This window comes from Athene noctua, chromosome 24 (assembly GCF_965140245.1).
Source record: "Athene noctua chromosome 24, bAthNoc1.hap1.1, whole genome shotgun sequence".
Classification (NCBI taxonomy): Eukaryota; Metazoa; Chordata; class Aves; order Strigiformes; family Strigidae; genus Athene; species Athene noctua.
In genome coordinates, this window is record NC_134060.1 from 3,476,676 (window position 1) to 3,587,714 (window position 111,039).

The window sequence follows — 111,039 nt, forward strand, 5'->3', positions numbered from 1 at the left end:
AGGAAAGAAAGGGTTAGCCTGTCAGTGCAGTTATCATTTAGGAATGAGAGGAAACTTAAACGGCTTTTCTTCTTCCCTAATGTGTTCCTATATGTATATATGTGTGTGTGTGTGTGTGTACGTATTTTTGTCTGTATATTTATATATAAAGAAACAGCAAAGGACAAATCAACCCCCAGATTAATAAAAATGACAGCTATTTGGCATCGCAAGATATGGAACACGTCCACCAAACTGAAACTAATTATCACGGAGATGAATAACTGATTCCCCTCCTTTATCCTATCTTTTTCCCCGCAGGGCTTTTCCCTCCTTCCCCACCCAGCTCCCTGCCCTCCATCCTCCCGGGGCCGGCAGGCAGAGGGTTACGGGCTGCACCTGTCTGGGTGTACCTGTCCCAGGGCACCTGTGCCGGCAGCCAATCCCCGGCAAGCGACCTGTCAGCAAAATACCTGGGCGCAAAACCTCAACATAAATCAAACACTTCACAGGCAATGTCTGTCTTTAGCAGGTACTAGGAGAGAGAAGGCATCAGAATTTACTGTCTGCGAAGATTTGGAAACGTGGGGAAATGTCTAATGAACTGGAGTAAGTAGAGTTGGGTTGGTTTTTTTGGTTTTTTTTTTTTTTTTTTTTAATTTTTTTTTTTTTTCTCTATTTCCCCACTCCTCTCTGTAAGGGCTGAGAGTTTCTTCCGAGGCTTGTTTAAGTGCTTTGGGTCTGGATGAATTAAGACTCCTCGGGTTAAGCTGCCTGCCCAGCTGTTTGCAAGTGGAAGTAAAAGAATGGGATGGGAGCGTTTTTCAGACTTTCTGTTCCTCACTAACCTGCTGCTGCTCTTAGGAGGAATCACTTCTTATTATTTAAGAGTTGTTTAAAATCAGGATTTTTTTTTTTTTTTCTTCTCCCGGACTAAAATTTGACACAGGGTTTCTGTCTAGATGTGAGTCTGTTCTGCCTCTATCCAACAAAATCTAACGTAGGCAAAAGTGGTGATTCTGTGGTTTAGTTTTTTCCTTAGAGAATACCTTCCAAAGTATTTACTAATTTTTGATGAGTTTCTACATTTTTGGGGGGCTGGGGTTGTTGTGTGATTTTTTTTTTTTTAATTTTTTTTTTTTTTTGGTTTTTAAGTAAATGGATTCACATTGTGATTCGATCAAGTGATTATTATGATTTATTGGTGTTTTGTTTTGGTGTTTTTTTTTTTTTAAAAAAAAACCCCAATAAAAAGCACTTAACATTTTGTTGATCCTGCATAACTCTTGCTTCTAATCTTGAGTTCTCCAAAATATTTTGGACTTTGGATACTGATGGTATGGATTTGCACAGCATACCGTGCCTTGCACCTCTGGAATGAAACAAATGTCATGCTGGTATGACACGGTGTAGTAAAGGCTGGAGGAATATTGAACAATGGTAGTGAATGCTGCTGTCAATCCAGTCTTTAAAAAGCTATCTAGGTGTATAGCCCTGTATGAAGTACTTGTGTGTAATAGAATTTACTAAGAAAAATATGTCCATACGTACGCATCTGTATAGATATGGTGCTTCGGAAGGTATTTTGAAAGAAAAACATGCCTCTATGTGTTTACACATACAGAGTCTGGCAGAGGTCTTGTGACAGCTAATCTCTTAATAATTGAGAACCCTGAAAAGGTGCAGCACTAATTATTATTTTACGTAAATACCGGGATCTGTATGTTTGGATCGATTAAGAATCAGTGACTTACATTTTTCCTTTCTGAACTTTATAGCTGGTGCTTGTCTGAGTTTATAGTCGATGCTTTTTAAACTTAAAGAGTCAGGCCACGCGGTTTACTCTCAAAACGCTGCGGAGTGTGTGTGTACACAGTGCATTGCAGAATTAGATTGATGTATTACTAATTATGGACTGGGGCATTATGTTACCTGATGAATTACATGGTTGCTTGACTCTTCTCTTACTAACGGGCTGTTAACCCCTGTGCCTTTCACATGAGAAAGGGGGAATTGATGGGAGCAGCATCCCCTTTGTGATTCAGATCTCGACTCCAAAGACCGATAAAAATGCAGAGGTTGCTGTCTGCTCTGTCTTCAGGACAGGTCACGGGATGGGGCTCTGGTTACCTCCGGAGGTAAAAGGCTCCGTGCAACGTTTTCTTACAGATTGAACCTGAGGACACGTTTGCGGATCTCTCCGAAAATGTCACTTTAGTCCATTAGCCCACAGCTGGGGGAAAAAATTTCTTTCGGGAGCGCAGACGGGGGGGGTGGAACAACTCCAGCCTGCTGGTGCCTTGTCGGAGGGGCTCGCCTGGAGAAGGCTTTTAGGAGCACAATGGACCTGGAGGATCTCACCCGAGAGCTCCCCGGGGCTGACGAGGAGCAGCGATAGGAGATAAGGGAGCTGGGAGCTCCGTGGTACCAAAGGCGTAGCTGAAACGTTCAGGCAGCTTTTGGGTTTACTATGAGGGGAGAAAAGGTGTCACCGGGGAGGAGGAACCTTGGGAAGAGCTGCTAAAGCCCAACATCTGAGCAATGGGGCTGTTGTAGTAGCTGTTAACCTCTGGTTAATCACCCAGGCCAAAGTCATACTGGGTGTAGCTTTGTAGACAACTGGGGGGAAGGAAAGGGCTCTCAGGAGGAGTGCTTAGAGGATCTGATAAGGGCAGCAGCGCCTGTCTGTGTGTCTGGCACAGCCCTTGTTCTTTATACACACCCCCCCCCACCAGCTGAGCACAGGGAGGGTTGATCTGAGCTGTGAACATGTGCCCAAATGCAGCTGATTTTTAAGGGAGCTGTGGTATCCCCATGGACTGATGCTGTCACCCCAAATGACAGGGAAAATAATCTCATGTCTCCATTTGCCCCTTTAATTTCACAGAAAGGACTGGGAAGAGACTAGCGTGGCATGAGAGAATGAGATGGTTTGCCTATTATAAAATATTCTAACTGATAATTTCCATAGTCTTCTAAATTGAACTTATGTCTAACTCTGCAATGCGTGGGCTTGAAAGAGTTAACCAGGAGTTACTCCCAGTTGTGGTTTTGTGGTCGAAACCATGATCGCCAGAAGCAAATTTTTGTCATGCATAAGGTGTGTTATTAAAACTTGAGTTATGCTCCTGGTGAATGAAAAGTTAAAGCCCTTTTATAAAGTTCTGGCAGTAAAGCATACAAGGGATAACCATGCTGAAGCGAGGTATGCTTTCAAGGGAGACGGGGGTTCTATTTTTTTTTTAAAGTTATGTAAAGAGAAAGAGAGATTTGTAAATTAAAGAAACAACAATCAAATAACTGCTATGCAATTCACAACAAAGGAGTAAAAGCCCTCTGAATAAACTCTAGACTCAAAGCAGAGATAAATCAACATTTACATAGTATCTCTGCTTTGATGCTTTGGGTCACATTTTCAACCGATTGGTACATCGGTGTAATTCCAGATAAATCTGTAGAATAAAGACAGTTACACTAATGAGGATTTACTCCTGCTTTGTTTCGTCTGAGGTTTAAATTGTTGATCATTGTAAAGTATTCATCGGAAAATGCACTTGCACTTACACTGCACCTGCAGGTGCTTCTGTTCAGCTCCTTGGCAGGGAGACTGCCCCGGCTGGTGCCTCGCATCCCGAAATAGCGTGTGCTCAGGGATGATAAAGGCAACAGCTGAAAAATACAGGAATCAGTGGAATTGATTATGTAGCATATGATTAAATTCTGGCTGGGACTCCATTGCTAATCCCCAAGTTTCAAAGGTTTGGAAGATAAGCAATTGCGGTGGCTTGGGTGGTGTTATTCCTCCAGGTGTTCTGGCTGGTAGCTGTGAGTATGGTACGGGTGAGGGTAGCTCAGATCCAGACCCAGTCCTTGTCCCCAGATGTTCGTACCACAAGTGCTCAGAGGAAAAGAGCACGTGTCATTTACCAAATGACTTGGTTCCCAGGTGCCAGCCGCCTGCTGTGTCAAGTTTTTGTTTCTTTCCATCCTTCTGTCTTTGCTGTCTGAGCTGTGATACTTGCTCTCCAGAAATGTGTTGTTTAATAGGGTCATACCTAGGACGGGATGAATGGTGTTTGTTTGGCAAAAACATTGTTTGAAACACATTATGCTATTTTTTTAAATTTTTTTTTTAATTAAACAGCAAAGCAAGAGGCTTCTCTGTCTTGGGGGACACGTGTTCACAGGATACTCTGAATCTGAATACGTTAGAGTGTGCATAGAGAGTACATCAGCCACCTGCATTGTAGGAGATCTGGGCAGCTGAGGTCTGGCCAGTCTGAAAGGTCCCTCCAGGATGGGAGAGGAACCCAAAGAGGAAACTAAAAGGGCAGAGCCAACCCTGGCTGCCTCTCACCGGGTCTGTTGATAGTCCCCAGCGCAGCTGAAGGAGGTCCAGGCAGTGCCAGCCGTGGAGCAAGGCCAGTGCTGGGGCAGGGAGCACGCTGCGTGGCGTGAGCCTTGTGTCAAGTGTCCTGCCCTGACACACGCTTCCTGTATCCTCTTGGGCAACGCGCTGAGGATTCACCTCGCCCACCTTCAGCTTAAACTCAGGTGCCAAGTTTGTTAGCTGACTGAATTTGCAGGCAGTAGGAAGAGATGAGAACATCCCAGCCTCAAATGGGAGGGCTGAACTGTCCTGTTGGCTCTCAGTGCTCGTAGGACACCGGGACTCAACGCGTAACCCTGAAATGGCAAACTTTCCATGAGGTTAATGTTAATCTCTGCTCTTACTGCTTCCTGAAATTGAGTGCTGAGGTTCACACAGAAATATGTAACATCATTTAGTGTGTTACTGCAGGATCCTGTGATAGGATGTGATGAGGGAAGTATAGAAACTTGAGTAAAAGTGGGCTCTATTCTCAGTCAGGGCCTCTGGGCCTTGTTACAGTACAAATAACCCATAATAATTGATTACTGGATTAAAACCAGATTATCTGAGCAGTGAAAAACAGACTTTGTCACAAAAGATTGCATATTCTTTTATTGCTACCACTGATTTTTTTAATCCAAGTCTTGTAAAACGGATTATTTTTTTTTATTTAAAAGCCACAGCTCTCGCAGTCAGCGAATATATGAGAATTAAAAAATAACAAGTAGCTAGGTTTTTGGATGTGGAAGCTGGGAGGAAAAAATCCATAGGCACTGAAAACAAAAAGGATAACTAAAAAAGCACCTAGACTCTTGGAGTTATGAAGCCCTTCTCCTCATGTGTAATCTTTCTCATGGTGTTTGAAGGACTGGGAGCTTCATTACAGCGTGTGTGTGTGTGTGTGTTATGTGTTGGTGGAGATGAAGGTTTGTGTTCATGAATACATGTCTACATAAGATGTCCTTATCTGTCTATAATGAAAATAAGAAAGTGAGTAGAAGTTTAGACCAAGATTTCAGAAGTGCCAGGTGATAGCAGATGCTCAGTCAGAGGCACTGTTGAGGCCCTGCTTTCTGTGAAACTTAGGACACCTCAAAACTGAAGCATCTGACATCACAAACTGCTTCTGGAAAAAATCAGCCATAATTCCTGAACTGCAAACTAATTCTGTGCTGTCATTTGTTATGTTAGGCAGGGAAGGCACTAAAGCAGGAATCATTTGTGAAATGTGATTGTGTGGGTGGATACCTCAAGGATGATGTTATCAGGTAAGACACAATACCAGCTGGTGTCCCCCAAACATCACTCAACACTGAATTGACTCACGGAGCCCTTCAGGCTAGAAAGGCAGGAACCAGTCCAATGCTGGCGAGGTTTATAGGAGAGGTTCAGGTCTGGTTCTGTTTTCCCATCCTCTCTGAGCAGCCTTGGATACGTAATTTTAATGTCAGTCTCTATGCCTCAGTTTCTTCTCCGGTGATAATAAACAGCTTCAAAAGCAGGGAATTGTGCTGGGGTAAAAATGGAAGAATAATTCCTGGGTTGGTAGGTTCTAAAGAGCCACGAGTAACCCAAGAGGGCCGAGAGACAGGCCAGTCCCCTGCATGTTAGGCAGGTAGTGCCTGTCCCTGGAAGGTTCATCTGGCTCCGTGGCGCTTTGGATTCAAACCGTTCCAACTGGTTTCAGCTCCACAGGAGAGCTGGGGTGGGGGATTCAGTCAAAGGGCTTGGCAGGGCTCTAGCTCCCCAGTGTCAGCACAATGCGCATGGCCCTGGTCCCCACCCTCCTCCATCCCACCTGCAGGGGCACACCACACCTTGCCCTGGCCGGAGCAGCTGCACGGCTAACTCCAGTCTTGTGGGTGGTGCTGAGCACCACCGGCCTGCATCCACGCTGAGGACTCTCAGCGCTCTTTTGGTAAACAGGAACCATTTCTCAAAGATGCTCCCGATACATCCCCTTTTCTTTCCATCCCAGGCACTGCCCGTCTCTGCCCAGCACTTATTAAACGCAGGTGGATGCTCTGTTGTGTGCGTCGGTGCAGGGTGTCTGGGTGAATGTGACTGGGGGGGCTGTCGCATGCATGTGCCACACAGGCCATGTGCTTCCAGGAAAAAGAGAGGCTTGTGCACTGTCTGTGTGAGTGAAAGAGCGCTGAGGGCTGGCTAGGAAACATGTAGCTGTTGTGCTGAGTGAACGTACTGCACTACCCTGAGGCTGCTCGAGCTGCTGAAATGCCCCAGTGACAAGAGTCCTCATTGTTACCCAGCTGCCAGAGAAAATATTTCAGTCTGTAGGCAGTACAGGCCAGGGTCCATGAGATTAGTGATCTCCTATGACATCTATGGATGGACACTGTATTGTACTTGGCATCCAGGCAACGTTTTTCATTGTTAGTCTGTTTGTTCTGTTTCTTTTTGTGGTTTTTCTTCCTGGTTTTCTCTCTGTCTGGATTTTTGCCTGGCTCTGTGAATAGGCCTGTGACAGTGTGCTTACTGATGGCTGTACGGGCGCATTGTCTTCAGGTGTGCTTATTTACTAAACCTGCAGATAGGGTAAAATCCGAATTTAGCTGAAAATTTTGGATTTAGTAACGAGGCCACTTTGTGGGATGCTGTTCTTCCTTGGCAAGGGGGCCTGGTTTACAAGCTAAAATCTACCTCAGAAAGTAGTAAATGTGCCATTTACTCGGTCATGGTAAATGCTGCTCTTCACTGGTCCCGCTTTCTTGCGTGTTGATCCTTCCCCGTATTACTGATAAGAGGCTCTTGGGGAGCATCAGGGTTATTCCAACAGGGAAGTGAGTGCAATGCAGGAAGCCAGAGCTAATGAAAGCCCCCACGTGAACTGCCTGGGGTATCTCTGAAGTCCTGCAGGCCCGGGTCTCTGTTTTGTGGCTTTGAATTCCTGCTGCTGGTTGCCATGGATTCTCCTCTCCTTTGTCAAAGTGATGTTTCTCTGTAGCCATCAGCATCTGGTGAGGCTAATATTTAGGTTGGAGGCTTAATCAGTTATTGAGGAGAGAACAAAGACAAGCAACACAAAGCTTAAAGGCCGGCAAAACCACCCACTGAAACCCAACAAAAGGCAAAAGGAATACAAACGTTTCTTTCCTGCTTGGCTGATCTCCCCACCTAGACCCTTTGGGCATATTCTCCTGTTTCAGCATAGCCCGGAGTGTTTATTCATCATCAGGAGGCCACTGTTATGGTAGACTTGGCAGATAAATAGGGGAAACAGAGATTGGGTGGGATGGAGAGGGGAAAGGGGGCTGGTATCACCTTGTGTCAAATTCTAAACTGTTTGGAAACAAATAGACTGCTCCCTTCCCCAAATCATGCACTGCTTTGCACATGACCCCGAGGCTCCAGCAGTGTGAGTCTGTGCACACAAGCAGGGAGGCCACTGGTCCCGCATGTTTGTGTTTCACTAGCCCACCCTCGCTTTGCCTGAGCCTCTGCACCAAGGTGCTGCGGGTAAAAGGAAAGTTTGTTTTGCCAGAGAGCACACAGTTTGCAGTGGACAAACATGACGTAGCCACATGGAAGGGGCATTGCAGGGAGTGATGAAAGTAAAGTTCATGTGTGTTTGAATCTGGATTTTGGATGTCTCTTTCCTGCATCTCTACTTCCCAGAGATTGCTAATGCTGAGTCGGAAGCAGGCTGTAGAAGCAAACTGACATGATGGTATCCTGTAGCTGCATGAACCAAAATGCATCTGGTGTCAAAACGGTGCCTAAATGTGTCGTCATATCTGCTTATCTCCTCGAATCACCCTCTTTCTTCAGATATTCGTTAGCCCTGTTGACCTTCTGGAATAGGGTCAGAGCAGAGCTGACCTCTCTGGAAGGGAGGTGGGACAGAGTCTGTAACATCTCATCTGCAGAGCTGTTCCAGCTGCAGGGTTTTATCTGAGGCAACTCACACGGCTCCACTCAAAGACACTTCAGTGACTACTAGGGATCACATGAACTCTGGAAAAGAAACAAGATGAAATAAATGTGCAATAAATGATGGGGACATCGTGTCACCTTTGTCCAAGTCTTCAGCTGGGTGAATTGGTGCAAGCTCACTGGGACCAGTGCAGTCCCACTGTATGGGAGGAGCTGCTGTGCTGTCGGCCCACTGACTTCCAAGGACTTTGCAGTTTCTAAGCACAACAGGATCCTGACAGAAGCCTCCAGTGAGTCCTGCTGCAGTAGCCTAAAATGCTGCAGCCCTAATCTGGTCCCTCCTTTCCGCTGGAGTTTGCTGCTTTGTAACAGGAGCACCACCGGGCCATGTGTGCCCACATTCTAGAGCTCTTGAATTCAGGGCACAGCGTACAGCTTTTGGAAAATGCCTTTGCTGTAGTATGCCAGGTGGAGGGTAGGGCAGGTTTTCCATTGTGCCATCGCTGCTGCAGGGACAGTTTCTCCTAGCAGAGGCGTGGGGCAGGCAGTGATGAGGGGGTGATGTCTGCAAGCAGCACAGCCAGAGCTATCCAACGAAGCTCGTGAAAATGAGATGCAGGCTCCTAGGGCACTTTTCAAACTTGTATTCTTCATAAACTGGACACAGCTACAAGCGGTTGAGATCTCAAGCTCCCCCTTCCAATTTCCCTCTGCCTCCAGAGTGCAGACCAGGTAATAAAATGCTAAACCATCAGCTGCTCATGCATACAGTGGTTGTGCCACTCCAAAGTGACAAGGCAGGGAGGCAGAACAGAGTCCCACAACAAGGAGTGCTTCAGCTAAGGGAGAATAAAGCTCCAAAGCATTTTTCCTTGTAGTATCTGTGCTTTAAGCTCCTGAATGCTTTGTTGCTACATCTTACCATGGTGTGTTTATCTATGTTGATTACAAGTGATAGGAGCTGAGTCTCACCCTGAGAGCAAGCTCTGTTGCTGCCTATTCTTCCTTGAGAAGATCGGATTGAGAACGGGTGAGGATTCCTGTCCAGACAGGACTGAACAGCCCATCGCCAAGTCGACAGCAGTGAAATCTGAGTCATGCCGATTGCTCGCCTTGGAGACAGCAGCGGCACTGAAGGGGAGGGAGGGCTGCGTGAGAAACGCTAAAGACAACGAAACTCACAAAACACCTGGTGAAGTTTCATGCACGGGGTGAAACTGGTGTTGGTCCATCATCCCGATGTGCGAGGGAGAAGAGGAGCAAACCCAGTTATACCTGGGTTTATCTCCGTTATAACCAGGTGTGATGGGAGCTTGCGGTGGCCAGAACCGTAAGGTGGAAGCAGCTGCTCTCTGTACCAACCTGAGCTCGGGCGCCTGCCACCACGTGAGCGCAGAAACCAGTGGGAATTGGGTGCCTCAGGCCACTAGCAGAGCCGTTACCAGCTTCTCTCCTGTGCGGCTCAGATGCAGAGGGACTCTGTGTGGAAGCAACATCCTCTGTAATAAAAAGGTGACAAGGACACCAGAGGAAGCCCTTGGTGGCCTCATCTGTGCTGCTCTGGGAAAGACTGCGTACAATTATGGGGCTGCCGCTCTGCTCAGCCAAGGAGAGCTCTTGGGGCTCGCCCAGGAGCCAAAACCATCCATGTGTGGTTCATACGTGTACTCCCTGCTGGAGACGTGGCAGTGTGAGAGATTGGTGCACAGGCAGGAGTGAAGCCATCTTAGCTGGGCTGCCGGGGAGGACGGACCAGCACCCTTCACCCCATCCAAGGTCCTCCTCCACGCCCTCCAGTTTCCAGCCCAGGAGCATCCGCTGAGCACCTGGCTTTTCACTGTCAGCGTGGGCAGCTCACACCAAATGGGCTGGCAGTATCTGTCGTGGTTAGCAATAATTGGGAGTTTCAGACATGCCAGATTCCTTTCAAGAGGAATTATTGTTCTCCGAATGATTCACTTAAAAGTCTAGCTTGGGACTTACTATAAACACATGGAGACTAGCTTAAGGGAAACAACATTTTCCTTATAAAAATGCCATTGAAATGTAGCATTCGTTACCTAAACTCTTGTAGATTTTCTTTGCCTTTCCATTAAAAAAAAAATCAGCAGTTGAAAAAGTTCTGCTCTTGGCAACTTTGGAGATTTAAATAAATAAATTTCTTAATTTTTTTTTTTAAACTTCTGCTAATAAAACCCCAGTCTACCTTTCCTGGACATTTCCATTTTGCTGAAAGAGTAATTTTTGTCCACAAACTTATTTTTTTATGATGAATAGTATGAGCTGTTGTGGTGACACCATAAACACGTGGCTGAAGGATGTGACAGGAGTACAGCGACTGATTCACCCTCTCCTCCGAGCAGGGTGAACCTGCAGCACAGAGCACCCAGGGAATGCGTGGAGGCAATTCTGTGCTGGCTGCTAGTAGGATTTGCTGGAGGAAAAGGAAAGATGACCAATGTTTGGGTAATTAAGTGTCTGACAGTTTATTAACATAAATTGGACAGACCTGGAGAAAGTGCCAGAAGAGAGGACAGGCAGGGCATTATTTTGGTATGTTGCTTCTCAGCTCACGTAGTCCCATGAGCCTCACCTTTGTCAGGAATTTTTTAGTGGAAGGGAGGGTGTTGTGATCTGCCTGTCTACTTCCATTTAAGTAAAATCATATACGAATTATTGGGGGGGAAAAAAAAAAAGTTAGGTTGGAACTAAATTTAAAAGCCATGAAGTACAGCGAAGAATAATGATGGGGTTTGGTTTCATCTGGTCAAGATCTCTGAACTCTGAGTGATATTTGTGGCCTTTAGCTCCAAATTCAAGGAAAAATTTTGGAGTTTCCTGATCACGTTGCATTCAGGTTACTGACCAACATCCCACCTTGGCGGTGCATGATCTGGCTGGCTGGCAGTGTGAGCTTGCTGAGGAAGGAGCAGTTGCAGATGATGTTGTGGTGTTTTGCATCCTGGGGCAGGAGGAGGGAAGCAGAGGTACATCTGCCTCTCTGCATGGCCCCGCCACAGAGACTCTGACCTAATTTTGTACATAGCTACAAGCAGAAGAACTGTTAATCCTGAAGACTCTGGGAGTTAAGGCCCGGGAAAGCATCCCTTCTCCATTCCAGCAGTGCCTTTGCGAAGCCCTTCGTGTTCAGCTTGGTGGAAATTGCTGTGGAAAATTAGTACCCTTCATTCCCTCTTTCCTCTGTCTGGCTCAGTTTTAGATCTGTGCGTCTGATGAAGAATGACACCATGAACTTCCAGAAATTCCCCTATACCAATGAAGATGAAGCCTGGAAAACCTACCTAGAGAACCCCTTGACCGCAGCCACCAAAGCTATGATGAGGGTGAATGGGGATGATGACAGCGTGGCTGCCCTCAGCCTCCTCTATGACTACTACATGGTACGTTCCCACTGGGGCTGGGTGTCTTGGGGGTGTCTGTGCCAGAGGAGAAGCGTGAAGGTAAAATGTGGGCCCAGGCAGTTTAGGAGGGTACCCAGGTACTGAGCTCTCCGTGTTGTTTATGCAGTGATCCTCATAACACCCCTGGGCGTAGAGTGCCACTGTTATCCCCAGTGCACAGATGGTAAACTGAGGCACAAAATGCCATTCTACTGGAGAGAGAACCCAGAACAGGGTGGAAAACTGAACCTGGGTGTCTTAAGTCTCAGGCTGGTGTTTTTTTACCTGGCAGTGTTCATACAAGAAACAGCAGTGCTCTGAGAGACACGGAGCTGGAGGAGCTGTGTGCCTTGCAAACCCTAGCATCTTTATTTTTCCAGTGCTGCTCTAGGATGGAGCTTCAAGAAATGTGGATGTGATTTAGCCCTTAATGAAACCAATAGGACTCACGTTCCCATTCGCTTGGGTGCTTTTGAAAGTCCTTCCCAGAACAAGATGTTGTGGCTTGCCTAAGGTCACCTTGGGAATCCGCAGCAGAAGCCCAGCAAGAGAGCCCAGGTCTCCCGTGTCCTCACAGTGTGTTTGTTATTCACCCAGTGTTTTATCTATGAGACTTCACTTGCTACACAGACAAGGCTCATTTTCCCTCTGCTTTCCATTAATAAAATCTAACAATAAACAAACTCTTTGTTCTGCCTTTTTCTAGGTCCCAAAGGAGAAGAGGATTCTTCCATCTGGTATGATGGGACGCAATGAACTAGGAAAGAGGTTAGCTTAATTTTTTGCTCTCTATAGCTGTCTAATTCTCCTGCAGCTGCTTGCATGCATGGTCTCTTAGCTTGCATAAAATAGACATCAAAGCACAGTGTTATTACCAACAACAGTGGAGGTTATTAACCCTGAGACATATATTAAAATTCTTTAGGCCAGATCCCAAGCAGGTATAAATTGAGCTACACCCATTTACACAACTGAGGATCTGTCTAGCTGTGTTCAGAGGAGTTACACTGATTTGTAGCAGCTGAAGAATTTGTCTGTATTTCCTACTTTGTGACAACTGGAATGGGGAAAGGGATTAAGCATTGGCAGCAAGAAGGGAATGACCAAGTCCTCTTCCATTGCCTAGGCTGATAAGGGTTTCTGTTCCACTTGCTTCCAGTCTCCCAGGATTCTCTTCCAGTGACTCCCATTTGTCTTTGAGGTTTTCAGATAATTAACTATTAAATTAATGGCTCGTTTGCCACTATGAGTTCAGTTCCCCTTCCTGGATGCTGTGTGCTTTGGCAACCTTTTCTGGTTGTCTGTTTCTAACTACTTGACAGAATAACCCTCTTGAACGATACTTGATTCCTTCTTCATAAGTAACCTGAGTTAAGCTGTTTTCTCCTCTCCGAAAGGCCACTGCATTCTGGACAGTGGTATGTTTTTTTATTAACTCTAGAAATTTCAGCATATATCTGAAGGTGAAGCTCTCGAAGCAGAGTGGGTGGGAGCTACCCGCTCAGCTTTACTTCCCTTAGGGGTAGCTCATGCTGCCAAGAGGTGTGCGGGTTGCTAACGTGGGGGCTGGTTTGTTTTCTGCGCATGGTAACACATTTTCCCAGCTCAGCTGGGGCTGCAGAGTCAGGAGGGTCACAGAGCCACTGCTGTGGAAGGGACCAGTTAGTTCTTGGGAAGCTGCACAAAGGGATAGTTTCCGTGTGCGAGGGGAGTGTGGTTTTGTACATGTCTTTATCACTTGATAGCTCCGATACTTAAGTATTTTCTGCTCTGCAGCCTGGGCCATACACCTCCCTTCCCACACTGCAGCCATGTCAGTTTTTCACTGATCTCGTGTTCTTTGGGAGTTTTGCTGCCTAAGCTCCTGGAATATGTGAATTTGTACAAGAATCAGCTTTCCTTTAAAAAAACAAAAAGGCAAAAAAAAGCCAGTTTTAAAAGATCAGCTTTCAGTGTCAATGAGTCCTAAAAAGACCAAGATTGAAAGACCACATAGCAGTTATCTTTCCTATTGTCCCTGCTGCTCGGAGTGTTTAATAGCCAAAATAAAGAAATAATGGATGTAGGCCCTGGATCTGCGGCCCCAAACCATGTCTAAACAATATTCTCTGGTTCTGTGTGGTCATCCCTTATCTGCTGAGCACCTCTGGCCCTTGCTGATTGCACTGTGAGGTGTGTACATGGGTGGAGATCACCTATGGGCCTGTCAGGTCTCCCGTATCAAGCAGGAGATGTACACAGCTGACTCAAGGTCACCTGGTAGCTAGACTCTGCAGTTTGCTTCCCAGTAGCACGTCAAGGCATTTGCTTCTTGCTGTGACAACTTGCTGGGGATGTCCACGCTCTGCCCTGGTTTGAGACTGGACCCTTTCTCCACCAGGCACTGCCACGGAATGGAGTACGACCCAGAGATTGCATCCTTTGATGGCTCAGCCCATCTCATGAAGCTCTTGTCTGAAAACGTTTCCATGACCCAAGAATATTGTGAGCCACAGAAGAAAAACGGCTTAAGTCTTGAAGGCGTCCCTACTCCTCACAAGCCAGCCATGCTTCCACCAGGCACTAGCAAGCTGGACGCCACCCCAGACAACTTCATGGTCCCTCCAGGGGATGTATACGACAACAGCTCATTGAACTCCCTCTTCGAGACCATCCCCGTAGCCCCACCACAGCAGAGGTGGCAGCCAGACAGCACTTTCAAAGAGGATCCCCAGGAGGTCAGAGCTGTTAGTGGGTTGCGTGCTGGCAGTGCAGCCAGGGGGGTACTGCCTGAGGCTGTCTCTGGTTTGGGGTTTGCTCGTGCTGGAGTCAGTGGGAGCTTTGCTTTTGCATTAGAAGCTTGATGCCATTCCCATTGAATTGTTGGGATTTTACATTGAGTTTGGAAGCAGGATAAAGCTTTGAAATGAGGGTCCATGTTTTATCTGTGACTTCTGTTATAATGTCTGGGATAAGGTGGATGGACAAAGCAATGAAAGATTCTACTTCTGACTGTTTTGTTTCCACTTGTCTACAGTCACTACTCTTCAGTGATATCCTCAAACCCCAGCCAGAGCCACCTTGCCCCGAGAGTTACGCTGCAGACGGTGTCAAGAGGTAACTCCCAATCCAGGGTCTCTGGGTTTCCAGTGCCCTTGGCTGTGTCCCTTTCCTGGAGAAAGTCTGCGTCCCTCTCCTCGCCCCAGCGCCGGTCTTGGCAATGACCATTGCAAACGTACAGATCTCATGTTTTTGCAGAGACAAGTTGTGTCTTAGGAGCAAGTTGCTGTTCCGTGAGTTTTTAGACACAAAGTGGTGATGAGTGTTAGTGTTCGTAGCATGAAGCAGGGATTAGGGTTTGAAATGTTTTACTGAGAAGGAGTCAAACCCAATCTTAAATTCAAGTTACTTGGTGCATTTGTGCCAGTTCATGTTTTTAGCTAGAGAGCCGTGTGGTACGGACAGTACTCTGTGGGCCAAAGTGGTGTCAGTCCAGTGCCAACTGCTTCCACTGCTGTGCACTTCCATACCTCATCAGCACCTTGACCTGCATGGGCAGAAATGTGGCCTTGAGGCCTTCCATGGGAGGGTTTGCTGTGCGCTACAGCCCCTTCCCAGGGAGCGCTGCTTGGTTCCATGATACGCATAGATCCAGGTGGCTGCACCATCTTTCTACAAGCTACTTGGAATGGCATAAATGACAGAGAAAATGAGGATGATGGTTGATGAGGGTGATAAGCACCCGCCTCCTCATCTAAGGTTTAGGTTCTCACTTTGGGTTTAACACTGTTAGTCAACCTTGATTTTTTTTTTGAAGGTGTCACTGCCTCTCATTCCTAAAACAGGAGAGAGGTTTCTTCCTCCTTTCCACTCATCTCCCAGGCAGAGCTTTCCTGCTCTAGATACCGCATCAAACCTCTGAGTAGGTAACATTATTCCACCTCCCACTTTTTATTTGCCTCCTGAGTCACCTGACTCCATGACTCAGCTGTCAGACGTGGGGATTTTCACACAGACAGCAGCTCATGTTCATGAGCGAGAGGCTTTCTGTTTGCTGTTTATTTGTGCACTGAAGTTCTCTGGCTCTAGATAAGAGGAGTTGCCAAGCCTATCTTCAGAGATGGCATCACAGGGGAGGTGGAGCAGGAAAAAGAGATGGGTTGGTGACTAAACAGGAGTACGATGATCTTCAACTCCAGGGCACTTGAAGGGTCTGTGTGAAGGCTTGTGTACAGGTGGTGGCTCGCACAGATTCCTCACAGAAGAAAACAGCTTGAGCTATGGCCTCATGGTTTGAATGCTCATAGGTGCTGGGGAATGCCCAAGAACAGGGCTTCTTGAAAATCAGGCTCTTCTTTTAAATTTATCAACAGTGACACCTTCCTCTGTGTAACGCTAGAAATCTTTTCTGTAAAGACTAAAGTTAGTGCCCAGCAGACTGAGAGTTCAACAAGCTGGGCTTCTAAGTCCATTTTTAAGCACCTGGAGGAACAAGCAGATGTCGGTGTCCTCCAGGTCCTCCTGTTTCTACAGGACCCATTAGGACACAGTCTTCCTGGGTCAGTCATTAATAGGTGTGAATTTGGAGACAGGAATCTGAGTTTAGGATGTTGTAAAAGTCTCATCACAGGTACCTATTTTTGTTTGGTTTGGTTTAGGCTTTTGATTGTGCAATGGTTCTGGTAGCCATCCACAGAAAAATACCAGTTACAGTAATGTACAGGGGGTTTTTTTAATCCAAAACCAGAGGGTGAAATGACGCTGTCGGAGAACTGCTGCTCCTCAGGGTGTTGGGGAGGATCAGTATGTGCTGTGCTGGGAGGTGCTCGATGGTGTAGGGGCGTGTGAGATGGGGAACAGGGCAGAGACTCCTGTGTGTACAGTGTCTGTAACCTGTAGAGGTAGGGACTTGTATGTCTCTTGTTTTGCTTTTGGAGTAAAATGGCAGCGTGTGCTTATTCATCATTCTCTCTTTGTTCCATACAAGTGACTTTGAATACACTCTGGGGTCACCCAAAGCCATTCACATCAAGTCTGGGGACTCTCCCATGGCCTACCTCAACAAAGGACAGTTCTACCCCATCACGCTGCGGACAGCTGGAGACAGCAAATGTTTACACTTGTCCTCAAATAAAGTGAAGGTAAGAGACAAGCTGACAATTTTGCTGACACACGCTGTAATCAGACATCCAGCAATTGTACTGGCCTGGGAACAGAGCTGAACATGAACGGTAATGGCTTTGTGGCTCATGTTGGCTTAAAGCAATGAATGGGATGGATTCACTCATAGCAAGCTAATCCTCTGATGCACAGCAGCAGCCTTCATGTTACCTGGCAGTTGAAACCTTTCACAGTAAGGTCGGGGATGCACAAAAGTCCTCCCTAGCCAGTGGCTGGCTGGATGCCCTGGTGGGAAGACTTCTGAGCTAGAGAGGGGTTCCCCATCTTGCTCCACCCCTGAGACTAAACTGAGCTTGAATTCCCAGCAAAGAAACCTGGTCCTCCAATCCTGGGCAGTATTTAAGGGCTAGTCTTTGGACATCTCAAGACTTACAGGATTCCTAAAACTAAGAACGTCTAGAACCATTTAGGCTCTCCCAGCCTGATACTTGCTGCAGCACTGTTAATGTCCCTCCAGTGCAGGATCCTTGTACGCCTTGGTGTCAATGGAAATGCATGGGCAGTGCAATTAGGGGGCATACAGGGCATCTCAGTTTTGCTTCTGGCTCTGCCACTGCCTCCTGCCTGCCCGTGTTCGAGTCCCTTCCCTCACCTGCCTCAGTTTCCCCAGCTATAAAACATTAACAGTGACACTAAGCTGCCTTTGGCCAGTGCCTGGATGCACTGGATGGAAAGGGCAGCAAGGGCACCAAGCCTTACCCTGCTGTGTGTTCTGATATGGGATATGGTCGCTGTGTTACAGAGTGTTGTGATGATTGTTTTTGACAATGAAAAGATCCCGACGGAGCAGCTCAAGTTCTGGAAGCACTGGCATTCCCGCCAGCCCACGGCCAAGCAGAGGGTCATTGATGTTGGTATGAGCGGGGCTGACTGATTGCAATGGCTGGGAGGGGTTGATAATTTCTAGCACCATTTTACTGCATTTCCAGTAGACAGTAACAGAAGTTGAAGCTCCAGAATCTGGCCTGGGGGAAAGCAGGGAGGAGCAGGCTGATCTGCTGACTTCAGATCCTTTCTGGCTGAGGAGCTCTTGCAGGTTTAAGATGGTGTTTCCCAAGTGTAGGGACCAAGATACATCAAAGAACCGCCTCAGACTGAGAGACAGAAACTGCTGAACAATTCTCTCTCTTACAGATGTGACCCATGGCCTCTTGGATTCTAGGAATCTGAGCTAGAAAAGGCTTTGCTACTGCTTGTCCTTCTCCACTGCCACCACACAGGCTTTACAGTGTGTTATGCTTGGCCGGAGGTTTTGTCTGTCTAGCTGAGCTCAGAGTGAGGCACACAGCTTGAATTTAGAAGCAATCTACCTTGACTTTGCATAACATCACTACTCAAATAGCAATCACCAGCCAATAGTTTTGAGTCATTTCTGGCCTATCCCTCACATACACACACGAAGGTTGATCCAGTGGTATCGAGGACGGCCTCTGTCATATTACAAGGCTTCTTTTAGCCTTGGAGTCAGAGCCAGCCTCTGGGGGAGTGGAGAGCCTAGGGAATGTAACCAGTTTTGCTTCTCCATTATAAACTGCTTCTCCAATTGCATTTCAGCTGACTGTAAAGAAAACTTCAACACAGTGCAGAACATCGAGGAGCTAGCCTACAACGCTCTGTCCTTCGTGTGGAACATCCACGAAGAAGCAAAGGTACAAACTGCTTGTGGAAGGGATACAGGAAGCCTTGGTCCACAGCAAAACTGTAGCCTCCTTTCTGACAGCCCAGGCATGCTCCCCCCACTTCTCAGCTGAAAGACAGAGTTTCAAATCCAAACAATGCCATTCCAGTGGCCCCACGTAGTGTTTGTCTGCCAGGACAGTGGGGAAGGACATCATGTTTCTCTGTGTGTTTAAGCATTGCCATTAGCTAATAGACACTCTGGGTACACCTGAGACTGGCTCAGAGATGTTTTTTTAGTGCTGATGGATAACTCTGAAGAAAGCCTTTTGCAGCAGGCAGCCTAGATCAGGGCTTTACTCACATGTAGGTGAAGCCTACTTAAATAAACCACAGCTTAGGGAACAAAGACGCTCCTTTCAAGGCAGCATTTTGATGCAGAAATGACTGACCACCCTTCTGTGGCTTGTGTGATGTGGAAGGGAGCCAGGCAGGTCACAAGATCCCTTTTGACCTTAAAAAATCCATAAAGCTTATATCAACATCTTTCCAGCTCTGATGTCTCTTCTGCATCTCTTCAGAGTCTCTCATTAACACTTTGTTTCTAGTGCGGATTGAAAGGAAGGTATAAAAAAAGATGAAGTAACTAAGAAAAAAAGAAAAGCATAAATACCCCATCTCTCTGAAGCTGGTAGCTTGGGAAAACTCTGGTTTGCTTTGGGATCTCAATAAGCCCTTCTTTTAGCCCAAAGGCGACCTTGGTCTTTTACAACCCAAGAGGTTAACAAATGTCTTCAAGGCAAAGTTGTCAGAAATGGAAATATGTCAGGTATGTGGCAAGCCCTTGGGGGAACCTCAGCAAAACTGGATTTAACTCTTAGCAGAAACTCTGTACATGCACTGGCCTGGGGCAGGTAAAGGTGAGACTTCAGAGAGCTGCTGAGGGCTGGGAGCCGAGACAGGAGGGGTCAGGTATTTGGGTTGTCTGTAGCACCTGTTACTTCTCTTCTTGCAATTAAACTTCACACCACAGTGAAGTGGTTTTCTTTTCTATATATAGGTACTGACTAGATCTGACATTAGGTTTCAGGGCTGAAATCTTCAGCCAAAGCCCTGCTGCGGGAGCTGTGGGAGCTTCTCCAGCTGTAATTCTGTCTCCAGACTCTAGGAAAAATTTTAAGATCACAAAAATGAGTTGGTAACTTGGAGAGACAATGTGGATTATGCCTGTGCTCAGCTTTTTTTTCAGAAGTTTCCACTGGAGTTAACTCCATCCTAGTGATAAAGGAGACCAGTGTGTGATGAATATTTATTTAACTGGCAGCAATGATTTGTAATTCCTGAAGCTGTAGTCTAGCCCTCCTCCCTCCCTCCAGGGCCCTGCTGTCTGAGGGTCCCTTGTTCAAATGGAAGATCAGAAATATCATCAAGAACAACCCCAGGCAGACTTTGCATCTGGTCTGAGACTTGCCTGAGCTGATGAGTGGATAGTCTGGGTGTTACTGAGGAGATGGAGAGCTGTAGTAGGTGTGGGGGAGACTGTGGCTCGGGAGGACAGTGGTTGTGCTCAGGTGGGAAACCAACAGCTCACATGCTTGGCTGACGCTGGAAGGGTTGGAAGGGTGTCTCAGTAGCTGCTTTTGATCCTACCCACTGCTCTCATTGCTGTTTTGAGAATAATGTTTTCAGCACCAACAAGCTGTATCAATCTCTGTTCCTATTTGCAGGTATTTATTGGAGTGAATTGCCTGAGCACTGACTTCTCCTCCCAGAAAGGAGTGAAGGGTGTCCCGCTCAACCTCCAGATAGACACTTACGACTACGGCAACGGAACCAGCCAGCTGGTGCACCGCGCCGTCTGCCAGATCAAGATATTTTGTGATAAGGTAGAACACTGCTTTTCCATCAGGTTGTCCAGGAGGAGTTTTAAGCTGGTGGCCAGTGACTCCACGAGAAAGATCAGAAAGGTTGTGAGAATCTAGAAGAGCCTGGAGGTCAGGGCTGAGGAATGGAGATGGTTAACCCCCTCAGCTGAGTGAGACAGAACAGCGGGGATGTGTCTGCACTGCTGAGGCCTTTGAGCAGAGTCGTTAGGAAGTTTTCCCCACATCAGACCTACATGGGACTGTGCCTCATAACAAACTCTATTTTTGACAAGTTTGTAAATAGCAGAAGAGATGAGAATCTCCTTAGAGGTTCTCACCCAGCCTCAGATATCTTCCCATGGAAAAATTTCTCGCAGCTATTTTTGTCAGCATTTTTTATTTTTAAAAGCAAATTTTGTTTTTATTTTAATTTATAAGTATCAGAAAGTTCTGGATGGCTTGTAGAAGGTCTGAGATGAGCATTTTTGAACAAAGGCTGCCTTTACCTTAATGTGCTTACCTCCCAGAGGTGGCCAGTGGACCCTCAGTGTTAGAACTGTCAAATGTCCTAATTTTTGCCTTCTCTTCCCCACAGGGAGCAGAGAGGAAAATGAGGGATGATGAAAGGAAACAGTTCAGGAGGAAAGGAAAATGCCTGGACTCCAATAACAATGGTGAGTGCTGGTGTTTGTTACCTGATCCGAAGCGTGTTGAAATCCATGTAGGCTTGTCCGTTAACTTCCACAAGATCTGGCGCTGGGTATTTCCAAGCCTGATGAGATCAGCACCATTCAGAAATACCTTGTCAGTCAGGTCCTTGGCTGGTCTCCTACCAAGACTCTCAAAGCCTTTTATTAATACTAACCAGTTTCTGAATTGTCCTGGGGTCTTGGCAGGGAGCCTTCCCCAAGGGAGGCAGCACTGGGCAAGCCCTGAAGACCTGGTTCTGCAGGGTCCCGTCTGATTTTTAATATTTCTGTTGGGAGACATTGGGCAGGTGCTTTCCCCTGTCTGCATGTTGTTGCCTCGTAAACTGCCGTCTGAGCTGAGATGAACTGGACTTTCCATCTGTAGGTCTGAAAGGCTGTTTGCTCTCTGGCTTCAGAGGGAATGAAATCACGTTCCTGAGGCCAGAGACTGACCTCGAAACCCAGCCAGTCCTGTTTATCCCCAACGTCCATTTTTCAAACCTGCAGAGGTGTGGCACGGTAAGTCCCTTCAAAAAACAACTAACCTGTTGCCCTCATCTGTCACCACCATCATTTTCAAACTGATCAGTCCCCCAGACATGACTTGTGTTATGTAAAAAACCAAAACCAAACCACAATTCTTCTGTGGAAATGTGGTGAACTAGAAGACGTAGCTGTCAGGAGTGGCCTAGATAGTCATGCAGCAGTGATGGGCAAGATAACCTCTCCAGGTTCCTTCCAGCCAGATGCTCCTGTGGTTTACAGGTATCATCTGCAGCTTCCACAGAGGACTGGAGTGGGAGGAAAAATATCAGCAGAAAGTAAACTATAGAAAAATGCAACCATATCAGTCCCTGCATGTGTGGGATATCTCTCACTTGTCCTCTGCCCTTCTCTGTCCCGTCGAGCCTGAGGAAACCTAGACCCAGCCTTCTTTAGAGCTCATCAGTGTTTCCTCAAGAAACAACTGTCTCAGTTTGTCAGAAGGGGGGGAAAAAGCCACCTGTGATGCTACTGTAACATCCTATTGCTGCTGCTGCTGCTGTACGGATACGTCAGCATCCGAAACAGGGTCTAGAAGAATCTGGTTTACAACCAAAGGACTCACCGAGAGAGATATGACCTGTGTTTCGGTCTAGCTAGATATGTGTTCAGGTCTCTTCTAGGCAGAGGAGGAGAATCTAGGTAAGTTCTTTATATCAGGTTTCATTTAGTCTAAGAAGCACATACAGATGATCGGGTTTGTGTAGGAGAAATGCAGCAGTGGGAGGAGGGAAACCGTGTTTAAAATGTGCCCATGTTGCCTTCCTCTCCCCAGCTTCATTGGCCCACAATGTTACTGTGCAAACTAACAAGTCAATGTTTCCTTTCCGTTTCAAGGTGCTCCCTCCTGCTGTTCCCAACTCTGCAAACAGGTGAGGATGCAGCAGTATCCAGCAGCTGCTCTGTTTCTTTGCGTACGTCACGGCCGTTTGATATCCATAGGCAGTGTACATCTACAGGTGCAAAATAACACAGCAGCGTCTCCTTGGTGCCCTTGAGTGTCAAAATATGTGTCACCCTTTGGCCTGGAAGGGACTCAAGGGGTGCAGAAACACAGAGAGGTTTCCTTCCCTGCCAGTGAGCCAAGAGTCTGCTCAGTGACTGTCCTTATTGCGATAGTGTTTGAAAGAGGGGAGGGAAAAAAACCTCACAGACCTATCACTGAAAGGTTCAAGTAGCCAGAGGCAGATATTGCTGTAAAATAAACCGGAATGAAGTAGAAATCACACTCGTAATGTGCAGAGTGAGGAGAACCAGTGTTTACCCTAGGCTTGATCCAGTGATATCAATAGTCTAGTGATATCCATAGAGAAACAATGGTGTGAAGGTGCAAAAGGCTTTTGTTTCTGGTGTGATACCAAAACCACTGCCCGCACTCCCTGAGCTCCCTGTACGCCTTAGGCAGGACCTTGCAGCTCTGGTGCCGTAATTACAGAACCAATAATTAATTGCTGGATGTTTGTTGGAGTAATCGTTCAATCAAAAGTTCAATGGCTGGAATTGTTTTGTTGGCTGCTACTCTTCTGTCCTCTTGAGAGTATTGTATTCCTTTTGCTTAGGCTGCCCTTAAAACGGAGCGGTGCTTCATTCACAGACGAGTTTGACCCGATACCTCCAAAGCAAACCAAGGAGGAAGATCCTCAGAGAGGTAACCCCTGGGATGGGAACTCTTCCTGAACGTAGTGTCTCGTTTGATTCAAGTAACCTTGGATCTTGAATCACGTGAGGCCGCATCCCTCTGAGAACGTGCTGTGGTGGAGAGCCCTGACGCAGTGCTCTGCTCTCTCTCTTCCAGTCCTGTTGTACGTGCGGAGGGAGTCAGAGGAAGTGTTTGACGCTCTCATGTTGAAGACACCAGATCTCCAGGGCCTCAGAACAGCTGTAAGTGTTGTCAAAAAACTGCAGCACGTGAACAAACTGCGGATAAAAGGGACAAGGGTACTTGGTATGTAGGAAGCTGGATAGGAGACTGTTCAAATCTCATGTCTGCTTTCTCTTGAGAATGGAAATGGAAATTGTGAGTAGCAGGTGAATTCTACCCACAGCTCCTGGCATGGGTTGTGTGTTTAGTGCTGCAGCAGGGAAGAACACACCTTATAGTGAGATGTTTTGTTCAGATCATAAGTCTTCTCTCGTGACAACACACTCATCTTTTCCATTGTAAAACTCCCTTTCCCGTCTCAAGGCTGCAGATGTGCACTCTGAAGCCAATTCTGGCCTCATGCTGGAATTCCCTAGGTTATGTTTGAGGAGCACACAGACATATTTCTGTGATGATTATCAGCAGCATCTCTGATAACCCCCCTCTCTTTGGAGATTGCTGGGAAGGAAACAAACAATAAACCTCCCAGATTTGGGGTTGCTTTATGGCTGCATTTTAAGCTCTGTTGGTTTTACAAACTTTTAAAAATAGAGAGTTTGAAAAATGTCAGCACAGAGGATTCTTTGCCATCTTCTCCCTTCCCCCATCCTTCACCACAAAGAGTCAAAAACCTATAAAGAAAATGCTTGTGAAAAAGCTACAAAACTCCCGTCATCCTCAGACTGTAACTGTGCTGCCTAGGAGAGGTTGGCAGGAAAGTTTTGCAGCTCAGGTAAAAACGAAGCAAAAGCTGCAGTTGGGTGCATCCACAGCAGATGCAGACCAACACTTTCTGTGGTTTCTCTCACCTTTGGATGCACCAGCAAAGGAAGAGCTCAGCGCTCTCTGTGCCCAGCAGGTTGATGCATCAAGGCCCAAACAGGCCAGGGAATGAGAGAAAAAAATGAAGATTGTTCCCCAAGGTTCCTGGCCTGGCAGTAGCCGCCAGAAAGAGAACCAAGGCCAAGCTGCAGCCTGTCCATCTGCCCACGGCAGGACACAGACATGTTCAAATCGTCCTGTTCAGATCATTGCTTCAACCCTTTTTTTCTCAAGTAAAAGGGAGGGGGGAATCCTTTGGGGCTGAATAGCCCTGGCTCAGTGTTATCTTTGATTTTTATCATAGGAATTTAATTTTACAAGTACAAAGAATTGCCATGTTTTCTCTCACAGATTTCAGAAAAATATGGGCTTCCTGAAGAAAGCATTTATAAAGTCTACAAAAAATGCAAAAGAGGGTAAGCTAATCTCTCATCTGCTTTCATGCAGTGCCTCTAAAACCCCATTCTCTTTGGTACCCTGCCATAGGCTGAAATAGCGTTTTAACAAGATAATAAAAAGTAAAGCCATGTGAGTCTGTGCTATTTGGAGCATATAAAAGTCGGATCTTTCTGGGCTTTAAAGATTTGGGATAATGCTTGTTTGTATTATATTTGTTTGGAGTGTAAAGTCTCCCAAGAAAAGGAAGTTGGATGAAGGAGGAATTGTTTGGGTACTTTTAATGGGTGATCCTTTGCGTCTCAGTCTGAAAGCCTGAGGTTATGGAGAACTTATCTTGCTGCCATCAGAGAGGTATAAATGTTTGCTTCTCCAAACCAAGTGCCTAAGTGTCCCTGGCCCAGAAGGAGACTGTACTGGCTACATAAGAGTGTGGGCACCCCCAGTGGAGAAGAGGGGAGATCTGAGGGGGGGTGGCTGGTCCCAGCTTTGCCATCCCATCCCCAGAGCAGGGAGGTCGGTAGGAAACTTCACACTCGTTTTGGGGGGTGATGGCTTGGACCCTTCTGGGCACTGGTGCCTCTTGTGCAGCCCCAGTACAGACATGCAGGTCCCAGTTGAGGTGCTTGTCAGGCTCTGCTGGGGTGAGGTTTGCAGTAAACGGGAAATGGTTTCTCAAGTGATTTCAACGTGGTGTTTATTAGTGACCAATCCACATTGATCTCCCCCGTGGCTGGGGGGGAACCCGCCGCTGAGTCTTCTGTTGGTGTGGAGCCTTGTGCTGCTTTCAGAAATGTTTTCCGGACTAAGAACTCCCTCTGGGTTGTCCCCATCTCTGGCAGTGAGTTCTCCCTTCAGCTGATGGAAAGGGAACAACTCATAAACTCCCAAGCTTATTTTCATAAAGCTATATCCAGAGCCCTTCTTGCAGAGCGAGCGAGATATAATCGGGCTTTGCAAGCAGCCAGTGACTGCCTGGGAGATGAACTCATTGTTGTTGCTGGCCCTGGTCCAGAGTTTGAGCATGGGGAGAGACAGGCAGAAAAGCCGGGCTGACGACAGGCCCCGCGTCGTGCAGCCCTGCTGTTCTCACCCGCACGGCCCCCCCAGGAGGCGGGGGAACAGAACAAGGAAAGGAGAGGCCTTGGGAGCTGAAGGTTAAGCCAAAGCTCTGCTTCTGCATTTGCTTTCTGGTGACAGGGAGATGAGAAAGTCCTAAAGCTCCTCGGATGGGATCTCCCAACTCGTGTAGCATCACCATAACCTGGTTGCCTTGGGCAGGGTTGGAGGAGCTTGGAGGGGGAGAGGTGGTGGTTTCTCCTCTGTGCTGTGAGGTGGTGTCACTGAACTGGGAAGCTGTTAGAACCCCCTCACCTCTAAATCCACAACCTTTCCCCATTTAGGAGGATTTTCAGATACGGTCCTAATTTTAAGATGAGGGGTGGGCCATAGTGAGGTATTTGAATTTCTCAGGAGGCTCTTCCACCTGTTCCTGAGCTCTGGGCCCTCAGTGCCGTCAGATGCTGCTCATCCACTAGCCCCAGAAATGGAAATTTTTTCCCCAAATAAAAAGAGCAACACTGACTGTATGGGACAACCCTCAAGAGACGGGTTGTCCCATACACCTTCAGTCAGAGAATGCCTCGAGCCTGGTCTTGAAGAACAAGTGTGAAGGACAGGGGTGCTCAGTTTATTATTACAGCTTCAGGACTGAGCCAAAACTCAGGTGTGTCAGCTGTGGTTCTGGCATGTGATGTGGCCATCCCAGGTCACCGGGCTGCCACCACACAGCGACTCCTCTCAGCTTGGGCTGGAGTTTTCTGAACCCGCTGACTGTGAGCATCTGTGTGGCAAGAGAGATCCGGGCACTAATGAGTTTGGAGGTGGACCAGGAAATGGCACTGCTGCAGGGGAGAGGCCACCTCTACTTTGTTTTGCTTTGGTTTTGTTTATTACTTGATCTGATAAGGAGCAAATGTTGTTTAATAATGATTGGGGGGAAAAACAGGCAGATGTCCTTTCCATCTCCTTCCCAAAATGGTGGAGCAAAGAGGTATCTAATGAAAAGGCAACACCTGGAAATGAGATTAAAAACTAAATAAATTTGACAGCTAGTTTAATGAAAGCTGGGCATGACTGATGCTGTAGGTTATTGCTGGAGAGTGGGGGACATACAAGACTTTCTTCAGCCTACGAGGTGGCAGGGTCAGACACTGTTTCCTGCTCCCCCAGATTTAATTTTCCTTTGAATAATTTTATCCTATTGCTCCACCCTAAACAATCCTCTCTTGGTAATTACAGCTTGAGGGTCAGATCTTCATCTGGTGCAAACCAGTGAAGCTCAGTGGTACTACCTGGGTTTAGAGCAGGTGAGGACCCACTGTCAGCCACGGGCCTCCTCAGTGTGATGAGCTCACTCGCGTGAACTTAGTCCCAGGGTGACTCAAGAACAATAATAAGTAATTTCGTATCTTGGTGAGGTTTGGTCTAGAAAAACAATACAGGGCTCAGATTCCTAATCAACACTCCCTTGAATCTTTTGTGGTTGAGAAATCAGATGGAAGCGCAGTAGCAAGAGGCCCAGGTGACTTCTCTGGCTCCCTGCACTAAGATAGCCAGAGATAACTGGGGCAGCTTTGTCACAAGGCTTTTTGTGACACCCCCCCCCTTGGGAATCCGCACCGGCTCCCTGGGGGCGCCCGGGCTTGGGGACCTGAGCCCCGTGTCCGCAGGCAGCCCCAGTGCTGCCCCTCGCCGGTGCCGGGAGGTGGGGTGGGTGGCCAGGAGGGTTACGATTCCCCAGGAAGCCCCTGGAACAGCGTCAGGCCCCGTGTCTGAGCTGGCTGCAGTGCCCCTCCCTGGCCGGGCCGTAGCCTGTTGGTGAAGAGGTTTATGTGCTGCTGAAAGGCTGCGCGGGGTCGAGCCCGGGGACAGAGCTGACACCAGCACAGACTGGACACGGGGACAGAGCTCCCACCTCCTCCTCTGCAGTTGAGGCACGCTGGGCCAGGGCTGTGGCCAGAGGCATCCCCCAGAGGGATCCAGGGCCTCGTGTTTGTGCTTGTTGCACAGTTGGATTTGTTCAATGCTCAGCCTTTTCTTTTTTTTGTTTTTAATCTTGGCTTGTGGAGTGTTGCACAATTAATGCTATTGCCCCATTAATGACCCCAGCAGGAACCTGGAGGGGATGTGCTTTCTGCAAGAGAAAGATAATTTGTTCTCTTTGTTTCCTCCAAACGGTTACAAATTTCACATCTGATTTATGGGAACGCAGTGGGGTGATGCAAAGCTGCCCCGTTACTTTCATCACAGTAACGCGGGGCTCTCGCCTGGCACAGAACTGCAGCCTCAGGTTTAAATCAGCTGTTGAAATGTTTCCTTCTCCCCGCGTCTCCACGTAATCCATTCCAGGTCAGCACAGCTGGGAGCTACAGCAGGGTTTTGGAGATGTGCCCTTGAGCGCTGGGAGGAATTTGCCACCGGCTGGCCCAGCTGGCTGCGTACCCTCAGCCCCCTCCCGGAAAGGGCTCCCGGGCAACGCTCAGGGCTCCTCTGCGTGGCAGGTTGGGCTGGATGAGGGAAAGGCTTCCATCTGCTCCCCAGGGAGTCTTAGCTTGTTCAGAATAACGCACCCCTAAAAGCACCTGGGCAAGAAGTGAGGAGTGAGCAGTTCTGCTCTAAATTCACACCCTGCTGTAATCCAGATTAATTTGCCTGTGTAGCAAACGCTGGGCCTAGGCATGTCAAGGGTAGCATTGCGAAAAGCTCTGCAGGTTGGGTTGGGTTTTTTTTTGTTGTTGTATCGTGGCTTTAATTTGAGGGGCTGAGCCCCTGAAGTTGGGTTATGGGGACGCTGCAGGTGCCTTCCTGTGCCGGCCCGGGGCTGGGATCCCAGAGCAGCCCAGCCTGGCTGGCAGCGAGGAGCGTGGCTGCGGTAACGCGACGCCGATCTAACACGGTGACTCTGAATGGGAATTTTGTGTGGAGACATTTCAGAGAGGGCCACGAGGCTTTGTCGGTGATGTTATTTCTAGTTCATGATGGGGGACCCTGAGCGTGCGGGAGTGTCCAGCCCTCCCCACTAAGCTGCTCCACAAACCTTTCTCTGTCTGCGTGTGACCCAGCCCTTCTCCCTCTCCTGTAGGATCCTGGTGAACATGGACAACAACATCATCCAGCACTACAGCAACCACATGGCCTTCCTCCTGGACATGGTGGAAGCCGAGGACAAGTTCCAGATCATCCTCAAGGAGCTATAAAGAGCCACAGGCAGCACTTACTGGGACTTCTCTCCAAGCCGGCAAGTTTGACCCAACAGAGCTCAGCCTAGTGCCTCAACTTGTTGCCTTTACTTGAATATTGCCTCTGGGGAGGACCTCGGCCTCGCGGGGCCGGGCCGGAGACTGCTTGGAAGATCTGTTATCGATGTGAACATGGAACTTCTCTCTGTTGAGTTTATTATTATTATTATTTTTTATTTTATTTTATTCCCTTCTGGCGATGGGCCTGACCTCCTGTTTCACAGCTGGGACGGTGCAGCTACCCCAACACGGCTGTCGGAGCTGGGGCAGGGCAGGGGACTGCCTCTGCTCTGTTTGCCTTGGCCCGTGACTGATCCAGCCCTCGGCTTTGGCTTTCTCCCAAACCACCGGTCATGCAGAACCTTCAAACCATTTCCAGCAGGGCTGAGCCCAGCTCTGAGCTTCTCTCTGGCCACAGAGACTTTCACAGATGCATTTAAAACTCACTGTCAAACGGACACTGCCTGCTCCCACCCCCCAACCCTGCCGTATCTCTGAGTGTAAATACCACGAAGGCCTCCATAGCCCTTGTTTATACATTTCTGATGTATTGTTCCTTTTATATTTTATATATGTATAAATATGCATTGTTTTATATTTGACTCAGTACGGTGACACAGAGCATTTCAAACACAGGCTGCTTCACATTTCTCCGTGAACTCCTTTTGTAACTGTGTTGTTGGTTTTGTTGTTTTGGATATTCCGTAGTAATAAAGGTTCAAAGATGGGAAATGAACTGTTTTCACCCAGCTCCGGAGGTTGGAGTTGGGAAGGGCCGGGCAGGCGCCAGGGCAGGGAGGTGACCGTGAGGCCCAGGGAGGGCTCCAGGCTGGGTTTGCACCACAGGCCCTTCCGCAGCACGAGGCCTTTGTGGGTCCGAGCTGGCTCTTGGTGAAGGGGTGTGAGCTCCTGCCTGCAGCTCCTGCCTGCAGCTCCTGCCTCCCCCATGCAGGCAGCATACGCCTGGGTTCCTCCTCTGCCTCCCCCCCACGGTGGGTGGGGGTTACTGAGCATCCAGGTGCATCCCTTCGACGGAGGGATGACGTTACACAGATCTGGAGAAATTTTAAGCAAGTCAAAAAGAAATGCTCTGGTTTACTTCTTCTCCCAGGAGGAGCCGCTCAGCCTCCATCTTTTGGGGAGGTGCATACCTGCTTCCAGGTGCTGCGCTGGCTGTTTGAACCCCTCACACCTGCTCTCTCTGGGACACTAGTCCTTCACCCCTGGGCTAAAATTGCCTGCAGCTGCTTCCCATTTAGGTCAAAAAAATACCAAGGGGAGTCCTGTATTTTCTAATTAATCCTCTGACCAGTGAAAACCAGGCATTTTCCTCTTTCCTCATCATCATCCTCTGCTGTTCTTGTCTGTATCGGCGAGATACACCTGGGCCCCGTGACAGGGGAAGAGAGAGCAGCTCTACCCCCCCTGGGAAGGGGGTTTTGAAATGTGGAAACGCATTAGGCAAGTGAATTTTGGATTACTTAAGTGTTGTTATCACCATGAGGAGGGCCTCTAAGATGAGGCTCAGATAAGTTTGAAGGCTTATCAACCTTTGAAGATCTCTCCCAGCACTCTGCACTCCTTCATCTGCACATCATAAACTCCTTCTTCAGCCGGATGTCTCTGATTCAGTCTTGGATCTGTGAGGCCGTGCCCACGGCCTTGCTATCACAGAATTTCAGCTCCAGTTAAAAATGGGCACAACCAGGACTCCCCCAGCATGTAGCATCGATGGGTGTAAAACCTACAGGTCCCCTGGTTGCCCTGAGGTGTCAGGTGGGGGCTCTGCTCATCTTGGGGAGCGCAGGGCTCCCCGCCAGCGCTGCCTCCGCCCGGGGAGGGTGAACCCCGATGTCATGCGCAGGTGCTTGCTGCTCGTGTAAGAGCAGAGGATGTGGGAGAGGGAGCACCCAGGACCCTGAGAGACAAGGGGGGGAGGTGGTTCGGGGACACCCTGTGTCCTCTGCACTGTCAGAGGGGCCCGAACACGAGGAATCGGTGCTGGGAGCTGGTGGAGGGAGCTGGGAGCAGCCCGAGCACTCACTCCAGGTTTTTGCACTGTGACGAGGCTCTGCCCGGGGAGCTGCTGGGGAGGGGCCCTGGGGAACCCCTGGTAGCCAGGCAGGACAGCTCGGGGGGCTGCAGGCAACTGCAGGGGGTCTGTGCATGCAACATCATGGGCTCTTGGTGACCTCTCATCCCTCAGTTAGTTGCTCTCAGATTTTGGGGCTAACTTCCTACCAGTGTAAACACGGTGCTGATTCTCGGTCACACGAGTAGAGCTACTCCTGATTTACAACAGCAAAAATCATCTCGTAACTTTGGGTTCCCAGCAGAACAATGACAGATTTTTCTGGATTTGACAGCAGCTACCAACCCGTCCAAAGTTTCACCAGGTGAGAACTGCCCTGGCTGGAGTGTCAGCACGGTGCGAATGGCTTCCCTAACCCAGACCCTTTCTGTTCACGGGCTGCAGGCAGAGAACCAGCTGCTCCTTCTGCGCAGGTTCTGGGTAATCTTGACTTTGTCAGGTTTTAAATCACGGTAACTCCGCTGCATGCGGGGAAACGCTGGTTGATTCACGCCAGCGTAAGAGCAGACAGTCACCACCCCCTGTCACCTTGCCGAGGGTGGGTGTTTTGCTGACTGGCTCAGTATCGTTCATCCCTTCCAGCAAAGGCGAGTTGCTGTAGAGGTTGCGTAAAGCGGAGCTCCCAAATATGTGAAAGCATTCTTGACTCTTTGCCCAGAGCCCACCAGTTCCTTTTGAAGATTAAGATACGAGCGATGAAGGCGATTCACCTCTGAGCGAACAAAGGTCGTGTGAAAGTATGAACCCGCTTGTGTTTTGCAAAGGGCTCGAGCTGACAGACAGCAGCTTCCTCGGGAGCGGCGGCCACTCTGGACAGTCGGTGGCTGGTTTGTGCTGACTCGAGCCAGAAACGTTCGAGTCCGTCGGCGTGTGAGGTGTGAGCGGGCGGGCGGAGGGTGGCCGGGCACACGCTCGTGCCTCGGGGGGCGGTCCCGTGGCCTGCGAACGCCAGCGCCCGCCCTCGGAGCGGCAGAGCTGCGGGGTTTGCCCACGCTGCCCTTCTCCGGCATTTCTACCCAGGCCAGGAAGGGTTCCCTGCTAGTGTCACCTCTCCTTTGGGTCAGGCTCCAGCACGTTTGCTCTTTAGTTTATCAGATGAAAGCACCAAGAGGAGGTTGGGGTTTTTTTGCAATACTCATTAATTGTAGTAATTATTCAACATCTACCAAACCGGAAGCTTTCAAATCAGCTTTAGCTAAGGATCTCCTCCCGAATCAGAGTACCAAGGACTACTAATGAGTATCATTATCAGGCGGCCAGTGGAGGACAGGAGCGTTTACTGAGCTTCACAGAGCTCCGGGGAGGTCCTGTCTGAGGATCCCTGCTCCAGTGCCCCGGTGCTGCTGCTCCCAGCACCAGGAGCCCCTTCCTGCTGCAGATGAAGGGACATTTCCCGAGTGCTTGAGGTGAATAAGCGCCCACAATGACAGAGATGCACCAGAAAGAGAAACCTAACAGCATGTGAGCTGAGTTGTGCAAGAGAGCACTGGTATCCCTGGCGCTGGGTGGAGGGCTCTGCTCTTCACTTCTACAAATAACACCCAGTTTCTGTGTCTTTGTTCATGCTTATTCATTCCTTGCATCATCAACCAAGGAGCCGAGGCTCTCGCTGTGTGGTGTGGTTCTCCATCGCTATAAAGGGCAAAACAGCATCCTGTGTTTTGTTAGGACACCCACACGTTGTGTTTGCAGATGCCCTGGCGCCGTGTTGGGTATCAGAGAGGATCAAAGACAGAGGAAAATGAAATTCTGTCTGCGTCCGTTTCACAGTGTGGAAAGCTGTAATGAAGCCAGTTTGGGTCCCCTCTGCTCCCTCTCACCCCTCTCCTCGGGTAGGTCCTTGGGTTTGTGTCACTAAATCTTGGACTGGTGTGATGGGTATTAAAACCTCAGCCTGTGTGAATGTCCTGGTACCTTCAGCTGGGAAGTGTCCTTGGGCGTAGAATTATAGTTTACTGCTAATGTTTGGCATGTGCAGACCTCGGTTTAGCTTCAGCATGTCAAGAGTTGTCTTGATCGTACGTTCCTGTGAGTCCTGTGCAAGGGACCACCCCAAGCTCCTGGGGACACCGAGACCCCGGCTCCAAACAGCCCAGGCATCCACTCCTGAATAACCAGCCTTTAATAAAGCTGCTGCTTTGTGTCACCCACTGCCTGGTTTAACTGTGAGGTATTTTGCCGCCCTCTAGTTCTGCTCGTTGTGGTATAACACAGAATAGTTCTGCACATATTGAGTGTTTCTGGGGAGAAGGGCTGGAGTCACCTCCAGTCCCAGGACTGGCAGTTTTCATCTGATGGGATTTCCTTCCCCTCTTTTCAGGCTGGAGTGGAAAGGTGATGTGGGGGGTTTTCTAGCAACGGGGCAAAAACTCAATGGATGTGCGGTGATGGTGCCCCCTTGTCCTTTTTGTGCACTGTATTGCACAGGTTTCTAATCAAACTGGCATAAATGATTGATGAAAATGAAAGAGGGCATTTCTCCACCATCTGCAGAAGATATTTTTAGCCCATCTTCTTTAATTCATTTGGGTAACCAACCTTAATAACTGTGGGCCAGATCTCCAGCATGAACAAACTGGCCTAGCCCTGTTCCTTTAACTGGAACGGACCGATTTACGCTGCTGGGGGATCCCGTTCCAGCTGAGTCAGCACAGCAGCTCCCGGGAGCTGGCATGTCGACACCGTACGTGGCAAGTCTGGGACATGATCTGGACAGGGCTCCAGAAAAGCCCATCTCCCCCTGTGCTGCTGCAAGGGCTCCGGAGAGACTCATGGCACCAGCACCTTCTCTCGCCGTCGGTGGCTGGTACGAAATCTGCCGCTGGGTGAGTTCAAACTGCTAGAAATAATAGCAGTATTGCTATTGTCTGCTTTTGCAGCCCTTCAGTAACCTCCCAGAAGGACTTAATCTTAGAAGAAATAAAGAGGGTGAGAAATATGACTCTGACTAACTGAAAAAAAATAATGTTACTTGCGCCTGGCAACAATTAGCCAACGGGCACTGAGGACACGATCCGCCCAGGCGGAGCTGAGCTCTGCCTCCACCCCAGGACGAGCTCTGGGAAGAGCTGCTGGACACAAGGAGCCCGCAGCAGGGTTTGTCCCTGTGTCTGCCCCTCTCTTATCAGCGCTAAGGCCAGGGTCAAAATTCGGCCCCGTTCCCTGCGGGGGTTGGCCCTTTGCCCCCGAGGAACAGCTCCAGCTGTGGCCAGGACTCAGGCAGCTGCCCCGGGGCCCACCTGCAGGGACCGGTGGCATGTCACCCCAGGCCAGCGTGGAGTATTGAACCCTCACTGAGGGCAGGTCCCTCCTCCTGTTTCCCCCGGGCGTTTCCCAATTACAAGCTGCAGGAGCTGTTTCTTTTCGAGTTTTACTCAGCTTTAGGTCAGGAAAGCTCTGGTGAAGCCCAGGGAGGGCAGGAGAGCCAGAGGGGTGTAAAACCAAAGAGTGTGCTGAGGTGCTCTGTGATGCCACTCCCCAGCCAGGGCACAGAGGCTTTTCCTACCATAAGGTGTGATTCCCCCCACCCCCTCTCCCTGCAAGTGCTCCTCTCTTCCAAGCAAATAGAAAAATATCACAGGTGAAACGTCTGTTGTACCAACAGCCAGAATGATGTGATAGTTTTACACACGCACCAGAACTCACAGAACCTGTTTGTCAAATGCACTGACAGTCCATGATGCTTTAATGGCCTTTACATTGCAAACATGTTTTTTTTTTTTTCAATCTTGCTGTCAAAAATAATATTGTAAAATACAGACCAGCAAGTTAGACAAAGAGCTGGTGGCCCAGATTTTAGTGCTGCTGCCGCCATGTTGCTTCTGTGGAGCCCTTTGGATGACATCAGACCATCTAGAGGTGTCAAGGGAACGCTGTGCTCCGATCTTACAGGGATTTAGACACCTACTGTCCCCTGTTCACAAAAGGAACTACACGCCCTGTGCTGCCAAGTTCGGTGCCTTTCAGAAATGGTGTGTGTTTTCAGGTGTCCCTGTGCCTTTGCGGGTGAGCTCTGCTAATTTCTGTGCTTCATTTTTTTACCCTGTTGTGCAGGCAATAGCGCTGTTTAGTCACACTTGTGTTTTGCTGTGAGAATTACTTCAGAACAATTCTTATTTTTATCTGGCCCAGGGAACCCTTCCTGTGATCCACGCTCTGTCCATCGTCCTGTGTTTGAGACAAACGCAGCACAGGAGCAGCTCTGCTCTGGAGACACTTTGTCATCCACAAGGTCTCACTGCCCAGGCCCAGGCGAAGGAGGATCTTTACAAACAGGTGGGATGGCTGGAGCAGAGGGAGTCAAGCAGAATTTCTACCTATCAGGAGAAAAAGAAATTTGAGGAACTTGTCCCACCCTAATGGGGTTTTATGTCTGGGAAAAAAAAGCTGTAGTTTCTGTTAAATGCCTTGAGGAGGTGGATGCTTTTAGGCCAAAATTTTTGGGAAATGATCTGGGGAAAAAAGGGCCCAATTGCAATGCCATAGACAGCCTGCTTTGATTACTGTAAAATAGAAAGACTTGCCAGTGGTCCAGCCTCTGCAGAGACCTGGCTGCTCAGCTGCTCCAGAGCAAGATAGTGCTGAGACCAAGACAGTGATGCCAAATGACTCCAGCTGGGAGTTCCTCCCATCCTCTCCCACTGACTGAAACAGGAGAGGGAGCAGGCTCTAACCCCAGCAGTTGGGCGTGGAGTGTTTTTGTGTTTTGTGATAACACAGACTGGCGACCTTCTCTCCTCCTATTTAATTCGCCCTTTCCTCTAGCCCTCTGTCCTTATCAAATGCCACTTGGCATTGCTTCCCTCCCTGCCTACAGCTTCCCACTCTTTTTTACAAAACCCCTGTTACAAGATACAACTGCTGAGAGATGTAGTAAAGATACATCTGTTGAGTAAGGAGAGCCGTGGGCTTTCTCATGTTCTCATTCTTTTCCATGGTCAGGAATTTATTGTTGATCTTAATCTTAGGCCAGGCAATGTCACTGCATGGTGACAATAAATTTACTTGAACAATTTACTGATAGACAGATTTATTTGTCTTATAAGGATACCAAGGGGGAGGAGGGCTTGGGAGAAGGGAGTTTCCTTTCATGCCTTTTAATCTCTTTGAACAAAGTGGTAGGATGGGAATACAAGGGAATGGTGGCTCTGGCTTGAAGGAATTACTTGAGACTTTTACAGGCCTCTCTCCAGCTCTAATTCCCAGCTTTAGCAGGGGCTGAGGAAATGCCCATGTTTTACCCATCAGGCTCCTTGAGATGATGTACAGCCACAAGCAGGGCCAGAGGAGGCCATGAGGATGGTTGGGGGGTTAGAGCACCCCCCTGAGAGGACAGGCTGAGAGAGTTGGGGGGTTCAGCTGGAGAAGAGAAGCTCCGGGGAGACCTTGGAGACCTCCCAGGGCTGAAAGGGGCTGCAGGAAAGGGGGAGGGACTCTGGATCAGAGGGAGTTGGGATAGGACTAGGGGTGATGATTTTAACCTGACAGAGGTCAGATTTAGATTAGATCTAGGGAAGAAATTCTTCCCTGTGAGGGGGGTGAGGCCCTGGCACAGGCTGCCCAGAGAAGCTGTGGCTGCCCCCTCCCTGGAAGGGTTCAAGGCCAGGTTGGACGGGGCTTTGGGCAACCTGGGCTAGTGGGAGGTGTCCCTGCCCGGGGCAGGGGGAGTTGGACTAGGCCATCTTTAAGGTTCCTTCCAACTAAACCACCCTGTGATTCTATGATCCCTCCCCATTCCTGCCCTGTGGTTCCCAGATTTGACTCTTTATGCCCAGTGTGTTCCTCTGGGGGTGAGTTTAGGCACTGGCAACACAAAAGGAACACAGCCTAATGCTTAAAACCTCTGCCTGGGATTTGAAGGATCTATTTTCCAGGTCATGTGTGCTCTGGCTTCTTGCTCTGTACAATGGGGACAAGAAATTACCCCTACATCATAAGGGTGGTGCAGTATTTAATTACTGTTTGTAAATGTCTGAGAGATCATCTGATAAAGGTACCTCTGATACACTGCTGCAGGGTGTTATCAACCCACACTCCCCTTCAAGGCAGCACACTGTAACACTTCCACCTCTGGGCCAGTTCCTCTAAACCTGTGGCAATAACTGGCCCCATTGGACCAGGTGGTAGATCACTGTCTGACATATTGTCATTTGTCCCATCAAAGTGTCATGTTTTCCGGGCTGGACTTACCTGAAAGGAGTTTTCTTTGCTTCCTTGGTAGGTTTATGTGGCTGGTAGGTTGCAGGCTCTGGAATAAATCTGTACATCCTTGTTAGTCAGGAGGTCTTTGACTCGAAGGAAGATGTTATACCCTTGGGAGACACCTTGAGGAGGGAATCGTTGATGTTGTAGTGACCTACAAGACAAACAGGAAAGGGATGTAAATACCAAACAAGGCTGCAACAGTGACTCTGAGGAAGGAGAGTGCATCAGTCAGTGAATGTAATACAAGGAAAAAGAACCGGTATGACAGGACTGTGTGGGGAAATCACTTCTGGATTTAAAAAGTGCTGTCCTGGGCAGAGCTTATTTCGAGGGACACTGATAAGGCAATACTAACCTTCATCCTGAGCACAGGAACGGAGATGTTAGCCATCTTAAAGAACCAACCAAACAGGAGGAGAACTCACACGTGGTATAACTTGTAAAATAAGGTATAAAGCTATGTGCCCTCGCACTCCAGGTCTCGAAGCTCACCAGGCAATGGGCCAGGAGTAGACTTCTTTTGCAGCTGGAGTACTGTGGAGCTTGGTACATTATGCACTAATGTGGCTTCTCCTGAAGCCTCTGGCATCTCCACCGAGTTGTGGGGTGTTCTAGTGATTCCTTACGGCTACTCAAAACTGTTGGGATTGTTTCTGGGTGGTTGTCTCAGCAGAGGTTCAAAGGGACTTACCCAGAGCTCTTGGAAGGGAGGCTCACTGGTGTCCTGCCTTAAGAAGCTCTGAGTGACCTGAATTTGTGTGTGACGGTGCTCTGCACCCTGGAGGATCAGAATCAAAATCACCAGCAACATCTTTCCTTCCAGCTCAAGGCTCACGTACATGGAGAAGGCCATTTTCCAAATTTTTCCAAATTTAATCCTTTCGTGGTTTTGGACATAAACACTGTCTGGCCAGAAATGTTGTTGCTTTGCTTGCAGAAATCCATTAGAGGTCTGTTTCAGAAAAGGAAAAAGGGCTTGTGGATGCCTTTGAATTGACTTTACCTGTGGGTAATTACCAACAAAGGAAAGCCCACATTTAAAATCCGGTTGTCTCCAGTGTGAGTGATTCTAATGATACAGCTGTAGGCAGTATTAGGCCCAAAATCCGTGAGTGCTTACCAATTGTAGGTAGGTCTCTTTGTGACTGCCCAGCATGTAGAGGTTGCATTTACACAGACGCTGAGGACCTGAAACTCTTGCAGAAAATGTGGGTTTGTGTGTTTAACTGCCGTCTCCAGACTCCTCTGATGTCAGCTCTTAAGTGTCTGGTTTTGTTTAAGTCACCAACTGAGCACAGAATTTGAGGTGGTGCTGCCAAGACACCAAAGGGGCATCTGGAAGGACTACGGAGAAAAGATGTCCCGGTGGCTGTCGCTGCTGGGACTGCGGGGTGGGCTGATGTCTTTGAGCTAAGGATGACTTGAAGAATCTGTATTTCAGTTCGTTCAAGCCTGCAGGTTAAGTGCTGGAGTGTTTGTGCCCTCCTGCAGCTTGCACCAAAGCTCAGTGCAGCACTGTTGTTACGCTGCCAGCGGTCCCGAGCTAATTAACTTGGACAGAGGTGCCAAAAGTCCCTGGGGGAGAAGGTCACACTGCTCTTCTGGAGCACTCAGCTACCTGCTGCAGTCACTGCCCTGAAAGCGTACATAGAAACACAGTTCATCCACAGCTCCTAAGCTTCACACTCAGAGTGAGAATTGCTCTCCTTACAGTCAAAAAAACGATGGGGTCAAAGGTTGTACGAGGTACCCAGAATCACAGAATAGATCACTGGTGAAGTGGGATAAAGGAAAGATTCTTCAGATTCCCAGCATGAAGCCTTAACTCCTTGAACATGCTCTGAGATTTTAAGCCTTTTACTGTTGGCTGATGAATTAACTTTTTCTAACTGAGCTATAGAGAAAACATCTAATGGTCAAGGCTAATTCAATGATCTAAGTGGAACAGTCCAGTTCAAGCACAAGAATGGGGAGGTAGCAAGAAGACACCTGCATTAAAAATTCAAACACAAAAAGACTGATGCTTTTTCCCTGTTTTTTTTCTTTTTTTTTTTTTCCTTGTGTTTCCTATAGTAAGCTGGTGAAATGCCTACAACAGTCATGATGTTTAACTGGCTTTATATTAATACAGGGTTTGATCCTAGAGCTGAAGATGGCTTTGAGGACAGCTCGGGACACTGATTTCTTGTTTCTCACTCATTTTTTTTTCTCCAATATTTATCAACTTTCCGCTGTCACAGCCTCAAAAGCAGATCCTTCAGTTAGTAGACAAAAGTTCCTTTTTGCCAGAGAGCAGTGACCATGTAAAGACTGCAGGATCTGTCTGCCTTTTTCTTCTAGATGTCTCTTTGTCTATAGTCATAAATTATCAAACACTGCCATCTTTTAAATAGATAGTTTCCTGTTCTGCTTCTTGTAGGTTAGATATTATCTCCTAGAGTAAATCATGAGTCAGTGATTAATTCAAGAAGGCCGTTCCCAGAAGCGAATTCTTACAATGTTAAAAATAATATGATGCGAATCCATTATAGTATGATATAGAAAATAATTATGGCCTGCAAACAAGTTTAATCAACTTAGAACATGCTGGGGCAGATACTCAGTCGGAGTGAGTCATTGTAAGAAAGTTCACAGTCTTAGTGTATGGGTTGTGTGAGCGAACATGATTGCCCCATGTCAGCCGAGTCTCAGTAACTCTGTATGTGTGCTCTTTGCACACCCAAACTGTGAGGTAAGACATGTTTGTTTAAAACACCTTTGCTGAAGTTTAAACCGTATCAAATTACTCTAAAAGCATGAATTGCTTCAAGAACATGCATGCATCCAGTTAAGATGTCTCAGCTGATGAGTGGCAGCTTATTAAGCTCATTAAATTGTGTCGTCTTCATTCTATCTTAAACAGCTATGCAAAGTCATCAAATATTCTAACGAGTCAACGTGCCCTGCCTCACCGCACAGTGGATGTATCCTGCATTAAAGTGCAGTTTGAAAGGGGACAGCTCACCAGGAACTGGCTGCAATGCAGGCTGTGCAGAAAAAGACAAAAACTCTCTCTAAAGAATAACAAAACAATCCAAAAGTAATCACAGCTGCAGCAAGACACCATTGAAAGGACAGAAAAGTCCATTAGCAGTGCGTATGTTATTATAAATTATCTGATAATTGTTAATAACACTTTGTGTTTTGTTAATATCTTCCATCTCTCAAAACATTTAAATTCCCGTGGACTAAAGCTTACAACACCCCGGCGAAGCCTGGTCACCGTGGCATGGGTGGGGAGCATCAGGCACAGAACAGTTAAGTGACTTACACAAGGGTGAATCAGCAGGAGGTTGAGGAACTGAACCTGAAGGCTAGGTCCTCAGCTGATACAAACTGGCACAGCTCCACGGCAAGTGGAAGGGCACAGGCAATTACATCACTTGTACGTACGCAGAGCTGATCCCCAGCTCTGAGGCTGAACCTCAAAACCCAGCACCTGTTAAAGACGTAACATTCACCTGCCTTGAGCTTTTTGGCAGAAGCTCCCTATAACCAACCAACGCAGGTTGGATTTCTGGGATGAAACTCATGGGCTGCTACGGGGTCTTTCAGTATCAAAGCCAGTGATGTGGCAAGGACAGGGGTTGCTGCTGTCCCAGGGTCAGGGGTGTGTTGTTCCTCCCAAGGTATTGAGGAGTTACTGCCCAATGCGTGCTCAAGGTTCACGACAGCTTGGGGTTCCTCTGCGACACGGTCAGAGCCGGGCAGCAGATCATGTGGAAATTCTTTTAGATATTGATACCAAACTGCCCACGGCGGCACAGACCTCTAGTTCCAGTGTTTTCTGGAATATCAAACATCTCTTCATAAACATTATACCTTAGCTGTGACCCCCCCCATCTTGTCCTCCTCTGCAAATCTACTTACACAGTATTGATGGGGTGCGGGAGTGGGGATTTCCTCAGTCTTCCCAGCAATGGGTGGTTGGAACATGCTGGAGTTTCCCTTGCTAAAATCTTGTTTGGGCTGAAAACATATATATCTAAACAACTTTTAAACCTTGCTTACAGTTGGTCTTACTGGCCTTCATGGCTGTGAGTTCCAAAAATTAACTAATTATTATTTTTATTTGTATATCTGTTACTCCAAACAGCTTTCATTGTAAATTACCATCCCATCTTACAAATGGAGAATGAACGTTGTTTGTACAATTACTTCCTACTTTCAAGTTTAAATTTATTAGGTTTTAAGTTTATGCTGATATCCTTCTGTTTTATATGATACGGGAGAAGCTCACTATTTCATTTTTCTTATTTATCTCACATACATGTCAAGACATCTTATTTGTCTTCTTTCTAAATTAAACCTCTCCAGTGTTTTCAGTCTTTACTGGGACTCTAATGATCGTATCTCTTATTTCTAAATTGAGTCTATTTCTGCTGTAGCCTTTTTTTAAGAGTTAGGGTGGTCAAAACTAAACATAACATTCCAGCTGAAGGTCTCCCAGCAGCATAAATGATGTTATTGTTGTATTTCCTGTATCATTTTCCAAGTCATCACTTGCAGCTCCGAATTTTATGCTTTAATTGTAATTGTGCATTGAGGTAGACGTCTTCATTGTTTTAAAATTATAATGTTTTAATGCAAGTCTCCTGTTGCATGAAGAACTGAGTATTTCTGAGAATGAGGAGGATCAAATTTCTCTACTGTCTACATGGCAATTTGTATAGACTGGGAGCCAGAGCAAATCTAAAATCTCACCTGTAACGTCTGAGTTGGACCTAATTAATTCAGCATGTGGGCAGAATGCATGATTTGCTGTCACCACACCTTTCCTGACTCTGTTCTCTTTCTGGGCTTTTCAAAAAAGGACTGGGCAGAATTCTATTTATAGAGCCAAATAAATCAAAACCTGACTGTGTAATACATGATACCTCCAGCTTTTCAGATGTGGCCCCATGAAGTGCCAAATGCCCTTGGTAGCATGTCCTACTTCTGCCAATCACAGAAAAAAAAAAAAAAAAAAAAAAAAAAAGTGGGACTTGGAAGGTCTGGGACCACACAAGATGAAAGAAATAGCTTTGTACTAACGTAAATGTGAAATTATTCCAGCATGTAGGATGGAAAGAGCTGAAGTTCCTGATTTTTAAGGACATCGTACCATTATGTGAACTTCATTAATTGTCTAGTCTGCCACTTAGCAATGGAAAATATTCTGGAAGTAACTGGAAGTGACTTAGTTCCTGTTCTGATGACTTCAGAGTTGGATTCTGACAGCGATCAGATGCCCCCCCCCCCCCCCCCCCCCCAAATAGCACGTGCATAACAACAAGGGAAAGAGGAAAGGATGCATGAGATTGAAGAACAAGGCAATGTCAGGAGGAGAAAAGTAAGTAATCTGGGCATTATTCCACTCATGCAAAGACACGAGGCTGAATGAAGGGATTTGAGTGTGTAGAAGTTTTTGCAGGATCAAGGAGCAGGAAAGATGCAAGGCTAAAAGTGGGGAAATGGAAGCCTGTGTAGGGTAAGTATATGATTGATTAAAAAACACCATCCAGACAGGACCTGTGGTGATGGTCATACAGCAGCAGCAACCCTGGAATGATTCTTTCGCCCTTAAGAAGCTGAAGTGTCAGCAAGGAGAGTGGAAGCTCTTGCTCTGTTTGGTCTTGCAAAAGAGTAGACCAAAGGGAAGAATAGAAGGGAGTGCGCAGGCAGCGTTTTCTGCTGGAGAAGATGCTGTTGATTTATAGTGAGATCATGGGCAAATCACTTCACCAGTCTGTTTTTCCACTGCAGCTGAGCTGTTTCTTGCTACATGCATGGACAAGTGTAATAGTGCTACTACAGTGCTAAAAATAATAAACCCCAAATATGTGCCACTTCCATTAAAACTGGAAGAGCACCACAAGGAATTGGATCTCAGGTCTCCAGTTCAAATTATCTGCACACAATAATCCTTGCAGATTTGCCCTTCCTCCTGAAAATGCCACTGGGTTATAAAGCAGATGGTCACAAAAAGTCTTTTCCACATATTTTTCTTTGTACAAAATGCTTCAGGACAAACCAAAAGCTGAGACAGCTGTTGCAACTCTGGGAATTTCAGCAGAGCTGCTCTGACTTACACCATGTTTCAGTTTAACCCCAGTGTGATACTCCTGGGGGGTCAAACTTACAGGAGATTTCTGAAGATGTGGTCTGAGGGCTTGTCCACACGGGGCAGGCAGGGATCCTGAGCTAATTTATATCAACTCCCAGAACTAGAAGCAGGACTGCACTACGCTGGTCTTCGGCTTGCATCTCCACGTGGCCCCTGCCACGTGCTTGAGGTTCTCCACACTGTGCTCCATGGACAAGAGGGTTGTGCTGAGGAAAGCAAGATTGGTCCAATTTGCTAGAACTGGCTATTAAAATTGCAGCATTTTTCCAAAGCAGATGATAAAAAACTGCATCTGCAAACTCCATTCCCTGGTGTTGCCCAGGCTTGGCTGCTCCTGCTGACCAGCCTGCTGGGGCTTGGATGGAGTCCCATGCTCAGCCCTGCCCCATAAAGGGGAGTTACTACTTGGGCAGCACGTTCTTGATTAGCACCTTCCAGGATAGCACGTGTCAGGGAAACAGCTACAGAGCCCTTCTCCCATCCAGTGCATCCAGCTCTGGGTTTGGCGTGCCATGCCCATCATCACCTGTGTTGTTGAAAGTAATTGGAGATTAGACATCTACACACCCTCGGAACTGTGAGTCCTACTGAAGTGACTGCACACCTCTGTGCCCTTTGAATGCTTTGAACCATATTCTGGTAACACGAGGGGGCTCAGAGCTGGGAGGTAAGTCCATCAGAAATGTCGTACAAACTCCAGTGTTCTGGTTCCCATAGGGATGTGTGAAGACAGTGGTAAACTGGCAGAGTTACAAAAGTGGGTCAACTCACCTGTTAGGTATTCTAGGTCAGGTAGTAAGAAGCAAATAAGCTCTTTACATCGCCTAAATTACAAGTGGGTAAACTTCATGTACTGGCATTTATCCCTGACTACCCTGCTAAAGGAATGTGCTCCAAAATGGCTTGTACTGAAGAGGACAGTCAAGTGCTTTTGGTGGAGGAAACTAAGTCAGCAGCCCCCAAACAGTCTAGTGTTAATGGATCTAATGCTTCCCCTCCCCTACCTGGTGCAGTCACTTTTTTTTCTAGGGATAAAGCTTAAGAAAGAATCAGCCAAGCCCTTGTGTAGCTTGTGGTTTGGCTCCCTGCCCGCTCTGCCCTTCAAGCAGGAAATTCTCAAAGGGAAGGGAGTGCTTTGTGAAGCTACCTTAAGACTCTGCCTCTTCTCTTTTAGTCAGAATTTAGCATCAGGTCATCTGGAACTCCTGGAAGCTGACCAGACAGACTGACGGCGCCTACAGAAGGTATTTAAGCAACTTCTCTACCTTGATCATTTTCCCTCATCTTTTGTCCTTTACGTCCTTGATTGCTGTTATTCAATGCTGAGATAATACACTCCTGATATCGCTGAGATGGGAGAGACAAGCAAGGAGGAAGAGATCAAAGGAAGGAGAAGAAAGAGAAGATGCCAAAGGCAGAAGAAGAAAGAGGGAAGATGCCAAATACTTCCTTAATTTACCTACTTTACATACTCGGTACACAGAGTTTCAGAAATTCTTAATATACTTAATTTTCAGAGTTCTGGTGTTACCACGTAGTCACCAGACAACAGGAGACTGTCAGCAGGGGCCACGGGCATCCTCTTTCCACCAGCTGAGGAAGTAGCTTAAAAGCTCGATGCAGAAAACCCAGGAGGCCCTTGGCACCTGTGAGCGTTGGCTGAACTTGAAAAGAAACCCGGCAGAGTGCAGTCTGGGAAACCAGTATGGTTTTAAAATATCTTTCTGCTTCCCTCTGCTGGCCAGATAACAGATATAGCAATGTAATTCCTACAAATCGGGGAAGGATCCGGGTGAAGAATAGCAGAGGATGGGAAAGGTCATCTTGTGCTGTCATTACACAAGCGTTAACTCCACTGATTTCTTTGAATTTGCTCCCGAATTTCAGAGGAAATGCAACATATATGTATGTGTCCTGGAGAGCTCGACTGGAAATGGGACCAGGGCCAAGGCTGGGTGGGTGAGAGGTGGGGAGATGGTACAGACAAGGGTGCTACATTGTAGAATAATTTCAAGGTTTCAACCAATATCACATTACCATTTTTCTCATCCTGCTATCAGTTGTGATTACAAAGTTAACTTAACACCCTTGATCTAAACTTAGTTGCTATTCTTGTTACAAAACAGGATCATTATGAGTTGCAAAAAAATTCAAAACAAAGACATAAACTTCAAACATTTTTGTTACTCAGTTATACTGAAACCTCTTTGAGAATTAAATCCCTTTTTTTTTCTGGGTTTGCGATTACTTTCCTGTGGTGCTTATAAGGACTGGAGGAAGTCCTGAAGCCTATAAGGAACAGCCAAGGATAACAAAATTCTGAATATGGAGATACAGGAAACATGTAGCTACCATGCCAGCTTTCATTTTAAATAGGATGTGTAAGTTAAAGGCAAATCTAAGATTAATGCTGTATTTATGTCAAGAAATCAGCAGTCATTTCTGCATTTAATTTCGCTGTTTTCTTGAAGAAGCAAAGGGAAAAAAAGCATCTTGGAAGTACTATGTTGATGAATGGGCTTTAAGGGTGACTCAGTGCTGTTAAATTGCTTGTGCAGATCATCCTCATTTACTGACTCAGGCATGTAAGTGTTTCTGACCAAGGACAGTACAGGTCTTAAGATGAGCTCTGCAATTAGAGGGAAGGTTAGTGCAGGGAAGAGGTCTGAGTAATTGCTAGGGACAGGGCTTTTACAGGGGTGGTGTATAGGACAAGGGGTTGGGCAGTGCTGCAAGGGTGCAAACAGCAAACTTTCCACTGTCTTGCACAAACACACTGCAACAGGGTTGTGATTCGATAGCATTTCATGTTCCCTTGTGCTGGTTTGTCCCCAAGGAGAGCAATGTTGGACCTGAAACACCTCCAACTGGCTGTGGATATAAATTATTTCAGGTGCCACTTCCTCTTGGTTTGTTTAATTAACAAATCCTTGCTGCGCTCTGAAAGAAAAACCTTCGCATGGTTGGGGTTTTCCTTCTTCAGGTGAAAAACGATTGTCCCAAGTGCTGTTCCTGTTTGCTACATGGTACCGAGCGGAGCTTTTCTGCTTGAGGTACCTTGTGTTCCAGAGCACCCCTGAGTGTCTGCGGAGAGGCAGGTCTGTGCGTTACAGCGCAGCACGTCCAATGAAACGATGCTGCGGAGCACCTCCATTTTGTTTCTAAAACAAATCAGTCAGAACTACTAACGTGCAGCAGAGAGAGGCTGGAGGGACTGGGTTGGGTTTCTACCGAGATGTAACGGGTCAGCCATAACCTCTGTTTTCTGCGCTCAACGACTGGCTGCGGCCCTGCGCGCACGGGGCGATGGTTCCGGGGGTGAGAGGGGGGGCGGGAGGTAACCGCTGCCGCCGCTCAGCACCTCCCCGCGGGCAGGCGGCCTGAGGACAGGCCCTTGGGGCAGCTCCCGGAGCACGGGCCCTGCCCGCCCCGGTGAGGTGGCGCGGTGCATGCCGGGAACGCCGCTAGCCCGCCCTGTGAGGTAGCGCGGTGCACGCTGGGAATGGCGGGTCCCTGACCGGGTGAGGGCAGAGCCGTGCGCGCCGGGGGTGCTTCCCACCGCCCAGGTGAGGTAGCGCGGCGCGGCCGGACGCGGCCTGTACCTGCCGGTCTCAGCCCGTGCGTCCCGGGACGCTCCGGCCCTCGGCGGTACCGGCGGCTGAGGGAACGCGTACACCTAGTTACCGAGACAACGGCCGGCCCAGCTCTCCTCCAATCACTGCGCCTGTTACTTCGGTCCGTCCGGCAGGCGCCCAATCACAGGCGAACTCTCAAAACCGCCGTGCGCGGGGTTGGGCATGCGCGGCTGGTTAAGGTGGCTCGAAGGCGCCTCGCTGCGCATGCGCCTTAAGGTGGCTCTGGCGGTGGGCACCGGGCCGTGCCCCGCCGGGTGACGGTGGGGCGCCGCGGTTGTCCCTGGAGCGGGGAGCGCCCCTTCCTCCCCTCAAGACCGGGGCTCCGGGAGGGGCGTGTGCGGCCTGGCCCGCCGGAGCCCCCTCTGCCGCCCCCCCACCGTAAAGGAGCGGCGGGACGCGGCTCTTTCCGCCCGCCCGCCTCCTCAGAGCCCTGCGCCTCAGGCGGGCTCGGCCCATAGGCTGGGCCAGGCCCGACCCCGCCTGGCAGCCAGTCCCCGGCCCGGCCCCAGAGTGACAGGGCTGGCGGCAAATCGGAGGGGCCGGGCAGGAACCGACCGCGGTTCTCGGCCGGGTACCGGAGTTGGGGGCCGAAGGCCCGGGCCGTGGGGGCAGCGCGGCGGGGGCGGAGGGCGCGGGCCGCTCCCTGGGGGGGCAGGTGAGTGCGCGGGGCCGCCGGCGGAGGCCGCTTCTGTCCCCGCGGCGTTGCGGGTTTTCTGGAGGGTTTTGGTCGGGAACAAACCGCCGCTGGGGTGCGGCTGCGGGTCTCGGCTGCTCAGGGGGGCCTGACCCGGGGGGGGTGTCCGGCGGGCACCCCCTGTCCTCTGCCAGGCCCTGCTCTGCCCGGGCAGGTTTCCCTCACGATGGGAGGGGGTTCAGCCCCCCACCTCCCCCTCACATCGGGGTGTTTTTGCTCTTGTCCGGCTAGGCTGTCACGCTGCCTCTGACGCTGTCATGCTGGAGACGCTGGGACAACCCACCCAAGTAATCCCTTGCAGGTCAAGGTTGGCCAAGAGAGTTTGCAGTTTGGGGCCTGCTGCCTCAGGATGTGACCACGAGCCGATTGTCCAGGGCCTGAATCTAAGGGATGCTCAGCCTGTGTGTGCCGTTTCAGGTCATCCTTGGAGGGTCACACCCCTGCAATGTCTATACACCAGCGTCTCCCTCTATATGAAGGGGGGGGGGGATGATTGGTGAAGGGAGCCATCACAGCGTGCAGGGACCCCGGCCAGGCTTGCTGTGTGTGGTGCTTTCCAGACACCTATGATGAGTCTGACTCTAAGGAATTTAGCCTCCAAACTCTGCTCACAGCGATTACACTGAAATGACCTCTGTTTGCATGGAGAGCAGCTCTGTCATCCCTCAGCACGTGGGGATGGCGTGACTAATGTAATGCTGCATCCTGAACAAGCAACAGATATGCAGGGAGTAGAGAAATTAAAAGCAGGGCTTGGAGGACTTCTGAGACTCTTTTTGATAAGAGCTTTCCAAATGGCAAGGCCTGATGTTAAATGCCAGCTGAATATGTCATCCCTGGGGCCAAGCCAGTTTGCAAACTCTCGTAAAGCAAGGTCTGTGTGAGTTTGTGTTTGAGACTTTGTAAGAAGGCATTTAAAATCTACTGCTATGTGCAGCTGTTAGTTTGATTGCAGGGAGTTTTCTGTGGCCTATCCTTCAGCAGAATTTAATTGCAGATTTTGAACTATTGAGTTATTTTGACCTAATTATCTATTTACTTTTTTTTTTCTTAGTATCCTCTTGGAGGAATATAACTGTGCTGCTCCACTGACTGGAAAGAAATATTGCCTCATCTACACTTTTGCCTGCGGTGCCTGCCCTATCTCAGTGTAGCCTGGTGAGGGAAGACGAGCAGTAGCCAAGCAGTGGACAGGCTACAGAGAATTTTTTTTGTGCTTCACTGAACTAATTGTTGCTTGTCCAAGAAAACAGGATGGATGGGAAGAAGTGGTACCAAGTTACAAATAAGGCGCTTCCAGCAGGGTCCAAGTCTCTTCTTTAAAGAGAAGTTCCATCAAAGAGGCTGAAAAGCAAACACTCTAGTCAATCAAAATGGAAGGAGGCAACAGTCCAAATCTGCAGCTTCAGCAACTCCCGCTGGCCACAGCAGAGGTTTCTGTGCAGCCACACACTGACTCCTTTTCTTACAAGGTCAGATTTGTACCCCGCTCTATCCCTAGAAGGCCCTAACTATTCAAGTAAGCTGATAATGCCACTGTATTTTGCTTTTTTTTTTTTTTTCAGAAAGTAGACTGTCTTTGTATCTAGCCATGCCTGGAGGCCCCAGTGTATTATATGCTGTGTATATAAGCAGTGAGAGAAAGAAAGAGCTAGACAAGGTGAAGAAAGGACTCGCAGTTAAAAGATGTGGCTCTCTAAAGGTGGTTAGGTGCAATAAATTCTGCTAGGTGCCTATTCAGACTAACTCATCCAGCAGTAACTGAGATCAGATGTTCTGGTCTGCTGTGTATTCAAGTGCTTGAATTTCAGGTGGGTCAGCCCCTCGTCATGCAGAGACCCTGCAGCTGAGATGGGATGTGTTGCTGTAGTTCCTCCTTATTTGGGACCTGTTCTCAAATTCATTTCCTCTGAATCCCTGATTCTGAAGGTACTCAAAATTGTAGCAAGAAGGGCTTTTTTCACTGGAAAAAATGCTTTGCTGAGAACAGAGTCCAAGGTGCATTACAGAAGTTGACCAGACTGATGTTGGCTTGCAGGCTTTCACAGTCCAGAAGCCAGTCCCAAACCTGTGCTGCACTTGGGGGCTTTTTAGCTGAGGCACCATCTCCTTCTAAATTGAAGTTGCAGAGCCAGTAAACTGTGCTGAGCTTCTCTGGCTACATCTGTGATCACACAGTGACGTTTTTCTGCCAACTTTACTGTCTGTCGTGGGAAGATCTCTCAGGTGTTTTTGAATGAAGCTTGTTTCTTTACATCCTGATCAAGAGATTTTTGTTCTACTGATAAGAACTTGACGTCTTAAAAGTCCTTGTCTTACTATGTATGAGAAAATCAAGAATAGTATGTTTACTCTTGAGGGAGGAATACGAATGTGAGCTCTGTTATCCCAAATCAATCCAAGTAAGTACTAGACAGTATCTTGGAGACCAGCACTGAAATGAAAAGTGCTAATGACATCTAATGAGATTTAGACAGTTGTTGGAAGAACACAAGTGCTAAATGGCCTGGCTTAGCCTCGGGCTCTTCTATGTACTCCTAATGTACATTTCCTTTGTGACTCAGCCTGCTTTACATCCCTTTTTATTTCAAATTCTGTCTTTAGACCGTGAGAATTATTGCCGAGCTGGGAATGCTAATGTAGAAGGGTTGGGAGCTTGCTAAGAGCTGCTACCAGTTGCCTATTACTTTGGAGTAACTGATTGATATAAAAAGCAGCATAAAATCTGTGATAATTGAGCTGCCTCATCAAATGGGCTAAATTACTTACTGAACCAGCAGATGTTGTAAGCGGAGAAGAGCAGAATAGTTCTTAAGTTGTGACCTGCAGAACGTACTGGTGCCTGATCCATACTTTACTGAATTCCAGGGCAACAAACATCCTCACAAAAGAAGAGTTTTTCAAAGGGAGAAATGAGTGAATGGGTCGTGTTCTTCTGTATCTTCTTTCCCTCTGAGAAACTGCAAAGAATGCAAATGTATGCATACTAATTTAAGTCTTTTGTAGAAAGTGTCTGTTAAGTAAAGGTTATCTTTCACCTGAGTTTCACAAATTTAGAATGTAGCCACAGGGAATTTACCTGAATTGCCCTAGATCACACAGAAAGGGAGGAAGATAAACAGAGATTTTACTGACAGGTCATACAGGAACTGTTTAAAAGTATCTTCCAGATTTTGCAAAAAAAGCTCCAGTTTACTTCAGGGTCCAGTGGCTAAATTTAATATCTATGTGTTTACTTTGTTTTTACAGGAGAACCTGATTGGTGCATTACTAGCTATTTTTGGGCATCTTGTCATCAGTATTGCACTCAACCTCCAGGTGAGTATCGTGAAGAAACTACTCATCCTGCATTAAAAAGCATTAAGCACCCCAGAGCTTTGTTGCCTTTATTTTCTTTTCTAGAAATACAGCCACATCCGGCTGGCTGGTTCCAAAGACCCCCGAGCCTACTTCAAAACCAAAACATGGTGGTGTGGACTGTTTCTGCTGGTGCTGGGTGAACTGGGAGTGTTTTCCTCTTATGCCTTTGCTCCTCTTTCACTGATTGTGCCACTCAGTGCAGTGTCTGTTATAGGTAAGGGGGAAAGAGTCGGTGGCTGTACAAGTCCAAGTGCCTTCCAGTGTGAGACTGCTGAGCACCGGACTGATACATAACTCACTGTTTCTCTCCTTTTTTTTCATAGCTAGTGCAATCATAGGAATTATATTTATTAAAGAAAAATGGAAGCCCAAGGATTTTTTGAGTAAGTTCCACAGTTCCTTTTTATTTTTCCTCTCTGTTTACAAGTCAGGTGACACAAGCATGACCTCTCAAAAAACATAATTAGAAGGGTGGCAAAATCTCCATTAGTGGTAGTATCCCTTTGAAGAAATTCATCATCTCATCCACTGTTTGTTAAAAATGTTGGTTTTTTTTTTTTTCCTGACTTATGCCAAATCATCTGATTCTCACAGATTTTAGAAATATATGGAAATAGTGTTTGTCTGCAGGATTTGAGAATCTTGGTTCTCTGGGCTGAAGCTGCAGCCTAGGGCCTTGACTCTGCAATAGCGTAGGCACAACTGCATCAGCTGAATTTCATACATGGGCAAGTGTTTGCAGAACTGGGGCATTCATTCTTCCGTTTCCTAGAAAATGGGCTGTGGGCCGTGCCAGGCAGGATAAGCCCCAGATACAGATCTTGTAGCTCCTGTTTGTTTAGCAGATGCTACCTGGTATGAGCATTTTTAATCAGCTCACAGCACACACACTGCCTAGGGTTTTTTTTTGGTTCTAGTATTTTGAAAGTGGGGCATGAAGGGCAGAGGAGTGAGTCATCCAGAGGAATGTGCATGATGTCATTAATGGTCACTGTGCATGTGCGATATTAATTCCATGCATCCACACTAACCCACTAACTTTGTCCTCTCTCTCTTTTTTTTTTTTTTTTTCTTCTGTCCTTTGGTTGCCGAAGGGCGCTATGTTTTGTCCTTTGTAGGCTGTGGTTTGGCAATTGTTGGAACTTATCTGCTGATAACATTTGGACCTAATAGTCATGAGAAGATGACAGGAGAAAATATCACTAGGCATTTAGTGAGCTGGCCATTTCTGTTGTATATGGTAAGATGGCCCATGAAATGTGGGACAGTTTTCTGCTATGTGCCTGATTGGGAGTTTCATTTCAGGCATTATTCTTCCTTGTGGTTACTAGCAATACTCCTTGTACTTGCTAATGAACCCATGCCAGCTTTTCCTGGTGTCAGTTCCACATTGCCTGTGGACGCCTGCATGCACAGTTTGGAACCCTCCCATTCTGCCTCTGAATTGTTCTGCTTAAATACCTTTAACTGAACAGTTTTAAAATAGCTTGTCTCTCCCTGACCTGTCAGCTTCAGCCTGTGGCAGCAGTACTGATGGCAGCTGGAAGCAACTGCTCCAGAGGTGTCCAGATACTGTCCTTGCATCTGGGCTCTTTCTAGACTGACTTTCTCTGGAGCCATCAGTCTCGCACTGAAAATCTTATTTTTAATGGAGATAAGTTTGGCCATTAACTAAGATGTGTGCTCCAGGGATCACTTAAGAAACCTCATTACAGAAAGTAGGCTGAGATCTCTGGTGTGAATATTCAGTCAGGATTATCTGATCTGCTGCTTTACCATGAATATAATGTCAAAAGTGTCCCATGTTTCCTGTTCTGCAAGAAGCTGTTTGATATATCATCTAATTAGAATCTGAGATCATGCTAAATTTGATCTATAATTGTGGGGGAACCTCATTTTCCTTTGATTTGCCCTGTTGTGCAATTCTAATGTTTGACTGCCTCAGAATCCTGTTTACTGCCAACCCCATGTACCCCACATTTTTTTAATATTCTCATTTCTATCTTTTGTAGCTTGTGGAGATCATCCTATTCTGCCTACTACTGTATTTTTACAAGGAGAAAAATGCAAACTACATTGCAGTTATTCTTCTGCTGGTAGCTTTGCTGGGTAAGTTGATATGGACTTGTATGATCTTCTAACTGCCTTATAACAGTAAACCAGAGTAAACTGAAGCATCTATGGCATATAGGGAATTATACTGATATAATTAATGTTCTAAAATGCACCAATCTACCCCAGAAATGTTACTGCAAATCAGGCAAAGCTAATATCTTGCAGTGATATTTAGGATCTTTGCAAATGACCTTTAAACAATTTAGACTTTCTTCCTGTAAGGACAAATAATCTGTTAAATACAGAAAGTGCAAGTATTTGTTGGTGTTCTTAATTTTAATCTGTGAATACAAAGCATGGTACCATATCTTACCTATTCAGTGGATAAGGAAGACTGATTCTGTGGATGAAAGAGAGAATTTGACCTACAAAAATCTTCTTGGCTCTGGGGATTTACTGTGTGGCTTAAAGAAATGATAAATACTCTGCCATGCCAGTATTACCTATTTAAATTGGGAGAGCCTCTGGACACGGTGTCAAAACATGCTTTTGGTATCCTCATAGCCTACAGTGACTTTGGAAAGGCCAGGATTTCACTTGTACCTTTCTCCACATGAATCTGTTTTTTTTTTAAGAAACTGTGAGCAATTAAACTTTAAAAAGGATGAATAATAGCAAGGCAGTGACGCAGTCTGACATGCTGTTGAATCTGTGTTGCAGTCCTGAATTTCTGCTATTTATACAGCTTCAATTACTGCAGTGTCTTCTTTTTTTTTAAAAATTTTTTTTGAGCTGTTTGGGGCTGAATTTCAGTAACTGATTCCTCAGAGGCTGTGTGAATTACAGACAAAGCAACTATCCTAATTCTGAATGGCCCTGACTTGTGCTTTCAAGAAACGGAAAGGAAGTAGGCTCTTTCTGATTCCTGTTTTGAAAACTTCCTTAGCTTTATTAACTAAGCCAATATGGCATCAGCAATGAAAATTTGTATCTTTCTATTATGTGATTGCACAACACTGTTTAAATATTTTTTTTTTTAAAAAAAAAAGGTAAATGCTCCCAATCCTGTGACAAGGGAACTGTGATAGAGAAATGTTAAGTGATTTATTGAAGGGTGATACAGAAACGTTAAGTGATTTATTGAAGGTCACTGTGCTGAAGCTGTTGGGAATAAAACTGGCAGGGCTGTCAATTAAATAGGCAGTTTGCATCCCATGTTGGGCCTGGCAAAAGGAGGGTTCTTGTAGAAGATCTTGGTTTTGTTTGTAGCTGCCTGTCATGTCTAGAGCAAATGTGCAGCGTTCCTGTCGCGTTGAGCGTGTGCTTCAGCTGCGTCTTGGTAAACATTCACAGGTTCCATGACTGTTGTGACTGTGAAGGCTGTGGCAGGCATGATTGTCGTCTCCATACAAGGAAACTTGCAACTCGACTACCCTATATTTTATATCATGTTGGTGTGCATGATTGCTACAGCGATCTTTCAAGCGACGTAAGACATTCCCTTCCTTTTTGTCTATAATTGGGCTGGTTTCGGTGGATCAGTATATAGTGGGCTGTTTGTTATCCATTCCAAGAATGCTGATTCAATTTTAGAAGAATTATCCATTTTTTTCTATGACCTGTGCTCAAATCCATGTCACAGGAGCTCAGGAGAGTGGTGTTCTTTGCTTTTCCATGTAATGACACTGCCAAGTAATTTTAATCCCAAATTTATAGATCAGGTATTTACAGAACAGTATTAGGCATGAAATGGTGGCAAATTGAATACAGTGTCTGTGCTCTGACTAAAATCAAAGTGCAGAATCAGTGTTGTTGATGACATGTCTATTTTTTTCCTCCCTCTATACTTGTAATAACATAAAAAGCTGGTCGCAGCAGGGATAAGGAGCTGTTCAAAATTGAGCAGCGTTCTGGCCCTAAGGTCAGTAGCAGTAATTTCACTGCCTTTGGTCAGTACAGCCATAAGACTTGCTCTTCTATCATATTAATTCCAAGGGATGCTGCTGCAGGTTTAGTGAGAAAGAGAATAAAGTTACTTAAATTTATGCATCACTTTTGAAAGGTGTTTCCAAAAGGGAGACCTATACTAGTCCATGATAGCTGCTATACAATTTGAGTATCCTTCCCAAATCCACCCCTGTTGTCTGTTATTGTATTGCAGATTTTTAGCTCAAGCCTCACAGCTGTATGACTCATCTCAGATTGCCAGCATCGGCTATATCCTGTCCACCACTGTAGCAATCACAGCAGGTAACAGTGCACAAAACAGCGTGCTGGTCCTTTCTACAAGTAGGGCAAAAGATTTTGGAAAATAATCCTCACTTACAGATGGGGAAGGTGAATACTCAGCGAGATGACTTGTATTTTCATGTCATCTCTCTTCTGCAGGTGGCTTTGTTTCTTTTTTCTTTCCAAAAATGCGAATTATCCCCTTAGACTGTGTTAAAATTTTCTGTTAGGTTCTGTCATTTTATTTGAAGTGCATGGGAACTTATGTTTGAGACTGTATTTCTCATACCATGCTAGCATGTAGAAGAGGGTGATGTGTACTCTTAGACATACTTGAATACACAGATACAATTTCTCCTTGTGTAATTTTATCTAGACTTTGTTAATATATGTGCTACAGTATATAAATGTATTTGCTTCCTCTCTACAAAGATGTCAGAATTCTCTTCCCGATAGTCTTGTTTGCATTGTAGCTAGAACACAGCTGCTCACAGGCACTTTTCTTTCTGAACAATTTACTCCATTTTCAGCCCTTGCCCACATAGGAAACGTTTCAACTGCCTGAACAAAGATGAGCATTTTAAACCCCTTAGGCTTCAAACCTGACGAGCAGCCTTTTTAAGGTTCCTCGCTTAGACATATGAGCAAAACTGGGCAAAACAAACAGAAAAACCAACCAAAACCCCAACTCTGGAGAAAGTATGTCTTCTTGACAGTGATGGATACTATCTGTGTAAATAGTTATGATCTTCTAGGTATATAAGGACAACAGCTTCCCCTGTAAATTACACGTTGCCTTTTAATGCTGCTCTTTAATGCTGTGAGGGAGTGTGGCCTACTCTTTGGCTCACATTTATTTCCTGTCATGTTCCAAGCCATATGCTGCTCTCAGACTCGTCAGCGTATTTACTTTACTTCAGTTAGAAATGTAAAGAGTAGGAACCAAAGTTCGTGTCCTGTTGACATCCAGGACATGTCATTTTACAGATTTGAGCTGTATATACTTGCTTGGGGTCAGGAGTTTGTATGCTCTTGTAGTCAGATCTGATTTGGTTTGTCAGTCAGACTTCAGAAATACAGTCTCTCTTGCTGAGGGTGTGGTGACCACTGCTGTATGGTGGGAATTTGGCTCAGGCTTTATTAGCACAGTGACACGCAGTAGTTCCAGAAATGTTTCCTTTGCAACCCAGGATCTGATATGGAAAGATTTGTACTAGTGCTGTGCTGCTGTACAGATTTACTTGCATCTATATTAGTTACACCACTATAACTGTTTTGGTAGTGAAATTCTAACAGATTTGTCAATAAATTGTGTTACATTAGAAATCAGGCCACCTTTTTCTATTTTAAGATGATAAAGAAACCAAGGGTGCTGACTATAAAAATAGGAATCTTACATGATTTAGTTTCTGGAGGGACTGGTGCTGGAGATGTAGTGTTAATTGCTCAGGCAAGCTGGGAAGAAAGATGTCATGAATTATTTCCTTTTAAAGGAGCAACTTTTTACTTGGACTTCACCGGTGAAGACGTTCTCCATATATGTATGTTTGCACTTGGGTAAGTGTTTAAAGTTTCCTTGATAGAAAACTGGAAAATATTTCTTCATATGACTAAAATTTTAAAAATATCTATTTATCTCTATATTGGAGATACATACTGTCTTGGAGAGGAGGACAAACTGAAGGCACTGTCTCTGTTAGAGCAGACAGTGGCCCATAGAACTCAGTATCTTGTCTGAGTGATGATGAATGCTCCAGAGGAATTGTACACCACTAGGTTATGCATAATTGGACAACGTTATGTGCTAAACCCCTTACTGACTGTACTGGATGTTGCAGCATATGGGCTGTTTTTCAAGCTACCTGCTCATGAATCTAGAAGAATTGCAGAATCACCAAAAGAAGCCATCTCTGGGGAATCTACTTCAGGTTTTGCAGCAAGTCTTCACTGAACTGTGGCTGGACTTGTGGAGTCCTGTTCCTGAGGGCATGGGCACTCACACAGGGCAGATATGATCAGTAAAACATTTGCCGTGTAACTTGTATTTAGTCTTAGTACAGTGTCTTGATGTGATTAGCTCTCCGTAATCAGGGGACATTCTGAAAGGTCTTTCAGATTAGTACACAAAAAAACAATTGGGAGATTAATGTTATGAACTGCGCCTTTCTCTGTCAACACACTGTAAAAATCAAGATCAACAATTGTTCGTGTGTTTACCTGTGAGAAACTTTTCAAAGGTCAGACTGTTAAATCCTGGAATTTCATCAAAGTAAACCAGATTTTGATATGCTTCCTTTCCCCTTTAGTTAGTCAGGGTTAATTAACATGAAAACTTTTCCCTGTGTTTTGATAAAGAAAAGGTGAAATTGTTCTGATTGCTAGTTGGACTTCAATACTGCTGAAGAGGGTTATGCCCTGTAATTCTGACTTCATAGTTTGTTCGCTTCCAGTTCTGAATTCTTTATGCTACACAATAGGCACGTGGAAGAATCAACAGGCAATATATCACCTCCTCTCCCTTTTCACAGTTATCTCAGTAGATCTTGTTTTCTCTCTCAGGTGCCTCATAGCATTTCTAGGTGTCTTCCTGATCACACGAAACAGAAAGAAATCTGTGCCGTTTGAACCTTACATATCAATGGATGCTATGCCAGGTAACAGTAAAAGTACAGTGGTTTATCAGTCTTTTTCTTTCAAGTGTTGGGCTTCGCAGTGAAAACTCAAGCTTTAGGCTCTGTGAAGTATCTGAATATATCAGGGGACTGTGTTGTTTTCTAGTTTTTCCTTCTCTTGTTTGCGCCTTGTGAGGGGTACGTGTGTCTTTTGTATGGAGCAGAGAAGAGGTGATGTGCCACCTGGATTCATGCTGGGTCCTCTGACACTGGGGGGGTGTCATATTTTGTCAGAGCAGCCTTGTCCACTTGGCTGCTGTCTGAGAAGATGAACTAGTTTTGAGCAAATGCTTGAGACTGGGCTTGGACTTCATCCAGCAGGAAGAACTGATTATTGGGGAAGGCTGAGATATGTTGCAAGAGATACTGGCCAGGGGGAGCAGAAATTTCTTTTGGGAAGTATAGCTAAACTCTGGTGAGCTGGATGAAAGATCTGCAGGACTTGATAAATAACTGACTGCCATCCCTCATTCACTTGAAGCTTGTTTCTCCATTAGTTGCTTCAGTGCTAAGCAGAGAAACGTTATGTCTTTCATTTAACACTCAAGGAACTGATGAGCCACATAGCACGAACACTGAGACTTTTTAATTTGCTGATTTAACAGAGTGCAGGAAGAATGCACTTTTGTTCCTAAGCATTTAATCTCTGTCTTTGCTCTTTTCAGGCATGCAGAACATGCACGATAAAGGAATTGCAGTTCAGCCTGACCTCAAAGCTGCTTTTTCCTACGGTGCCCTAGAGAACAATGACAACATGCCAGAAATTTATACTCCAGCTACATTGCCGATCGTGCAGGAGCAACATGGATCCAAAGGAGTTTCTGCTCCACCCTACCGAGTGCTGGAGCACAGCAAAAAGGAGTGAGTGACCTTTAAGGAACTGATTTGAATCATCAGAAGTATGACCTTTATTTATTTACCCACTAAAATATAAGCAAGTGTAAAGCCAACCTTGATATAGTTTAAAGCTCGTCTCAAACTTAACTTTCAAGGCTGATTATTAAAATAAACAACTCTCTATAGTTGTGAAGTTGAAAGCATTTGTCTTAGCAAGAAATAAATCACAGTTCTCCGTTGAAGGCTGCTGTCTGGAAGCGTGACGTGGTGAGTGCAGTATCACGGCAGTATGAAACCCATGAGAGAGCAGATGCTGTGAAAACGCAGAGCTGTGGGAAGAGAAGTGACTGTGCAATTTTTAGTCCTGCTGGGAGTGGGTTTATCTCCAAACAGAAATTTTCAGGAGTTGCTCACTGAGGGAGGAGGGCAGGATTTAATCTTTCCTATATAGAGACGGTGGCTGTTTTCCAGAAAAGTTGTAAATCCTCATGTCTCTAGCATGACCATCAAACTACTTAACATGGCAATAAAATGTGATTGTTTTCAAGCACGAATACTGAAACTTACTGTGTCTTTAGGGCAGCATATTTGGTTAGAGTAAGCAAGCTACTTTATTCTTTCAAAACGTGAATCTTGGGCACTTTCTGTACAACTGTCCTCTGGCTAGTGTTGAACATAGGCACTGAGAATGTGAACGGGTTTTATAGCACCACTGGATTATATGGCAGCTTAGAACAAAGATTTGCCAGTTTTCTGGTTTCATAGCAGGAGCTTCAAGATGGATTAAATGGCCCAGAGGGAACACTGTGAAGTATGAGAACAAGAAGAAATGAGGATAGTAATGTGGCCGGTGGGGATTTTTTGTAGTTCTTGATGAGGTCCTAATTCTCTATCACTTACGGTTCTGCTTGAGGCAGGATTTCCAACTTTGTTTAGTAGTCTTAAATGCTTAAAGGTGTTGACGTTCCTTAGTTAAAAAGCTCAGTCTAGGTATTGTAGGCTGGGGGTGTGTGTGTCCCCCCCTTTTTTTTTCTTTTTTAAAAAAAGCAAAAAAAATCTACTAATCTGATATTGTGACTAACCTAAGAAGAAAAAAGTAGTGTGCACAGTCCAGCACCCAGTAAGGACTGTAAGAATAATGGAGCCTTGTGTACTCATGATACTTATCTTTCCAGCTTCTGAGAGATGGCTAGAAGCTGATAGGAAAGGAGGACAGACACAAGGGGGGAAAACTTGTCAAGTGAAAAGGACAAGGTACAACATTTACTGGCATATGCAAGTTATACTGGCACTTCGATACCATCATCTTCTCTAAAAGCTATTGTTTTGCTGGGAAACAGAATTTTAAGTCTGCTTGGTGTGTCTTGGACTGTATGCATAGTGGAGTGTCTCCAGGACCATAGAAGACTTTATTTGAAATGAATAGAGCTTGTGTTCCACACATTTTTAAGTGGTTACTCTGATACCAAGGGGTTTGGGAAGATGTTGGACTTGCAACAGTGGCTTTCCGCATTTTAAATTTTTTTTTTAAATTAAATTGACTCCTGGCCAGTGTCTGTTCCCACTACCAAAAATTCCCAAGAACTCCACTGACTTGTACACAGTTATTCCAGATTCTTGCTATTGTATATGACAACAGAACTGTTCTTTTGCATATGTTTGTCTTGCCAGCTATTGAATACTACTTCAATCTGGAAATACTTGAGATTGCTTTGGCATTTTTGTGCAGCTTAAGAAAAATTACATCCTTCCCCTCCTGCGAAGAGTAGATGCCTGGTGGCTGTGCGTGTACCTATATGTGAAGTTTCTTCACCGACTTGGCATGTCTGACAATTCAGATCTTATCAGTGGCATCCCGTACACTAGAGCTTATGAAACCTCAAGGAATAAGAGCTTTTCTTTTACCCTCAATACTTTTTGTGTTTAAGTAAGATAACAATGTTAATGGACTAATACTGCCAGAACATTAATCTTGCTGGAGTTGCAGTGACACTGATTTACTACCTTTGGCTTTGTATCCCCGGTAATCAATTGTTTGTGAATTTATGTGTAGCTTTTGTTCATTAACAACACAAAACAAAGTAGTGCAGGGGAGGCTGAATGAGAAGGGTACAAGAATGCTGGCTTTTCTTATCTCTTCCTTTTTAATCAATGAGGCAGTAGCTGTTTTGACCTATTAGTTCTGAAACCACAGAAACATACTGTTTTAAAACAAGCTGTGCTAAACCATGCATAGCTACAAACTCTACTTTAAACACAGAGGATATTGCAATGTAGAATCATTACAGGTGTTGCTGTGGTATAAAATAATCAGAAGCACCTAAATATTTTGCTGTTGATTTCTTCTGTTGGAATGGTCCTATGCGTAACGGTACGTAGTTTTCTCAGGTTTTAGTTTTTCAATAGCATTTAAAAACTGCAGTTGACTGGTGTGCAGACTTTGCAGTTGGTAAATGCCTCGTTAGGTTTTTCTTCTAATCATGGGACCTGACATCATGAGAGATAGACAGTGGGAAGAGAGCTACTCTGATGCGGAGCCCCTGCTTGTTCTTCTCTTTTGTGGGCTGTTCTCTGGCCTGATTTGGTGATTTTTTTGCAGCAAGCTGCCTGGATTCTCCACAGCCCTGCAGCCTGAGCACTGACTGACTCCTGGCCTGACTTCCTCTCTGCCAGGGAGCCCTCAGTTGTCAGCACACGGCTGTCTTCTGCTCTGAGTGAAATTTCCTCCAGCCATAACCTGAGCTTTTGTATTATTGTGCTGGTTTGGCCCTTTTTTTTCAAAGAATCTAAAGGCAAGAGTCTTGCTCCAAAGCTTTATATAACCTTGTTTTCTTTACGCAGTCTGTGCGTGTTTAAATAATTCTACTTACTAATGACAGTTCCCTTTACCTGCAGTGAGACTTGCTTTTGGAAGCTTCCTGACAAAGGACTCCAAGGGAGGTGATGGTTGTTTCTACAGCACATAAATCACAATATTTTTGATTACTCCATTGTGCCACATCAGTAGAGCCTGAGGTGTTCCTTGGGCTATAGGCCTCAACTCGATGCACTGAAGTTGTCAGGGTTGCGTTTTTGCCAGTCTGGGTTTAGCCACTGTAAGCGAGGACTGCCAGACTGCACCTTGCTCCTGCTTGCTGCCTGTGTTCAATACTTGAATTTTAAAGTGTGGGTTTGTTGGTTTTTTTTTGTATTTTATGCACTTCCTCCTTTCTTGCTCTTTTTTTCCCAAGCTTCCAAAAGATTTTCTTTTCTGCTCTTCAGCACAGTCTTACAGCTGCCATCGCTGTTGCTGAGAAGGCATGAACAGGGCCCCTAGAAGCCAAACATCTGTTTAAACTTGACTGTAGGACTTCTGTGCTCTTTCTAACAATGGGAGGGTATAGCTCAGGATTGAAATAAACCCCTTACCTCCCTTCTAGTACACATCCTACAAGCTGAAAATAGGAAACTATTTGTAACCTGCTTTTTACAGAATATTGGTTAGTCTGAGGTGACAATGGCCATGCCCAGGATTGCAGCAAACATTTAACAGCTAAAAACAGCACGTGAAGGTTTAAAAGGGAGGAGCCCTATGCCACATTCTAGTTCCTCTTGCAGCACAACAAATAATCTGTCGGTGTACAGCACACTTTAACGTGTGTGTCAAAACTTGAGTTTATCGAGGACTGACCCTGAGAGAGACGGGGCACTGTAAACAGCAGAGTGTGCTTACATTTCCCAGTGTGCAGCTTTTCAGAATTAAGAGCTGAAAAAGTGTGCACAAAAATAAAGTGACTGCTGTCTCGTTTAGTAAATTGGTAGAATAGCTCCTTGACTCTGTCTCCTAGCTTCTTCATCAAATGTGAACTGACATCTATTGCCTCCACACTGTGTGGCTTTTCAATGCACCAGAGCACTTAATACGTTCTCAGTGTGTATCTTACATGTAACTTAATGCTGTGGAATACAGCTCCTATGTTGGCTGAATGTACAAAATGATCTGCCTATAATGTTCCCTTGTTCACATTAAAATATGTAAATAAATCAAGCTTTACAGTATTGGAGTATAACTGCTTAATTTTTCATAAGCAATGTTGCATGTCTGTTTAATTCTAATTGTCTTTTAGGTGAGACCTTTGGAAATGAAACTTAATAAAAAGATTGTGGTAAAACCTAGAGAATTCTGGCCTGCTGCATACTCTTGGTAGAGCTTCAATCAGCCATAAATGTCTTGAGAGAAGTTAAGACAGAATTTAGTTGACAACCATACTACTATGTGCATTCAAAGAACTGACTTTTTTAACAGGATACTTGCAAATGAAATGCAGATTGCTACAACTCATGTTTGGAGCTGCAGCATTACTAATGCTCACCATTTTACATGAGTTTCTGTCTGGTGTCAGCTTTAGGAATCACGCCATTTACTTTAAAAACCTTAATTTTACAGTGGGTTTGTTTTTTTTTTTTTTTTAAAAAAAAGCATTTGTTATTTTGGAGAAGAGCTTGAAAATGTGATCCAAGTATAGCCTAAAGGAGTGGGGGGGACACACAAGCTGAGCCAAATCACAAAACCAAAAGCATTATATTACTGGTGGCCTGACTCATGATTTTTGCATGCCTGCCAACTCAATACTGAAATTGAGACAACAGCATGCTTCTTTGAGACAGTGAAGACCTCTAATACTAGTTGGAAATGCTACGCTGTAGGAGATGCCATCCTTCAGATACAGGATATCATATCTTTGATTGCAGTAGACAGCTTAAGGGCATTTCCTAACAATGCCATTAAGAGATACAGACGGTCATAAATTTAGAATACTGGCAATGTAGCTTAATTGAATGCTTGCCAACCTAATTAACACTCACCATATGGGTTTTAGTCCAGGGGGATCAGCAGAAGATAACCCTCAGGATACTCTTAATTAAATGTATCTCTCAGGGTCCCAAACCACAAATGGAAGAAAAAATCCCAAGAGCAGCCTTAACCACTTTGGTGTTAAAGCTGCACTTCATAGAAATCCCTGGACACGAGTATTACAACACTGGCTAGCACTTTCTTCGATGCTTGCAGAAGCAGCATACTTCAGAGTTTCTGATAAAGTATTACCATATTTAACACTTAAATGATGTTAACAGTGTGTTATATCAGATACCACTGTGTTAAGTGCTAATAGAAAGAGGTGGCAATCAAGCCAGATGTCAAGAGCATTACAAAAATACATGCTACAACAGAGGTGTTATTACAAGAGCCAGTATTTAAAATGCTCCTGAAATGGACACAGATGTTGGGAGTTTGTGGTATTAAAGCAGAATATATTGCTGGCCAGGGAGGAAGAACGTGGTATTGAATTAATAAAGCATGTGATTGCAGCAAGGAAAGGCTAAGGTAATTGAGACTAATCAATTACTGCCTAAATTTGCACTGCATCTAATTTGTAGAATCCCTTATCTGGACAGGTAAGACTGATCTTACCTTTCTAAAAGTGAATTCTGTTATGCCCTGTTTTTTTACAAGGGAAAGGGCTGCACTGTGGACAAACGAATTACAAGTCTGGTAAAGAAGACCAGCTTAGCTTTGTTTTTTTTGTTTGTTTTTCTGTACTTAAACTGTAGGTGGAAGCATTTCAACCACAGAAATGTCACTATTTATGTCAAAAATCCTGTCTTCTGGTTTTCTACGTGAGGACAAAGCTGTTGAACTGAATATTTGTGTCTGTGAAATTCAGGAGGTTTGTGTGCTTTTTGTGGAAAACCAAATACAACCGAAAAAAAGGATGTTGGCTTGTGCTTTCTTTAGATGCAAACATCCACACGCCTTCATTTATCACCCGGTTCAGATGACCACTGTCTCAAATCATCTCATCGCTGGATTAAGCCATGATTTAGCTCTGAAGAGATGAGGGACACAAACTCACTGTTCCCATCTGGCAACTGCCTGAGCGTATCCGCCAGCTGAGGCCAACTGCACAGTAAAACCGATTAACTTCGGCCGCCATCCAGGAGCGCACACGAGCCGTTCGTAGCAGCAATCTGCCAAGCGCAAAGCACCGGTGCTGCGCTTCCAGAGCCAGTCCCACCTCCTCAGGCTTTAGCCTTCAAGGTCACCCAAAACGTCCTGCCGCGACACCTGTCAGGTCTCAAACAGCATTTCAAGGTTGTTAATGAAGAACAGGGAAGCCTCCATCCTCTATAGTTGGGTTTTGCCAGCAACTCAACCGCCGACTGCTTCTCCAGAGGCAGCCCCCGGAGCAATTCGCGGCTTTGGAATCAATTCCCATCTCTCCGAGCTCAGCCATTCCCGCAGGGAGCCCTGCGGAGCCTTTCCTCGAGGCCTGGCGGACGGTGGGAGCCCCTCGCACCCTGCGTTTCCCCAAGGCGCTTCGTGCCCTTTTACTGTGGGGCCGCCCCGGCCACCATGGGGGGGGGGGGGCGGAACGAGCCCGAAACCCTCCGCAGCCCGCGCGGCGCAGAGGGAAGGGGGGCGCTGAGGACATGGCCGCCCCCCTCCCGCCGCGGCCCCTCAGCGCGGGGCCGGCGCATGCGCAGAGTCGCCCCCTGCATCCGGGTCACCGACCCCCCCTCCCCGCAGCTCCCCGAGGCGATGCGGAGGCGCGGGGCCGCGCACGCAGCCGCGCTCCCGCCGCTCCCCTTTCCGCAGCCGCTGGCTCCGCGCAGAGACCGGCGGGGATTGCGCGCTCCCGCCGCCGCCCCCCGCCGCTGAGGGGATCCCCGCCGAGGAAGACGGTGAGCGCTCCCCCCCCCCGCCATTCCCCTCAGCGCCCCGCCGCCGATCTGTTGCTTCCCCCGTCCCTTCGCCGGGAGTCCCGTCCTGAGGTGAGGCGAGGTGAGGCGGCGCGGCCCGGCCCGACCCTGGGCAGCGCCGAGCACCGGCCGCCGCCTCCCGGGAGGGCGCGGCGAGGCCTGGCCGGGGCCGCCGGTCCCGCGGGGCCGCCGCTGCCGGCGCCCTCAGCGGCCGCCAAGTTGTTTTCTCCTTTGCCAGTTGCTCCTTAATGCAGATATAGAGAGTTTGGGTTGGATTTTTTAAAATAAGAATTATCCCAGAGATGTCTTTTGCCGCCCCCCTCGTGTTAATCGCATGCCGCGTTAACTCTGGGTGTTGACCCCTCAGCCCCGTTAACTTGCCCAGGGCAGCTCCCCGGGGTAGGGCAGTCCTCCGCGGGTTTGCGGGATTCAGCCCGAGTTCATAAACTTCTCAGAGCAGATCTGTTTATGTAAAAATTGCCGTGCCGTTTTTAGTCCTTGTATTTAGGCTTTTCGGGAAGCGATCCGATTACGGCTCTCCGAAGTGATAGGATGTGATAATGTGAGCTGCTTGAGACGATGCAAAGGTAAAAACCACCCGCGCTGTCTGTACCGATGCTCTGCTGAAGAACTAAAGCTCTCCAGGGCAGAAGCTGCATTTCCACAGTTCGTTTAAATTTCAGAAGACCTTAAGCTTTGGATGAAGTTAAAGAGTTTGCTTTTAAGTGTTTCATATGTACCTGTCACCTGGTATTTAAAGGATAAGCAGGTATTCATTCTCGGCAGAACAAAGGATTGAGTAAAAGGTTTTGTCCAAGTGGCTTTAGTTCTCGGGATCCTTTTAGTCCTGCTGTTAAAGCTATTTAATCTAAAATCCAAGAGGAAGTGAGTGATCAGGTAGTTTGCTAACGAGTATTGTCAGCTTGTCTACACAATGAATTTGCTTAGAATTTTCAGTTGTTCATTGCAGTTAATATTACTGTAAGAATTAGCTTATGGTAATAAACGACTACCATGTGTGTATTTCCATTCCTATCAGACCATTTTATAAATAGGTACTTCTCACCCTTCCAAGGAGGTCAGTGAAGTAATTCCCTTTTTGTTTAGGGGTGACTGAAGCAGAGCAGTTTGGCTGTTGCACTGATAATCCCATCCATGTACCTGTCAAGTTTGGAGTATTCTCATTTTGTTGCTTTCTGATAATTGCACAATAAAACAATTCTGCCTAGTCTGTACAGTACTGTTTCCAACAGTACTTAGTTAACATTCATACATCAGTCTTACCTATCTCATCCTTATTTCAGGGAAGCTGTTATATATTCTTGCATTGCTCAGTAACCATGGTGTTTTGATACTGATTTGGGTGAAGCCAGGCAAAACAATATGTGAAAAAACTCAGAGAATTAACCATGTAGGTTTATGATTAAAAAAATTAGAATTGTGATCATTTTTATTTTTTTAAAAAACATTCTTACAACTTTTGTAGTTCAGTGCTCTCTACAGAAGCTTTTCAGATTTTATTTTCATACTAGCAAGAAATACTGTGCTGTAAATTATGCACAACTGTTGATCTTGTTGCTGAAATATTTCCTTAACTTTGACTAAGGTTGCTTCTATAAAATCATTTTCCCTGCAGACTGTTTGCAGGAATTCAAGGGAATAACTACATTGCCTTCTGCAGCTTCTTAGTGTATGAGTTCCTACTCTTGTTCTCTAAAGGACCAAGATGATTTCTGGTAATTCAATTTTTGTTACTAGTTGAGGAAAAAAAAAGTCATCTACTTCATGGCAATGGGGATGTTTAGACTGCCCCAGCTCTCCGGTGTCGTTTACACGCATCATTTGAGACCTGCTGCCTTTTTACAGAGCAGAAAATATCTTCCAGAAAAACGTTTTGTTGCTTTATTTAGATGTTACAACATGATGAATTCATATATAATGAAACTTGAAGCCAGTGAGGCTGTTTGCTGTGTGCAGAGCTGGTTACAGTGTGCCTAGACAGGTTTGTGTGTTTTCCATCGGGATTCTTAAACTTCTTCACAAATCTGAAGAGCATCTCTTCTGTGCAGTAATGCATGCCTGTGCAGAATTTGATGTGTTGCATACTACCACAAATTGTTGAGCAAAAAGCAGTATTTTCCTTATATCAAGGGTATTTGCACTGTAAAAGGTTTACAGGGAAGATCTTTTGTGGTGAGCAGAAGACAGGCCCACAGTGCCCGGTCGCCAGGGCTGCCAGCTCAGCTCTGTTTCTGAGCAGTCTTGCCTCGGTGGTTTGCTTTCCTTTGTGTGCATTTTGAAGGTGGGGTACCCAGGTAGACCAGGGCAGTTGTTGATTGCCTGTTTCGCCTTCGACTGGAGGAAACGAATCGGGACACAGAGGACTGAAGGTGTCGGAACTGCAGGTTTAATTTCTTTCATGTGAGGATGCTAACTAGACAGTGTGCCTTACGTCTGTTGACCAGTTCATGCATGGTGAAAATCAGAGTGACCTTGCAGCTGTCACTTTGTCTACCTCATAGGTTACTTGAATCATTTAATGTTATATAAATTAAATTGTAAAAGAAGCTAGATCTTTTGTCTTTCTGGTTGGCTTTTTTCCCCTTTTCTCTTCCCATCCTCTCTCCTAGTGTATGTGGTATTGTGTGATATCTGAGCTCCTGGCATTGTTTGCAAACATTTCAGTTGTTTGTTATTGATCCCTCTCCAATTCCTAAGCTGTTTTGGCAAAGACCTTTCCTGAATTGTATTGTCTACCTGGCGGTCATTCTTGCCTTTAACTGCTTTGTCTTTTGTGTGGTGTCACCTTTTCATTTACAAAATTGCCCTATTTTGTTACACCAAACAGAAATTGAAATAACATGGATGTCTTTTCACAATACAAATAAGAGTTTCAGAGCTTCGAACCTCCTCATGTTGAAACTTTAAACTTAATTTTCATTCTCTGAATTACTTTAACCAAATCTGGCAAAAGAAGGAGAAACTGGGATTTTTTTTTTCCCCCCACAACGCATTCTTTATGTCTTTAAGTTCGTGTTTTAGAAGGTGTCTCGTATTCCTCTTTTTAACAGAATCAGTTTTATTTTCTTTTCAAACCAATTCTTGCGTATTTGTCTCATTGGTGTGTAAAAGCTGGTTTCTATTCGAGCCTATACAAAGTCTCATTGTACAGAATATTAGCCAGAAATACAGAGTTCAGGCATCTTATTTGTATAAATAAAACCCCAGATCTGCCTTCATTTTGTCCATCTCTTTGCTCATTTTTTTCCAAAGTGCTGTTGCTCTGTGGTAACGTACCAAATGGAGGAACATCTCAGTGGTCACTGCAGTGTTTGCTGTGAGTAATCTGCAGACTGCAGCTCCTTAAATGACATAATAGATGATAACAACTTTAAAGGGGGAGTAATGGATTCAGTTGATAATCTATGGGTTAAATTCCCTCTCATTTTAATTGTGATGTCTGATTCCACAGTACTAACAGAATGAAGAGAGGAGTACTACCGCAGGCACAGTGTAAGTCTCAGTCATTGTGCATTCCGTTAATCTTATTTTCTTGATGCTTTTGCCTCCCTCCAGTCTGCTGCTTTGACTTCATTTTGTAGTGTGTGAGGCTCAGCCAGCCTGAACTTTTTAAAGCTCTTCATAGCTTGGTGAAAAATTGAACAAATTTTACGTTGATCTGTATGTTACCTTACTTCCTGTATTACTGTTAATTTGTCTTTGAATTTACTTGTCAGCATTCCCAAACTCTCCTTTTTCTGTGCCAGTTTTGCTCTCTTGCCTTGTTCGCAAGTCTCATCGTTCTTTGATTTGTCAGAAAACCAGGTTTTTGGAGCAGTCCTGTGTGGGTTAGGTGTTTCTTACTGTGATCTGTACTCCTCTCTGACGGGGATGCCTGGGGAGGTAGGACCAAACCCAGGCTAAGGCTAGCATGTTGCTCTTGATTCTGCTGCATGTAGCTTGGCTTGACTGGAGGTGCCTGTGTCCTGTCGCATGTTGGATCGATTAGCCCAGAACTCTTGGAGTCTGTGCTGCCAAACCAGATGGTGGCTTTTGTTTTTTACTGTGTTGGCGTATTTTCTTTTCCTTTTTCCTTTTTGCATGAATCAGCAAGCACAAAAAATTAGGTTTTCACCAGCTACATGTTTTCTTGCGTTTACGTCTGTCTTTCTGTGATGCTGAGGAGAGTTTCCTGTGAAAAATCTTGAAACTTGCTGTCCTGGGAAAATTCAGCCAGGTCTGTGCATGGCTTGACTAAAGGCGTGACAGTGAACGGGTGCAGTTATGTGCTGTGTCCATGCCGAGGTTACATTGATTTAACTCATTTAAATTAGCATCACACCTTGTGTGTGCGTGTCTCTAAGCAGTTTATAAATACTTAAGATAGGTGCTAAATCTTTTTTCCGCATTTTCACATGCTGTTTCTCCTTAAGCACAAAGTGTCGAGAGTGCTTGGATGTTGTTAATGAGAAAACTTGTCTTAAACCTTTTTCCATGAGTGAGCATGGATTTATTATGGATTATTAATGCATTTTTTAATGCATACTGGTTTCAGTTGATGGAATTTTTCAGTGACTGCTTCAAAAGAATAAGCTAGTTAAGCAAATACTCAAATGAGATCATTGCCAATGAAACATAATACATTTACTTACCTTTTCTTAGTGTTATGTCACAAATTAACACCCCCTCCAAATCTAGATATAGTACAGTTACATGTTTTGTGTCGTTTTCATTAGAATATACAATAGTTTGATAATCTCCTTGTGATTTTTGCAGTGGCAGGTGGCAAAAGCTACACTCCATTAAAATCTATTTTTTTTATTGCATAAAAACTAGTTTATCTAAACTCTTCTATTTAGTCTCTTGCTTGTTTGCATTTTTTTTTTTCTTCATTGACGTTTTTACACAAGGCTGTAGATACTCTTACTTATAGGAAAGGCATTCTCCAGGAAATCTCCTTATGTTGGGAGATCTGGGGTTTTGTTCCCGTATCTGCCACTGGCTTGGAGAGGCTTTGGGATTTAACTTTGCTGCACACGTGTTCCCATTGATGAAATAAAGATATTTCTTCAAATATCAGAAGACTACTCTGATTACTTGGGAAGTAATTTAAGTTATTTGCTATTAACTGACAAGTGTGTCATGGAGAAAAGCTTCTAGAACAGTACTGGAGTTCTTGATTTATGTCGGAGTAAAGGGAGTAGAAACTTTTGTTTACTTGACTGAGTGACTTTATCTTCTCACAGATTGAACAGCAGAGTCTTTATCCCATCTACAGAAATGGGATACAGGGCTTCTGTTTTGTGGATGAGAGAACAACTTCCATGTTGATTTCTATTCTTTTTTGTAAAATTATTTGCCTTAAAGAACAGTCAAAGCAAGATGTAGTAGCTTCACATTCTGTTTTGGGTTTGTTTTTTTGGAATGACAGACCCCTACTAGAAACTGGAACATAAACGGGAGTTGCTTTGGGTGAACGATGCTCAGAGATACTATGAAGTCCTGGAGTGACAGCCAGTCAGACCTCTACAGCAGTGACCAAGAAGAGGAAGAACAGATGATTTTTGGAGAAAATGAAGATGATTTGGAAGAGATGATGGATTTAAGTGACTTGCCTACCTCACTCTTTGCTTGCAGTGTTCACGAAGCTGTGTTTGAGGTACAGGAAGAAAAGGTAAGGTAGAGAGAGGCATATTTGGGGTATAGTATTGTACATCTACTGAAAATTTTTGGTTTTTCAGCATATTACTGCCTATTATAATTGGGGGGAAAAAACAAACCAAAGTATTTACCTGGTAAGCTCAGATCAGAATGAGTGCAGTGACCAAAGAGCAGATGATATTATACTGTTCTGGCATTTGAAATACAGACATACACAGTGCTTCTCCCATGAAAAACTCCTTCTGTTTGTTTGTTTTTTTTTTCCCCCCCCTGTTTATCCAAGCTACCAAAGCCAAGGGCAGATTTAAATGTTTTATTTCAAGGCAAGGATTCTGTTAAAAGAACATTATAAATTTTCAGTACGTGTGTTCTAACTTGAGCTAAGACAACACCTTGAAAGTGGCTTAAGACCTTATAATAAAATAAATGTCTGGCTTGCTAACATTTGTATTCAGTCAAATTTGTACCTTCCTTTTGCTTCCAAGAGCACCAGGAATAATTACACACACCACACAAGTGGGGGGAAATAGGGAGGACAGATAGGAAAGCTTTGGTCTGCAGCTTCTTTTGCAGTTTCAGTTTACAAAAGTACTTCCAAAACCTACAGTTTTGCTGAAAAGTTTTTAACGTCTGAGGTGAGGTTGTGGTGTCAGATAGGAGATGCTGCTCTGTGCCTCAAGAGTTACTAAATTGTGTACTTACATTTCAGTCCATCGTTCAAATACTTGCTGTGAGCTGAATTCCTAAGCCAGTGCTTCTGACAAATGGACATAGTACAGTCAAAGGAAAAGGAATGGTAATTTTTTGAGAACGTGCGTGTGGTGTCACATAAACAATATGTAAAGCAGCTTACAGATCCCCCTTTGGGTGGGGGCAACGATATTACATGAGAGCTGTCGTTCTTCCTTGTAATTGTATTCCTATGGGTACAAAAGACAAGTGCCAAAAAAGGCTGTGGAGTCTTTAAGTGGCTTATTTTCAGATGTAGTGGTTTATTTTTTTTCTTTCCCCATGATTTCTAGAGAAATAGAGTTCACTCGCCATTATTTATATGCCTGGTGTTAAATGCTTCTCTTCAAAGAGCATGAGTTGTTGCTAGCTCAGTCCCAGAGTTCATTTCTAGCCTTGTATATTAATGCTGGTTTTATTGGAAAACAAACCAGGCAATACATAAGAGTACGTAAATCAAATGTCATCTAATTAAAAAATGCAAGATGACATCTCCCTTTCCAGATAAATGTTTAACTTGCTGATGACTAGTTTAAATTGTTATTGTTTCTACTGATCAGCTTCTAGTTCAAAAGACTTCTGTAAGCAGGGAGCACTCCATTTGTTTAGGTGGTTACTGCCCTTGGAAGAAGGTAGTAAAGCATCAGTTAATCAATGGATCATTAAATAATGCGCTGGACTGATTTAACTCTGATGCTACAGGAACAGCAATTTGTCGTGGGTCTGGTATACAAAGTGTGCACTGGAAATAGTGCCTTGCTAAATTGTTTTGCACATGTATACATGTGATTTGTCATTTTAATGCACATCTGCTTTTTTTCCATGAAAATGTTCCCACAGAACGTCTGTGCATACAAGGTGTATCGAGGGAGATGTGCTAGCCTTTCCTCTTATGATGCTGGGATAATTAGTTGCCACATGAAACCACCTGTAAATTTTAAAGTTAAAATTTGTCGTTTCAAAAATAGTTTGTAAAGTGTACTCATTGTACTGTCAGCAAGCTCATCTAAGCTGATTGTCCTAGCCAAGACACTAGTTTAGAATAGGTCAGAATTATATATTATTACATCTGTAAGTTGAACACTTACTACACAGGTTTCTTCCTTGTGCTTGGAAGAATAGAGGTGCTTTGATGTATTATATAGATTTGATCTGTTTTATGAAATTCAGCTTAACCCTGGACACACGTTTCAATGCTTCACGATTTACTTCTGCCTACATCTTCCTTTAAAGCCTGAGCGCACAGCAAACAGTTCATGAAACAAATGGCAATTGTCCTGTCTGTGCACAAAAAGAAGGCAATTAAAAAATTTCTGGTGGTTTTGGGGGTTGGGGTTTTTGGTAGCAATTCCAATTTTTCTGCCCAATGCTCTTTTAGTTCATTTGGTAACACTGGCAAAGCTAGCAGCACTTGCAAGCAGAGTATCAAAATCCATCTTCCTTTTCCCTTATTTTTGTTAGTAGTCACAACTGTAAAAAAAAGATTCAGCATGTAGGCACAAATCCTTTATGCTCCACATTTTTGTTTGTGAAACTTCATATGGAGTGATGATTAATATTCTGGTGAACAAAAAAGGCTAAAAAGTCAGTATTTATTTGAAATCTGCATGTTCTTATGAAGCATTCTGCTCTGATTTTCATCTGTTTTGGGAGAATTTTCTAGCTGTATTTCTATTTTCGCTGCTGATTTATTAAAGCAACATTTAAACATTAACAGTTCATGTTGAATTGACTGTTAAGTTGTTGAATCTAATGCCATCAGTTTCTACTTTGTGTTGCAGGTTAAAACTGGTATGTTTACAGAAAAACTGTGTCTAACTTGGCGTACATCTTGTAATAATTTTGTCTTTTACATAGCATCTGTAAGTGTTTTTTCAAGTTTAGTTCAAACAGCAAAAGGTAAAAAAAAAAATTCAGATAAAGTACATGTTTTTTCATTCTCAAACATTCACATTTTTGAGGGTAATGCCATGATTGGAGCACTGTCTTCATAATTTTCAATTGCAGGGGTGATCCACTGGATTGCAGTTTTGTGTTTGTCAAGTACAAGTCGAGGAGCAGGTTTTCTGATTTAAGAAAGACTTTGGTGTTGTACACATTAGAGAGAATTGTGCAAAAAAATAATATTTTTGTTAAAACTAACATGGACGTCGTCTGAAGAATTTCTTCAGTCCTATTTAAAATTAAAGCCCCTCATCCTATAATTGTTGTTAGAGAAATGAAGGTACCCAACAGGATTTTTGTAGAGATTTTGTAGAGTCACTGGACTACTGGAGTCCAGCAACTTAACTACTGTTATTGGAAAGAGTTCTTAATGAAAAAGTATTCCTTTTCTGCTTCTTTGCCTATATAGATCTCTCTGAATAACTGAATATTAACAGAACACAGTAAATAATATTAAAAAGAGATTGCTTGCATAGTTCTCATCTATTGATTTTAATCTGGCTTTTTACAGTGAATGAAAATTTACACTAGATTTCCTAGTGCATTTATGCTAGGGGAAAAAAAAATATCTGCAAATTAGGTCTCCTGCAGATCAGAGAACTAGTAAATTAAAAAGGAATTTAATAACAATGCAGTTATCTGTTAGAGAGCTTGGGGATAAGATTCCATATTCAATAAAACAAATATGATTTTTTCAGTTTTTTTATTTTTGTGAACAAGTGTTTAGTAATAATTATTTTTTTTCTCTTCCAAAGTGGTCATTCATTCATCCTGAGATTGTTGACGTTTTTCTTAAGCACTCAGTACTTGATCTTTATATTAGATAAACTAAACTGCTTTGCATAGTGTTTTTGGAGATGCTTGTGTGAAAGTCACGTACAGTGGTCGGTATTTTGTTGACACCTGCACTTTTGAGTAACTGTCACTAGGTGGCAGTTTGTTCATTAACAGTTTTGTGGGCTTATTCACATCAATGCACTCTTGGAATTCAGATTTAAATGGTGAGGCAAAGCAGTGCTGCGCGGAATACAGATTTACAAGCTGGAGTAACTGAGGGAAGTATGGGAGGTGTGGGTTTAGGTGGTTAAGGAAATGAATGGGATTTGGGAAAGTGGAAGGGCAGTGTGTTTTCCTTGAGTGAAAGTGTTCATTTTGTGTTTGGAGAATCTTTGTACTTCGTCTCTAGGAAAGATTTGAAGCACTTTTCACAGTCTACGATAATCAAGTTACGTTCCAGTTGTTTAAAAGCTTTAGAAGAGTAAGGATCAACTTCAGCAATCCGGAGGCAGCAGCAAGAGCACGGATAGAACTGCATGAAACTGATTTCAGTGGAAAAAAGCTGAAGCTGTACTTTGCACAGGTACTGTGAAACGTTGAGATGGTGTACATGTCCCTGTTTCTTCTTATTCCACGTTTGCCGATGAGTTTCATTTGTGATAAATATCCGAAGTTCAACCTCCTTCCTCCACACTGAGATGTATTACTTTCACTCATTGAGAAATTGATGCTTTAGGAGTCAGTTTTGGTTTTCAGCTTGAGCTCACGGAGTTGTGATTGGTACGGAACAGTCGCTCTGTCGTGACACACACCACCTTCCCCCATACACAAACAGAAATGTGCTGAAAGGAAATAAGTGGGTCCAAAGATCTCTCTATAATAGGCACTTTACAGGCATCTTCTTGTGGATTATGTGTCATACACAGCTACATTGTCAGTGCTTACGTGGGCCAAGTTCTTAACTGCAGCGTTTCTCCGAGGTGTCGTACCAAGAGAGCTGACAAGAAGCTGTACTACTCTTATTATTAATGCTAGGCTGAATTAAGCATTGCTAATACAGAGAATGGGCATGTATTATTGAGGAAGCGTACTAAATAAAAAGAGAATTAAGATTTGTCATTCTGTATCTCCTGGCTTTTGTCTTCAGTTACAGGTATCCAGTGAAATAGGTGACAAGTCCTACCTCCTTCCTCCACAACCTGTTAAACAGTTCCTGATCTCCCCACCTGCGTCTCCACCAGTTGGATGGAAACAGAGTGAAGATGCAACTCCCCTGATAAACTATGACTTGCTTTGTGCTGTCTCCAAGTTGGGACCAGGTAGGAATATGTACCTGCTTTTGTTGTGTCACCTAAATTCAAAAATAGTTATCGAGGGAATTTATCTACTAGGTTTCTGTCTATCAGAAGAAACTGAGTCTCTCTTATGTGATGTTTCTTACTTGAATAAAATGATCCATCACTTTATTTATTTAATCTGTTAATTGATTGAAAGTATAGTGTAGAACCGGATTGTGTGGTACTAGCTCCATCACACCCATTTATTGAATTTTGTCATAGTCTCACTGTTAAGTAACAGACAAGAAGAGGAATGTCTTCTGCAGGTGGGCAGCTCCTTGAGGAGGAGTTAGCCTCATTAAGGGTGCTAATACGTACTTTTTGTGTTTAATTGTCAGACTCTTTTATAAGCCTTCCTAGGAAACATGCTGTTTGCTTTCTGTGAAAAGCAGGGAAGTGAGAGACTTAATGTTTTTGTAGCTTTTCATTTACAAATGTCATATAAATGTACAGCATAAATGGTATCACTTAAATTCATAGTTTGCTTGAATTCTTATGTCTGCAGTTTCACCATAGCTTTTTACATCCCTCCCTTCCTTTAATTACCAGTTAAAAATTAATTAAAAATCAATAAATCCTTAAACATCAATTAAAAGATTGGTTGTTCAAAGTACAGCGTAACAGGCTAATTAAAAACATTTAGCAGATCTGATGAAGTGTGGCAGTTGAGCAAATTAAAGATGAGATGGGAATCAATAAATATTTGATTGTGTTACTGCAGATATTAAGGACTTTTTGAGATAAAGAGGCTTACTGCTTTTCCTTGAGGATGTTCTCAGCATGATTTTTGTTTGCTGCTCTTCAGGGGAGAAGTATGAGCTTCATGCAGGAACAGATTCAACTCCTAGCGTAGTTGTCCATGTCTGCGAAAGTGAGACAGAAGAGGAAGATGAAATAAAAAATCCCAAACAGAAGATCATGCAGACAAGGCGTCCAGAACCACCTGCAAGAATACTGAATGAACCTAAAGCATTTGATTGTACACTGGAGGTAGGGGGTACTATGCACTGTTAAATTGTGTGATGCTCAAGATAGTATCAGAAATCAGACACTTAATGAGTCCGTGTGTTGATGTCTGTACTGCTGCTATATGTTATGTATAGCGACAACAGATTTTACTTGTAGTTGTCTCTCATGTTCAAGATTCTGGATGCCAATGCTTTGAAAAGCACTTTAATTTTAGGGACTAGTCCCCCAAGTGTAGCAAATCCACCTGACTTGAAATAGTGACAAATAGGAAGTCTGGTTGTGTTTTTGTTTTGTTTTTAAGATGTTACTCTTTCCTTTATATTGTAAAGTGTGATGTACCAAGTGCTGAAATAATATCTTACTGTCACGATTGGATTCAAGAAAGTTGATTGTATAGCAATTAAAAGCTGATCTGTACTGGTACAACAGCTTCCAGTTAATATAGTGTTAAATGCAAGTGAAACATACTCTTTATCCTAAAACTCTTCCCCAGCTAGTAATCTTCTGAGGTGAAGATTAATTTCTGCTTTTCTCAGAAATGCCAGGTATGTGTTTTTAATTTGACATGAGGCACAAATACATGTATGGAATTAAATTCCAGTAGTTTTGCTAACTACACAGAGAAGAATGCAGGAGGAAGAGCTGCAGACTGCTGAGAAGACAGACTCTGAGTCTGTCACCAAGGCTGCTGCTGTCTGATGGTACACTGATGGGTACGATGGTTTGCACTGACACCTAATTAGGAGTGAATGACAATAGTAGAGTGAAATACAGATTCAGCTATTGAATGTGTTGTCTCTGATCCTCTCTGAAAATCTGGTGATGTTTGTTCCTCCACAGTCCTAGAGATGGCCTCCATTTATAAATAAATTCAGTGACTGTTATGTTATGACTAAGTTATGTTAGGAGATAAAACATCTAGGGTTAACTTTTAACTTGTGCTCCTAAACTTCTCCAGTCTGTTTTGTAATTTATTTTTTTTTTTTAAAGACAATCAGTTGCCTGGCTTAGCCAGTTTTTATGCAGATTCAGCAGCCCTTGTTTGCTGTTTTTCATTAAGACTTTTTCTGTGTGGCATCCTGTCTGTCTGACAGAGCATCTGCTACTTCTGAGACCAGGATGCATCTTTTAGAATCAGATCTTTAATTTTGTGATCTTGTGTTAAGTGTTTTAGTAGGAGGACAGTATGCCTCAGTATAATGACTCATGCTCCTATGCTTTTATGCTATTTTATAACCAACCTTTTTTAGACTAGACAGATTCTTCTTTTTTCTATTTAAAGGAATAAAATTATTTGTGAACAAACCAGGCTGCTGATGTTCATATATATAAATCATTCAGAAACTGACCTTTTTCAAATTCATTTTAGTGTGTTTCAATTCTACATGACGTGCTTCTTGAATTTTCTAAAGTGTTTTCACTTGATTGACAGCGGAGAGCAAAAGTAACAGTCATGAATTTGCATGGACATGGTAGTTTTCAACTCCGTATTGTGCCAGCTCGTGAGTCCTTCCTGCCACCAGCTTCAGGTTGCAAAATGGGATCCTGCAGGCAGGTCCTTGTTCCAGAGGCAGGAATAGTATATATTAAAAAGGTAGGAGAATGACTTTTGTTTATCTTGCCTCCACAGGCATGATATTTATGTATCTCTTCAGGTATTAAAATCACTCAAAGTCTGACCTCTCTGTCTCACTGTTCCATGTTATTTAAAAAAAAAAAAAAAAAAGCCAACAAAAAACTTGTATTGTCCATCAGGCTTGTGTATTTTTAAAATTCCAGAAATCCGATTTGGATTTTCTGTAGTGTTTATATTTTGTTAATTGTTTAATTTCTACCCTATTGTAGAAGTCACTGTAAGTTAGGAGTAAGCGAAAAACCTTCAGAAACAGTTTTATAAGGCAAATCAAGCAAGTAATGTTGTCAATGTATTTTGTGTAAAATGTATAACAAGTTGCATTCCAACATCATTCATTGTGTAAAGACACTTAAAATAAAAACAATGCAGTGCCATTCACATGTGGTTTTTTAACTGTATTCCATATTGGCCCAAGCTTGATATATAAGTTTTCTAATGGAATTGTATGCTGGTGCAGTTGAGTGAACAGTTGAGATAGTTTACAGTTTTCCATAAGGAAATTATCAGAAAAACAGTGCTGAAGAAGCTGGGGATTTCAGCAGAAAAATCCTGGGGATTGCTGGGCTGAAGGAGGGACTGAGAGGGTTTTCATTGTGGTTTTGGGTGCCTGTCACAGCAGAGTTCCGTGGGTGTTTAATCTCACATGAATCTTGAATGGGAGTTTGGCACTTGCTTAGACTATTGTGGGAGAGAATGGTTTGGGTTGCAGTATTGAGCTCTGCAAAGTTTTTGTTGTAATAAAGATAAATAGTTACTTGTTTTTAAAAAATCTCCAAAGACCCATTTCCGCGGGAAGGACGTGGTCAGACCTTTTATAAAATGTGCACGCGTTGATCAACAAAATTGTAAAACATCAGCTTGTTGCACTGCTTGTGCTTTTGCCAGCAGGTTCCCCTCTCTCACAGATGAAGCAAATCTCGGCAGTTTTTTGTGTTAGCCAGTAGAGGGAGGCTGTGTGCCCTTCTAACACACACTGGCACAATCTGAATTATATTTAAAATGCCAGAAAATCACTTTACTGTATGTGAAGCAGTGCCTCGGGCCTGGTTGTGCAGATGTAGCAGGAGGCTTTGTCTAGCACGACGTTTCTCTCGGGGTTGCTGTGGAAGGCCGGGCTTTGTGGGAGCTGTGGGGCGTTGGGTGGTGGGCTCCTTGCAGGCACTGACATGGGTGGGCAGGGAGGAGGCAAAGCAGAGGCTTTGCAGAAAGGAAACTTGAATGTAGCCATTGATCAGTATTAGAAGTGATTCTGCTCCACTTTCGCTCTGCCCATAATCTCCAAGGTGACAGAGCTGCCTTTGTAAGTCGAATAACATTCAAATTTGCTTTATTTGCTCCACGTGGTGATTCAGTAATGCCCATCAGAACCTGTTTCTCTTAATCACTGACCTGCTGTTAACTGAAGGGCTATTTTTAGAAGTAGGCTGTCACAGAGGCACCAACTCAGCCCTTTCTGAGCTTGCACTTTTGTATAAATAAATATCACAAATCCCTTTAACGCATTCTTCTTGAGAAGCAGCTGAAAAAATGCATGGGCTTTTCTTTGGGCAGTCGCCTGTGTGTTCTGGAGAAAAAGTTGCTGGGGTACTTTGTTTTTATAATAGCGAAGAATGGGCCCTGTTTTTGCAGTCCTGTGATTACCGCTTCTCATTCTGTTTCTACCTTGTTACTGAACTGCTTCCCCCCAGAAAAACCTCATGCATAAAATGTCTCTTGCTTAATTTATTCCCTGGAAGGTTATATTTCCATTTTTGTCTGGTTTTGGATTGCTGATCTTTTTTAGCCTAGAACAGAAGATTGTTTTATGAGTCTTATGCTTACCAGGCTTCGCTTAATCTGTAAAATTTGCTAGGAGGGGTTCATGGTCCAGTGTGCTTTTAATGTGGAAAGAGACCACAGCCAAGCCTCATTCCCTTGGAGAAAAATGCAGAAATATTTCCTTTACGAAACCAAACAGGAGGCGCACACCTGGCTGGATGTGTGAGTCTTTGTTCCTGTGTGGGCTTACACAGCACCTGCAGTCCATGCTGTGGGATGGCTCCGTTCTGCAGGCGCAGGGGCCAGCCCGAGGTGTGGAGAGCCACAGCAGAGCTGGAGGCTGAAGCCAGTGGGAGGGAGCTGTGATCCTCAGCACCTCGGAGGACTCTGCACTTAAGCAGCTGATTCCCTTTGTTCTGAGCAAGATAAATCACTTTTTCTCCTGCAGCTATTGACCGAGCTGAAGTCCAAGCGTGCCTACGGGGTTGTCTGGTACCATCAGTGGTGTAGCCTGAGGAAGGCTTGCACGATGTCCGGCTGAACATCTCCGTACCTTCACCTGGAGATCAGGGCTAGAGACGCCGTGTCGGTATCGTGGTACCCACCTTAACAGAGAGACAGGTGATATCTTGTGCTTGGGTTCTTTATGTATCTTTAAGTTGCATTTGTGCTAAGTCACACTTAGAAAACACAGCGTTTTCAATGTTAACTAATGGGTTAAATCCTCTTCTGAACAAGATCTCCTGCATTTTAACATGTTGGCATGTTCAAGCTTGTGGAAGGGAATGTTTGATTTCCTTGATGAAGCAAATGCATTGCAACTATAGTATCAGTGAAAACTCAGATGTCAGCAGGGTGAGGCGGTGGGAAAGATACTTACAGCAATCTGTTGTGTTGCTGTGTTGCATAAAACAAAAAAATAACAAATTCTGTGTCCTTTCTGCCTCTCTAACTAATGACCTGTTTGAGTAACACAGCACAACAAACAGGGATTAGGGAGGGCAACCAGGTTTAAGTGTGCTCTTCTTCTGGGGCAGGTCACTTCATCGCTGCAGTTCAGTTCTATCCCTTGCAGGTATGCTTTGTTATTTAGTTTTTGGGTTTTTGGTGGCTGTGGGTATGTGTACAGTGCTGAGGTCCTGATTTCGTAATGCAATTCCAGATTCAATGAATTTCTAGTTGGTTATGATACCTGTTGTAATACGCCTGTTCTCTTTTTTCTTAATAAGACAGTTCCAGTATATTTGCTCTGCTCTCTACCCTTCTAATTGCAGGCAAACTGCAAATTGAATCTGTGGTGCTGTGAACTGACCTTACGAGCCAGGAGGAGTGCAAAACCTACATGGGGGAGTAAGCTGGATGTATAAATTCAGTCAGGCTTAACACATTATTAGGTTATGTCACTTCCTAATGTTTTTTGTAAGGCTGCAGAGCAGGCCTATAGTTTCTAATTGAGAGTTATGGCCTTTGGCATTCCCTGGCTTTGTTAAGATTGCTCTGGAGCATCCCAGTATCTCGTTTGTCCTCCATTAGCACTGCTGAAGGGATAAGGTCAGGATTGGTGGCTGATAGCTGAGGTTGAAAGCAGAGCTTTATACATACTAACATATAAACCTAGTGTATGGCTATAGCTAATAGTATAAGGGCTATAAATTTAGGATCTGGTGAGGAATTTCTTCCCAAGCAAACACTTGGGAAAGTCACTCCCTCCCTCTCCTGTGCCACACAGGCTTTTTAGAAAGCACATTTGCTTTTACTTGGCTTCGCTATAGATGTTCACACCCCTTCTCAAGCATTGTAGCAGAGATGGCACTTAATAAATTAAGGTGATTTTTTTTTTTTTATAGTTGAAAGGGTACTTAGCACATTGTGATGTCTGGAAACAATTACACTGGGCTGCTTCTAGTTTGTTTTGCTGTGTGCCATTTCATTCCAGTGGGACCCTCTGTGTTTATTTTATAATGTAGATGATTTTTCATATGGAGACTTCAAAGGTGTTTTACTTGAAAGGAGGAGATGTAATTGTCTTTCCTTGGATACCTGCTGCAGAGGGAACGTACTTGTTTAGAACAAAGCAGTGAGAATCAGGAGATTTGAATTCTGCTTCAAACTCTGCCTTGGATTTCTGCAAGGAAGGAACATCATCTGTCTTCTGTTGCAGCTGACAGTCTTGCAGGCTTGGTACTAATTTTCAGCAGTATTTGAAGGGAGGGGAGGGGAGGGAATCGCACTGCCTCCTGTGTTTTGTCCGCACCAGAGAGAGACTGCTCTGCATTAATGAGGGTGCTGGCCCTGGATGGAGTTGGAGTTTCTCCAAACCGCCTCCTGCTTTAGAGAGATTCTTCTCTAGCCCATGTGGGTGGAAAGAGCTGTTACTTTTTATGCATTTGCATTTGTCCTGCTGTCACTGTGAAGTTTGTGGTGTCTGCCACGCACAGCACAGCGTCAGCCACATGCATATTATGGTTCTTCCTGCTGCCCCGAGTCGTTCTCTGTCTCATTTCATCCCTTCTGTGTTTGACTCCCCATGGCACCTAAATGCAATTGTGGTATTGTCATGATGACTCTGATGGTGACAGGCAGCTCAGCTGAGTGAAAAGTTATGCTAAATACTCTCTGGCTTTTATTCCCATGAAAAACTACATTGACCTCCAGAACAGTAAGACTGAGAAGCTTTTGTGCTGCAAAATGTTATGCCAATTCCATAAGCACAGAAGCTGGGCTGGGCTCAGTCTCAGCCCTCTCCTTTTCTGTCTAAACTGAGAGTCCGTCTTTCCATCTATGGAAATAACAAGAACAGATGAAACAGAGCAAAGAAAATGAGAAATTAAAGGTCTGAAGCCCAACGCTGGTAAACAATCCCAAATTCTCCCACAAATGCTATTGTCTCGAGCTTTGGCTGAGCTAATATAAAATACTGTATGCAGTGAAAGCCGCGCTTCGGAAACCGCTGAACCTGCAGAATGTGCTACTACGACCCAGCATTGGTGATCAGGCTGGCTGTGCTTAATGCTAGAGTCACGCTTATGCAAGCTTTAGCTGGTCTTCCAGAAAGGATCTGTAGACATCCAGGCTCTGGAACCTTGCTGGGAAGAAATTCCAGTGTGCGCAACATCTCCCAGCTTCACAATTTCACCAGGCTGCTGAGGATGGCCTCGCTTTCTTCATGGTGGTGGCAACAAAGGTCACAAAGCCTTCTTGAGGGAATGCAGAAATGGTCAACAGGCTGCCCTGGAAGTAGTTGACTCTGGAGACAAGGGGGCCTAAGTGTGTGGGGGTATCTTCAAAATTTCAGTCCCTTTCCAAAACTCACCTTGAATCGAATCTCGGCTTTGCCAAGGCAACCAACAGCTCCCTGAGGAGCAAGATCAGGTGAGAGCCCATGCTTGCGGGTAAACCCAGCCTCTGAGGCCTGGCAGCTCTGTAAGGGTGTGCCGTGCTGTGTGTATTTCTATAAGCTCATAAATGCTCGGAAAGTTTTATTGCAAAGAGTCTGTGCTGAGCCTTACCTTTCCCCGTAGGCTCTGTGCAAGGCTGGGGATCTGCCATGCGGTACAGACTCTATTGCTTCGGATTGTTTGGGATCCAGTTGTGCCTTGCACCAGATCCAGATGTGGGAGACTTGCTCTGGTTTCATCCTGGAGGAAGGAACGGGATCTGGAGAACAGCTTGCAGTGTACTACTCTGATTTTCCTAACAGTTCACAAAGACAAGAGGAAAGGAATTTTGTGAAAATACAAAACTTTCTTCTCATTAACGTGGGCTGCCTGACAGTCACAGTGGCTGGTGTCTCCTTGCTTGTAATTTAAATAGGACTATAATTATTAATTATTAACTCGCATGTAACTATTCATACCTCTTCCAAGTTACGAGTGCACACTGTTGAAAGAAGCCCTTTCCACTCCATAGAGAGATACAACCCAGGGAAGGTATGCAGCTGGAATACCACTCCTGTTCCCAGAAGACAGCCTCGTGTTCCTTCTTGTTTATGCAGGATGGGGCAGTAATTGCAAAGAAACCAATCAAACTAAATTTATTCCTTTGAAAAGACAAATGGTGAGTAATCCTTACTGAGATTTCAATCTGTGGTTTTAAGGAGGTGTGATAACTGCAAGGGGTTTTAGTGTGACTGAGGCAAAAGGATTTAGCTGGAAGTGACTAATGTGGGTCTTTGTAGTACACACAAAAAAATTTTGCTAAATAATTGGATCTTGAAGCTCTTAATTCTTAAACTCTGCTGATAAAGCCTTTGTGGTTTTGTTCTGTGGGGTTCAGCTTGGGGTTCAGTATAGAAACCAGTCCATCATGAAGACTAAACTGAAGCAAGACCTGTGTTAGGAAAACACAAATGTTTCTTTAGGAGATAAGTATCTGTGTACTGCAATGGTGTGTGCTGTTTTGTTTGTTCTTTATTATCTTCACTTGGACTTGAGCACCAACTTACAAAATGGAACATGTGGCTGTTGCTTTCTCTTTGGTGCGAGCACTGAGGTGACTGACACCAAGGCGAGTTTAGGTTTATGAGTGCAAGTTTAGATTTATAGGGCATCTTTATCACTGGTTCCCAAAGCGTTTTACGTGGAGAAACTTGTGTACCTGATTAGTATTTGTATTTCAACCCCAGAGCTAGATCAGGTGGGCTGTTGGCTGTGGATGCATTTGGTGCCCTTTCTCTGCCTCCTCCAGCCAACTTGAATAAGCAAATCAGGGAAAACAGACACATTTATGAGCGTGATGTTCTGTTCTGTTCTGTCTCCCAGTTCAAAGCATGAAGTAACTAAAGACATCACGAAGGCAGAACTGCAGAGACCCAAAAGCCTGCTTGGTTCTGGCCCATCATGTTCTGGTAGTGTGTGTGAACCCAATGTTAGAGCGTCCCTGTGCTGAGATAGCTTCATTTCCGATCTGCTGTTTCACAGAGTGCAAAAACACTTGGTGAATCGAGTGGAATTAATGGTATCTCCCACTTTCCCTATGTCTTATTTTGTACTGAAAGAGTGTGTAATGCCAGGTGCTGCACCAAGATACTATTACTCCTCTGAGCAGAAAGCACAGCCCTGAGCCCAAGCAAGAAGGGGATTTTGTACATTTGCAGTGAGATGTAGCGTCAGGTATCATGTTTCTTTGCATAACTGAGCTGCTGTTCATGAGGGAAACTAGAAATCCTTTTATAACTGGGTCTTGATGGGAAGAGTGTCCTGGCAGAAGAGCTGCCTGGCTCCGGCTGGGTATGAGCCGTCTCCCATCCCACACTCCCTGCTGTGGTGGTTGCTTTGGGGTGCTGCATCATGACTCCTTTGCTCCCATGGGATCTGTCAGGGCACTCCTCCACCACCGCCTTGTGAGTGACCCAGAATGAAGCATTTCTCACACAGGAAAAGCTGAGAGCTGCAAGGTAAGGAAGCGCCTTCACTTCTAATCCCAACTCCTCTGCAGCCTGGGCTGGGGCCGTGTCTCTAGGTAGCCATCTTTCGTGAGTCTCAGTTGTTGGTGCTTTCTCTAAAGCAGCTGCTTCTGGAGAAACACAACTGTGTAAGAATTTTTTTTTTGGTCTGTTTTGTAATTTCCTTCATGGCTGCAAAGGAAAAACTCTGATTTAAACACTAGAAGGAAATATCCATGTGAATGTTGATACTTTAAACGCCGTGAGTTTTAAATGAGCTCTTGATTTTTGGAGCCAGCTCCTGATTTCTCTTTCTTCTGTTTGCTTATCTAACCCCAGCTGTGGGCTGGAGAAGTTCTGGTCCTCCCTTTGAAGGCTTAATTTAAAGGTGGACAAGGAAGATACTTGCCAGCTTCTGTCAGGAGTAGGTTCTCCAGCTTTGAAAATATTTCAAGTGTGAGACAAAATCTTTTTGCCCTCTAGATCTCTTTTTTTCATCTCTCCCTCTGGCAGACCCAGCAATAACAAGCCAGTGCGCTCTCTCCAAGCCCTGCCTCTGTCCACCAGTGATTCATTAATGAGCTTGTTTGCTTTAGCAATGCCTTATCAGTGAAATCCTTAGAAATGTGCCGTGCTGGGGTTCTGCAGAGGCTGCTATTCCCGGGCTCCAGGGCTGCAGACACACGAGCATTCAGACCAGTTGGCACAGGTTTTGTCCTCTGGGCTACTGGAAGTGAATGGCACCTGTGTTTGGAGGGTGGGAAAGGTGAAGTTCAGGGTTGTGCTGGAGGAAGCTCAGTCCCGTGGAGATGCTGATGTGGAGGGATGGTGCTGAGAGCAGCTGTCAGAGCGTGTGCCCTGCAGGAGGGGGCTGCACTGTTCTCTGCTGGGTTCAGCGAGAAGCTGCCTGCTGTCATTGCCCGACTTCTTGGATGAGGGTGCATGTGGCACCTGCAGCAATCCTTGCTGCTCTTGCTCCAGCTGGCACCAACCAAGCATTTGAAACTCCTTGCCAGGACCCTCAGCTTTCCTAGAGCTGTCCCCAGAGAGAAGCTGTAAGCGTAGTAGAAAATATTGGATCTGTGCTGATGTCACTGGTTGTCTCAAACTCAAGCACAACTCCAAGTCAAGGATTGCCCGCCCAGACCCCCACCCTGGACTTTGTTGTCCATGTCACACAGCAGAGACAAGCAGGAGCAGGAGAGTTTCTCTGGAGTGGCATGTTACAAACAAACTCAGCAGCATGTCGAAATCCTTTCTGATGAATGTGTTAGGAAATGTGGAGATAAACCCATCTTGGTACACAGCCCACTGGTAGCTGATTAACTGTCACATGTAAAAGTCTCAAAAAGAAGTTAGGAGGTTGTCATCCCACTGTACAATCTGTGCCAGCTCGGACAAGGAGTGGTCTGAGGATTCACAGGTTTAAACCACCAAAAAAGAATAATTTATAGATTAATTTACAGTCAGACCTTCACTCCGGTGAAGTCAGTCATTGATGGAAGCTGGGCAGCCGTGAGATTTCCTGAGAAATCCACTGCAAATGTTCATGGACCATTAGGAAGCCCCTGTTGCTGCCTTCCTGTACGGAGGCAGGATTTTGTAACGGGCAGGTTTAATCCGTGTGTTTCAGGTTGCTTTGTAACAGAGATTGGTGGTGTTAGTTCTGGCTGCAGATGGGTGAACCTGAGATGCAGGACGGGGTGAAACATCTTCTCCACAGCAGCTCAAAGATCGTAAACCATGAATTGAGCCCAGACCGAGGGCTGTGCCCTTGTTAATGTGGTGTCCTGGTTTCTGGTGGCCGCAGGCAGGGGCAGATCCCTTTTGTGATTTCCACAGGAAAAATGCTGACAGGGACCGTGGTCACAGCTTCTTCCCCACTCATTAGTGGGAAATGTAGAATAAAGCCAAGCCAAGTACAGGTTAAAGATGATTCTTCCTTTCCAGTTCGATCCTTTTGATTCTACTAACGAGTAGACAAATCCACTTGTTCCATCTTTGGGAGGGAAGTGGTTGGGATTTTTTCTCTGCGAGTGCCTGGCAGCCCTTTGGGTGCTGAAGTGCCCCCCCGGTTTCTCACCGCCCTGGGGGTCTCGCGGGAGCCGGGCAGGGTCTGATCAGGGCCCCTTTGTCTCCACGAAACCCCTCGGCGATGGGGAACTGAAACCCCAAGACCAGGAGCTGCACAGCCCTTTCAGGAAGGGTTGCGTTGGGGTTTTCCAGGAGGCATCAGCTGCTCTTCCCTCTCTGTTCCCCCCCGGTTTTGGGGGTCATTTCCCTCTCTGTCGTCCGTCCCCCCCCGCCTTGGGGGTGACTTCCCCGTGTCCCTGGCAGAGCTGGGGTGCGCGGGGGCAGCGCGTTTGTTCCCCAAACCTTTCCATTTTGGCTCATATCTGCCCGAACCCTTTGTGTCTCTCACCCCACTCCCCCCGTTCTCCCCTTCCCTCCAGCCCCCTCCGTGGCTGCGGGCTGTAACCGGGGCTCTACCCGCCCCCCCCCTCCCTTCCCCGGGCCGGGGAGGCGGCGCCGGGGGCCGGGCTGGGCGGCCCCGGGGGAGCCACCTGCGGCCACCGGGCTGGGCCGGGCTCCCCGCCGGTACCGGCACCCCGGGGCTCCCCGCGACAGCAGCAGCGGGGCTGGGCTCCCCCGGCCGGGCTGGGGCCGGAGCCCCGCGGGGGAGGGAGCGGGACGGCGGCGGCTCCGGTCCCGGCGGGAGGAGGAGGAGGAGGAGGAGGGAGGGGGGGGGAGCCGGTGTCCGCCTCCTCTGCGGGAAGACGGGGCCCGGGGATGAGCTCCTGAAGCCTGCAGCATCCTCCCGTGAGTACCGGGCGGGTAAAAGCTTGGGTGCGCGTCGATATTTTGAATGGATGTGAATTTAACTTTTCTGCTCTAAAGCTCTAAGTTACTTTCTGCTGCCGGTGAAACGGCTGTAAATGGTCGTTTCAAGTGGGGTTACTCCGGGTTTACGTGCAAGTGTTTGTATTCCCCACAGTAAATGTGCAGCAGAGCTCTTTATCGGTAACTCGAAACCAGAAGGAAACACAGAGCAGATGTCCTCGTACGATTTTCTGCTAAACTGGTGCTTTAGCAGTTGTTTGGTTAATTGGAAACCTTTAAGGTACAGGGACTGGAACTGATGTGGCAAGTTGTTTCCTCCCCTGAGAAAAGTTTGCCAGTCTGTTGAAGGATTCTTCTCTCACTATAGCAGTGTCCTTTCATCACTCTGGATACGCTCGATCTCTTGTCCTGACTTACTCAACCACAGCGCTATCAATAAGGTTTTGTTGGTGGTTTGGGGTTTTTTTTGTTGTTTTTTAAATCTGCTGAGCCGAGCGCTAGAAAGGGCTGGCAGAGTAATATTTAACATGAAAAGAACTAGAAAGCTTGGAGCCTTGTGTTACAGTTCGCTGAGTGTCTCCAGCACAGAAACAAAACTACACTGCTTTCATTATTTGGGAACATGCTGATGTTGCTGACAGGTTTGAACTGCGATTTCTGGTTTTTCATGGTGATTAATGTACTTAATGCCCCAGGAAGTCCTTGCTAAAGGAAGCATAGTATTTTGTAAACAAATTTCACTAATGTGATACATTGTGCTGGCTGGAGTGTTTGGGCAGGAGGGTTTGATGTAGAGATTAGGAACCAAGACAAAGGCAGTGTGGTAATCGGTGTGACTTCATGGCCCTGTAAAAAACATTGTCTTGCTGTGTGGACAGGGTTGTGGATGCCAGGTTTAGACACGGAGGGTTTGCCAAGAGCTTTGAACGGTTCTGATGGAGGACAGGGTGTAAGTGTAAAGGATTGTGCTGCCTACGGGTTTGTCTACAGCGTTCTTGGAAGAGGGGGATGTGCCTCATCGATTCAACGTTTGCATATGCAGTACTTGAAGAAATCTTGCAACTGCTTTTATCCAGCTGTTGGCAAAGCGGAGTTGCATTTCTGTATTGCATACGGAAATCGCTCTCTGGTTTTTAATACAGAAAAAAATGGAGGATATGAATCTTGCAGAGGTTCTTACGACAGTGTTGAGCTTTGCATTTTTCTGGTGGAGGAACAGTTTCAGTTGCAGAAGATCCAGGCCAGTAGCTGGGGAGCATGTTGTACTACATGCTGAGCTGCAGGCAGGGGACAACAGTCCTAAAACTCCAGTCCATGACTGGCAGTAGGCTTGGCTCCCTTGCTGGCAGTAATTCATGAAGGTTTCCTGTCCAGCCCTGCTCCTATCTGACGGCTGCTACTGAAAGCATGACTTTTATTACTTGCACTAAATTCTTCTCCTCACTTATGGCAATAAACAGTGAATCAGTCAGGATTTAGCGCACAAAGGAGCTGGAGAAGCCTGTGAGGGATGCCCCGAATGCCTACAGTGGTCTTGGATCAGCAGCTGCTGCTCTCGTGGGGTAAATCCATCAGTGCTGAGCGTCCTGCGGGGTGCTGGCATCTGCCCAAAGCAGCCCCTGCTCCCTGGGGTGCTGCCTCACATGCTGGGTTCTCATGCCCTTGTGCCAGGCTGGGATCAGCAGCGCTGAAGAGCAGCTGTGTTGGGAGGGGGTTTGGTTGGGGCTGGCGAGTGAGCCTTGACCTGGCCTATTGTTGGGCATGTGGGAGAGGAAAAAAATGTGGCGGGGATGACTGTGCTGCTTTTATTGAGAGTCACAGAAATCAGGAAATGCAGCCAGAACCTATGGTGTTCGTTAGGCCTCTTGGAGAGATAATATGAGGCATGAATGGAGATCACAGAGGAGGAAGGCGAGAAAAAAAGCTGCTGGGATGTCTGAGTCATCCGGTTTCTCACTGACATACATAGTTTAATGCTTTCACAGCCACCTCCATGGAGCAACAAAGTTATAACCTAATTCCAGGGGCCCTGGAGTCATGGTGCTTCCTCATCGTCAGCTGCTCAGGGCCAGTTACCAGTTGGGGATCCCCCTGCCCAGATACGAGGTTGATGGGGCAGTTACCTCAAGTGCTGGGCAAATGGGCAGAGGAGAGGGGCTCTGCCCTTCATCGCATCCTCCCATTTGGATGGAGACAGCCCCCTGGACCAAACACACACCTAAATTCATCCCATGTAACGACAGCACTTAACCACTCAGCTGTGGGCTTGCAGAGAAGGTGCTTTTTGGTGGGATTTGGAGTGCTCAGGCTGAGGAGAGGGTACATAAGCTCATGGATCATCCCAGCAGCACTGGGGGATGTGGGCAGCCCATCATCTGCTGTGCTGATCCAGAGCGCCGCACCCTTGTGTTCTGAGAAACCCAAATAATTAACTTGGAAAGACAAAGTTTCCTATTTACTTATTAGTCTGTAATGGAAGCCTCAAAACTCTTAACCTAGCAAATGTATTTGTCTTTAGAAAAGAAAAACGAGCGTCTGTCTGCCAGCAAACAGGAGCTGTGTTGATTCACACGCTACGGTTTGTGCTGATAAATATGGAGAGCTGTTCTCTGACGTGAAAGGCAGCTCAGGGTGTGAATTCAAGCCAGCCCACTGTGGGTTGTGGTGCGAGCCACGGGTGTTTGCTCTGTCCCATGGGAATCTCGGTGTCAGGTAAATCCAGAAGTAGCTGTTGCCATCTCCCCGGCTCCGCTGGATGTAGCGAGGGGTGCCTGAAGGCACTTCTGGGACTGCCTTCCTCCTGGGATTTGTGGCTGGCATCTACGTGCCATTGGATAAGTGACTTGCCCACAGGCAATGAAGAGTTCAGAGAACAGAAGGGACTGGCCAGGGAGGTGTGTGATGGTAGCTGGAACTGGAAGAAGTGGTTTTCTAGTCTGGGAAGCCAGTTCTAGTTTAAGCAAATCATTCACAAACGACACCGGACTCCAGCTGTGCTTTGGCTTGGCTGGGAAGGAAGGTGGAGGGTAGGCTATAGATTTCAATGCATTTGGCTTGTATGTCTCCTTTTTTTTTGATTGTTACTGTCCTTATGAGTCTTAATTTGCTCCAGGTAACTCATTTTTCCTTCTCTTGTCACAAGTGGCTGACAGTATTTTAGCAGTTCTTTGTTTTGTAAGGCAAGTTTCCTATATATCTAGGCAAAATACAAGATGTTTTTGCTGGGTTTCCCCTCTTCTCTTTGGGCTGTGCTCTTCACGAGAGGTCACTGATACCCAGGTGTATACAATATGGTTATACAAATAAGTTTTGGTGTCTAAAAAAACTAATTCTTGTCATTTGTTGTCAGAACCACCGCAGAAAGCTGCTTGGCTGCATGCATGTGACTTGGGCAACCCTTTACAGGGAAGGGGTGTGAGCTGGCCAGACAGGACATAAAAACTCCCTGAACTCTGTGAAACTTTGGAATTAGATCTGATTCGTGATCTGCAGTGCCACAGTAGAAGCTCAGATCTGCCCAGTGCTACTGATGTTAATTCATTTCATGCTGTTCTCCAGCTGGATACGACACTTTGACATTGTTTTTGTGGTTTCTAGCGGTCCTGTTCCAGTAACACAAAATGGGCCGTCGAGTTCCTCTTCTCTTGAGCTGCCTGTGAGAACTGGGCTGTGTGATATCTGGCCTGCAGTGCTTTGCAGTGGCAAGTAAATGAGAGCCAGGCAACGTGGCTGGGGGAGCTGGGTCCCCAGGGGAGGGGACGTGCTTCCCGCTGCAGGCAGGGCACTGCCAGGCTGGTGGGGGATGCTGAGCTCTCAGCCCTGCTTGGGGAGAAAACTTCAGCTGCTCTGTGACAATGTCTGAACACGTTTCTCCCTTCCTACGAGCCTTCTCTCAAGGCTTATTTCATGTCTCCGTCAGAGGGAAGGTATTTCAGCGTGTTTGTTAAATGCCCTGCTCTGTCTCTGGCTAAGAGGAGGCTATGTCGGACTCCATCTGCTCAGCAAACAAGCAGCACATCTCCATCCCCTGCCCTGTTTTAAAAAGGGTGTTGAAATCTGCCTCTGCTGCCTAGCCTCTTGTAAAAGAAAGTGGCAGAGGCTTTCTGTCCTGAAGGTGCTGGCAGTGCTGCCTGGCTGAGCATCCGCCGGGCCCCAGCTCGTGGAGGCAGAAGCTGCACTGTTCCGCTTGTTCCCAGGATTTCCAAGCCGGTCCTCGCACCGTTCTGGCTCCTCTCGCCTGCCATTTCCTCCCGTCTCTGGGTTCTCCAGATTCCTGCAGGCTGTGTAAGGGCCCCCCGCGTGTTCCTGTTCTGCCTGGTCACACTGTGAACAAGCGCCAAGCCTGGCTCCAGATACCGAGCAGTGACAAGGCTCCTGACGTCTGGACCATGTCCCCGGCTTGACGGAGGCTCCTGCTTGTAGGAGAGCATAGCTGCAATATCTATTTTTTTAACACATGTTTCAATGAGCAAAGAGAAATGTTTTGTCTCCCAGAGCAGTTCAGCTGGCCGGAGCGGTGGTGTTTCAGAGGGCTGAGATCACACTGAGATGGGTTTATCCAGCTCTGAACTAACAGGGAAATGCTTCTCTGTTTTCTATTGCTGGTTCTTTTTTTTCTTTCCCAAGCAGTCTTTGCCTTGTCTTTGCTGAGGAGATCTGGAGCTACAGGGAGCTTGCAGAAAAGCACTGCAGAGCAGGAATGCAGATTCAGACCAATTCAGTTAGATCCCAGAAATCCGGGGGCTGATCTGGAAGTGATGGGACATTTTCTTTCTCGAAGTGATTGTAGTTACATACTCCATTTAAAGTTAGATTTATTGAAAACTTTGGCCCTAAATGAAACCCGTCTCTTCCGAGCTGTGATTCCTTTGCCATACCATAGTCCCTTGGGTTTTGTCTGGGTTTTTTCCCCTCTTCATTTCTTAATGGGATCTTCCATTTAGTGTGGGTCTTTCAGACAGATGCCTGTTTCTGACCTTTAAATAAAAGGGTTAATGCTGCAATTCCCACACTCAGAATTTCAGTCCTAATCCCCTCTCTCCTGCTTTGGAGCATTTATGGGTTGTCCCTGGAGTAAAGCAGCTGCCCCAATGGAGAATCCAGGTGAGAGGATTTCTACAACAGTGTAATCTCCTGAACTGCTCCAGCCTTTCAGTAAATGGCAGATCCAGCAAGGTACAGAGCTGGATAAGCATTTGTGCAAAAACACTGCTGAATCTGCAATGTTGGTTTTTTTTAAACTCTCATTTCTAGGAATCTGAAAAGCTGTAGGGAATTTTCCAAACAGACTGCTGAAGAGCTGAAATGAGTGCTGCAGTAACTTTTCTAGAGCATTATGTGCACAAAGCAGGGTTGGTTTGCCGCTGCAAGAACAGAAGCAGACCATCCTCAAGCTGCTTTTTTGTGGTTTATTTGTCCCGATCCTCTGAATTTGCCACCAACATGCTCTTTGCTGGGACTTCCTTGAACAGCAGAGGTGAATTGCTGGGTATTGTGGTTTGAGGGGTGCGTGACACAATGCCACTGCCAGGCTCTGAGGGTTCAGCTCAGATTAATCTTCTTGCTTTCCATTTGAGTGCACACATTGATGGTTTCTGAAATTTGTCACCTTGAGTCTCATTCACCTTCCCCCATGACTCATTCCTTAAGATTCATGGAAGGTGCCTGGAGGCATTTTCCTTCTTTCTGAAACAGTTTTTTCTGGGTAATATTTAACTGCTAATTACACATTCTTCCCTCCTACACCCCACACCTGAGTGCTCCCAGGAACACGCACAGTCTTTGGGACCTTCCCAGTGGTAGAGCCACCTTACTGCAAGCAAAGAGCCCGGACTGTGCCGTGTTTGGGGAGTCCATGTGGCCTCAAGGCTGCTGTGATGCTTTGCACCTGCTGCAACACTCATCGTGTTCTAAGTGCATGAGCGCGGGTGGATGTTCTTCGCCCATTGCTCTGGGGAGGTTTGTAATCCACCAGACTGCATTTTTTGTTCCCAAATCAGAGGTTAATTATGCTGCCAGGCACTGGTGGGACCTGCTGCTTCAGAAAATGGTTCTGCCAATATCTCTGCACACAAAAGGGGCTTCCAGCTCCTGCTGAGTCCAGATGAGCTGGGAATCAGCCTCAGGCTTTGTTCCGTGCTATCAGTTGCTGTCCCTCATGTCCCTCATGTTGATTTTCCTGGCTGAACTGTGTGCATGAGCTGCCTCTAGCACATAAGCAGCATTTTTGGGATGCAGTGGCACATCTATACCAATTTGCTGTAAAATGTACTATAGAAGTTCATCCAGTGCCTTCCCGAAGGCATGGGACTTGCTGCGTGGGGATGTATCCCAGATTTCCAGATGCACAGCCATGCTCTGAGCTATTGAAACTGTGCAGTGATAATTGAAGTGGAAGATGCCCAGATACCAAGGGATAGAAAACCCTCAATATCTGCTTGGACAAAGCCTTCTGGTGGTGGAGCACATCTGAGGAAAAAAATGATATACGGTGGTCTTGACGCCATGCAGAGAACTGCGAGCTATCTCTGGCCCTGAAGGAGGTACAGATCACTCACGTGTCATGCCACGCTGTTAGAAGAGACTTTTCAGATTGCAGGGGCAAACAGGAGATATTACTGACACTGCCTGAGCCTTGGATGCCACCTCGTGAACCTGGAAGTTGGCGTGCTCAGTCTGTGCCTTATTTTGTTTTGAGTCTTGAGACACGGTTCTGTGTTGTTGGAAAGTAAGGAATCCTTTCTCTAAAAAAAAAAAAAAAAAGACCAAGCAGTGTATTGTACCTTTCCCTCTTTGTTATAATAAGGTGCCAGCTCTTGATTACACTACTTGTAGTTGGTTAATTTAGCATCTCGTGTGTGTACAGTCGCAAGTTAAAAATATAGAATAAGAACCTTCTAATAATAATTTTAAAAAGCTGCCAACAAAATAAACCCTCTAGTATTCCTTTCAGGAGTAAGCTGCAAAATTGCTTCCAAGTCTCTCTGGGTATCTGATACATCATCTGTGTGTTGCATGTAAATGGCATTTTTGTTTTAAAATGTTACTCCATTTCCTCTTAAATTAACCACTTCAGATCTAAATAATGAAGTAATTCCATCTTCTGCAAATGCAACCATTGGACCAAATGATTTATTATAAATGTCTTTTAAAGAGCCTTACTATACAATCACAGTACATTAAACAGACCATTTTCTTTTGGGTGGTGTATTAGTTTAAAATTTCAGTTTCCTTTAGCATTTCTAGATGGAGCAGGTTTTATGCATCCTGACTTCCACGAGTCTGCCTGGAAACTCAGACAAGTAGTAAAGCGTGCCGGGGTCCGGGATGGGAAGTCCCAGACAACCAGCCAGGGCTGGTGGGAAGCTCTTGATGACACATAATACAATATTTGTCAGTGAAAGAGGGGGAGTTAGGGTATTTAAAAAATAAAAAATGTAACAACAGGCATCTGAGCTTAACCTGACAGGCCCCACGGAATGAGATCTGACTGGAGGTTACGTTTGAGCACTGCAAGCTTTGAGCTGCAGGAACAGCATGGTGGTGGCATGGTGGGGTATTTCCTTTTTAAGTTCAAATCCTGGTTCTGACATGTATTTCGCAAGTGTCTAAGCAAGTCTTCGAATCTGTGCCTTAGTTTCTGGGCTGTAACCAGTGGGAAAATACCTCTGCCTTGTTTTGCTTCCATATCATGGCTTGCCTGCATAGGCAGTCCTACCCTGAAGGATCTCCAGTGTCTTTGTGGTGTGAATGCACTTTGCTCAAGGTGGTGGAGTTTCTGTAGTTCCCATGAATAAGCACGTTTGCACAGAGGGAGAGGAGAAGTGTGTGTGGCCCAGCATTTTAAGGCAAAAAAATTAGAATTGGGAAATCTGCAGTTCACAGTCTGGTTTAAGACATTGCTCCTGGGCAAGTCAACGACAAAGTCTGGCTGGTTCGTATTTCCAGGCACGGCTTTCGAAATGAGGGCATTCCTTTCTGGGGACCTGTCTTCACTACTTTGATTCTTGTCATCTGTGTGAGCTGAGGGTTTTTAGCCTCTCTCAAGATATAAGTCACGCAGGTAGAATTACTGTGGTTTGTTTGTTGTTTTGTTGGGTTTTTTTTCTTGGTGCTGCTACTGCACAGTAGAGCTGCCTGCAGTTTGTGTAACTTCCCCTGGCTTGGCAAGGAAACAAAATGTTTTTAATATGTGTTTTAACAACAGCTAAACGTGGAGAGCTCATGCCAGAACCTGAGACAAATGCTTATATAAAGGTGCTGGTCTGACATCAGGACACGTACCAACACACAGGCTCCATACAGAGCGGGGTTGTTTGCCTGAGGCCACGTTTGTGCCTTAGCTCCCGCTAATCGGTTTGAACTTGGGGTTTGTTTCCTGCCTGCCTCCCTCTTTAGAGCCTCACAAGGTAAATTCAGGCACATTCAGGTCTCACTGAAGCACGCTGTGTTTTTATTACTTTCTGAAATTAGTTTGCCTCAAGCCCCCGGTGATGTGCTCATGGCGCTGCTGGAAGGTGAGTGTGGGAGCGCGTGGCTGCGCCGCCACGAGGCTGTTTGGATCGAAGATGGATGGTTTGCCAGGTTACAGGGAGCTGAAGCTGAGTTTGTGACTCTTAAATAGAAGCCTGTTTCCTTTCCGTGCTGTGTCATGAATGCTGAATTGGTTCCCCCGCTGCTGGAAAACAGCAGGGAACAATGAAACACGCGGGTTCAAACCACTCGGTGTTCACTGCGATTAGACAAGGTAAAGCTTGCTGCAAAGCCAGGGATGGTCAGGCTGCTCGGGCAGAGGCTGGAGCAGAGCTGAAGCACCCATCTGCTTCCTCTGGGGACTGCTCACAAGCCCCATCCTTGCTCTTGAGCTCACTTACTTTTAGGAAGGGAGAAAAAGTTTGGACTGCCTTAGAAGGATTCACTTCTCCCTTGGATGGGAGTGAGTTTGCTGCTCAGATTGATGTGTGGGCTGAGCTGAGCCCAGATGGTTTGAGCTGAGCCTCAAACAGACACTCCTCAGCACAAAGCTCCTTCGGAGCAGTGGGAGGGTGGATATGGACGGTGGGTGACTCCTCACCCTCTTCTTTTGTGGGATAAAGGATGGTGATGGGTCCGTGGTACAGAATTCTTGCAAAAGAACAAATCTGAGATTCAATCAAATTTCTGGACATCCACTGCTCGTGGTAGAAAGTCCTTCCCGCCTCATTTAATAGGATCTGACTACTTCTTTGATGACGTCTTGGGATTTGTTTATTGGAATGAATGCTTTATACCTCTGACAATTTGCTGCTCCTCACACAGCTCCAGCCACCCTGCTGGTGTTCATGTGAGTTCAGTTCAGTGGCTTTTTGATCATCTAAGATGGTTCTGACATGGCACTGTTCATTTACATCTGCAAGAAAACCTGAGGGAAGAGAATAGCTCCAATTCCAGTCTGTTTCTAAATATTCTGGAGGATATTCCCTTTCCTAGCAGCTGTCATGGCCTGTATACTGAGAAAGAAAACCAGAAATCAAGCAAACCAGTGCTGGGTTTTGTTGTCCCATTCCTTAGTGGGGTTTGTGATTTAAAGACCTTGCCCTGTTGAAATTTTTGGGAAGGAAATCAAGTCCCAGAGCAGCAGAACTGGCAGCCAGTGCTCTTCTTTAGACCTGGATAAGTAAGAAGGGGAGAATCACCTGTTTTTCAGCCTATGTTTGCCACAATATAAGGTGAAAACTGTTGAAAGTTGAAAGGATTAATTCATTCTCTAATTGAGCTTCTGGGTCAAAACTAGTATATATTACTGCTGGACAAACAATAGCTGATTTTGTCTGGTTTAAAGCCTGCAACACAGCTTGATGCAAACCTCACTTTTTTCTAGGTGGCAAAGGGCTGAGTTTGTGTGTCTTCCTAACCAGCACCTGCCTTCCCTGGCAGGGAGTTGCCTCTCCAAGTCCAACTCTCCTGGAAAAAAAACCTCAAACAAACCCCTTTGTTCCCTGTCACCCCTCTCTCTGTGCTTGCCCGGCGCTGCAGGAGCTGCTTGACAGATGAGCTCTGATCCCCATCGTGTCAGAACCGAGCACGGCCATTCAGCTCGGGATTCGACAGGGCAGGGGGAGGCGGGAAGGCTCTATCAATGGGGGCATTGCTACCACTTGCCAAAACAACCCGCACGCTGTATCTGCAAAGGTGTTTTCAATGGAAACGTGCCCAAAGTTTAACTTTATGGAAACATTTCCAGCACTGTAATAACGGGGATGCAAAAATAACCAGCAGTGTGTGCCCCCCACTCCCAGTCTGGAGAACTACGGGTGAATTAATGGCTCTCAAAAGCCCAGGCAGGTGTGTGTGCACAGGGGGAAGTGCGTGCTGTGTGTCATAAAGAAAGAATGTCCTGTGATTGCTGTATCAAAGTCCATTTCTTCTCTCCTGTTATATAGCTTTTATTGAGCACTCTTGACTTTCCAAATGTTTTACTAAAGGGAGTAGGTTCCAAACTGCAATACCTTGAAATCGGGAGGTTCCCGTGGATTTCGCTGGAGTTTGCTGGGTCCTTGAGTCTTGCAGCACAGGCTTGGTCAGGTGTAACCCTGCAGATTCATAGGGGAGGAACGGAGACAAGACCTGCTATAGGTAAAGCAGCAGAAATAAGGACTAGGACATCCCACCCTGGCCTAAGACACACACCTCGGACCTCTTTAGTTGCTACACAGTGCAGAGAAAGAAGATTTTCAAATTGTGTCTTAGATTGTCACACCCTGTCGGATAAATGAATCCTTTTTGTAAACAGGCAGTTTCACAGACAATAAAAATTCTTTGGTTCTAGGTGACTCATGCACAAATAGCTCACCATTACCAAGGTGGTTTGAACCAGATGGAGGTTAGTAAGTATGAATATTGCATGGCTTAATATCAAAATAGTCAGCCTTCTTTATTTGGGATTTTTATTTTGGTAGCCAGAGGAGGAGAAAAAACGCTTCTGTAAATCTGGAATTTGCACTCTTCTAGTCAGGAGCAACAAAGTAAAAGTTGGAGGTGGCTTTTTCTGAATTATGTCCTTGGTCAAAGTACGGGCTCAGCTTCCCCCAGCCTGCAGAGGCCAGGAGTCTCTTCAGCTTCTGCCTGTCCATGGTACAGCCTTCACCAGTGTGGTTTTGGATGGATGGGTGGGGAAACAGATGGGGACAGTGCTGTTACTTGAGCTTCGGTGCCTCTCCCACGTTCCTCCAAGGAGTGTGTAAATCCTTTCGCTGCGCTATACAATAATGCTGGGAAAACTCAAACACAAAATATTTATTTCAGCGTGGAAAGATCTACGACTACAGTTGATGATCATGTTGCTGAATTAACTTGGTCTTGGCTGAACAAAGGAATCATTCAGTCAGAGAAGAATGACCCAGTTACCGACTTGAGACAGAGCTATTTTTGTTTTTTTAAAGAAAAAAAACCCAACCTTTTTAACTTAAGGGGATTGAAGTATTTGATGAATTGACCTTGCAGTTCTGATACTTCATCCCCAGGCAGGCATCGACCGTTTCCCTTTCTGCTGGTTACTGATCTCTCTCATTCCTCAAATATCCAGTAGCGGGGCCTCCCACATACACATCATGTGTTGACTCAGCTACTGGCCTCCCCGCCCCAAAACAACACCCTGCCTGTCAGGAGCCATCAGAGCTGTGTCCTCCCCGCCTCCCAAATCCATACCCTGCCAATCCCTGTGTTTGATCTGATGGATGCTACTTTGCAGCAACCTTTAGGAAAGCCTCGATAAGAGGGAGGGGAAGGGAGGCTGCCTTCAGATTTCCACTTTTTATTACTGACTGATTTCTGTCCACTTAATAATTTTCTGGCTATTTTACACCTTGTACTCTGTAAAATTAAAGCTACTAAGAATGTACCATAGATCCGCAATATCCCAGTAACAGAGCAGGACAGACTCCTGCCTGGTTGTACTGGGCAGCATCTGAAATGGGAAACTCAATTCCAGTATCAAGTGTTGAAGAATAATTTAATTTTTGATGGATAGTTTGAGTGTATTGGCTCTCTGAAGCTGGGAGCTGAAATGGTTTCAGAGGTCTGTTTGAAGTGGTATTCACACCCTTCTCAGGCTGAAGGAGGATGTTAATGGCTAAGGTTAATAGTCACATTTAGAAAATATTTGGAAAATGCTTATAAAATCAGTAAATATACAGGCTGCTCTTTCTAGATCTACAAGTTTTCCCTATCAAAATGCAGGAGCCGGCATATTTTCAGCTCTCCCCTTGGAGGTTTGTCCTCTTCCAGTGACAGACCCGAGATGACACCGGCTGGTCTGAACTCAGAGCAACTTCCTGTCGTGGTCACGTTGTGATCTTTTTCTGTCATGGCATAGCTGTTGTTTGTCCTGTAACTTTTGGAGCTTCAAGTTAGGGGGTTGAATGGTTTTTCTTCTTCATGTTAGATGAATGAAGCTACTTTAAATTCTATTCTATAAAGGAGTTTTTACCCCCGTCTGTGCTGTTTTTTCCCTTCCTTAAAGATATATTGTTGAATACTGGGTACAGAATTCTTCACACTTAACTACTCAGTGATCTGAATCTCAACCTGAAATGATAATCTAAAATCCTAAAGCATTAAAAATATATATTTATCTAAAAGTTGTATAATAGCAATAATATATATGTAACAGTGCATTATTATGTTTATATCTTATTTTATCCTATTAATACTGGGCAGTGCAAGTTTTAAGGCAAATTGCTCAAGACTAGACTGTAGCAAAATTTCCACTGACTTCAGCAGGGCCAGATTTTTACCACTAAGAATTTATTAAGAACCCCAATTCAGTGAGCCTGCACTTAGTAGGCTCTGAGTCTTTAATGGAGAGTTGCCTAATTATCACTGTCAAATTTTGTTTAGTATTTTATGAACTCTTTTTTTTTTTTTTTCTTCTGTAGCCAAATCAAGATGACGACTGCTGCACCACTGATCAATAACACTCAGTTCTCAGTAAATGTGACCACAAAGTCTCAAGAACAAAGTCTCTATCAAAGTAAGAAGAGTAGTGGGGTGGTGGCTTGCTTTTTTTTTTTTTTTTTAAGTGGACCTTGAACTTAGCAAACTTCAAACAGTACAATGACAACTTTGTAAATAAGACTTTTTTTTTCCCCTTTCTGCTTCCCTGCCAGGTTCTGGAGCAATAGTTGCTGCCATCGTAGTAGGAGTGATTATTATTTTTACAGTGGTTCTGCTCATATTGAAAACATATAACAGGTATGTGGCCAAGTTCTGTACTTCACTAAGGTGAGACGAGATGGACCACAATCACTGTTAGGTGTGCTGTCTAACAGACCATTTCAGTATTTGTTGTCAAAAATTTCCAGGAGAACGTAAACTATAATGTGCCTGGCTGAAGTGTCCCAAATCTCCCCGTCAGTGTTCTGTGACTGAATTGCTGAGAAGCTGAAAGAGGTTCTTGATGGAGGGTGCCTGATGGAAGCTCTTTTCAGAGATTGCTGTTGACATAGGAAAGGTCTGATGCGTACATCAAGGCTGCCCGAGAGGAGCTTGATTTCTAGCAGCACTGACTTGTCATTTAGTATCTTTGGGATGAAATCCTGACTTTGAAGTAGCTGTTTGATGTAACCTGCTTCTGCGGGAACCTTCCTGATACTTGTGGGGGGAGAGACCACAACACATGCCAGCTCTGGTGACGGTTTCATTTTCACCTTTACAGACGCATGAGAGTGAAGAGGGAGCTGGAGCCCAAAAGCTCCAAACCAGCAATGCCACCTGCCTTAGGGCACAACAGCACCAGCCTGTCCCAGCATCCTACAGTGACTTTCATACCAGTGGATATCCACATGCAGAACAGGTAACTGGGAACGCTCGTCCTCCCTGGGAGAGAGGAGAGGTGGAATTCTTATTTACATGGACCTGGGACTCCTCAGCAAAGCCACGCTGCATTTGGAATAGCAACGAGCTGTTCTTTTGTCTATTTAATCTTAATCCTGCTTTCTCTCTTTGGGAGGAGAAATAAGGTCTGGACATGCTTTGTATGACTGAAATCAACTGGTGGAGACATACAAATCATCAGAAGTGCAGCAAGCCTTCTCACAGAGCTCTGGGTATGGAGAGACTGGATAAACCAAGCCCATTCCTTGGAAGAAAAGATGCACACTTGTATTTCGTGGAGCCTTTGCTTGCTCAAGAGAGTTTGAGCTTTTTCTGTTCTGCAATGACTGGAAGAAAAATTTGGACATGCAAGCTACAACTCAGGTTGGACCTGGGTTTGTTATGATTTATGTGAAGCAGGTTTGTAGTCTGTTTTATACGTGATGGACAGTACAGGAAGTATCAAAATTGTATTTACCTTCGCTCACTTTTCATGTTTCTAATGCCACAATGTGTATCCTTTGAGAGAAAAAAGGTTACTTTTTACTTTCCAAGTGTTTTAAAAATATTTCTATAAACTCGGTAACCTGTCCCTTTCCAAATGAACTCCGTGTCTAAGGGTTTTCACTCTCATGCCAAGAACTGCTTTAGGTTCGTTACTGGAGCTGCATTAGAATGTTTTGAGCTGCACAAAATCTGAGAAGTTCCTTGCTTGAAAAAGTGGGCAGGGAAAGGCAGTATAAAGCCAGAGAGCCTTTATATAGCCGCTATGTACAACTCACGTCCTGAAATGCTTTGTTATTTCATGCAGACTAGGCTTGAACTATTTTTAGGTTTGGGTTTTGTTTTTTTTGTTTTTTTTTTTTTTTTCTAGAAAGTAACCGAAAGTGATGTTGTTTTGCCACTGTGATGACTGTGGGTGTGCAGTAATGCAACAAAGAAATTCCCAAGGATATTCACAGCCCACTGAGGGTGAACACACAGCAGCATTGTCAGACATTCAGTGGATGCTTGTCTTAAGGGTGTAGCAAAGCAGCCCTGAAACACAGGCCAGATAGGAAGGATTAGGAAGAAGTTGAGGATTTAAACACTGTTTTAAATGGAAAGAAGTGAGGCTCTGAGAAACATCTCCACTCTTTGACACACACATCTTAAATTTTATAGAAGGACTCACTTGCATGGCTGGCCAGAGAGTGAAGGGAGTACTAAGGCTGTAGGCTGGGTTTATCACTGTAGTCTGGATTTTTGTGTGTGTCTGCACTGAGACACCACCAGCCGTCAGCTCAAAGCTACTGTGGCCATTCCAGGGCTCCAGCCTGTTTGTAGGCCTTAGTAAAACTGTTAGTAGGGTCTTTTTAACTCTTTTTTGGGAGCTGTAGAGAAAGAAGTTACTGTTGTCTAACTAAATTGATCACAGAGAGCCTCCAGCTTTAAAGCTTTCTGTCCTGCAGCGGTTCACTTGCCGTTCTTCCCAGAACTGTCACATGGCACCGTAACGCCATGCCAAAACAAAGCTGACTGATCCTCAGAGTAAAGTGATGAGGGACTGGAGTGATAAGTTGATATATTTTTTCCAAGATGTGAATGCATCTCTTGAACAGGGCATTTTTACTGACTGGTATTTTTGTGCAGAAGTTAAACTTGATACTTTGCAATTTTTTTTTTTTTTTTTTGGTATGAAACTGGAGCACAGTTTAAATTCCAGACTAAATATTAAGACAGCTGTTTGTGAGGTTTCTAAATCTTTTTGTTAATATTTTACTTGTCCTAGTGCTCTAACTTATATTTTGTGGCAGGAATGATGGGTATAATAATTCAGATGGCACTGCAGGTGCCAATTTAATTTTTTTCTAAAAATGTAAAGGAGTTAGCCTCCTGTTGCTATCTCTGGACAGCTAAGGATGTTTTCTCAGCATGTTCCATTGTATCAAAATCAAGATCTTTAGAAAAGATAAGCCTCATCTTACTGTTATTTTTTAATGTTACCAGCCAGACCTATTTCTAGCAACTTTTTCTCACTTTCCGTTTACAGAATTTCAAAACAATGAAGTTCACTTTGCTTCACTGAAGCAGAATAAGCAATACTTCTATAAGCACTTCTAGATTAGTAGAATTACTATTACTTGCAGGAGAATTGCTGCTTTGACTGCACTAGGATTGCTCAATCTGAAAAATTCAAAGCGTGCTGTTTTACCAGTAAAATTTGCCTTATATTGGCACAACCTGGGAGGCCCCCATAATCCATTCTGACTCCTGTCAGCAAAATCTAGCTCTTATGCTGACCAAGCAAAATCACCTCCTTAAGAAACAAAAATCACCATATTTCCACTGCACTACCACTGTAACACTTGTGTAATTTGCTGTGGGTTTAGCAGTTTTCCGGGAACAATCTCATGTTGTCCTTGTCCTGTAATAGTAGCTGCTTCAGTGCTGATTTGACTTGCCCTGTCTAAGCACCCAGCTTCCACTTTCAAACTTCCAGCTTTTGGAAAAGCTCCGCTTTAGCAGCCTTTGTGTCCAGCCTTGCCATCAGGTAAACCTGCTGGATAAAAAAAAAAAAACAACAAAAACACCAAACCACAAGTGAAAATTGATATTGCAAATTGGTCTATTAAAGAAATCCCAGACCATGTAAGCCTTTGGAGAGAATAGGCAATGTAAGTGTAATGCATTAATTATGATTCACCCAGACTCATTAGAGATTATCCATGAAGCTCTGCAAATTAATACAAAGTTGAACCCTCGGTGGCACAGAGCCTCCGAGTGCCTTTTTGCTCAGCAATGTGATACAAGCAACCTTTCCAGTTCCTTACTCTGTTCTTTGGTTAAGTTTTACAAAACAGCCTCTCTTTACAAAACACCCGCGGGGCTGTATTCAGCAGTGACAATGAGGATATTTGGTCTGCAGGTCATACAATGAAATACGGCTCAAACGTTTTTCAAAGGGTGCACTCAAAAGTTGGTCTGCAGCAGGTCTTGTGGGAATTAGTATTTTTTTTTCTTGCTCCTAATAGTCTTCTAGAGTGAAAGGCTTCAAGAGGTTGGATCTTTCAGTGTCACAGCTGGCGCTTTACTGATGCAAGTACACTAGTAAAATGTTTAAATTTTCACGTCTAGGTGAGTCTTGTTTCCCAAAACTTCTGCGAGGCAGCTTTCACCCCTTCTGGGTCCGTCACCCACCTTATTTCAGCAGGGAGCACGTAGCTCCATCTAGTGTCCTTCTCCTAACAGGTTGCAACGCGTATTTATCATCAGACAAAACCATAGAGTAATTCCAGTTTTAGTTGCCGACTTTACTACATTTCAAAAACTACCCACACCCCAGTCCTCCTTTCTCCTTACTCCAGTGCCAGGACTGTCAGGTAGCTGAGTTGAACGCTATCCCAAGTTTGGCTCTGCAAGTCTAAGCAGATAAAATACAAGAATGTTCTTTGGGTCTTTTTTTCTGAGTTGTATAATCAATTTATTTTCCAAAAGACATCTGTAAAACCATGTGTCTCTTACATGTGGCACTTACTAATGACTGCTGATAAAGCAGGAAGCAGCTGTTTTAAGTATAATCTAACTTTATTTAAAATAACCGAGTATTTCCTTTTTAGAGGTAAAGGACATATGAGTTTCTTCTAGATAAAACCCAGGGCTGTTACTTTGGATAAATTTGTATCAGCTCCAGTGAACTGTGACTTTACTCTCCCCTCCTCTCACGTCTTTCAGCCACACACGAGCTTTGCCAGCACAAGCCACATGCTCACTTGTCATGGAGTGGGATGGAGGATGAGGCTGCTCATGACAAGTCGCAGCAGCGGAACTCAACCCAGCCCGTTGCCTTTCCTGACCGGGCAGGCGGTGAACACGCACCCCCACGCGGTGCTCGTGTCCTGCGGAAGCACAACAGGCCCGGAGAGGCGCGGGCAGAGGCCTGGGCTGGCAGCGTCCCTCACGGGAGTGACCCCTCCAGGCCCCGGGGGTGCTGTGAGGCCGCATCTGCCCAGGGTCGCCTGGACCCCGACCTGACGCGAGGGCGGAGCCGCGGGGAGGAGCCGCTCTTCCCGCCCGGGGCGGCTGATGGGGCCGCCCCAGACCGAGGCCATCATGGCCGCTTCCCGCCGCCTCCTCCGCGCATGCGCCGTAGGCCGCCAGGTCACCTGACCCGCGCCCCGCGCGCAGCCGGCCGCTCCGCCGAACGTCAACATCTCGCGAGAGCAGGATTCACACCCCCACCTTCCCACAATGCAGCGCGCCGCGAAAGGACGTCTGGCCGCCGCCCCCCTCACCCCGCAGGAACGCCGGAGCTTTCTGATTGGCCGGATCTCGCGCGCGCACCGACCCTCCGCGGCCTCGACCACCAATCGGGAGGCGCCGGGGAGGCTTCGCGGCTCGCCCGGCCCCGCCCCCTCGCTCCCCTCCTCCTCTGAGCGCGCCGCGCGTGCGAGGGGGCTTGCGGGCGCGCGGTGCACGCCGGGACGGCAGCGCGCTGCGACCAGGAGGAGGCGGAGGAGGCAAGATGGACGCGGGGTTCTTCCGCGTAAGTGCCGGCCTCAGAGCGGGGCTGAGCGGGCGGGGAAGGCGGCGCGGCAATCCCGGTAGGGGACGAGCGGCTGAGCCGGGCCGCTGCAGGCCCCGCCGCCGCGGGCGAAGCCGCTGGCGCCGCGTTCCCCCCGGAGGAGCGCCGCCGTGCCCCCCCGCCCCCGCCCTGCGCAGGCTCCTGTGAGGAGCCGCCGCGAAGAAAATGGCGGCGGGAAGGAGGCCGGTGCGACGCGGCCCATCCGCGAGGCCGTGGCGCCGGCGGGCTGCGGGCGAGGGAAGGGAGCGGCCGGGAGGGGACTTACCGCCCCAGGCCCAGGCTCGCCGGAGGGGGCGGCTGCTCTGTGCGCGGTGGGGCCACACGTGCCCGCAGCACGGGCTCCATCGCCGCCCCCGGGGCCGCGCTCGCCCGACAGGGCCCCGCACCCCGGTGCGGCCTGGGACCGCCGGTTCGTCCGTTAGGCCTTGGGGCGGCCGGGCCTCTGACCCCGCTGGGGGAAGAGGGGTCCCCCCGCGGCGGGGCCTGCCCTGTGCGGGCTTGTGGCGCGGCTGCCTCCCGAGCTCCGGTCTGACGGCCCTCGGATGCGAGGAAGTGTGGGAGGAAAGGCCGAGGGGCAGATGGGAGGCGAACCCGATTTTGCAGTGAAATGCGCTTTGGTGTGCACATTCAAAGCAAATAAACAAACCTGCCCTTTTTTAAGAGAGAAATTTTTAATCAGTGACACGAAGGGTATTAAGTGTGCTCAAAGCAAAAAGTTGTTTTGCTTTGTTTTTAGGCTGGTATTTAATTTTTTTTTTTAATCATTGAGGGTTTTTTTTCTGTTCTTAGAGCTGTGCTATATTTTCTGCAGACTATTAAGCAGTAACCTACCTATGGTATATTTCTTTTCAGCTTTTTGTCCTATTAATTAGAATAAACCTGGTTTTTGGGGGTTCCTTGACAATTCTGAAAACCAGTTTAACTTTCCAGGATTCATTCACATGTTCAGCCCATTTACTTTGTGTTCCAGCAATTGGGATGCTTTTAAAACATGAGGGCATACATAACCCTTCACTTAATTAAATTTTGTGTTAACATACTAGCCTGAGAAAAATAATTATGTTAAATCTACGCTTATTCTGTCTAATGCAAGAGTTAAAAAGTTTACAAATCAAGTAGTTGTAATTGACAGCAGAATTACTGGGACTGAAAACACTGAATTAGAAATCTAATACTCTTTTAAACTGGCCTGTGAAAGGTGATTGATTATAAAAACAAAAGCAACGTGGCCCTGGAACAGGGCTATATAAAGTGTTCTGGTCCAATTTTAGTGTGGGTTAAGGAGAAACCAAAGTTCTTGTGGAAATTACAAAAGTGCAGCAGAGCAGCAGTTGGGACTCACCTTATCAAGAAAGCTTCTATTAATAATTCTTCCAGATTTTCACACTTCTGTATTTTGTCTCTGCCTTGAAATTCCTGTGCTGCTGTGCTCTGTGTCTTGTTTGGTCACTCTTGCTGCTTGCCGTGCATTATAACCAGGCTTTCCTTTCCATTTCACTTCTGGATTGTGAAAGAATTAAAAAATATAGAACATTAAATTCCTGAGTGATCTGACTAGTAGTGCGTTTGTTGCTAATGTGTTAGCCACACAGTGGACTGCAGATATTAATCAAGAGTTTTAAACAGACTTAATCCCGGTAAGTGCCAGTGCCACAATCAGTCTTTAGGATTCCTGTGCTCCAGAATAGCAAATGGGAGTGTTACTAGTTTGTTTGCTTTCAGCATCTGACAGAATCATGGTGTGTTACATTGTAATTTAAGGTGCTTTCTGATCAAATGAAGTGGTTAAATTACCTTAGAATTTGAGCTTTTTCTTACTTTATTTTGGTTCCTTAGCAGCTTATGTTATTGCTGGTACTCCACCCCTTGTTCTGTGCATAGGGAATTGCATGTATTAAATTCCCGTGTTTTCCATCGGTCAGGTTGGTTTCCTGAATAAACTTCACTTCATGAGTCAACTGTGGGTTTGTTTTGAATCATTAACAGGTCATCAGTATTGGGATGCAGTCCTGCACATACTCTTATTCATGTGCGGTTCTGTTTACTTCTGTGCAAGTAAATTTTCCAGAACTGGACTTTCAAGCCTTTCAGTTCCAAATGAATTAACCTATAGTTTCTGTTCATGAAAGTGGAACGGGTTGGTGAACTTTAACAGAGCATGATCAATAAAATAGTATTCTTTGTACTCTTGCTGGCTCCATGTTGGCTGATTTGCTTCAGAGAAATTTACTCAAAGGTTTCATAGATGTCACTGTAAAGAAATATGACTTTTTTTTGTTCTTGGACAAAGAGTTTATTCCTTCTAAGGAGTTTGTGAATTCCAGCACAAGTCCTTTTCATAGCAATTTGATACTATTGTACTTTGAAATTTGGAAGTAGTATGCCGGGGAGATTATATGATTAAGGTGTCACTGTAGAGCTCAGGAGCCTGCTTACCCCTAAAGCTTCCAACAGCAGATGAAGACTAGTGCTAAAATTGAAAGGCACCTGGAAAGGCGTATTTGCTTACAGAATGGTGACTGGTGTTGTTATGCACTGTCCAGTGCAAAAATGTGGGAAATTAATACTTGAAGATAGTTCAACGTCATGCAGACTAAAAATCTTATTTCCTATGCTTTAGGGAACAAGCGCAGAACAGGACAATCGCTTCAGCAACAAGCAGAAGAAGCTGTTGAAGCAGTTGAAATTCGCAGAATGCTTAGAAAAGAAGGTAAGCTGATTAGGATGAGATAGGAAGTAAAACACAGGAATCGAAGACAATTTTCAGTGAGAGTAATTGGTTATCAGGTGGTACATACAGGTATGTGAGGGATGTCTTCTGTAAAACTGTGTATTTGGAACATCCACTTGAGCATCAAAGATAAAATAGTAATAATATATATGATCTAGTTATATTACTAAATACCACCAGTGGTCTTTTATGTAAAATACAAAAGAAGTCAGATTTCCAAGAAATATTAAGTAATTTAGTATTCTAGGCATCTTTTTATGTCACTCCCCATTGGGGTGCTGTTTTTTGTGTTGTTTCAGGTTTTCTAGAATAGTGTGTTGGAAATGCATACTGGTTATCCTGTAGGTGAAGTTATTGCAGTGAGAGTCTCTAGGGCAGTGGAGAGAGGCTGTGAGAGTGCTGCAGAAAACTCTACATTTAGAGTTCTTGCTTAGGTGCAGTTATTTGCCCCGTGAAAGTCTTTACCTGTTGATTGTTAGGGAGGGTGCATTCCTCAGGTGGGTGTTTAAGTGATGCAACCAGGGTAGTTGCTGTCACTGGATACTTATTTGGTAAACATTTTCTTTCAAAGCCTGGAGCTGATCCTTCATTATGTTTTATTGGCCCTAACCTGCCAAGGAAGCAAGCGGTGAAGCTGCTGAGATAACTGTGGTGGAAGACCCAGCAAAGCTGAATGCCAGGCTCTTGTTGAGAGGGTCTTGTTTTTGTAAATGACAAAAATTTGATTTCTGAAAGAATTGCATTCCAAAGAGTTAGATAAAACTGACAACTTGCTTCATTCATACTGTTCCAGAAAGGTAGTAACGTGGTTGTAGTTTTTAGGGATAAAGGTAGGAATAAAACGTCTAGTAAATGTTCATTTCTCTACAGAATTGAACTGTGCGCTCATCTTGGGTGAGAACTTTGTAAATTAAGAAGTATGGAATGACTGAATTCTGTTCTAACTTTGAACACTTAAGGGTTTTTCAGAAGTTGTTGAAGTCTGTGGTAGACAGGTGTCGGGAGTTGGTGAGCTGAATCAAGACTATTGCTTTATTGTTCAGTGGATTTCATTATTTACTGGCAACTGAATTGTATGAAGGGAGTGAATAATACATTGTTGTAGTTTTGCCTTTGATTTTTGCTGTCTTCTCTAGCTAGTATTTACTAGAAATTTACTATGTTTGACTTTTTTTACCATCTCTAGGTTCTACTTTTAGTCACTCAGGAGAGAAAAGTCTATTTAGGGGGAAAAAAAAAAAAAAAAAAAAGACAAAGCATCCAAACTTTAATCAAAACATTGTTGTTCAGCAGA

At 45.5% G+C, this 111,039-nt stretch overlaps 5 protein-coding genes and 1 long non-coding RNA gene across 15 annotated transcripts in view; 5 read left to right on the forward strand and 1 right to left on the reverse strand.

Annotated features, from left to right (window-relative positions):
- Positions 1-514: 514 nt before the first annotated feature.
- GRHL3 (grainyhead like transcription factor 3) lies at positions 515-28,938 on the forward strand. Its single transcript, XM_074926114.1, has 16 exons — positions 515-588; positions 11,460-11,646; positions 12,353-12,414; positions 14,027-14,363; positions 14,663-14,742; positions 16,613-16,766; positions 17,549-17,660; positions 18,361-18,455; positions 20,151-20,309; positions 20,884-20,962; positions 21,363-21,496; positions 22,358-22,392; positions 23,080-23,168; positions 23,316-23,401; positions 24,555-24,619; positions 28,744-28,938. Exons 1-16 carry the CDS (start codon positions 572-574, stop codon positions 28,856-28,858), a joined length of 1,806 nt encoding a protein of 601 aa, XP_074782215.1. The 5' UTR covers positions 515-571; the 3' UTR covers positions 28,859-28,938.
- Positions 28,939-34,798: 5,860 nt separating this feature from the next.
- Positions 34,799-47,593, reverse strand: LOC141969852 (uncharacterized). Its single transcript, XR_012635106.1, has 3 exons — positions 47,026-47,593; positions 37,182-37,347; positions 34,799-35,308 (listed from the first exon to the last, which is right to left on the reverse strand). It is a non-coding gene; the product is annotated as an uncharacterized LOC141969852 (long non-coding RNA).
- Positions 46,838-64,494, forward strand: NIPAL3 (NIPA like domain containing 3). Of its 4 annotated transcripts, none has more exons than XM_074926017.1 (13): positions 46,838-46,907; positions 48,725-49,142; positions 50,920-50,988; positions 51,073-51,244; positions 51,354-51,413; positions 52,125-52,270; positions 53,043-53,139; positions 54,439-54,574; positions 55,247-55,335; positions 56,808-56,871; positions 57,874-57,968; positions 58,652-58,847; positions 64,416-64,494. In XM_074926017.1, exons 2-13 carry the CDS (start codon positions 49,044-49,046, stop codon positions 64,483-64,485), a joined length of 1,293 nt encoding a protein of 430 aa, XP_074782118.1. In that variant the 5' UTR covers positions 46,838-46,907; positions 48,725-49,043; the 3' UTR covers positions 64,486-64,494. The 4 variants fall into 4 exon arrangements, with proteins under 4 accessions (XP_074782118.1, XP_074782119.1, XP_074782120.1 ...); XM_074926018.1 differs by having other exon boundaries at positions 52,149-52,270; XM_074926019.1 differs by lacking the exon at positions 64,416-64,494 and adding an exon at positions 59,067-63,004.
- Positions 64,495-65,378: 884 nt separating this feature from the next.
- RCAN3 (RCAN family member 3) lies at positions 65,379-78,995 on the forward strand. Of its 3 annotated transcripts, XM_074925969.1 has the most exons (6): positions 67,258-68,901; positions 69,037-69,077; positions 70,996-71,238; positions 75,085-75,258; positions 75,823-75,994; positions 76,818-78,995. In XM_074925969.1, the coding sequence occupies exons 3-6, from the start codon at positions 71,044-71,046 to the stop codon at positions 77,024-77,026; spliced, it is 750 nt and encodes a 249-aa protein (XP_074782070.1). In that variant the 5' UTR covers positions 67,258-68,901; positions 69,037-69,077; positions 70,996-71,043; the 3' UTR covers positions 77,027-78,995. The 3 variants fall into 3 exon arrangements, with proteins under 3 accessions (XP_074782069.1, XP_074782071.1, XP_074782070.1); XM_074925968.1 differs by lacking the exons at positions 67,258-68,901; positions 69,037-69,077 and adding an exon at positions 65,379-65,546; XM_074925970.1 differs by lacking the exons at positions 67,258-68,901; positions 69,037-69,077 and adding an exon at positions 65,379-65,546 and having other exon boundaries at positions 75,829-75,994.
- Positions 78,996-85,743: 6,748 nt separating this feature from the next.
- Positions 85,744-103,040, forward strand: NCMAP (non-compact myelin associated protein). Of its 2 annotated transcripts, none has more exons than XM_074926260.1 (4): positions 85,744-85,770; positions 101,514-101,608; positions 101,745-101,829; positions 102,293-103,040. In XM_074926260.1, exons 2-4 carry the CDS (start codon positions 101,524-101,526, stop codon positions 102,432-102,434), a joined length of 312 nt encoding a protein of 103 aa, XP_074782361.1. In that variant the 5' UTR covers positions 85,744-85,770; positions 101,514-101,523; the 3' UTR covers positions 102,435-103,040. The 2 variants fall into 2 exon arrangements, with proteins under 2 accessions (XP_074782361.1, XP_074782360.1); XM_074926259.1 differs by lacking the exon at positions 85,744-85,770 and adding an exon at positions 88,515-88,578.
- Positions 103,041-106,870: 3,830 nt separating this feature from the next.
- The window catches only part of SRRM1 (serine and arginine repetitive matrix 1), an 18,537-nt gene continuing 14,368 nt past the window's right edge, over positions 106,871-111,039 (forward strand). For all 4 annotated transcript variants that reach the window (XM_074925939.1, XM_074925942.1, XM_074925941.1 and 1 more), the window contains exons 1-2: positions 106,871-106,975; positions 109,635-109,724. In XM_074925939.1, coding sequence (XP_074782040.1) covers positions 106,955-106,975; positions 109,635-109,724 — 111 coding nt within the window. In that variant the 5' untranslated portion in view covers positions 106,871-106,954. The remainder of the gene's footprint in view (positions 106,976-109,634; positions 109,725-111,039) is intronic.

Bases quoted from the DNA above. Each gene is read 5' to 3' on its own strand.
- GRHL3 (XM_074926114.1), top strand. The intron at 16,767-17,548 runs GTAAGAGACAAG...GCTGTGTTACAG, and splicing joins TGTCCTCAAATAAAGTGAAG to AGTGTTGTGATGATTGTTTT. The intron at 21,497-22,357 runs GTAAGTCCCTTC...TTCCGTTTCAAG, and splicing joins ACCTGCAGAGGTGTGGCACG to GTGCTCCCTCCTGCTGTTCC.
- NCMAP (XM_074926260.1), top strand. From the start codon at position 101,524: ATGACGACTGCTGCACCACTGATCAATAACACTCAGTTCTCAGTAAAT. The intron at 101,609-101,744 runs GTAAGAAGAGTA...CTTCCCTGCCAG, and splicing joins AGAACAAAGTCTCTATCAAA to GTTCTGGAGCAATAGTTGCT. The intron at 101,830-102,292 runs GTATGTGGCCAA...TCACCTTTACAG, and splicing joins ATATTGAAAACATATAACAG to ACGCATGAGAGTGAAGAGGG.
- RCAN3 (XM_074925968.1), top strand. From the start codon at position 71,044: ATGCTCAGAGATACTATGAAGTCCTGGAGTGACAGCCAGTCAGACCTC. The intron at 75,259-75,822 runs GTACTGTGAAAC...TTTTGTCTTCAG, and splicing joins TGAAGCTGTACTTTGCACAG to TTACAGGTATCCAGTGAAAT. The intron at 75,995-76,817 runs GTAGGAATATGT...GCTGCTCTTCAG, and splicing joins TGTCTCCAAGTTGGGACCAG to GGGAGAAGTATGAGCTTCAT.
- NIPAL3 (XM_074926017.1), top strand. From the start codon at position 49,044: ATGGAAGGAGGCAACAGTCCAAATCTGCAGCTTCAGCAACTCCCGCTG. The intron at 50,989-51,072 runs GTGAGTATCGTG...TTTCTTTTCTAG, and splicing joins GTATTGCACTCAACCTCCAG to AAATACAGCCACATCCGGCT. The intron at 55,336-56,807 runs GTAACAGTGCAC...TTCCTTTTAAAG, and splicing joins CACTGTAGCAATCACAGCAG to GAGCAACTTTTTACTTGGAC.